This window comes from Ostrea edulis, chromosome 4 (genome assembly GCF_947568905.1).
Source record: "Ostrea edulis chromosome 4, xbOstEdul1.1, whole genome shotgun sequence".
Lineage (NCBI taxonomy): Eukaryota > Metazoa > Mollusca > Bivalvia > Ostreida > Ostreidae > Ostrea > Ostrea edulis.
In genome coordinates this window covers 59778498-59891431 of record NC_079167.1, presented here as the reverse complement: position 1 = coordinate 59891431, position 112934 = coordinate 59778498, and the positions used below count along the sequence as shown (strand labels likewise).

Here is a 112934-nt window from a genome sequence, read left to right as displayed (position 1 = left end):
TCTAAAACAATCATAATAATGAAATTGACAAAGATTAGGCATGTAAAAATGTGTGCAATCAGATTAGCTTCATATATGATGCATAAAAGATAACTTTAATCAACAGACTTTCATTTTCTTTAAATTGTGATAATCCCCCAGCAAAGATAAGAAATTCTTGGAATGTTTGAATGTCTTATTTCTGTGCATAGAGTTTCTTTTTTCTTTCTTTTTGTTTTAAGTCACATTGATTAGTATCTGTATTTTACTAATTCGTGTCTATGTGTAAGCGTCAATAAACGAGAAATGTTCTATGAATTTTGAATTTCTGGAAATCGGTGGTTTTATTCTATGAAAACTTGGAAAACACTGTACAAAGGCTGTGAAAACTCATATAAATCAGTCTATCTAGAATAGTTTACAGTAGAATATAACATACGCTTGTGAAATGATCAATACCTGATAGGCTTGACAATTATTTATAGGAATAATGTGAAAGAGGTGGATAAAAAGACTCGGTGAGTTTTACGGGGGATAAATTGTAAACGTTTAGGTTACAGAAATAAAATTCTAAAGCGTTAGCTCCGAAGATAAATATCACCGCATTCTCTGTCTTGGATGCATTGCTTTTTTTTATTTATTTTTTTTTTATTTTTTTTTTTATTTTATTTAGTGGGGAAAACTGGTTACATATATATAACATGCATGCATACATTACAAATGAGGACTGTTAGATATATTCAAAAGTAATATTTTAAAACAAAACTAACTTACTGTTTGTAACACAAATAGACGAAGGATTCAGATCAAGAAACAGAGGATTAAAGATGAATGTCTCTACAAAGGACACTGGCGTCGATGATCAAAACTTCAACCTGATTCCCTAAATCCGAAAACTTCAGCAAAATTACCCCTACACGCATGTGATCGTTACCGTTGCTTAAGAAATTAATCAGAAGTAATCCTCAAAAGGCCCACTTTAAATAATTTTCAAAGCTCGATAGGAAGGCCTTAAGTCAAGTATCGATCAATTTGTTATCATTCTGTAAATGAAGAAACACTGCATGTGGCTGTGTTCTCAGTGACGAGAAACTAAGGAACATGGCTTTATTTTCTATGTTTCCAAACAAGCCGTATCACCAGAGCAGATAAATTCCTTTACAAGCTTGCAGCGGGTGCTTATCAGAAGCCCAACAAAGTAGCATTTAATAAAAATGTAAACGTGGGTTTTTAAAGTTTCGATAGAATTATTACGCTGCATTTCCTGTTTGAATTACACGGATATTGAGAGAATTGATCTTAAATCTTGGGGCAAATTAAACGTCGGAGGAAAAACTCATAAATTGAATCGAAGTGTTAAGTTGATAGTTAATATAACTACATTATTGCACAATTGTACTCAAATAGCGTGGACTTCATTCTAATTAATATTATGGATTTTTTACATCAAATGGGGGGGGGGGGGGTATTCTATCTTAAGTTGGTACGTAGGGAATAAAATGTCTGTGTATTTTTCTGTCGCTTCTGAAACTAGACTATGGCAATTTTCATAGTCGTTAAAATTCTCCAGAATACAATTGGTTTCGAGTTTGAAAATGTTTCGAATCAATTGAACTTTGTAGACTATGGTTTCTGTCGTTCGAAGAATCCAATGATTGCTTTATGGCTGATTTTCGTTAATACAGAAATCACAGAAGTACACATAATTCATAATAATTATTAAGTCCGTAGTAATGGTTTCCAGATTTTACACTGAAGCTAGATGAAAAGAAGCTTTCATTGCGAATCAGTATTACTATCCATACTCAAAGGGGAGGGGGTCACTTGCTTTTGAGGTCGGGTGTCCGGGGACCTCACGGGGTCCCAAGAAGCTCTTGGTATAATGAAGTAAATTTCTTTATTCTGGCAATTCCATAAACATATGTATGAAAGGTGAGGATACAAAATAGAGAGTTGGGCTAACACGGACCCCTGGATATACCAGAGGTGGGATCAGGTGCCCAGAAGGAGTAAGCATCCCCTGTCAACCGGTTACACCCGCCGTAAGCGTTATATCTTGATCAGGTAAACAGAGTAACCCGTAGTCAAAATCAATGTGCCAAGAACGGCGTACCAATCTGTATGAAACACGTCAAACAGCATTTGACCCAGTGGGTTATATTGACAAACTAGATCATTATTACGACCATAGAATTTGCGAAGTGTTGACTTTAAAAGAGACTGTTAAAATCCTTGTAACATCAACTTGTTTGCCAGTAGCCTGCCTAGATTTAAAAACTGATCATACTTAGAACAAGCTCTTACGTATCGAATCAGTTGAGAGGTATAAACACCACCATATGCAGGCGATAATGGAATATTGCTACATAAATATGGGAAGTTGACGATGGAGAAGCTGAAATAATCCTGTTTGTCATAAAGCTGAGGGTTGTTAGTATACCGTTGATATTTATTTTCAAGAAAATATCTAAGTAAGAAGCAGATGTAGCACTCTGTAATGTCTTTTATTTCGAGTTCAACGGGATATATCGAATCGACATATGATGAAAATTATTATTGTTAATAGATAAAACGTCGTAAATATATCTACATGTCGAGTTGAGGACCACAGCAAGAGATTTTTTCTTTTGATGTCGAATCTTTTGAATAAATTCTGCTTCATAAGAGTATAAAAACAGGTCAGCTAACAAAGGAGCACAATTCGTGCCCATGGGAATTCCAACAGACTGAACGCCTGATCACCAAAGACTACAAAGATATTGTTAATAAGTAACTCCATCAAAATTTTTACTTCAACTTCAGAGTACTTGTGCGTGGAATTAGAGTGGTGTATCATAATCAATATTATTTTTAATCATTTTTCAATTGCCACAATTGTGCTAATATTTTGAAGAACATATTAACTTCAGTGGTGCACATCATTATTGTCTGGCGAGCCATTCAGAAGATAGGCAGGAGACTGATCCTGATTACGTGATTGAATGAAAAGGTCAATATAACGAACCGTTATAACTCTCATAAAACCTATAAAGAATACACAATTAAGAGTAGGGCAAACACGGACCCATGAAAACACCAGAGGTGGGATCAAAAGGTGGGGAAAAAAGGAATTGTATGTTTTAATGTATTATACCTGAGACATTATATGGTGTGTATATTTCATTATTATTTTAATACGCCCTGAAACTGATGTTTATTCTTATCTAGCATATTTATGGTATCTTGTGTTTTCATGTTTTATATGTACAATGAGGATAGGTACAGCTTTTAATGTTTTATTTATTTTCTATGTATTATGTGTATAACATTCCCTTGTAAGGTATATATGCATTGTAAAGCACCTTTGAGCGTACATAGTGTATGAAAAGGGTGCTTGTACTGCCCCAACGTCAGTAAGTTAACCAGATCAAAGTGTTTCAGTTGAATTTATTATGATAACACAATGATGTTGATGGTAAAAAGCTGTAAAAGATACAAAAAGTTCAATTACAATTGATGTCTAAACATGCGTTCCATAAATAGACACACAACATAATTAAAGAATGAATTATGGCACAAACTGTTTTCCATAGTTTTAAATTTTGAACAAGGCCACATTCTATTTTACTAGCAATTCCAAAATTTATACTATTGTCTTTGATTACAGTGCAGAACACAATACCAAACTCATAGAAAATAATTATTGCATCACATAACTACTCATTTTACAAAATGATAGCAAACGTTCAATATGTGAAACACGTGGTACATCGTACATTCAGCACGGTCACTTAATAGTCCACCTAGATAAGCTACTACATACAAAATGTACAATACAAACTTTCCAGTTAATACTATGACTAGATAAAACAGAATATTCAAATACTTACACTGTGATGGGCCACAATTTGCGATATTGAACACGAGGTCAGAAAAACATGTAACCAAAAAATATGGCGGTTCATAACTAAACAATATCCAAAGAGAGATAACTCAATATAAGAGACGTCAAAAGATAACTCTTGCCGGGACGGCACACTCCTCGCCTGATGTTATTTGACATCACTTCTAAATTGCTATTTCAACTACACAGTCACAGTCATAAAATGTGAAGATACATGTAAGAATTGAGTTGGCCTAATCGTCAGACAACAAAAGCACGACTTCGGTCACAGGACGCGTGAACACCGATGATCCACCTTCACGATACACTACTCGGACCTCTACCTTCCTAACCTTGCCATCACTACTAGGGAAGACTTTGGTGATGATACCCATTGGCCAATAGTTGCGTGCAACTGAATTGTCTCTCATCAGAACCACATCTCCCTCTGAAAGGTTACACCGATCGTATTTCCATTTTCGATAACTCTGTAGAGTGTCTAGGTATTGTGATTTCCATCTTCTCCAGAACACTTCAGCGAGGTGTTGGACACGTTTCCATTGTGCACGGTACATGTTCTTCTCATCTACTGTTGGCAAACTGATACTCGTCATGGCTGGTTTTTGAGTAAGCATCATGGATGGACTCAAAGGTAGAGGGTTTTCAGGGTCGGTCGATAACGATACGAGAGGTCGTGAGTTCACTATTGCAGATGCCTCTGCAAGAAATGTTGTAAGAACCTCATGTGTCAAGGAACCAGGGAGTATCTCTGATAGCATTGCATCAAGAATCCTTCTCGTTACCCCAATCAAGCGCTCCCACACACCTCCCATGTGGGAGGAATGTGGTGGGTTGAATAGCCAAGTTGTTCCATTGTTATACAAGAAGTTCTTCACAGGTCCATCTTCCACGTTTATGGTATCGATTTGGAGATCTTCTGTTGCACCCACAAAATTTGTTCCCCTATCCGAACGAACTTGTACAACCTTGCCACGGATGGCAACGAAACGCTTGAATGCATTAATAAATGCAGATGAACTCATGTCTTCTACCACCTCGATATGGATACCTCTAGTTGCCAGACAGGTAAAGAGTATGGCCCAACGTTTTGCACGTGCAGCTCCACCTCTTGTTCTCCGAGTGACCACTTCCCAAGGACCGAAAGTGTCAAGGCCTACATAAGTGAACGGAGGGCTTGGCTCTACACGTTCGGGTGGCAGATCAGCCATCTTCTGGTGCTCCATCTGTCCACGTAGTTTCCTACACTTAACGCACTTATGGATGACAGACGAGATCAAACGTTTGCCTCCAATGATCCAAAACCCGGCGTTTCGTATAGTTCCAGAGGTTATGTGTCTACCCTGATGTTTGGCAAGAGAATGGAAATGTCTGACAAGAAGCAGAGCGATGTGATGTCGGCCTGGAATGATGACTGGGTTTCTGACATCGCGAGGAATCTTGCTCCTGTTCAACCTTCCTCCAACTCTCAGTACGTCTTCGTCGTCAAGGAAAACATCAAGAGACAGTAAGGTACTTGACTTCAGTAAAGGTTCGCCATGAACTAGAGATTCATATTCTTCAAAGTAAAACTCTCGTTGAACTGCCTTGATGATCATCAACTCTGCTTGCTGAAAGGCATCAACAGTTTTGGATTTGGAACACACATGCCACCCCGCACAATCACTGTTGCGATGGAATGACTCTGCAATGTGTTTCAGCAAAGAGAAAGTCTCTGTGAGATTCTTCCAAGTTGAGAATCTAGAGAATCTGTCAGATCCCAATGACGGAGCGGTCACACATGTTTTATTGGAGATGACAACTGATCTCACTTCCTTGTCGTTGTCCGGGTCAATGATTTCAAATGTTTCATTGATGGGTTGGGTTTGTTCTATAAGATAAGCTGGTCCTTTTATCCAAGCGCTATCTTTCAAGTCTTGTGCTGGTAAAGCACGAGTAGCCTGATCTGCAGGATTCCTTTCCGTTGGAACAAATGACCACTGGACCGGTTTAGTCATTTTCTGAATGAATGACACACGATTGGTTACGTAAGTGTAAAATCGTCTTGATGTGTTGTAAATGTATCCAAGGACCACACGACTGTCAGAATACATACTGAATTCATCAATCGGAATCGAAAGGTGATCTGAGATGGAACAAGCTAGTTCCACAGCCAATACCGCTGCACACAATTCCAGTCGCGGAATTGTGTGTCCATGAGGTGGAGCGAGTTTTCCTCTTCCCATGACGAAACCGACGTTGCATTCATCTTTCTGAGAAGTTGTCTTCAGGTAGCCAACTGCGGCAATTGCAAGTTCAGACGCATCACAGAAGATATGAACCGATTTCTCTTTACAGTTTGACAGGGAACCAGGTAGGTATGTACGTGGTATTTTGATATCCTCTAGATGAACTAATGACTCCTTCCAGCGTTTCCAGTCACCCATCTGTTCTGCTGGTAACGTTTCATCCCAGTCGACCGCGCCACATACCAGGTGTCTCAGGAGACTCTTTCCTTCAAGCACAACAGGAGCAAGAAACCCAATGGGGTCGAATATGCTGTTTATCGTAGACAATACTCCTCTTTTCGTGTAAGGTTTGTCTCCCGTAGCGACTTGAAAGAAAAATACATCAGATTCCAAGTTCCAGTTGAGTCCTAGACTACGTTGGTTCGGAAGAGAGTCCTTTCCAAATTCAAGTTCCTTCATACCTTTAGCTAAATCATCTGCTGGAAAGGCGTTCAGCACGTCTTTGTGGTTAGAGGCTATCTTATGTAATCGCAAGTTGCCTTGTGACTGGAGAGCTTGTTGTGTTCGCTTCATCAGGTCAATAGCTTGTGGGACAGTAGGAAGAGATAACAGACCATCATCGACGTAGAAATTGTTCTCTACAAAGTCAGTTACATCCTTCCCAAATTCTGGTTCAGCAACTGTTGCTGTCTTGCGAAGACCATAAGTGGCAATTGACGGTGACGGGCTATTTCCGAACACATGAACAGTCATTCTGAATTCTATCATTGTTCTGTTTGGATCATTCTCTTCATACCAAAAGAACCTTAGGAAGTTTCGATGGTCCTCGCGTACCTTAAAGCAGTAAAACATCTGCTGGATGTCGCCCATGATTGCGACTGATTCCTTGCGAAATCTCAACAAGACTCCTAGCAGACTATTGGTAAGATCTGGCCCAGTTAGAAGAACATCATTTAAAGATAATCCTCCATATTTAGCTGAAGAGTCAAACACGGCTCGTAGTTGATCAGGCTTTTTGGGGTGATATATGCCAAATATGGGAAGAAACCAACATTCTTCTTGTTCTGATATTGGTGGTGCAACCTCTGCATGGCCATTTTTCAAGATTCCGTCCATGAATGCAAGAAAATGTTCTTTCTTAATTGGATTTTTCTGAAGATTGACATCTAATGCATTGGCTCTTCTAAGAGCGAGTGATCTGTTGTTCGGAAGTTTCAATCGTTGTTGGCGAAAGGGTAGAGGGGCAACCCAGTTTCCAGTGTTGTCCTTCTGAAGGCTTTCGTGCATGATTTGAAGGAATTCACGATCATCTACAGACATGCCTGGTTTTTCATCGTCCTTTGTCCTCTGAAAAACATTCTTGCCAAAGTCTTCATTGTTAAGATGTGTTGCTGCGTTTCTGTTGCTGAAACCATAATGTCGGTTAGAATCCTCACAAATCCTGAACTCATTTGTACAGGGAGGAAATAATGATACACGACCGGATCCTAGTAAGTGGGTTTTGTATGTGTTGACCACTGCTGGCGCATGAGTCTTGCCTAAACAAGTTTCACCTATTATGGCCCACCCAAGATGAAGTTTCTGTGCGTAAGGTTGGTTACCATAACCAATGCGTTGATCAGGGACATGGTGAGCCTGGATAATGTCTCTTCCAAGGAGCAAAATAATGTCCGCATCATGATCGAGTGGAGGAATGAATCTTGCTACATCACGAAGATGGCTGTAATGCAACGCAATGTCCTGTGTGGGAATCTCATCGCGTACATTTGGAACCTGACTGCATTCGATCAAAGTCGGTAGATTCATCTTACAGCTACTGTCGTATGACTCAACAACAAAACCTTCTGCTTTCCTTCCCGATGTCTGAATAGTTCCACCACATGATGAGAGCATGTATGAAGTAGAGTCACTCTGTATGTTAAACAGCTCAAAGAACTCGGGACTGACAAGAGAACGGTTCGATTGATCATCAATGACTGCATACATCAGTTTTGCATGCTGGGGTTGTTCTTTTGGGAATACTCGAACAAGTAAGGTTTTAGCACAAGACTTGCCACCAAAGTTCCTTCCACAAATTTCAGTGCAAGCAACTTTCACATCTGAAGTTTCCTTAGAGTCATGCTTCTCCCCGCCATCATGCCTTCGTTCTAATCGGTTCTTTGCGGCATGACAATGGAGTGCTGTGGGATGAGATGCACTGTCACATTCGTCACACTTCACAGGGACTGAACAGTCTCTTTGTTTATGTGATCGTGATTCACAACATCTAAAACAAATGTTTTTGTCCTTTAAGAACTTCCTTCTTTCTTCCAGGGATTTCATCGCGAAGCCCTTGCATTTATTAAGGGAGTGAAATGTATTGTGCAAGGGACATTTTCTTTCCTCTTTGTCTTCCTCCGCCCGAGATATATCCGTTTTCTTGGAAGAAACATGTAAATTCCTTTCACGTACACGTTTGCCATGCTGTTGACTGTCTATTTTAGATTCCATAAAGTAAGTGAATGATGGGTTGTTCTTTGTGCGACTCTGCTCCCGAATAAAGTCTGCGAAGACTGTAAAAGGTGGGAATGATACACAATGATCCTTCATGTATTTCACCGCTACATTTGTCCACTTTTCCTGGAGGCTGAATGGAAGCTTTCTCACTATAGGAATCACACCCGTAGAGCTATCGAAATAAGCCAACAAACAAGAGTATCTGCTATCTTCCTTGGCTGCATTTATCTCGTCGATGATGTCAGACAGATCATATAAACGATGGATGTCCTTAGAAGTGATAGTAGGAAATGTATCTAGCTTTGACTTCAGTGTTGCTTCCATCATCTCAGGGCATCCATATCTTTCTTCTAGTCGGGTCCAGCATCTTGTAAGTGCGCGAGCTGGGTTGTTCGAGTTGGCAGCCTTGATGCTCAACATGTGCTGCTGAGATAAGGGACCCGTCCATTTAACAAGAAGATCAACTTCCTCTGCTGGAGTGACTTTGAGATCAAACATGATAGATTTGAAGCTATTCTTCCATGTAGGATAGAATTCTGGCTTGTCATTAAAGTGGATCAGACGTGAAAAGAGCAATTCCTTTTTTAACAGAAATTGTGTGAAATCTGTTGCAAGACACTGAGAAGCAGTCTGACCCGAAGGTGTTTGTACAAAATCTGGCGGTGGAGTTCGTGAGTATACAGGCACATTTGATTCTTGAGCAAGTTGAGCATTGCTGATGGGCATTGGAGGATGAAGAGGTGTATTTCGAAACGAATGTGGTTCATTTGAAGCTACTGTGGTGTGCATATTCATCGGAAATGGTTGAATGTTTTCATAACAGCCTAATGGGCGGCTTGTGCTCTCAACATATTCTCTAGTACGCTTCATAGAGTTTTCTTGCCCGAGATTATATAAATCATCCTGTGTCGAACTATGTTGTCGATTGTCTAAATCACTTTGTGTTGAACTACGTTGTTCTCCTTCTCCGAGGAAACTTGCTTCTGCATCTAAAACTGCAGCTTCTCGTTTAACGCTTAGCAAATCCATTTCTGCACTTATCTCTGCTGTTTGCTTTAGTGTTATTGCACGTTGAAACTCGAGTTCTGCTTGTTTTTTCTTTAGCTGTGCTTCGTCTTCTGCAAATTGTATAGAGACCTTTAGAGCTTCAGCCTTGGCTCGCTTTACTGTGGCAGAAGAAATTTGGCTAATCCGCGAATTTCTAGAAGTTCTTGAGCGCCTAGAAGACACAGTAGACAAGGTGTCTTGCTTATTCTGAATTAGCATGCATAATCTTTTCATGGCAGAGTCAACTTGCACTCTGTAATTTCGTAAAGTCACATTGAAGTGATTTCTCTTTTCTTCACAAACATCGGAATTGTGACGGTTTAGGAATTCCATATAAGAATGGCACTCGTTCTCCAACTGTTCCACATGTTTTGAAATGTCCTGCTTCAGGGATAGAAGTGCATTTAAATCATTAGGTGTCTTGTCTACACCTTTGAGGTTAATATCAACAACAGTCCATACTTTCTCTATCCGCTGTGTATATTTCTCAACAGCTTGTTCAAACTGTTCGAGACCTTTTTCAGTAAGAACGACTTTGCGTATTGATGTCTCTTCTTCGTCCACAGTGTCGTGAAGGATGTCGGTAGGTTTCTCTTTACTCATTTCGATGTTCAGATCACATTAGACGATGACCGAGGATGTCCGTGTCTGTAGTGACGACTTTCACAAAAGGCTTGATGTAGTCTTTTTACTGTACTGCCCCAACGTCAGTAAGTTAACCAGATCAAAGTGTTTCAGTTGAATTTATTATGATAACACAATGATGTTGATGGTAAAAAGCTGTAAAAGATACAAAAAGTTCAATTACAATTGATGTCTAAACATGCGTTCCATAAATAGACACACAACATAATTAAAGAATGAATTATGGCACAAACTGTTTTCCATAGTTTTAAATTTTGAACAAGGCCACATTCTATTTTACTAGCAATTCCAAAATTTATACTATTGTCTTTGATTACAGTGCAGAACACAATACCAAACTCATAGAAAATAATTATTGCATCACATAACTACTCATTTTACAAAATGATAGCAAACGTTCAATATGTGAAACACGTGGTACATCGTACATTCAGCACGGTCACTTAATAGTCCACCTAGATAAGCTACTACATACAAAATGTACAATACAAACTTTCCAGTTAATACTATGACTAGATAAAACAGAATATTCAAATACTTACACTGTGATGGGCCACAATTTGCGATATTGAACACGAGGTCAGAAAAACATGTAACCAAAAAATATGGCGGTTCATAACTAAACAATATCCAAAGAGAGATAACTCAATATAAGAGACGTCAAAAGATAACTCTTGCCGGGACGGCACAGTGCTATATAAATATGGTATTATTATTTATCATGTGCCTAGGAGAAGTTGACCGGTCACCGCCACTGTGAATCCTCTACTTTGATTAGGTAAACGGAGTAATCCGTAGTCAAAACCAGCATGTAGAAAACGGCCTAGCAATTGGTACAAACATGTCAGACAGTATTCTATGTCAGGGTGTATTTGCTAAAAAGATCAATATAACAGCCATAGAATTTGCGAAACATTGACTTTTTAACGAGACTGTTAAAACCCCAGAAATAACAACTTCTCTGTCAGTACCCTGTCGCGGTTTGAAAATTTATCATACATAGTATATCTTCCCGCGTATTGAATCGGTTGAGAGACATAAACACCATACGCGGGGATAGTGGAATATTGCTACATGAATATGGGAAGTCGATGATGGAGAACTTAAAGTCATCCCGATTTTCATAAATAATTCAATAAACTAGCAAAATATGAAGCACTTTGAAAGACTCTGTCTTAGGACTTAGTTCTCTCCACGCCAGGAGGCGCCTAAGGCCGCAACAAACTCTCTCTAAACCACCCTCTTGTACCGTATCTACCCTGTACTCCTTCCTGTTTCCACTGTCCATTTCCAGGTTGTTTTCGGTCTCCATCGTGCACTAGTACCTTCTAGTGTCCACCTCAACACCTACTTATTATCATTGTCACCTTCCCTCCGAAGCACATGTCATATCCAACTTCATTTCCGCCACTTCAGCTCGTCGCTTATTACATTCGTGTCCGCCCTATCTGTCATTTCCCTGTTTGCCATCCTCTGGATCTATATGTATCCCCCCCCCCCCCCTCTGTCCTTCCTCGTGTCGCTTATATGTAGCAGCACTGACCTCACTGGTGAGGACAGTATAGAGGGAACTTATACTGCCTCGATAGTGAGCTAGCTTTTCTAGTGATGTGGTAAAGTCTCTCTCTCTCTATTGATCACACAAGTTAAACAACGGCGGGCGTGATCAGCACTTGGCTGGGTGACCGTTACACGTTACAATAGCTTGACCTTCGTTCTAGCTCCAATGTTCGCTGCACTTCATACTTTCCCCAGTCTCGCATATGCTGCCTTTGCCTTGTTTGTCTTGCTCGTGATGTCCTGAGTGTGATATTCCTCCTGATGCTACCACTATTGGTCTTAAGGTAAACAAACTCTTCCACATTTTCCTGTACCTTTACCCCCGTTTTCCCGTACCTTTACCCTCGTGTCTCTCCATTCATCCTCATTGTCTGGAACTTCTTGTTATCCAGCCTCAATCCCACTCTCAACGCTTCCTCCTTCACTCTTGTCGTATTTATCTGAATGTGTTCAAAGTTTGATGATAGAAATGCTAGATTGTCCACAAAATCTAAGTCTGTCATAAACTTCCACCCGATTTCCCTGTTATCGGTCACTCTTCTCGTCAAGTAGTACTAGTATATTATCAATAGGAACAGGAAGTCTGGCATGAGGCACCCCTGCTTAACTCCGGTCTTGATCTGGAACGATTCTGATGTATCTTCCTCTTCAATAACCGCCCACTCGGACCCATCGTATAACTGGAAGACTGTTGTGACTTTTGTTTCAAGTTCATTGGGATATATTGAATCGGCATATGAATGCAAGTGAATATTGTTAATAGATAAAACGCTATCGATATGTCAAAATGTGTGGTTGAAAGCCACGGTAAGAACATTTTTCTTCTCATGTAAAAGGTTCTGAAGAAATTCTCCCTCATAAGAATACGAAAACAGATCAGCTAATGAAGGAGAACAATTTGTGCCCATGAGAATTCCAACAGACTGTTGGAAGACCTGTTCTCCAAAGACTACATATATATTGTCAATGAGGAACTCCAGCATTTTTTTTAAATATCAGCCTACTTCAGAGTACTTAGAATCAAAATGGTGCATGTTTGATAAAGTAGTTGTTTGGATGTTTAATTACAAGATATGAATATTGTGGAGTTCCATTTTCATTGAAGAAATGGCTGTCTATGACGTCAAAAGCGATAAACGCTAGAAATGGTTGTGTAAAGCGTTGAAAAGTCGTACGTTTTAAAGTTGGTTTTGGAAGGTTCTTTGGATTTTTTGAAAATCTACATTTGCACCACTTCTCGCATACTCAAGTATGTTATCGCACAATACATCTGAAGTTTCTCCTTCACAGCCGTTATATTGTAGTGAGGAGTAAAGATACGGGCGTGGTGGAACATTTACTGGATCCTGCAATAAACTGCATGTACATGATTGTTGTTTTGATTAAAGATCGAACTTCATGAAACTCGTCCCATCAGTCGGACATGCTACTTGTGTTTTATGAAGTTCGATATTTAATAAAACAACAATCATGTATATATAAATGGTGTAGACATCTGTATGTATATGTTGTACAATCCTATGTATGTTTTTACAACAGTATACAGCTTGCGTAGGTTGTTCGTTTACGACTGCCTCCCGTACAAGACAATGAAATCATCAGACGACACCTCGACACAACAGGATCTCGACAGTCTTCAGGCATGGGAGCACCAATGGCATATGATCTTCAACCTGGACAAATGTGAGGTGATTCACAATACCAGGAATAGAAGGAGGATATAGACACGCCATATTATATCCACGACAAGACGCTGAGCACCACCAAGAGTGCTAAGTACCTCGGAATTACCACCAGTGACAACCTCTCTTGGAACCAGCACATCAACACCACGTACAGAAAAGCCAACAACATCACGGTATTCCTTAAGTTCAATCTGACATCATGTCCTAGGAACCACGAGTTACAACACCGCTTTCGTGCATCCATGGCTAGAGTGCTCGTCAAGATCAACATATAGATACGGGAAAGAGTTCAGCATAGAGCAGCACGTTTTGTCACCGGCAACTTCAACTCCACAGACAGCGCGACTGCCAGGCTTCACAGGCTTGGAATGGGAGAGTTTGCGGCTTCGTAGACAATGTGCCAAGCTCATCATGATATACTGTATCTGTCACTCCCTGCTAGCCGTTAAACAGTCACTCATCTCCAACATCTCGGGGCCGTTATCAATGGACAGCAACAACAATTCAGGGTTCCTTATTGTAGAACATCCGCATACAAGGAATCCTTTTCCCATCCGTCATCCGATTGTAGAACGCCCCTCCAGACATCTTATATAGGCATTGCCTGCTGTCTAATCCATATTATGTTATTTATAATAAGATACTGTTTAAATTAAACCTATAATCATCGCTTACCTATTGAAAGTGGACGCTGGTGAAATTGACTTCCCAAGGAAACAATACCTTGTGATGAATGTGTGTAAAACTGGTGATGAATTTCACCGCATGTGTAATTGTGTAGTTGAGGAAACAATGTTTAAGAGAATTGTGCTCCTTCATAGGAAATATTTCAAAATAGAACGTACTTCCAGACATGACTACCCGAATCTTAAATTGCAATCTGTAGTCATTTCCATACTCACGCATGATTTTAAACAGTTAATGATTTGGTATCATCACATTTATGTAAAATTATACAATCGTGATGAGATAAATACAAAATTCAGTTCAGGTCAATGAAGAGGTATAAATGCTAATAGTAAGCCTTACGTAATCACAGGTATCTGAATTTTTATCAACATCGTCGGAAACCCACGGTTGATTATGCTTCGTTCCTCTCTCGGAGAGAAGAACGAAGCGTAAATAATCAACCGTGGGTTTCCGATGATGTTTTATCAATAGAAAAAAGAAAGAAAGAATATATATATATATATATATATATATATATATATATATATATATATATATATATATATATGCACATAGAGGTTTTTTTCCTTCTTTTTATTTGTTGATTAAAGATCAGATACCTGTGATGTAATTTAGAAGAAGAGCGGACTATAATTGCTATAATAAGTTTCACATCTATCGTCCTACTTATGGAAAAGGTGTGAAACTTGTATACGACGACAGATACCTTAAAACTGTGTATTCTACCTGTATACCAGAGCATAATTAAGTAGATACCAGACCACAGAAAATTGTTAAAACACTAGGTGCTAGGTCTTTAAAAGTGTAGGAACGGCTCATATTATAGCATATTTATTCCTTTATAAAACTATGTTATATGATTTATGAGATATCGTCTATTTTTGATAATTTTTATAAGATATCTCGTATAATTTACCGTTTACAAGATCTCTCATAAATTATATAAGATAATTTTAAACTATATAAGATATCTCATAAACTTTGTAAGATATCTTGTATATTTAACAAGATATCCTGTAAAGTTTATGATATCTTATATCAAAAGCGTTAATAAAATATATATAATTAATGCGATATCTTATAAAGAAAAAAAATATTAGATATCTCATATCTTTTATAAGACATCTTATAAACTTTAGAAGACCTCTTTAAACTTTTTGCAAGATATTTTATATTTATATGAGATATCTTTAAAGAGGAATAAATGTAAAAACGTCGTGCCATAAATCATTAAATGACTTCATATGACTGTTCCTTTATTCCACCCTTTTTTTTAAAAAAAAAAGAAGAAGTTTATTTAATAGATCCGAGTGATCGCCCGAACGTCTGACCGACCAACTAGACCTACGTACGACTTGTCTAATACTGTGTCAGCTGATTGAGGAAAACATTTTTAAAAGTTCTATTAAGAATATATTGTTGGAATGTATTTCTACGTGTAAATTCAATCTGTACATGAAGAATAGGGAAAGAGGCTGACCATCGAAGATAACCACAAGAAAAAAAATTAATCTAATCATCCCATTCGTCACTAAAAACGACGAGATTCAAAGCAATGTAAAGCGTTTGAAGTTTGTTTTGATTTGAAGTTCAGTAACCCTAAGGTCTAAGGACCCAGTTACAGTCACCTGAGGCTGATACATCTAGGCTGGTATCGGCAAGATTCTGGACTGAAGAGACAAAATGGCAGTCTTGTGTGATATGGATGCTTCAAGAGGTAAGATTAAAGATGTTCAGATATCATGAATTGTCATTTGAACTTGAATATCATCCCAACTTGAAATGTTTACAATAAGTTAAAAAACAAAAATAATAATCATTTCTCCATCATAAAATGATAGCATACGTAATGAAGTACTGACACAAGTCTGTTTACAAATACTTGTAATATATATATATAGATCTAGATAGATAGATTTGCATTTATTCCTCTTTGAAGATATGTGTCATTTAAAATATCTTGTAAAAAGTTGTGTGTGTATATATATATATATATATATATATATATATATATATATATATATATATATATAATTTGATTAACGTGATATTACAGATAGGGTTTATTTTTCAGCACCATATAGATTTTTAGTCCTCTTTTTCAACTGTATGTTGACGTTTGGAAGCTATTTCTGTTTTGATATGCCCAGCGTGTTGCAGGATGATTTCACAAACAGCGAAGTGAGTAACACATCATATGGTTTCATATATTTATACAGGTACTGTCAGGTAGCTCGAACTTTGATCACTCGCAGTAATGTCTTGGTCTTGAAATTTTTCTTGTAAAATTAAGCAAATTCTCAAATACCCTATTCCTGAAATTTTTAACTCTGAATCTCTCAAAGGCCATTTGAGGTCTTTCAAAATTTGAGTTTTCTTTAATCATCTGTATATCAAACATAATTTTTTTACTAGCAGGCTTGGTACCTCTGGTCATCACCTCCCCAATATCACCTTTACTCTCACTTTCCTTTTCTCATTGATGACCTTGATGAAGTAGTTTATGAATATTCTTTGTGCTACATGTCCCAATGTATACTTTTACGCACTAATGTTGAGCTCCAGAGGGCAAGCTAAGTTTGTGTTGTTTAGACACAATGTGTTTGTGGGCAGGTTCATATATTCATTATAAAATCCATAGGAAGACAAATGCAGTATGGTAATAACAGATTAAAAGCATATATGGATCACCTAATGTCTTTTCAGACTCTGTATTCAGAAGTTTTGACTCTGTTATTATGTGTATATAAAGTATATGTAAACTATATTCAGAATTGTACCAACTACACCAGTGGAAACACTAGCTTCGACACCTGTGACTGTGAGGGCTGTCTGGGAATGTCAGATGATAATTACAACCTGTTGTATGCAATCTATGCTTGGACGTAAGTATCTTTGTACATTTTTAAATCAATTTGTTTATGTAAAAGGATTGATGTTTTGTCAGATGTAAAGTATACCTTGTTAGATATGAGGTGGTTTTACCTACTGGTGTTCAAAATAATGTTTATATCATTGATATGTATAAAATTTAGTTTTTTAAATCATTGATATTTATAATATGTAGTTCAGACAGGGCCCATTTCAATTTTCAATGAGGAATATATGTTTAGGTTTTTAGCTCACCTAAGCTGAAGGCTCAAGTGAGCTTTTCGGATTACATTTTCAAATTGTCCATCATCCATCTGTGAACTTTTAATAATTTTTACCTCTTTTCCATAACCACTGGGCTAATTTCAGTCAAACTTGCCATAAAACATCCTTGGGTAAAGGGGATTCAAGTTTGTTCAAATGAAGGAACATGTCCGTTTGAAAGGGAAAAAAATCAAGAAAATCATGTAAAAATTCTTTAATAGACCCATTTGTCTAGCATCATTTCAGACTAAGGAAAGCATCATGATAAGGCAGGGTGCTCCATCTTGTTAGGGCTTTAAATGAGAATGAATTTTCATGATGATTGTACCTACAGTTTCACTCTTGTTAAAAGTGCATAGCATGTGTTGACATTGATATTTCATTGCAGAAATGCCCTTGTGGTTATTGGAGCAGGATTTTTGATAGACAAGATGGGAAATAGGCGTAAGTTACAATAATTTTACTCATTACAGTATTGTAAAATTCTTTATACATTTGTATCACACAATATTCGAGAATGAAAAATTGTGATTGCTTTGCTCTGAAGGACTAAATTCTATGTAAGTTAGAGATACATAGATAAAAGCAAGACTTTTGATTTGGCAAGAGAGGCTTTTTTGTGATTTACATGTAACAAGAATATTAATTACTCATGAATGATAGAAAATATACAATAAAGGAAGATTTTCACAATTTGAATCTCATACAAAATTCTGAAAGTGAATAATCAACTCAAAAGCAGATTTAGATATACAACTATGTTTTTAAAGCTGATTTAAACATGAAATTTACATAGTTATGATGCACTTCCAATGTTGTAAGCTGTTATATTGAAATCATACTTTTTTTCAGTTGGAGTCTTTTTGTTTTCTTTCCTCTGTGTTCTTGGGTCATCAACTTTTGCTGTTGGGGCCATGTTGAAGGGGACATCATACATGTTGCCCATCATGTTACTTGGAAGACTGATATTTGGATCAGGCAATGGCTCTCTCACAAGTAAGCATTGTATGATAGAAATTTTAAAATTTGACAGTATACAATCACTGAGTTATCTCCCTGGGTGAAGAATTTCACGAGACGTGAATGTACAGTGTATTCTCATATGCTCATGATTCAGTAAAATTGTTGACATGATCACTTACTTTTCCCCAAGAAAGATAAATTCATTTCACATTTGTAGTTAATTTCCACATAGAGTGACAAATATTCTTGAATTTTTGCAGTTGTACAGAACCTCATAGAGTGACAAATATTCTTGAATTCTTGCAGTTGTACAAAACAGAATAACAGCATACTGGTTCCGAGACAAAGAGCTAGCTTTAGCATTTGGAATAACGCTGGCATTCTCCAGGCTGGGAAGTGTTTTGAATTTTTTCCTAACACAAAACTTCAAAGATGTTTATGGTTTGACATGGACTTTATGGGGAGGTAATATCCTAAGTAATCATGGGTTGAAATAATTCATGCCAACTCTATGTACAATTGTATTTTTGAGATATTTGTGTTCAAACAATTTTATGTTATAGGAGAGGATCAATGGATGAAATTGAGATACACACATTTTAAAGACACTTTTTTATTTCCTCTGCATTGAAATCTATGCAGTTCATGTTTAAGTTTCATTGTAAGGGGATGTTTTGCTTTATTGTAAGACTGTTAATCAATGGCATCACGTTTGTTTCAGGAGCCATGTTGTGTGGACTGGGTTTTGTTTGTGCCATGATTGTAAGCTTTCTGGACAAAGTGGGGGTCAGAGCTTTAGGGGATGAAGACAATCTAAAAGTGCAATCTAAGAAATTGGTAGGTACTTTGTTGTAGCCAAGTTTCCATACTACTTTGGAGAACATAACTAGAAACGCCTTTGTAAGAAATGAACAGGTCTTCCATCCAATGAAATTAAGAGGCAATTAACTGCTGAGTTAGTGTTCTGTGTAGCTTGTCATTTTGATAGACTGCTCATTGGGATGATCATTTTAAACACCACCTTAGATTCCTTATCATCCATAAGAAATTGATTTTCACATTAATTTGTGAGATGCATCTCTTGTGAAATCAAACTTCTCACATTTATACCTGTAAACAAGGTTTGATAATGTTTATTGGATTCAGTGATTACCATGTCTTTCTGTCCTTCTGTGTAACAGTATCTGTACATTCCGCTGTTTGACCTAGGCATAATTTTGTAATGGAGAGACTTTAGAAAGTCATTCTTTGCACATAGGTTGCTTATGGTCACATTGTGTGTCATTCATTTGGCCAAGGTTTACCGGTGGGTTCTTGGTAATAAAAAAAAAGTTGAAATTTTTTGTCTGGGCCATAACGTTTTTACACATACTCGGCAGAAAAGGCCCTTATTACCAGATGGCTTGTCATAATCCAAAGCCAAGGTCATTTGGTCAAGATCGCTGTTAGAAATTGGTTTGAAATTTTGTCCAGACTATGTCTTTGTAATGGAGAAACGTTAGAAGCACTATTTTGCCTTATTAGAAAAGGTTGATTATGGGCAGATGATGTGTTATGACCCTCAGCCAAGTCCATCTGGGCAGAACACTTTGGATGAGTGTGTATTAGTCCATTGGGACAGGTTGTATTGATTTATCACTAATTCTTATAAAGTTAAGTCCACTGGAACATAGCACTTGTGATATTGTGTTCTTTGAACGGACTCTGAATGGCGGTTTTGCCAAGTAAAGTACCCAGTGATACTGTCTGCCCTGAAGGTGACCAATGTCATGTACCAGTATGTCACATTCCCAACTTTTGTATTTCTCACTTCTCAAACATTTAAAAAAAAAAATAAAATAGCAATACACTCTTAAGTTATGCTCATCAAAATCTACAAGGCCAAAAGACCATGGTGCACCTAGTTCTTGATAAAATGACATAATAAGATGTATTCATGTATCAAATTTACCTCCTTATTAAATCTCTTAACAGAAATTGACAGATGTCAAAAACTTCTCCCTGTCCTATTGGTTGCTAGCCCTGTCCATCATGTTCTTCTACAACGGAGTTTTTCCTTTTGTGGCAGATGCCAGGTAAGATATGCAAAAAGTTATAGCATGACCAAATGTTTCAGTCAGGGGAATGATCAACACTTTAGAGAAATCTTAAAAGATATTGGAAATTGCTTACAAATGTTTTGTGTGTGGCTAAGTGGATAAAGGTGGTGATAATTTTGACTACCAGTCCAAGGTCATGCAGGGTATTTGCACAGGATCCAGGACATAATATTGCTGTTTGCCTGTTTTTCTTTTGCAGTAAGTTCATTCACAGGAAGTATAAGATGTCTCCAAAGGATAGTGCCTACATAGCAGGGGCAGTGTATGACGTCTCTATGGTGCTGTCTCCTTTTCTGGGGGGCATCATTGTGAGTATAGTTCTGTTGTTTACTGTGAGCATTAAATGGACACCAACTTTAAACTGATGTAGTCAGAATGGCTGGATATAAAAAATGTGGCCAGTTTCATGATTGATCAGAGATGCCCAGAATGAATTTAATTTTAGTGAAATTTTGTACTTCTGTAACCAATATGAAAGATCTTGTATTCAAGTGCGTTTATAACAAATTTGAAATACATGTATCTTTGTTTCAAATTCTTGGAGTGTGCAGAATTTCGTTGGTATTGTAGGATATAATTGGCAAGCGTGGTATTTTGGCCCTCTTCTGTGCCTTGCTGACCATTCCACTGTTTGGACTATTGGCCTTCACCTCTGTATATCCTCTGGTTTGCACCCTCTGGCTGGGGATCACATATTCTTTTGCCGCAGTGAGTATTTTTCTTCATGAATTTTGTTGACTGAGGTATACTAATCTTCAGTACTTATTAAGCAGAGTATTTTCAGGATATGTGTGTGTCCATTATACAGGGAAAACATTTTCTCTTATCAATTTTCTGTTTGTGTTTTGTATTGATTTCAGGCCATGTATATGTATATGTATATGGACTGTAGATATCTGCCTGGATAGCTCAGAGGTTAGAGCACCAGACTAGTAATGCAGGGGACCTGAGTTTGATTCCTGGTCCAGCCCAAAATGTTTTCCTTTCCTATACTACAGTATTGATTTCAGGCCAGTATGTACGTGTATTTCTGTTTGATATCAGACCAGCATGTACACATATTTCTGTTTGATTTCAGATCAAGAGTATGTACATGTATTTTTAAATTGATTTCAGGCCATGAGTATGTGCGTGTATTTCTGTATTGATTTCAGAGTGAGTATGTACATGTATTTTTGTATTGATTTCAGGTCACAAGTATGTACATGTATTTCTGTATTGATTTCAGGCCAGCATGTGGCCCTCGATTCCGCTGGTCGTGACCCAGGCCACAGTGGGTACTGCCATGGGATTGACTACCTCCATACAGATGATTGGAATCGGAATTTCTAATCTAATTGTTGGAAAGATTTTGGGAAAGACTGAAGGGTATATACAGCATTATCTAACTGGACTAATTTTAAAATTATGTCATTTCAAAACATGCGACTTTTAAAAACAGTGCTTATTTTAGATACCTTGGCACAGAAGTGTTATTTGAACTTTAGACTTGTTATGATAGAAGTACACATATTCTAAATTTATTGCTTATACACGTATAAACTATATACTATAATGTAAGGTAGTTTTGATTTTTAAAAAGCACTAAATTTTGATTGTATGTTCTTTACTATTTAGAGAGGAGACTCTGACGAGATGGAAGTTTGTTATGATATTTTTGCTGGCTAATTCCTTAGCCTGTGTCGCTTCAACTGTTTTCCTTAATATCTCAGATAAACGAAAGGTATGAACTATATATAGAACTGGAAATTGACATACTATTTCTTTAGTTAATTGATTAAGATTGTGATGTGAAATTATCCTCTTTTTACATTTATAAGCTTCCTTTTATGATATTCAAGAACAAAACTTTTTTTTAAAAATCAAACATGGTAAAGTATCCTTAATAAATAAACTCATTCTCTCCAGAGGATATGAACTTTAGGAAATGAGCTTCCTCGTTAATGAAAAATTTCAGAATTGAATAGATGTTTGTCAAACTATACAAAAATACATTTTTTTCAAAGTGTTCCCCATTTTTCCAGGGTGGCATACTGAACATCAGCAGAAGACAACGCCAGCAGCAGGCTCAGGAAGAATCTGTAAAAGTAGCAGAGGAAGAGGAGGAAGAACCATTGTTGGGAAAACAGAGGCACCGAATAAATTAGTGATTCTGAGATCAACTGTACGAGAGTTTTTCCGTTACTGCTAGTCATAAGGAAGAAATGTAAAATAAGATATATAGTTTTCTAGTATGCTGTTTAGAATAGTCAGCAGCGTTGTCAGGGAAAGTACCATGTATGTTATTGGCTGGGTTTTTTTTTAATTCTAGGAGACAAAAACAAAATATGTAACAATGCTGCAATATGTGTGTATGTTCTTAGGGTTGATGAACCTAATTTGAAAAGCTGAGCTCTGTGAAACATGGGTGTGTACTCTTGTCATTTTTGAAAACTTACTGGTAAATTTAAATGAATATTATTAATATTTTGTATAAAAATATAAATAGGAGTATATCATTTATGTAAATATTGTGTGATAAGTAAATAACTGATTCTCAGGTAAATTCCAATCAAATATTGTGTGATAAGTAAATAACTGATTCTCAGGTAAATTCCAATCAAATATTGTGTGATAAGTAAATAACTGATTCTCAGGTAAATTCCAATCAAATATTGTGTGATAAGTAAATAACTGATTCTCAGGTAAATTCCAATCAAATGTTATATAAAATGTAGATTTTGCAACAACCTCCACAAAGCTTTCTGTCTTAGACACGTAGTTTTTTCTTCTTTGATTTCGATAAATAGTGGGTGGTTAATGTTGTACTGAAATATGATTGAAATCCATATTGAGGAGATATCTTTTTAAAGAAAGGATATTGTGTCAAAACATCTTACATGGGACGTTTTCGTTTTATTCTATCTTAATCTGGAACAGATATTTATCATTTTTTGGCGTACTTCCTTTAAAAATCGACCTAGGATATGTTTGATGAATGTACACAAAGAAGTTAGGCTCACCATCCTTAATTGTGTGAATGACTGCAAGACATGACATGCACATTTTGAAAATTTTCTTCATGATGTCATTTGAACCTGGTGTTTTCATCCGTAGACGTCTTTTACGGCTATGTTTGATCTTATGAATCAAGAAACAAACAAATGATGTGATAGTTAAGATGGATTTTTACTGAGTATTTGGTAACCGTGATACTTTTCCCCAATATCATAACTTATTTATTTTATAGTACAACTGTGATTGTGAAATATACAATTTCATACGTTTTTTGTCATTGTAGGTATGAAAAGTGCCAAACTTCATGCTCCGTTTATTGTAAATTGTGTGTTTTATGTGTAGTATAATTCACGAAAATCTTTGAATTACATTTCCTTTTTAAATGTATACAAGTGGTGTGTGTGTTTTATTCAAGTATTCATTATGTGGCATTGATGATTTCAAAAATGGTGCCTACGTTTTCTGTAAATATGGTTAATGGTTGATAATCATTGATATTTCCATATTTCGCTGTCATTGACTTGCTCACTTTTGCAGTTTTACAGTTGGTTAGCAAGTAGTTGTGACATAAGATTATCATAATTACATTCCATTTCTAGGTCACCTTACTCAGCTAGGCGACCTCCTGCTATATGGTTTTATGTGTACTGTGCATCCTTTTTATGTTAAATTTGAACAACTTCAACGTATCAAATACATGTACTACCTAGCCAATTTATACTGTATGTAGTATGTAGCAACAAAGGGATCGGGGGAACAAAAATTGTGAATTTCATGGTTTCAACCTCCTGGGTGCTATGAAGCATGGGCAAAATATGTCATGCAAACTTTGAAAGTCTTTAGTTAAGAACATAAAGCAGCCAGACTGTGTTCATAGTCGGGGAAGCCTCCGAAATTCATGACAATGGGTCAGGTGTTGCGGGTGGGGCTCTATGGAATATATTGTGAAAATGCATTTTCCTCATAAAACATTGTCATATTCACTCCTGGACATCAAGCAACCAAACTGAGTGTACAGTAATAATGAACAATGTTAAATGTTCGAATATCTGTTCCAGGCAATACTTTTGTATTTGCACCATGGTTGCTAATGTTTGTGATGTGACCCAGGAGTGTGTTCATTTGATAGCAACATTAAAAACTATTTATAGGCCAAAATTTTGTCAGAAACGTTTTTTGAGACAGATTTATACAGATCACTCATGATAATGATGTACTAAATGCTCCATCACCATGCTGCATCTCTAATTTTTATTGTGTGATACATGGGCAACCATTATACCTGTACTTAGAGGCTCTGCTGTTGAATTGTTATTGGAATTTTTTTAAAAGAAGGAAACCACAACATTTTAGTTATGAAACTATGAGACATACATTACCAGACATGGATTTGAAGGTTGTAAATACATGTAATTGTCTTCAATAAAACTTTATATTTCCAGTTTGTAATTTTTCAAGACAGTTTTCCATTGATTTTGTCATAAAATATGGGAGGGATTACTGTATTATACATGTACCCTATTTTATTTATATCGACTATCATAATGTTGCAGCATGCCTGAACATCATGCAGTCACTACTACCAATCCAACACTTTTGCTCAGTGACAAAATACACAGTATAGGATTATTGGAGGGAATCGGGACAAGCTTAGTTGGGGAACTAAGAAAGGGGGGGGGGGGTATATGATCTATCCCATCCCCCACAGTAGAGCTCTTCAATTAGAACAAGCTAGACAAGATGTTCCTTATACCTGTGATGGTCAACTATTTATTTGAAGTTACAGAAATATTTTGAAAGCATTGACTTGCTATTACCATTTACATCTGTGGTGTTAGTAATATGGACTGGTGTGCAGACAAAATAAATACGTATTGCGTCATTTAAACAGCACAAAGATTCGTGTTATTTAGCAAGAAATGATAAATTGATACTTGTAGAGTATTTACATTTCTTTGATAGAATACTTTTACTGCTTACTCTGTATGCGTATGTGAAATTGACGGAACAGCTGCTCAACCAACTGATGATATCTATGGTACTGGGTTTGATAACTAAAAAAGAGTCGTGTCTTTGCAATGTTAATTCCCCGCTTTTTCTGGTGGAGGGCGGGAACAAGAATACTATCAATTTTTTGTATGTAATGATTAATGGGGGGAAAAGCAGTGGAATGAGTATCAATGGAAAAAAATTGAAACTAGGAGAAAATATCTCAAAGTTACTAGTTGATTTTCTTGTTACTTCGAGAAAAAGCATCCCATAATTTAAATTACGAGATAATACTAGGCTGACATATCACATTATTCCATCAAATTAAGTTTTGAACTGACAAACGTATCATCTTCTCTTGCATAGCCGTCAAACCGACGATGCTTTCAGTGTCATCTCGCGTGACTGTGGAGTCCCAAATGCGGATGCGCAGTCTTCCAACTGCGGACAAGCTATGTTGCGGGATGTGCTCTGATGTCTTTCTTTTCCTTTCTTGCTAACGTTTTGCTACCAGGCCATCAAGACATTTGGTCTTAAAGATCTTGGCGCCTTTGTTGACCACAGTCCTCCATTCGTCACGGTCTTTGGCCAGGGACTCCCATCGGAAAGTCTTGAAGCAGAACCTGCTGCACTTTACTCTTTGCCTTTTGTCTGCGCAGATCGAAGATGCGTCCATCTGACCTGTAGTTTATGGTGACGCCTGCACTAGACTTGGAAAGAGCTGATTGCAACATGGCTGCAAACAGGATGCTGAAGAGTGATGGAGCCATCATACAATCTTGCTTCATGCCATTGGTGACTGGGAAAGGTTCTGACACACAGCCGTTTTCCAAAACTTTTGCCATCATACATCGTGGAAGGAGCGTACCATGTGAATCAATTTTACAGGACAGCAACTTTTGCTAGGATTGACCAAAGGCCATTTAGACAGTGTAGAATGTCTAGGTCAGATCGATGAACAGGAGATAAAGGTCTTGATGCTGTTTCCTAAACTTTTCCTAAAGCTGACGAACTGCAAATATCGTGTCAATCGTGCCTTGGTTGCTTCTAAATCCACACTGACTTTCTGATACATCATCGTTGATCAGGTGCTGTTCGAATATATCGACAAGAATACGTGCCAAGATCTTACCAGCTATGCTTGGAAGGGAGATCCCCTGATGGTTGTCGCAGGCTGACTTATCACCCTTGTTCTTGTAGAGATGGATTATGTTTGCATCCTTTAGCTCCTGAGGTAGTTTCTCATGCAGCCATAAGTACTGCAGAAGTTTTATGAGCTTGATGATGAGTACCGCCCTTCCTTCTTTGCATATCTCAGGGGGAATCCCGTCCGGTCCTGCTGCTTTTCCTGGCTATAAGTGTTTCACAGCCTTCCGTACCTCTTCCTCCGTTGGCTGGTCATCTAGACAGTTTATCATGGGCCGTTGCGGAATGCTGTTAATCGCCTCTTCGTCAATGCTAGACAGTCTGTTGAGCAGCTTGTAAAAGTGTTCCGTCCATTGTCTTAAACTGTCTTCCTTGTCCGTCAGCAGAACACCCTCCGCCAAGTGAACAGGAGTCATGGCATGGATTTAGGTCCATACACTGTTTTCAAGCCGTTGAAAAAGATCTTGATTGCATGCAGATCTGCATATTCCTGCAACTATGCAGCTTTTGCTTCCCATCAGCTGTCCTTCATTTGATGTAGCTCTCTCTCTCTCTCTCTCTCTCTCTCTCTCTCTGCACACAAGGTGAGGAGTAACGTCCTGATGGAATTTTCATTTCCAGCACCCTGACTCCGGTCCAGGCCTCGTGGTCAGATCCCACACGAGCATTGAAATCAGCTTATCTGACTTGGGAACTGTCTGTATAGCCCCGAGAGTCGATAAAATAACTTCCTTGTCAGTGTCTATGTGTTTTATTGTTGGACCTACATGATACGCTGATGAAGGTGATGTACTGTCGTTTATTGACAGTCTCATTACCATGAGCCTGTAGTTGATACCCTTCGGTAACGACTTTAGTTTCCGCACAATGCTGGTGCGGATGGCGAAGCCAACTCCCACTTCTCTTGGCTCTTCCTCTGACTGTCCACTCCAGAAGAATGAATAACCGACACCAGGTTCCGTCAGCTCACCACACTCGGCGAAACGAGTCTCACCTAGTGCAGTGATGTCCACTCCGTGACTATCAAGTTCTCATGCAACTAACGCCGTCCTGCACTCTGGTCTGTTACTGGACTTGGTGTCCATAAATGTCCTAACGTTCCAGACACCAGTGCAGAGTTTGCTAGATTTACGAGCATGTCGTCTGTGATTCTTTGTAATATCTTGACTGCACAGCTGGTAAACTTACAGGGTTCAGAAGGGCAAGCAATGTTTGAGTAGCCTTTTCTAGACCTTTCCCCATATCGGAAGGAGTAGTGCTGTCCCTGGAAAAGGCTGATCCCACATCAGGGCGGCTGTCGAAAGTTGTCTTTGGGTAGGCAACCAGCGATCATCCTACCCTGACCACCTGTGTGCAGGTCTGTGGATAGCAGCTGCCAGCACCATCCTGTGTCTGCTGCCGTCGTCACTCGCCCATCGCCACAGGGCTTTGGAGGTTGGCGACCTGAGACCTGCGCACTTGCTTAAACTGAGAGCTGCTTTTTGTGCGGAGACGTGCTCACTCACTCGGCCTCATAAGTCCGGGACCAGGATATACAGAGTATGGCGTCTGGGTGGAGAGATGGGCTACAGTGTCTGGCCAGTGATCACCACTGGCTATCACCCTGTGTGTGACACGTCACTTTGCTGAAGCGCCGCTGTAACCATTGAACCGTGCAGGTATCCTCCGCTCACATTGCCTCAACAGTCTTTGAACCTCACAAGGCAGTGGGTCTATTTACCCATAGGTGGGGGTTTGGTGGATGAGTCACCGGCAGATCGACCCTGCGACAGGTAATACTGGATCAATCATATTGACTACAGCCTAGAACTTCAAGGCTTATTTCCGGAAGCCCTTCTACAAGGCTACATTTATCACTATTATGTACTGTGGAGCACCAAGTTTAACCAGTTCTTGCCTCAACGTTAGCGCTCCATAGATGTGCACATCAACTGAATTATTTTGCGCAATAATGGAATTAATGATGTCTTCAAATGATTAATTATGAGTTATTTGAGTTTATGTGAATTTGGCGCTCCATAGTATCTCAAATAATTCAAGATATCGTTTATCATTTGAAGGTACCATCACGTCATTTGATGCACTCAACGAATGCATTAAAGATCTCTTCAAATAATTGATATCTTCAATTCTTAATTATTGCGTGCATTAATTGAATTATCGATGGTATTTTCCAGAGGAATTGATGCGCGCCATAATTGAATTGTTGCTTTAATCATGTAGATTAATAATATCAACAATTGAATAAATGCGCACTACAATTCAATTGAATGCGCGGAATAATTAAATTATTACTCTTTTTAATTGAATGATTGCGTGCATCGATATAATTGATACGCACAATTATTGCTTATGATATCATTAATTCAATAGATGCGCACGATAATTCATTTAAAGATATCAAGTCAACATATTCGGAATTGAAATAATGATCTACATGTATATATTTGGATTTTTGCTCTCGTTAAAAGATTAGATTAGAGGGAGCAATGATTCAATTAAAGTGATAAATAATTCAATTGTGGATATATTGATTGGAAATACGCTCTATCTACAATTCAATTGTTGATATCATTAATTCATTTTAAGAGAGCAACAATATTCATTTACTGTTCTCATCAGTCCAAAAGAACGACTCAATCAATGGGCGCAATAATTCAGAATTGAAGATATCATTAATTATTTGAAGAGATCCTAATTTTGTGGAGCGCCAAATTGACATAAACTTAAATAAGTGAAGATATCTTTAATTAGTTGACATCAATTCAATTATTGCGCGCCATAATTGAATCAATGCATTCATTGAATTGGTGCGCGCTATGATTTAACTGAAGAGAACTATGAGCTTAAAGATATCTTCACTTATTTGAGTTTATATTAATTTGGCGCTCCACAAAATTATTGCTCTTTTCAGTTGAATTGTAGCACTATCATCAATTCCATTGAAGACAGCAACAATTCAATTATAGTGCTCATTGATTCAACAGAATAGTTAATGCTATCAACAATTCAATTAATTCCCGCAACAATTCAGAATTGAAGATATCATTAACTATTTGAAGATATTTTAATTGAATTGTTGCACACATTAAATGAATTAATGATATCTTCCCATTGTTTAGGGTATCTATCTAGCAGATATTTGAATTTATGTCAATTTGGATCTCCATATTAATATTGGTACACTATTAACAGATACCAGGTACCGTCAACACCTTTTTAGACAACAAGAACAATGGACTGAGAGTGCTCGGTGTGCGCGATTGAAGAACGCTGTGTGTGGAAGGCGGTCGCTCCTACATAAGGAGGGTGTCTGTGTTCTTCTCACTTCTTTGTTTATTTCATATAAACATGCAACCCCCCCCCCCTTTTAAAACCAACTTGATTTTCAATTTACTTAAAGAAATTTGTACAATGTTTATATGTAATACATGCATCTGTTCAAGGTTTCTTGGGAAGAAATTGATATATACACTTGCATGGATAGCTTTGATTAGAAAACCAGACAACGAAGAGGAAATATCAACAACTTATTTATTGATTTAAAACAAAATAATAACCATAAACACAGGATATAAAGTGCAGATGCATCACAAGTATTTGATCTGATGATAGATGAAGGTCATTTGCTCAAGCCTTATCGTCTAATTATTCTGAAATGATAAACGAAATTTAATCCAGATATGAATGATAAAGAACGTGTGTTTTCGCGCTCGTTGTTTTATAGAATAACACGGTACCTTAATGAATGAACTCTTTATATAAGTTATGTCCCAGACACAAGAGCTCAGTCGTTGTACCCATAATAGTGATGGTCTCTCCAGCATTCAGAACCACTCCATCATACAGACAGCCATCTTTTATAAAGAAAAAATTATTAAAGCCATCAACGTAATTAACGAAATATCAGAGTTGGTAAATCTAGTTTAGTAATTTTAAAATACCTTGGCCATTGGAACTTCGTTTAGCATCACAATTTCCACTGAAATGATACAATACAAAATAGCATGTTACATCTTCCGAATTCAAAATGTTTTATCGCGCGATATAACTACTTATGTTTACACGAGAAATGTACTAGATGTAGCATTCGATCGGTATCTTGATTTAATAACAAACATGTTGAAAATAAGTAAACGTATTTAAAGTTCGAAGCAATATTTGGACGCATCATCGTCTAGTCATGATAGGGCTGAACAATCCCACAAAGAAATCACTATATAGATGTAGTTTGCATAAAAATCTCTCCGACAGCTTACTACAGTGGTGTAATAGCGCTGAGGTTGTTCTCCCCCAAACAGGTCATTTTTCCTAAACAGGGTCTGATCATGATATCCTCCCCAGTGGAATAGACACGCCCATCAAACCAACACCCACCTGAAGAGAGAATCGAGATTTTAAGACTCTCCTCTGCATGATTGGAGATAAAAGCTTTGAAATAGCAAGTTTGTAGTCACTTTTTATACAGGCTAAAATGCTCTGCTGAAAGACAGCATAGTGTCAATCACACGTTTACAAACATTTCTCTGACTTACTCTGTCCGTCATCTGAGCGTTTTGGCATTGTTCTGGAACAGTCTCCGCTGAAAATAGTGAATTCTTACACATCATAATATTCGTTGAATAAAGCTACCATTGGTGCAATTTGTAAGCGTGCCATGATATAGATTTAAGGCACAACAAGGACGTAGAACTTAAAAAAAAGATGTAGAACTTACAAAGGTAACAAGGATGTGAATGTTACAACAAGGACGTAGAACTTAAAACAAGGATGTAGAGCTTACAAAGGTAACAAGGATGTAGACGTTAACAAGGATGTGAATGTTACAACAAGGATGTAGAAGATAACAAGGATGTACAAGTTACGAGGATATAAATGTAACAACTTACAATAAGGGTGTAATGCTGGTGTACAAGTTGTTACCCAAGCATGTCATTTCTCCCAGACACCCACCGAAGACAACCTCTTCATTTTTCTGATATACACGACCATCGAAGAGGCACCCAGCTATAAACAGTTGTGGAAATACTTGCATGTTGGTTACACTTACAGAATAAATTGTTATTTTTGTTTTTCAGAAAGAGACAACTTACTTTGTCCATCTTCTGATCTTGTGTTTGGACAATTACCACTGAAAAGCAATATACATTGACATGAGAGTCATGTTCTCAGACCACGAAGAAACAATGCATGTGTTACTGGTGATGTCAGGCAAAAGGTCTCCATTATGAAACATGTTTCTTTTCAGAAACTATCATTAAAATTCTTGATATTGTTAAGCATTCTTCTAATGATATAATTATAGCGGCCTACCCCCATTGCTGCAAATCACCGTAGGCATTGTTACCTAGGCAGGTCATGGCGCCCAAACAATGAGAAATTACTATTTGTTCTCCCGACGAGTACATTTTTCCGTCGAATAGACATCCTACAAAAAATTAAAACATTCTGGGGAATTTGAATTGATTATTATATTAGATACTATTAACTTTTTACCTGTGAGAAATAACGTTATTTAGAAATTTTATGGTTGTAGATTTGGTTTTAAAGTTTATTAAATTTACTGCTTTTGAAAAGCGAAATTAGCCCCAGAAAACAAGTATAACTACCGAGGAATGAGATGAGTTTCAATTATCAATGCTAATTATGATAAATGAATGAATATTTGAATAAAAAATCCAATCAAAAGAGTTTTATGGTAACATGTGTTTGCATAAACATGAACTCTGGCGTTCAATACGAAAAATTTAGTTTGGGTTGAATATTTTATTAGACTATAGTTTATGAAAATTTTACGAGTTTCAACTATATCTCTTTTTATGCCAGTTCCCACAACCCTTTTAACAGAATGCTTGCTGCTTGATACTAAGATGACAAAGTTGATGACGAAATCTTAAATGAATCAACTTCTGTATGTTAATTACTTCTACCCATATACCATTAGGTTAGGTTTTTTCTCAAACCTTGAAATGAATATGTACGAATTACATTTTTGTGTAATTCTATTCAAATATGAAACAAACGAAAAAAAGTAGAATATGAATGATAAATACTATAGACGTATTCCTTTTGATACCTTGTTCAGCATTGGAAATGGAGAAAACGGCAGCTACAATATAGAAAAACATCTTGTGAACTAGCAACTGGCCTCTTCAAGAACTGAATGTAAAAGATTCTTACAAAACGTAATGGTTCCTTTATAGTAGTCCTCACGTGGATCAGCATGCTTTAGGGTTTATGTAAGGAAGATAAGGCAACACGTGGAACTTATTATAACCAAGGTCGTCCCAGAATACGGATAACGAAATAGTCCAATTAAAGATACCAAAAATACCTAGTAGAGCCAAGCGCGTGGATTCTGGCATTTACACGAAATTTGGCTAACTTTGGCAACAATAAGAAGTGTAATACTAAATTTTTTTTCAAATAGAAGTTTCGTGCAATCCATTACAAATTTCTTGCATTCATGTACGTTGATGCGAACACGGGGTTTTCGTCGAGGCCATTTTTTGTTAGGTTGGGTCTGGTTGCTTCTTCAGACTAAATTAATGGTTAAGACAATGGACGCAAGACTGAATTCGCATTCAATATCGCAAGATGTTAGGATAGACTAGTCTCGTATAGTAAAACGAGATATTTGGCGCATACACGTATTTCAGCGCAAATGCAAGTGCCAAGACATTGGCGCAAATTAATGTTAGCGCATTGGTAATTTGTTGCAAAATACAATGTGTGATTCGATCCACGCCAATTCCACCCCCCCTCCCCACCCCCCATGTCAATCAAGCGTTCATTCTGACAAACCACGTGACATAGATTGGCATCAGAATGGAGAGGAAGGCTTTCCGAGAGCCTTGAAATGGAATTCCCTTTTCAACACACCACAGCATTCTTTGTTCACCTGAATACTAGTACCCGAGTTAAAACTCGACATCATGACTAGTAACTACCACCTCCGGAACCTGAATCTTATTATATTACAGAAACTACCACCTCAGGAACCTGAATCTTATAAAACAACACCCATCACAGTAATATGAATCTCGACTCGTTACAGTAATTATCAATTCAAGAACCCGAATTATGAGTTATTGAATCCCTAAGAGCTATACCATCATGTATTAAGTAAACTACAGTAACTCTCGGAGCACAGTCTATATAGAATTCAATATTCTTCATCCTCCACCCCATCTCAGAAGAGTAGTCCTGTGGGGATCTGGGTTAGAATAGGTCCTCAGCACCCCTTGCTTCTCTTAAAAGGTGACTAAATGGGACGGTCCTTCGGATGAGACCGCAAAAACCGAGTCCCATGTCACAGCAGGTGTGGCACAATAAAGATCCCTCCCTGCTCATAGGCCATAAGCGCCGAGCATAGGCCTAAATTTTGCAGCCCTTCACCGGCAATGGTGACGTCTCTATATGAGTGAAATACTCTCAAGAGGGACGTTAAACAATCAAACAATCAATCCAAGAATAGTAAGCCAATCAAAACATAAATTAATTCAATTGTGTGCAAGTTCTAGGCTGGGCGAATGGATCACAGTACAATGTTGAGAGAGCTAGTCTCAGACTAAAGATGGTGTTTTGAATTGGGGTACTGAGAGAGCTAGTCTCAGACTAAAGATGGTGTGGTGAATTGAGAATGCTAGTCTCAGACTAAAGACGATGTTATGAATCAGGGTGTTGAGATAGCTAGTCTCGGACTAAAGATGGTGTTATGAATTCGGAGAGTTGAGAGAGCTAGTCTCAGACTTAAGATGGTGTTTTGATTTGGGGTGTTGAGAGAGCTAGTCTCAGACTTAAGATGGTGTATTGAATTGGGGTGTTGAGAGAGCTAGTCTCAGACTAAAGATGGCATTGTGAATCGGGGTGTTGAGAGAGCTAGTCTCAGACAAAAGATGGCATTGTGAACCAGGGTGTTGAGAGAGCTAGTCTCAGACTTAAGATGGTGTGGTGAATTAATCCATGAATATGGCTAACTTGGAAATAAGTTGGACACCTTAGAACTCTGCAAAAATCATCTCAGAATCTTGTAAACATCAAGAATTAAAGAATACAAAAATTAGATCTCTAATGAATTTAATCATAACAATTTAATCAAGTAAATAACGGTATTATCAATGAAACAAAGACGTAAAAAAATTTTTTTTCTGATAGTTGTTGCTGAAAGACCATTCATTTACGACACAGCTTTACAATATATAAAGCTGACAATTTTGTATCCACAACCTAAGAACCAATTGGTAAGTTTAATTCTTTTGTAAACTAATGCCAGTCATAACCATGCAAATAAATGTATTTATCGTCACCAATGTTTTGTCCACAATAAATCCTTGCTGTTTTATTGAATCATATTTCTCAATATAGGAACTGTGATAATACGACTGACCTTTCAACTTCACACAAAAACATATACTCATAACAAATTACAAAAAACAAGTTGTGTCACAAATATAAAGAAAAGGAAGAAATGTCAAGTGTACATGTTCGTATTATGCGGGTTAAATAAACAACGAGAGTATGGCTTAATTTCTGCATGATTATACAAATTGCCTTTATACCCCTATAAGAAAAACAAATTGTTTCTTAGATACATGTAGATGTATCAAAAGCAACTTTCTAAACCAGGAGAGCAAATGATGACATCACAACATGTCTCTTAAATCCACATGTATATTCGTGTATTCTTCTTTTCAGTGCAAGCTTAGAAACAACTATTCCTTCTTCTAATATTTGTTAGGATATGTGTTTTAAATTGACAGCATCCACTGATAAATGCCCTACTGATCAACTACATGATCTCTAATACCATTACTGATCAAGCAGTGACCTAGGATAATCCTTCACCAGTACACGCTGTTTATCAACACTTGGAGTGAAAACGGAAAAGGTGGGTAGTGACTGCCAGCTATCACTTTAAAGTATATTCCTGAACAGCATTTTTCTCGTCCGGAGCACACAAGTTGTTTATCTGCAGTGGAATTCTTCTATCAAAAGAGTTGTGGGTATTTATTCTTTATAGCAAGGATCTGTAAAACAAAGCAAACACAAATGTACTTGTCTTCTTATGGTGTATGCAGTTTGCACAGTTTATGTTAATTTCTATAATTTCACAAAATAAAGTTCGTGAAAAATTGAAGTGAAATACCTCTTTCTCTGCATGCTTTTTCTTGGTGAGGATGATTTGAGCTTTGTGCATGTCTCCTAGCTTGGCTAAATGACGAGCCTCTTCTTCATATGCTGCCATGTCCTTCATTACTACCTCAACATATTCTTAAAAAGAAAGACATGGTTCATTTGTTAAACTACCCAAAAGCATACAGCCAAATCAAACACTACATTACATATGTATGTACATGTAAATTCTAAACAACTGTGTGATAAACTAGTCTTCAAAAGAAATGCAGCTAATGTGTTATACTTATAGTTTTAGGTATCTGATACACAATAGTCGAGTTTTTATCATTTTAGATATATGATATATTGACAAATTGATTTTAAATCTATATACTAATAAATCATATCATCCAGTTACATAAAAATGTGAGAGGGTATTACAATTTTAGAATTCAAGCCATTTTTTTAAAAGAACGATCTTCCTTGCTAAAAAATATGTGACTTCATCAGATTTTTCCTGATGACCTACAGTTTTCTTTATAGATGATCACAAAAAATTGTTTTAACACAACTTTCCACCAAAAGTTTATTCTGCAATTGTATTGTTCTATTTTATGTCAAAACTCATGCATTTCTGATAGGGGTTAATGTTCAATCCTAGGTAATATTTTTAAGAATTTGACACCCTTAAAGTAAAACCAGAGGATTCTTTTTATATTTTAAATACTTACTTAGATGAACTCAATCAGTCAAGCCTCACAATTTCTGAAAATACTCATAAATAAGGTCATCAGTCCCTCTTAACACTTTAAACACTCACTAATCAGATCATCAATCCCTCCTAACACTTTACACACTCACTAATCAGGTCATCAATCCCTCCTCACACTTTATACACTCACTAATCAGGTCATCAATCCCTCCTCACACTTTACACACTCACTAATCAGGTCATCAATCCCTCCTCACACTTTATATACTCACTAATCAGGTCATCAATCCCTCCTCACACTTTATACACTCACTAATCAGGTCACCAGTCCCTCCTCACACTTTATACACTCACTAATCAGGTCATCAATCCCTCCTCACACTTTATAATCAGGTCATCAATCCCTCTTCACACTATCTACAAACATTCACCAACTCACCAACACTTACTTATCAGTTTCTCCTTACATTTTCTACTGTAGCAGAAAGTGAGAAAATACAATTATCACTACTGGTTTGACCCCCCCCCCCCCCCCCCCCCCCCCCCCCTTGAATCTTCAGCACCAAATGTAGCAGGAAGGGAGAAAATGCAACCGACCAGACCTGGATTCAAAGTTGGACCCCTGAATCTCTAGTCAGGTACTCTACTAACTTAACTATCTGGCACCTGAGATTGAGTTCATCTGACTGTCATATTTCCCCCTACTTTAATGTTTTTTTTATACACTTTGAAGACATCAATACAGGATCTTTATCCAGTGGCAGGCTTTTATACTTGTCAATCCCAGGGACTGGTCTACAGCACCAATTACAACAGGAAGGGAGAGAATGCAACAAACTCGGGTTCCTTGAATCTCTTAATCAGGTGCTCCACCAACTGAGCTATCTGGCCACCAGTAATCAAACCTGTCTAACCACCATCCTACAAATGCTTACTAATCAGTCCATCAGCCCCGCCCTTTTTGAGTTCTTCCTGTTGATCCTCCATTTTTTCAGTAATCAGTTTACTTTTCTGCATCAGAGCCCTCGTTTGCTCTGGAGTTAACCTGTCCCTTAGACTGGCAATCTGAAAAACATTTTCTTGTCAAAATATTTCAAACAGTTTAAATAAAGGTAAATTTCTTACATTTCTTGTTCACTAAACAGATTAGAATCTTCAAATTCCAACAGCAGGAAGACATCAACGACATGTCGACAGAAAGCGATTCGTTTACCTGAAGATCTAGTTGTTGTTTCTCATATTTCAACACTTCCAATGACGTAGTTCCTTGGCTGTTAATATAAAACATAGATCTTTTATCACATACCAGTATGCTATTTCTTCCTAAACAATTTTTGTATTTAGACAACTGTTAATAACAATAACAGGCATTTTGTAATTGAAAGCAATCTTGTAATTCAGCGATAAAAATTCCAAAATATTAACGATTCAGAGACAATTAAGAGACCTACAACCAAAGGCTCAGTTGTTTATTGGGCTAGACTAGTAATCTATAAAGGTTAAATACCACCAGGGTCCTTGATATTGATTTCTTGGACAACACAAAGTAGTGTAAAGTAATCAATATTCATAGGAATTTAGTTTCATATGAAAACACCACCATATGTCTTCACAAACAAGACAAACTGAACCACAGCAAAATATAATAACAAAGAAACCAAATTCCCATGAACATTGTTATTTTCATTAAAATTTTACTCCACAAAAAAGTTTCTGTGTTATTTTCATTTCAATATTGCCAATAATTTTTTTAATCCTGTAATAAAATAATTCCTAAGACAAGAATATTGATTGGGTCAGTATTTGACCCCAATTACTACATATCATAAACTGTAACGGATGGGTCAAAGTTCATCACAACTTAACCCCTAGCCAAAGCTTATGCACATTTACAGCCAAGGCCTTGTTTTTCCCGCCCAAAGAGCCAGGAAGAGGAATACATGCCATCACGATTTACATAAAGGGAAGGAATCTTTTTTTGTTGAGAATAGTCAGTTTCTGTCATCATATATCAAATAATGTTGTACTAATTTCTATATTCATCTGATAGTCTGTCATTAGCTTAACTTATGCCCTACTGTCAAATATCAAAGGTAGTGACTATTGAAGGACTTTCAAATTTCACATAGTAAATCAAATTTCTGTAAAAGTGGTTATTTATGCTGGGGGTTAAATACGCGTTTTTTCATGTCCACATTACGAGTGGGAAAAAATTTATGCAGTAACAGAATAGAATATATATCATAATTATCAAATATTTATAACAATACGTGTGGGGGAAATTTACGAGCTGTAATTAGTGTATATTTCCCCCACACATAAATAACCATTTCTACAGTATCCAAAAGCTGTAAACTTCTTTAATAGTGTATATATTTTTCTAAAACCTATCATCAACCAATAAGAATAAGACATTTGAACAAAACATTTTTGTATCTTTAATAAAAATCACAACAAACATGGCAACTTTTTGGAATGTATAAATATTAGGGCTATATATATATATATATATATATATATATATATATATACAAAGCACTAAATAATCACAACTAGGTACTGAAAATTTTCGCCCCAGCCCGGGGTCGAACCAGCGACCTGCGGCACCCACCGCCTAGCAAGACTGTCAAACCAGTGCGTAAGTCCACTCGGCCACAACGACTTCCCTAAAAAAGGAAGTTTTGTTATGCTCCTAAAGCGCTACGTATACACACTGATGCAATCTCACACAGTCGCTGTGCCATTCAGTGTTTAAGATATTTTATAAGGAGAGTGGATCTCTCGATGCAATTGTATAGAATATTTAATATATATATATATATATATATATATATATATATATGTAAACACAAACCATGTAATAACCATGGCTTGCAGTAAAAAAAAATAAAATAATAAAAGAGTTGTCAATATATGTAACATATACCAGTATACACATGTATTGAGGTCATCTAGCACTATTGGCATGCGAGTTGTACAAGTAAAAAAAATAAGGACGGTACCATATTTGAAATAAAGTTCAGTAAAAAATCATGAAAAAATACCATAAATACTGTCACGTACATCGTATAAATAAATAAATTGTAAAAATACTACACATCTGAAAAATCACGTATTATCACAGTTTAATTGCACTGGGACGGACGGAATGTAATTATAGATGTCTTTCACATTGTCATCTTCTTTCAATTTCATATTTTGATAAGTGACTAGTAGAAATCTGTAACCCTTTCCATCTATGGAATGGCCCAAGGCTTATCTTCAGCTGATGGTGCAAATGCTGGATTTTGCTTGGCTGCAAAAGACAAGGCATTGAACCATCAGCTGATTAATAAAAACCTCTGCCAAGTGAAACTAACAATGTATCTTGCTTTTCATTTAAATATGCACTTGTGTGTGTGTGTGACATTTCTTCATATTGAAAAAAAATCCAGCATAAAAAAAAAAAAATAATAATAATAAACTAAAATGAATAAAAAAATTTCCCTAATAACTAAATTGTATGCCATAAAATTTACACAATATATGAAATTATGGGTCCTGTGAGTTGTTAAAGAATCAAGAAGGGAAAAATATACATTGCACTGTGATATCTAAGAAATGATTTGTCAGAATATATACAGCTTTTTTGAATAAATTTCAGTTAATAAATAAAACAGACAATGTAGCTTGTATATTGAAATACCTTTATATATGGTATATTTCATATTGTTGAAGTGAATTACCTTTTGCCAACTGCTTGCTTTGGTGGAGCAGGTGCCTGCAAATACATAAACAAGAATACCAGTAAAACTTATGGATACTCCCCTAAATGCATCAAACCAATGATCTACTTCATATGACAAATGACTCTCACAATAATCAATAACTGTTGAAATATTGTTGAAACGAAGTTTATTTTTCTTATATAAGGTATTTGTTCTAAGTGACCTTGACCATTCAAAAATGACCTTTTGGAGACCTTAGTCTAAAAGATCAGTAACTGTTAAAATATTGTTGAAATGAAGTTTTTTCCATATATCAGGTGTATGATCTGAGTGACATTGACCTTTATAAAATGACCTTGAGTGACCTTTGTTTGAAATTCATTTGCCTATTACTTATTTGTGTGATATACGATTATTACCTGTTGAAAACTATTGAAATAAAGAACTTTTTACTTAATTAGGGTATACATTATGAGTGACCTTGACCTTTCCAAATTGATCTTGAAAAACCTTGGTTCAGAAGTTCTTGTCTCAAGGAACATTTCTGATCAATTATATCAATTTCAATGAAATGTTTAGGAGATGTGAGCTCGATGGATGGATGGACAGACATTACCGAAACAATCTGCTCCCCCAAAATTTTTCGGGGAGCAATAAAAATAGATGTGCTACATATTGAAATGTATTTATAGCACAGAAACATGACCCATGGGATTTCAAACTGAAAGTAAGTATATCACACAGAAACATGACCCATGGGATTTCAAACTGAAAGTAAGTAAATCAATACAAACATAATAATTCAAAATCTTGATTTGTACTTCATAGATACATGTATAAATATATTTTGAATTCCATATTTACCTTTCCTTTTATTGGCTGAAATGAAATTTAAAAATTGGCATATATTCATCTATAGGGTTATAAAGAAATATCACATGTTTTGCATTCTATTATCATTTCCTTCATTTGTGTTAAGGGATTTTCAGCTTCACTGAAATGTAGTTGAGAAAAAACTTTTAAAATCTTTGGGGTTTTTTGTTTGGCATGGTGTATATTAAAGTAAAATCATTTCTGAACCACTACATATACCTTATCAATGGTTTTGAAGAACTGGTCTATAACCAGCCACTTCTCCTTGACTTCCTCCACCTGTTTACTTTTGAACGGGTCTCGAATTCTCATCTTGACCTCCAGTTTTCCCCCCACTGACCTCCTACCATCTGTTATCTGTTACAAAGACAAAAATCTACATGTCTGTGTTCATAACTGTAACATTGGTACAAGAAAACCCACTCCTTTTCTTTGTTATAAAATTTTCATAGAAAATAGGGAAAAGGTTTCTGGGTGGCCAAAGATTATATATATATAGTAATAGTGGCATGTCATTCTGAAACTTGTATCAAAGGTGATTTAATGGGTCAGTAATTTGAGAATATATTGCTATATGGAGATAATACCATTTAATTATGAGCTCAAATGGGAAAAAATCAACTTTGAACAAAATAATTCTTCTGGTAGATATTTCTTTAATGAAACCGTGGAGTTTTCAGAAGTATTAAACTTATCTTATAAGTATTAAACATATGATCTCATTCTACAGCAGAAAGACAACCAATACACAGTGTAAAAGTTACTTACATCATAACTGTCATGGACCGTACACTTGTTATCTAGAGGTTGTAGTTTGATATTAGCTGTACCAATCAATTTATCACTTTTCAAAAATCCCCTGCAGAAATTAAATTGTAAAGTTACAAATTTATTTACAGTGTATATACCATAATGATATTAGCACATCATGTGTAATATGATGAAAGTACTATCCAGATTTTTAACTTCAGTCTTTTCTTTCAAATTTTCATCTTTAGTTTTTCCTCTCAGATTTTCACCTTTAGTTTTTTCCTTTAAAATTTTAATTCTTAGTTTTTTCTTTCAAATTTTTACTCTTATTTTTTCCTTTCAGATTTTTACCTTCAATTTTCTGTTTCAAATTATTACCCTTTGCAATGTTTCACATTTTGCCATCTCCCTTTCAGATTTTTACCTTTTGTAATAAATTTCACATTTTGCTGTCTTCCTTTCCACAACCCTGGCAAATGCCCTTGATTTCCTACTTATTTCTACTTTAAAAGGCTCTTTATATTCTGTAAATAAATATTTATATACATACACATGCATAAGAATTATTTTACAAACATGTTCCCCTTGAAGTATTTTTGACATAAAATATATTTGAGAATGAGGTTTTTACCTGGGTTACAGGATATTTGAGAATGAGGTTTTTACCTGGGTTACAGGATCCTTTGACAGTATCTGACTGTGCTGCCTGTGGATCATCCTAGAAATGAAACAAACTTATTGAAAGTGACAGGACCAATCCAAAATGATACAGTGATCATATGAATTTCAATGTATGACATAATTATCACCAGATCTCATGATTTCCCCATGACCTACTTGAGGATCTATTATATAACTAACCAAAGTATATCCCCACCTAAAGTCAAAGATTTTGTTATCATATTAAGTACTTAAATACCTCATACATATACTTACAGTCGGAAAAGGAAATTCAAACTTTATAAAGGTATCTAGATCTTTTTCTGAATATTCTAAAAAGAAAGAAAGAGAGAAATCAGATTTCAAACCGGTAATCACATACAGATAATGTTATATCCTTGATATACATGCAATAGGAAATTTTTGTATGGCCGTCAAAACAGAAAATAAAGGTTCCCAGACTGACGTGAATTTACAAACACTTACTCTCCGGCAAGTTGTACTGTATCCCTCTGATGATTGTGAATTCTAAATCGTTGTCACCTAAATCTGTATTACATCTGAAAAAATGAACATTAAATTCATACACATGTACATATACAAATGTATAGTATTTTATCATTATTTCTGCAATATTTAATCAATGAATTCATCATATTCATTGATAATTCTCTCATAACTAAATTTTCTTCCACAAATTAAAAGTAAAGTGTACATGTAACTTACTGCACTAAAGAAAAAGTTTTATTTTCATAATGAAACTTCGGCACCGGATCACTGTGCTTAAAGGCATTTTTCAGAGCATCCAAATCCTTTCTACAACCATTCTCCATTTTATCAAACCTGACAAAGACAAAACATAATCTCACCAACCTCGCAAGATGTATCCACATTTCTTTACTTTTTTGTTATCCCTTCATTTTTATAATTAGAGTCTTTGGGAAATACCCCATAAAAATGCAGTTGTGTTAACAGATGCATTTAAAATGTAATTAAGAAAATATCAAGTGTATTCCTTACTTAGCTGCTGAAACCACATCTCCAAGTTTTGTAAAATGCTGGCTGTTAGTAGCACAGATCTGAAAGAAAATAATCATTTACACAGATACAGTACTATACCTCATTTCTCACACATACATGTAAAATGCACTGTAATCAAACATTTCTCCTGATTTTAATTAACTTCATTTTATGAACAAAGGTACTGCAAACAAGAGCATCACTCACTGAATATAACCTTGACCTATAATCTTTGAAATAGAAATCAATGTCTCGTACACCGTACATGTATATGTGCACACCTTGACAAGTTGCTATATCATCTGCAACTGCATTCTGCCCCGATGGTAACAATAGGTGCTTATATTTAGTAGATGAATTGTATGTGTATCTGCTGCAGTGAACTACCTAACTTACTGTAGTACTTCACCTCTAGCTGCAATGATGTAGCCCTCTCCATTTTTTTTTATTCTGATGCCCCCCCCCCCCCCCCCCCCCATCTCCAAATAAAATCGGAGAGGGCTGCATTAATGCAGCTACTTCACATCTAGCTGTAGCTAGTCCCACTTTATAGATATGTTTTGTACATGTAGGTGGACTTCAGTAAATGTAGGCAGACTTTTGTACATCTGATCTTTTGTACATGTAGGTAAACTTTTGTACATGTTGGTAGACTTTTGTACATGTAGCTAAACTTTTGTACATGTAGGTAGACTTTTGTACATGTAGCTAAACTTTTGTACATGTAAGTAGACTTTTGTACATGTAGGTGGACTTTTGTACATGTAGGTAGACTTTTGTACATGTAGCTAAACTTTTGTACATGTAGGTAGATTTCTGTACATGTAGATAGACTTTTGTATATTTAGGTAGAATATAATTATGTTGGTAGACTTGTACGTGTAGGTGGGCTATTGTACATGTAGGTAGAATGTCACATACTGTATCTGAGATTCAGACATACACCCCATAGTTTAGCAGACTACCCCTCTAGATCTCTATAGTTTTAGAATTTATATTGATCCTGTTAATGAATCTTGGTTATGTTTCTGCCTGGTCATATTACCCTAATTTGGTTGATGAGGTCCTGCTCCAGCTTTTGGTACACCTCAGTCCTATCCCCACTCAGTTGCACATCCCCCTTCTGTACCATCACAAACGAAGTATCCTCTCCTTCATCTAAGGAGGGAGGGATCTGAAACAACATTGCTTTTATATCATGGCACCTTTAAAACTTTATCCCCTCTGGTCCTTACATCAATTATTTTGTAGATGTTAAACCATTTTAATTCAATATTTACAATACCTGTGACATGTCAACAGGAAGTCCCGATTCAGCAGCTTGTATCATTGGTTCAAAACCCTGAAGGTGAAAAATGCAGCATCTTGATTTGCCTTGTGAGTATTATACCCAGTACATGCGGTATCACATTGATGTACTGGTAACATAAAACATTATCTTTTTCAAATTTGAAATTCAGAATCTTTAATCATTATACCTTGGCTATCCTCATGTACTTTTTGGCCAGTTCTATTTCATTGCTCTTCTTGGCCTTCAGAGCTGCTTGTTTGTATTCATTCATTCTATCAGACAGAAAATTGGCCTGCTGTTCTGCTCGAGATGTGGGACTCCTTTTCAAAGCTGTATAAAAATGTGCATGCCCCTTTTGAAATTGATTCCTCTGAATCATGATTTTTTTTTTTACTTTACATGTAAATTGGCTGCAGAAATTTTGTTTGCTATTCTGAATTCAACCAAATTAAGAGAATGTCACTATGGTCTTACAATGTCTTGATGTCTGTTTCTCTGGAGTTAGTTTTTGTTGATGTTGTTGCTGGGTTGCAGCATTTGGTTGTGAAGGACTCCTCTGTGGCTGTGTTGCTGCTGCCACTGCTGTTCCTCTTGCTGGAGAGGGTGTTCTCTGATTGTGTGACCTTTGACCTGAATCTGGTTGCAGCTGATTGGTCGATGAGGATGATGGAGGAGCTTGTTGACCAACAGGTATTGGCGCAAATCCTGAAATGAACACAGAAATACAGTTAATTCTCATAATGTACTGCTTAAATCACTTTTGGCGACAGTTGAGAATGATTACAACCCAGACACCATCTGACTCAAAGATATTCAGTACAAGTCACCAGCATATCAGATAGATTCTTTTACATTTCTTTATCATTGTTAGGCCCCAGGGTCATGAAACATCATAAGCTAAAGTCAAAATCTGAACATTGCGATGAAATGGTTGAGAAATGAAATTGTTCTTCAATAGAGCTTTATAAAATTTCTAGTGTCTGCTACATGTTTCAGTTCAAAAGTAATGAACATCTTACAGGTGATTGGAATTTTGATTTAGAGTTTATAACATGATCCCGGGCCTGGTCATACAAGAAGTCCAACAGACTTCATAAGACAAGATCATCTGTGTTTGTTATTCAGACTCACCAGGCGGGCTGGGTAGGTCTTCGTAATCCACTGGTTTCCCAGCCTTGTGGGCTTTTATAGCATCTTGATATTGCTGATAGGAATGAAAATATTGCAATGCACAATTTTATATTGTAAGAAGAGGATTCTTGGCATCATCACAAGTACAGTTGCATTTAGTGAAATCAAATACTAATCAGGGTTTTCATCCAAAATCTTTGAACTGAAAATGATCAATTCGAATACATGTACATATGTACAATCCACAAAAACACTTTAAAACACGAAATGGCATCACTTGTATCATGCAGTAATGTTACTGGTGAAATTAATTTGTTGTAAACTTCTGTAAAATTGAAATCCTATCACCTCGTTATTGCATTGATTACCTTGACTATCCTTCCATATCGCCTAGCTTTGGAGGTCTCCCCCTTGCTCTTCGACTCTTCTTCTGTCTGTTTGTATTTTTCTAGGCGTTGTTGTAATGCATCTAAGACAGTCTTAGGTGCATTAGGGGCCTTAAAGATGGATTTCTCTTCTGTTCAGGAAATCAAATAAAGATTAATATATTTGTGAACTAGCAGTACGAAACTTTGGTGATATCACCGATGTGTAATCATTACTGATTCTTAGACAATATACAACAGTAACTCTCGGTGAATTGCATGGACAAACACAGGCTCTGAGAAATTTTCAATAAATTGCATTAACAAATAGAGGCTTTGAGAAATTTTTATTGAATTGCATGGACAAACAGGCTCTGAAAATTTCTATAAATTGCATGAACAAACACAGGCTCTGAGAAATTTTTCAATGAATTGCATGAACAACCACAGGTTCTGCAGAGCTACCCTTCACAAAGCAGATATTCCTGAATCTAGTGTGTTTGAGGAGGTATACTACACCAGAGAAATTTGATGTAGATGAAAAGTGGAGGACATGTACAACAATATTTTGAAGTTGAAAATTTTCAAATTTACTTTACTTTGTCTGAAAATAGTTTTAGTAGAAGATAATCAGAAAAAAATATTTAAAACCCCTACTGGACTCGAACTTGCTACCTACAGTTCAGCAGTCGGTATGCTAACCTACTGAGCTACTCGGCTAGGTATTAAACTTGAAAAGGAAAAGCCAAATATTGCTGATATTAATCTTTTGCTCCATGTTTTTAAAGGAAGTCAGCCATTATGACGATGTAGAGTACCTTCTTAAAAGATGGTATCAATCCCAGTCATATCATTAACATTATACACCCATACATGCACGTTTGTTACATCCTCTATATAAATACAGTGAGGATGGCTAATAATTACCCTCAGCTGTAGGCTCTGGAGGCAGTTCAGGAGGCTTAGACTTGGCCGATACAAAGGTTCCAGATGAAACTATGATATAAAATGTGGAATCAAAACACAGGAGTTGTAGAGATAATAACATACTATATATCTTATATTGCACTTCTCAACATTATTTGTAGTGCCAAACAATAAAATTGACAGTTGCTTTGAATCTTTGAGTAAAGTGTTACCTGCAATACCCTGTGGTGGTGGTGGCATCTGTGAGAGATCAATTTCCTTGCCTTCTTCTAAGGCCTTTATTACATTGTCAAATTGCTAAAAGAAAACCAAACCAAAAATGAAATTTAATTTTCTTCAGCTTTCCTTACAACATATTGAACATGTACATTGAATGGTGTAGTTTGTAGTAATATAAAAACATTTCAGAATGCTAAAACTTCTGCACTGGGTGCTAGTATGTATATTTTTTCAATTTAAAAGAACTTGAGAGCTTTTGACTTTTACATGCAAGGTGAAGATAACGAACAAGTGATCAATCTCATAACTCCTATAAGCAATACAGAATAGATAGTTGGGCAAACACGGACCCCTGGACACACCAGAGGTGGGATCAGGTGCCTAGGAGGAGTAAGCATCCCCTGTTGACTGGTCACACCCGCCGTGAGCCCTATATCTTGATCAGGTAAACGGAGTTATCCGCAGTCAAAATCAAAATCAAACATGCTGTTCTAAAACATTTGTTATGTATAAGTACATAGTACTGATTTCTTCGGTCACTTTCAGTTGATGAGTATGCTCCCTACGTTGAGAGACAATGTAGCGGTATCGACTAGAGAAGTTAATTTTACCTTGGCTACTTTGACATGTTGAGTGGCTGTAGTTATGTCTCCTGTGTGTTTTGCCTTCAGTGCTGCCTGTTTATATTGGTCTCTTCTGGTCACAAGAAATCTATAGGTTTCCTTATCTGCAGAGAGAAATTAAAAATCCCATCAATATATATTTAAAGATTTATACTGAAATATAAACCATATCAAGTGTTTCAGGAATGGATATTTAATACCCTGCTGGGGCAGATCCAGGAATTTTTTAAAGGGGGGGGGGGGTTGATTGATTGAAAATTATTTAATGTCCCTCTCGAGAATTTTTCACTCATATAGAGACGTCACCATTGCCAGGAAAGGGCTGCAAAATTTTTAGCCTATGCTCAGCGCTTACGGCTTTTGAGCAGTGAGGGATTTTTATCATGCCACACCTGCTGTGACATTAAGCCTCAGTTTTTGCGGTCTCGTTTCAAGGACCGCCCCATTTATTCGCCTCTTACAACAAGCAAGGGGTACTGAGGATCTATTCTAACCCGGATCAGGAGTTCTACCATTACTTTTGGTTTTCAAAGAGGGGGGGTGGGGGTGGGGGGTGGGGGGTGTTCCACCCTCAAAATGCATTATTTCTACCTTTTTTAAAGCAAAATTTTCTAACAAACCCCCCTCTGGATCCGCCATTGCCCTAAACCATAAATACAACTCACTTTCCTGAGACATTTCTGGTTGAGCCGCTGCTGGTGGAGACACTGGTTCTGGTTTTGATGGTGCTGGCCTTGGTAACACTGGAACTGGTTGTGGGGCTGGCTTCCTCTCTGGTGCTGTAAAGAACCTAAACGTGTACTCCAAGAACATACATCAATAATTCACACAAAGGTGAACTGCTCTTCAATATTCGTCAGTTTCCAGAGAATACTGTAAATTACTTATATTCAACTAGATTTTATTCCTGCAATCTTGCTTTTCTGGATGTATCAATGAAGAATAGATTTTGTGCACATTTAATACCTTCAGCACAATACGAGTATAATATTACTTTATCGATAAGTTCATGTGAAGTGGAATGCAATTATCAATAGAATTCTTATAGGAAACAAGCCCTTTATAATGTACGGAAAATCATCAATGCTAGTCAGAACCACATACAAGCTACGGAAGAATGGACCTGCTGCAAAAACTAAAGCCTGGGGGGGTCACTCACCTGGAAAATATAGGTCAGACACAATGTCCAAAGAAACAAGATACCACAGCAAAGTAATTATAGTGTCAAAAGAAAGCTCTTGGCACAAAAAATACATGTGAAATATGAAAACTCTAGCATTAAACGTTCAAAATTTATGGCCAAGGTTAAAGTTTTCAAAAGGAGGTCAAATTCCAAGGCGAAGGTTATGAGGTAAAAAAAAAAAAGTTCTTGTTACAAGGAATACACATGTGAAATATGAAAGTTCTAGCACTAAGCATTTTAAAATTTATGACCAAAGTTAAAATTTTTTGCAGACAGAGAGACGGACAGACCAAAAACTACATGACCCCAAATCTCCAATTATGGGGGCATAAAAATTATTGTGTGCATCTATAGGTGTAAGTTTGAATCAAATTAGAGCTACTGAGGAATGAACCTGCAGCAGAAAGCAAAAATATAACTTGGTCACTCATCCATAAAGAAGCAACATCTAAATAATGAATAATTGTGACCATCCATAGATGCATAAAGTTTGAACTGCAAAGAACTTAGTTATTTGGGGAATGGACTGCATGCTGCTAAAACTAGAATTAATCAATGGGTCACTCATATTTAAAATATAAGTCAAATGCAGCATCAGAATCATAAATGGTTGTATGCATCCATAGATGCATTATTCGTGCCAATTAGAATCATGTCATGTTTCTTGGAAAATGAACAATTTAAAAAAAATTAATCTGCTGCAAAAAAAAAAAAAAAATAATAATAATAATAAACAAGCAAATCTATAGCCTGGTCACTCATGCAGAAAATATAAGAATCCAAATAACAAATGATTGTAGACATCCATCGACACATGTACATATCAAGATTGAATCATGTAAAGGGATTTAAAGATTCTTGGAAATGTACTATTTAAAACCTTTAACCTTCTGCCCATGGACTACAACAACTGGGGTATCACACAAGCTCATTTGTCCCAGAGAGCTGAAAATATAGAACATGAGTGATCTTCTTACACCTGTTTGGTACAAGCTTACCTGAAACATTCACAGGAGATTCTCTTCTACAAACTTACCTGGGACATTAACGGGAGATTCTAAATTACAAACATACCTGGGTCATTAACAGGAGATGCTACTCTGAAAGCTTACCTGGGACATTAACGAGAGATACTAATTTACAAACTTACCTGGGACATTAACGGGAGATTCTAATTTACAAACTTACCTTGGACATTAACGGGAGATGCTCCTCTTGAATTGGATCCCAGCGCTACTGGTGGAGGAATATCATCCTCAGCTACAGGCCTGTTAGCTTTGGCCTTCTTCAGTAAATCTTGAATAGTCTGGTGAACAGAGTACAACAAAGTATTACATTTACATACATGTACTTGAGGACACATTGGCTAGTGCAGTGGTATCAAAGTTTTTCACAGAAAAACATGTGTCCCCCCCACCCCCTCCAATTTATCATGCTAATTAAAATCAAGAAATATTCCTTACAAAGTTGTGCACCTCCTTGCAACATGGTAAGGATATTTGATGCAATTTACCTGAAAATGACCAAGCTCAAGAAGCTACATGTCTAATTTTCTTTCAATCCAAAATATATTCAAACCACTTGCAGTATGTATATTTTCAGTACATGCTGGTTCAATCACTCAGAATAGTAAAAAAAAAAGTTTAATCCAGATAACCTATGTTAAAAGTTTATTTCGCTGAAAAAGAGGAGTTAGAATGACAAACCACAATGATTGGCCCAAAAATTACTACATGTATATGAAGCTATAAAACCCAGTAATGAGTGGCTGGATTGTAGAAAATACATGTACTTACAGTACTATGTTCAAAAAATTTGTGACAGTTCGACAGGACAAAAATAAATGGTCTCCCTTTGGAAATGTGAAAGAGGTGGGGGGGGGGGGGGGGGGGGGATTAATATACACGCACAGTACTTTGTGTATCTTTGATGAGGGACTAATGGCAAAGAAAAAAATATATTGATAACAAATATAAGAATAGATCTTGTATTCATAGATTGAAACTTGGAATCAAAATTTTCAAGGAAGAGGGCATTTTTTTAAACAGTGGTGGTGAAGAAAGGAGGATTTAAAATACATGTACTACTTTTGTCCAACTGACTGTAAAATATACTTGACAATGTGTGAATGACAACATACCTTCGTCCCCCTGTCCAGCCGTCTCTGCTTACTGCTGTCACCGGCTGCCCTGGCATTTTCTGATGCTGTTCGGTACATCTGAAGTCTATCTTCTAACAGTTCCGCCATTCCCATCTCTGGATGTTTGATCTGTGGAACAGAGCTGATTGGTGGGGGTTGACTGGGTGGAGCATCATCAGCGGCTATCTCCTGATTGGTTAAAAACAATTACACATTCTAGATCCTTCCATTCTTTAGACTCTCACAGGAAAAGTACATGTACTACTAATGTATTAGTCACCGGCCTATATCTTTATATATCTACATTCCCAATTTTTTTTGCCTTTGATATCTTAACAAATTGTAATCAATCAATCAAGGTCAAACTATTCTTTTATACCACCAATAACCTAAATATCTACAATTTCTGTACGGTCTCAGCATATTATTTCTACTCTGAATATCATACATATATGGCTGTAAGAACGTTACACTCAAGGTTCCATTCCACTCCTACAAAGGAATGTATAATAAAATGAATTGCAAAAAACCTGTTGTTATCTTTGCAATTGTTGGTCAAAGCTTTCAAATTCTATATCCTTTAAAGAATTTATTTCCAGATGTTTTGAGATCAATACTTTTTATTTCAAAATGATAAGAACAAAAATAAATTCAGAATGACTTTAAAAAAGAAAAAGTATATTTTTCTATGAAATATATAGCGCTTAACGTCAAAGTTGACTCATTTAAGGCACTATGCTGTATACACAGGGTTCTACACTAATGCTAGTCCAGTAGCCCGAGGCTAGTAAATTTTGTCCCGGACTATCTGAACATCATTTATAAGTAGCCTGGTGGACTACTAAAAAATTTGCACCCTGTATTGATAAAATAATCGTCAAAGTTTCTTAAACTTTCTTTCTACTTTCATTTCTGCTGTATATCATTGTAAATACAATGGACTAATCTTTTATTGAGATATCTAATTCGAACATAACCGTGTGACTACTGCGCTGAGATCTATTCATAATACATGATACCATGATTCAAGCAAACAATATACACTAAACTAAAATGCGGGGTTTTAAAAAACAGAGGCGAAAGCAATCAGTAAAACTAAAAGCTAAAGTTGGTCATAAAATTTTCATTTGTCTCTAAATTCACTAGAAATACATGATTTTGCATCTAGATTTTGAAAAAAGTTTGTCAGAGAGGACACACCCCACCCTTATTGCTTCACGGCCCGACTGTCTGCTTTTCAGCAGCTGGACTAGTCACAAATCAGCAGGACTGGTAAATTATAGAATCTACTGGTCCTTTTCACTAGCATAATGTAAAACTTGGTGTCAAACACTGTATATATGTATTTATTTTTAACAGCAAAAAATTATTTCTATAAATATCTGCTTCTGTCGTTGATCATCCTAATTTTGCCAGTTTCATCCATTTCCTCTTTGCTTTTAAGATAAGTGTTTCATTCAGCACTTTATTCAACTGACCACCTGAATCTTGTCTGTCGGTACATTACCTGTAATTCTGCCAAAAGGTCAGGGTCATCTGTGTCAGACACGTCTTCATCACTCCCAATGTCTCGCATGGCTTCTGCTGCCCTGGCATGAATACTCGACATGTTAACACTAGGATCTACAACAGCAAAGTATTTCAGTTTAATCTGTGTACGAGTACAGAATTCGCTCAAAACATCCCTACAAAAATCCTGAGGGAAATATATTGTATTCCATTTCACGAAATGATTAATTTGCATTCTTTTACTACTTCAAGGGATGCTATCAATATCATAACAAAATTGTCAGCAAAGACTAGTTTCAGACTGTGTCCATAACAATATGGTGCATACATGTACAGGTGACTCATACATGTACAGGTGACTCTCGATAACTAAACATTCAAGGGACCTTGATAAATCTTCAAAAGATCAAAGGTTGAATCAAATCAAAGACCCAATTGTTATGGTTAAGATTCTACAGCAAACGGAAGTGAATATTTACAACAGCCTGGGATAAGAATGTTCACTGACATGTCTCCAAATTATTTTCTCAAAATTGAAAATTACTGTGTCATTGCTTAGTCAAAACAAACTTTTCAAAATTACACTGCGTCAATTAATAACTAGTACTGATTGTAACGGGGACCGTTACAGATGTTCCCCAAACATTCCCCCATTTAGCAAGTGGTGTCATTTATTTCAGTACAAGTGGTTTTGACCTTTGCAAACTGTGAAACATGTGAATATATAACTATCTTATAACGTTCAGTCCATTTCATGCTAATACAAATCAGTTGTAAAGATCTGAGAGTTTTGTGCACGTGCACGTACGTGCATGCACGTGCATATACATAATTCGACCATCTCGATACATTAGAAGTCTGACTATATGAGTACAAGAGAAGTTTCACAACTGTTCAATGAAAAACGAGGAATTAACGGCAACTCAAAACTACAAAGACCGAAATCAATACACGTGCATACACGTGCGCGTGAGTACCACACAACAATTTTGTTGATGCTAATCAATAGAGATTTGAACAATATACTTACTATATGAATTTGGTATCGATCGCTTCACTCTTAAGAAAGTTATTGGGATTTCAAAATCGTCCAATCAGAATTAAGTGCACGTGCATGCGCATGCAGGGAAGTGATTTTGAGACTATCAATAAATTGACAGGCCCAAAACATACCTGCAACCTAATTTTCAAACCTATTCATTGCAATCTCAAAATGTTATAGACCAACACTCAAATTTAGACGTCAAAAATTACAATGCACGCGCATTCACGCGCACGCGATTTTGATAATGGAAAATTTGTTGACACCATTTCACAGACATTCATATCATAGATCCTCAGGGTAAATTTGAATTCATTTCAGTTTTTAATTCAATAGTTATGACCATTTTAGTACCCGAAAAATGAAAGAAAAGCTATGCACGTGCATACACGGGCACGTGAGTATGACTCAGCATCAATGTTGATGTCATTCAATAGACATTTGATAGATATACCTACAGTATAAATTTCATATTGTTTCCATCATTTATAAGAAAGTTATTGCGATTTGAAAATCGTCCAATCAGAATTTAGCACACGTGCATGCACGTGCCGGATGGTAATTATGACTGTACACTTTTGTTAAGAATATCAAGATACATATACAATACAAGTTTGAAAAGATTTTGACAAAAAACAAAAAAGTTATGGTCATTGAAAAAATTGAACCTTCAAAAGACAATGCACGTGCGTGCGCATGCGCGTTTGCAATTTTTATTACATTGAGCTGTAGATATTTGGCATGTCTACCTATCCTGTAAACATCATTAAATTTCCTTGATTGGTATGAATGTTATAAACGGTTTTGTATTATCCAATCAAATTGAAGCACACGTGCATGCGCGTGCAGAATTGAAATTTTGACGATGCCAAACAGTTAAGGGTCCCAAGTTATACCTACCATATTAATAGGAAACGATTTCATCGAAAAATAAAAAAGTTAGACTGATTCCAAAGTTTGTAAACAAAAAATCCAATGCACGTGCATGCACATGCATGCATTTTCAGACAAAATGACATTCGTTCCGCACATCTACATATGCTATACTATCATCCTAAAAAGGTTTCATATTGATCCCTTGAGTAGTTTCTGAGAACACTCGTGGACAAAAAAGTCCCAAGAAGAAAGAAAGAATAATAATAATAATAACTAGACACGATCTCGTTGCGAGCAACGAGTAGGTCTTCCGTCCGATTTGTTGATGCACTCGGAGTTAAAAAAAAAGAAGAAAAGACAAATGAGTCCCAATTTAGTTTCCGACTTTAAGACACTTTAGATATAATCAATTTTTCATATCATAAGCTTCTGAAGCAAAGTTGCGGTGAAATTCGTTTGAAATTCGACTCTCCAGGCGAGCCATAAGGCCCGCGGGCCCATTTCTTGATGTCATTTGTTAGCCCTCTATAGACTCAACAACTTTAGTTCTATATGTCTTTACAAAATATTTACCTGTAAAAAGTTATTGAGATCGACCGATATCGACAAAAAATCGACTCTACAGGCGAGCCATTAGGACCATAGGCCTATTTCTTGATATCAATCGATAGATCTCGATAAACTGAACAACTTTTGTTCAATATGTCCTTACAAAATATTTACCAGTTACAAGTTTTTGAAATCGACTGATATCGACAAAAATCGACTCTACAGGCGAGCCATGAGGCCCACAGACCCATTTTTTGATATTGATCGATAGGTTATGACACATTGAACAACTTTTGTTCAATAATGCTTTTCAAAAAATATGTCGTTTTAAAGATATGAGGCGTCAAATATTTACGATTTTGGCCCTTAAAATCTCTAATTACGTAACATATGACCTACTTTTTGATTTGATAAGATCAAGCTCGTTGAGATGAACATTTCCGCTTCTACAACTTATTATAAAATATTAATAGTTTCTGAGATGTTCTCCAAAACATTTGGACCCTTCTGAACCCCTAATTTAAAGGGCCAGCCCCTTTTGCTTGATATCGAAAGAAAGGCCTTGTCATTTTAAACATTTTTTGCTCAACAAGTATTTAGAAATTCTTTACCGTTCTAGAGTTATCTTTACAAGAAATATTTAGGGGCCAAACTGTAGCTCCCTAACGGGGCCACATAGGGAAAAAACGAAATGTACATATTGTTTAGATTATCATTCTGAACAACTTTTGTTCAATAATGCTTTTCAAAATATTTGTCGTTTTCAAGATATGAGGCGTCAATTATTTATGATTTTGGACCTTAAAATCCCTTATTACGTAACATATGACCTAAATTTTGATTTGATAAGAACAAGCTCGTTTAGATGAACATTTCCGCTTCAATGACTTATTACAAAATATTAATAGTTTCTGAGATATTCTCATAAACCTTTGGACCCTTCTGGGCCCCTAATTTAAAGGGTCAGCCCCTTTTGCTTGATATCGTAAGAAAGGTCATGACATTTCAAACATTTTTTGTTCAACAAGTATTTAGAAATTCTTTACCGTTCTCGAGTTATTTCTAGAAGTAATTTTTAGGGGCCAAACTGTAGCTCCCTAACGGGGCCACATAGGGTAAAAACGAAATATGCATATTGTTCAGATCATCATTCTGAACAACTTTTGTTCTTTATTGCTTTTCAAAATATTTGTCGTTTTCGAGATACAAGGGGTAAAAAATTTATGGTTTTGGCCCTTAAAATCCCTTATTATGTAACATATGACCTAAATTTTTATAGGAATAGATTTCGATAGTTGAGATGAACATTTTTTGTTGTTTGACTTATACCAAAATATGAACGATTTTTGAGATATTTGATCTAGACTTTGAGCCCTTCTAGATCCCTAATTTAAGGGGCTAGCCCCTAAATCATGATATTTTCGAAAAGATCTCGTAAATGTGCACAACTTTTGTTCTACATGTCTTAACAAAATATTTGCAAGAAAAAAGATATTGGAGATCAAAGGTCAAAAATGGCCGAAATCGGCGAAAATTTTTGGCATCCATTTTTTCAGGTCCAGGCGAGCGTTTAGGCAAATCGCCTCCGGTAAAATCGAATCCCCCACAAATCTTCTAAAATGTTTACTCTATCTTGTGTAGAAATTTCAAGACTCTAGCTTCAAAACTAACGGAGGAGATGTGTGGACAACAAGGCCCTTCAAAAAGTCACTAAAAGAGAGATAACTCCTGACCGGAAGTGACGTCAAGCACGAAATTTTGCAAGCAAAGTCTCGTCACCAAAAGACATCTTTCCTGAAAATTTCGTGAAAATCGATCGAGAAATGGCTGAGAAAAACGCGTGTACTACCAAGGAAAATAATAATAATAATAATAATAATAATAATAAAAATAACTAGACACGATCTCGTTGCGAGCAACGAGTAGGTCTTCCGTCCGATTTGTTGATTCACTCGGAGTTAAAAAAAAAAAAAAAATGACAAATGAGTCCCAATTTAGTTTCCGACTTTAAGACACTTTAGATATAATCAATTTTTCATATCATAAGCTTCTGAAGCAAAGTTGCGGTGAAATTCGTTTGAAATTCGACTCTCCAGGCGAGCCATAAGGCCCGCGGGCCCATTTCTTGATGTCATTTGTTAGCCCTCTATAGACTCAACAACTTTAGTTCTATATGTCTTTACAAAATATTTACCTGTAAAAAGTTATTGAGATCGACCGATATCGACAAAAAATCGACTCTACAGGCGAGCCATTAGGACCATAGGCCTATTTCTTGATATCAATCGATAGATCTCGATAAACTGAACAACTTTTGTTCAATATGTCCTTACAAAATATTTACCAGTTACAAGTTTTTGAAATCGACTGATATCGACAAAAATCGACTCTACAGGCGAGCCATGAGGCCCACAGACCCATTTTTTGATATTGATCGATAGGTTATGACACATTGAACAACTTTTGTTCAATAATGCTTTTCAAAAAATATGTCGTTTTAAAGATATGAGGCGTCAAATATTTACGATTTTGGCCCTTAAAATCTCTAATTACGTAACATATGACCTACTTTTTGATTTGATAAGATCAAGCTCGTTGAGATGAACATTTCCGCTTCTACAACTTATTATAAAATATTAATAGTTTCTGAGATGTTCTCCAAAACATTTGGACCCTTCTGAACCCCTAATTTAAAGGGCCAGCCCCTTTTGCTTGATATCGAAAGAAAGGCCTTGTCATTTTAAACATTTTTTGCTCAACAAGTATTTAGAAATTCTTTACCGTTCTCGAGTTATCTCTACAAGAAATATTATGGGGCCAAACTGTAGCTCCCTAACGGGGCCACATAGGGAAAAAACGAAATGTACATATTGTTTAGATTATCATTCTGAACAACTTTTGTTCAATAATGCTTTTCAAAATATTTGTCGTTTTCAAGATATGAGGCGTCAATTATTTATGATTTTGGACCTTAAAATCCCTTATTACGTAACATATGACCTACTTTTTGATTTGATAAGAACAAGCTCGTTTAGATGAACATTTCCGCTTCAATGACTTATTACAAAATATTAATAGTTTCTGAGATATTCTCATAAACCTTTGGACCCTTCTGGGCCCCTAATTTAAAGGGTCAGCCCCTTTTGCTTGATATCGTAAGAAAGGTCATGACATTTCAAACATTTTTTGTTCAACAAGTATTTAGAAATTCTTTACCGTTCTCGAGTTATTTCTAGAAGTAATTTTTAGGGGCCAAACTGTAGCTCCCTAACGGGGCCACATAGGGTAAAAACGAAATATGCATATTGTTCAGATCATCATTCTGAACAACTTTTGTTCTTTATTGCTTTCCAAAATATTTGTCGTTTTCGAGATACAAGGGGTAAAAAATTTATGGTTTTGGCCCTTAAAATCCCTTATTACGTAACATATGACCTAAATTTTTATAGGAATAGATTTGGATTGTTGAGATGAACATTTTTTGTTGCTTGACTTATACCAAAATATGAACGATTTTTGAGATATTTGATCTAGACTTTGAGCCCTTCTAGATCCCTAATGTAAGGGGCTAGCCCCTAAATCATGATATTTTCGAAAAGATCTCGTAAATGTGCACAACTTTTGTTCTACATGTCTTAACAAAATATTTGCAAGAAAAAAGATATTGGAGATCAAAGGTCAAAAATGGCCGAAATCGGCGAAAATTTTTGGCATCCATTTTTTCAGGTCCAGGCGAGCGTTTAGGCAAATCGCCTCCGGTAAAATCGAATCCCCCACAAATCTTCTAAAATGTTTACTCTATCTTGTGTAGAAATTTCAAGACTCTAGCTTCAAAACTAACGGAGGAGATGTGTGGACAACAAGGCCCTTCAAAAAGTCACTAAAAGAGAGATAACTCCTGACCGGAAGTGACGTCAAGCACGAAATTTTGCAAGCAAAGTCTCGTCACCAAAAGACATCTTTCCTGAAAATTTCGTGAAAATCGATCGAGAAATGGCTGAGAAAAACGCGTGTACTACCAAGGAAAATAATAATAATAATAATGAAGAAGAAGAACGCGAACAATAATAGTAAGGTCTTCCGCAGGAGACGGAAGACCTTAATAATAATAATGAAGAAGAAGAACGCGAACAATAATAGTGAGGTCTTCCGCAGGAGACGGAAGACCTTAATAATAAGAAACAGAGTAAAACCAATATGTTCCCAAACTTCGTTTGGGGAACATAATTAAACAATTAATTATCTACCTCCAAAATGAAGCAAAAGTGTAAGGTTAAAACTGAAAATTAATCATCTTATCTACCCCATTAAGATGTACAGGTGTTGTCTGTACAGGTGTGGTCATCTATGTGAATATCTTAATTAACATGGCCACACTAACCATGGGCAGTCACTGTTATGCAGGTAAGGTCCAAACCGAAACAATTATATGCTTCATTGATTGCATCCATACCCTACACCACTTCGAGATATCAAGAATGCAAAACAATGAGATATGTTTTACAGAATCAAAATTTCACTTTAAAACATTGAGAACTTTGAGAGATCAAGAGTATATTTGCTTTATAGTTATTTAGAGAAACAATAGGCCCATGGGTGGCACTGCTCACTTGAGTCACCTTGGCCATGCTGTTGTTCCATAAATGTGATTTTTAAAAAGATTACTCCCATGCAAATTTTGACCCCATATTGTGGCATCAACCTAGCTCCAAAGAATCACAACATAACCATGGTACAAGGTAAGAAATCCTGATATGAAGTTTAAAGGGACTGGTTCACGATTTTTGATAAAAATATTTTTCATTTTTGGTGGTAAACATTAAAAGTATAACTCATTTAATATTGACAGCCAAAATTTTGACCTTCTGAATGCAAGAATAAAAGCAATATTTTAGACTAAATCTGTGTTATGTAAACAAAGACTCGAGTCTAATTATGTATACAAACAAACAAGTGAAATATTGATTTTGTAATATAAAGCATCTTAATTATGCATAGTCACAAACTTTAACTTTTAGATGACACATTTACCCCAAAAATGCTTGAAATGTGAAAGATATAATAAACCTAGATCGATATCCATTTCTTTTGAAAATTTCATAAACAATAGCATACCGCAATCCTTCTTTACAAAACATATACATGTAATAAAACTCTCTAAAATGAGCTTCTGTGATAATGTAGAACCTTAATTTTTATGTGAACTCTTTTAAACATATTAGACAGTAGATTTTGATCATTAAAAGTGAAAAAGAAAATTTGGGGGAAAATCGTGAATCAGTTCCTTTAAGACCTTGCAATAAGGAATCTATGCACAAAATATGAAAGTTCTTCATTAAACAGTTCAGAACATACTGCCTGGGTTAACTCTTCTTAAGAGTGGGTCAAAATCCAAGGTCAAAAACATGGTACCAAAAGAAAAGGAATACATGCATAAAATACGAAAGATGAATCACTCAACATTCAAAAGTTATGAGCAAAGTAAAAGTTTCAGTTAATATTTTGAAATTTGGGTCAAACTACAAGGTCACACAGGGCATCAAATGAAATTTCTTTTCATATGGAAACTATATACAAAATATGAAAGCCCTACTTAAATAATTTAGAAATTATTGCCTATGTAGATTTTCTTTAAAGTAAGTCAAACTCAAAGGTCAAAATCTTTGAAACCAAAAGAAAGGTCTTGTCCCAAGGAAATACACATATAAAATATGAGACCACCAGCCTCACCATTCAGAAGTTATGAGCAACGTTCCAAATTTCGGAACAACAGATCTGACAATACAATACCCCCCCCCACCTCAACTTTAGTCATGGGGGCATAAAAAAAACTTGAATCCACACAAATTATGAATGTTTGCATTATGATATAATTTAGTGTGTTGAAAAGAATTTGTTTTAATTAATTTCCCTTATATTCCCATATAAATGTTTGAACTCCTACCCTTGGGGCTTCTGAATTGAACAAATTTGAATTTGCACTACTTGAAAATGCTTCCATATCAATGCGACTAATCATGGAACTGCTGTTCTTGAGAAGAAGATTTTTAAAGATGTTTCACTATTTACTCACATATAAAACTTTGATCTTCATCCCTATTTTGCCCCCACCCTAACCCCAGAGGTCATAACTTGAACACATTTTAATTTGCACTACCTGGGAATGCTTGCATGTTAATATAAGTATTCAAAGCCCTGTTGTTATTGAAAGGATTATTAAAGATTTTTTCCTATACATTGTGGCCCCACCCTACCCCTGGATACCACAATTAGAAAAAAATTCAATCTGCACTACCTGGGGATGCTTGCATATTAATATAAGTAATCGTCATGTAAAACTTTGATTCCCTATTGTAGCTCCATCTTACCCCCAGAGGTGATGATTTGTACATATTTGAATCTGCACTACCTGAGGATGCTTGCATATCAATATGTCATGGAGTATTCATGGTCTTGCTGTTACTGAGAAGATTTTCAAACATTTTTTTCCTATATATAACACTTTGTTTGAACAAACTTGTATTCTCATTACCCAACATGCTTCATGGAAAATTTGGCTGAAATTAGCCCTGTGGTTCTGGAAAAGAAGTAAAAAATGTTAAATGTTAACAAACATACGGACAGACAGACGCCAGACAAAACTTAAGTGATCAGAACAGCTTACTGGAGCTTTCAGCTTGAGTGTGCTAACACGAGTACCACCAATGGTACATAATACGCCAGTGAAAAGCTAATATAGGGTGTTTTTCTTACACCATGCTTCGGGTAGTATCAGCAATCATCGGGTGTGACTTTCTTTGCATCGTAAAAACAGACATATCATGTACTCTCTATGTAATATTTTCACTTGGCATAAGATGTATGTGTACTAAGTTCGATGGTCCTAGCCCAAATGGTTCAGTCAGTATTTTGCTACTACGACCTTGACCTTTGACCTTGAGAAACAATAGCATCCTCTACTTGGCATAAAGTGTATGTGTACCAAATTTGACAGTCCTAGCTCCAACAGTTTGATCTGTATAATGCCTACAAGGTTTTCCTACAAAGAGATACTGCAACTTTGACCTTGAAAAATAATAGGCATCTTCATCTCATCATGGTGATCAAATGTACCAAGTCGCAATATCCTGGAGCTTACGGTTTGGTTTGTATCCTGTGCCCACAAGGCTTTCCTACTAAGTGAGACTGTGACTTTGACCTTTTACCTCTAACCTTGAAAAACAATAGGCATCTTCCTCTCATCATGTTGATCAAATGTACCAAGTCGCAATATCCTGGAGCTTTCAGTTCAGTTTGTATCCTGCCCACAAGGCTTTCCTACTAAGTGAAACTGCAACCTTGACCTTTTACTTCTAACCTTGAAAAACAATAGGCATCTTCCTCTCCTCATGGTGATCAAATGTACCAAGTTGCAATATCCTGGAGCTTAAGGTTCGGTTTGTATCCTGCTCACAAGGTTTTCCTACTAAGTAATACTAAGACCTTGACCTTTGACTTCTGACCTTGAAAAACAATAGGCATCTTCCTCTCATCATGGTGATCAAATGTACAAAGTTGTAAAATCCTGGAGCTTACAGTTCGGTCTGTATTCTGCCCACACGGTCCGGACAGACATATGGACAGAGCCATACCATAATACATCCCATCTTTGACAGGCGTATAAAAAAATGGGATCTTGATTTTACTTTGAGAGATTTTAAGAACTTCAAGAGATTGGAATTTGAGCCATTGAGAGTCACCTGTAGCTGTTTGCATCAAGCATTGAACTCACCAGGTCTTCCTCTGGGGGAGGCTCTCCTCCCCCCACCAGGCTCTCCCTGCAGGGCCAGTAATTCAGCCTCCAACTCAGCATCATCATCCAGGTCTCCATACAACTGCTGCTCTATCTCACCCATATCTGAGTAGCCCATCTGTAAAACACAACAGAACAAGGTCACTTTTATCCCTCATACAATTTTTTTGAATTTACTGCATCTTGAATATTTTTTGTCAGATACATAATGGTTAAAAAGAGGTGACTGTGTAATCACTTTCAAATTTATCAAGGAACCCTGCCTTTTCCTTCTATCTGAACTTTACAATCTCTGCATTAACAGTATCATCGTTAATTACAGTCCTGTCCAAAGATTAAATTTAGACTTTATATGAAAAAAGTTCACATATATCATTATCAAGGACGCTAAACTCATCTATACTGTCAAAGAAGTGAAGGAGATATTAAAAAGTGATCAATCACACTTTTACCATCAGAATGAACATGTATATTGGAATTCGCAACATTTGACAAAGTTCTATTCCCAATGTTCTTAACTTTACATTCTTAACTTGTGATTTTCTAGGTATATATCCATCAACACTATACTTCTCTATTTCACCATCATTGACAGGTACTCATGAAGATTTCCTATATGTGCATTAAAGTCACCTGGGGGCAGCACACACGATATATAATTCATCCTTAGTCTTTGTCAAACACTCCACTATTTCACTAACATCTCTACGCCATTTGAAATACCTCCATCTTGATGAAAATTAGTTATCGGGATTGGAATATAACAAGAAAACCATGGCTACACCCCTATGAAAATTATAAGTGACAGACAACATGCAGTAATATTTACGTTTCGAATGTTTTTGCCTTTGATATCTCCACAAGTTATAAGGATAGCTATTTTCTTATGAACATGTTGCAGTTGTAAACAATGTGCATATAGATAAAGATAAAATTTTAACGACTGGGAATTCTGACAGAAAAGAAAATGTAAATATAAAACGCTGCTACGCAGGTCATGAAGTATGTTGGCATAAAGTGTATCAGTTCATACCCTCGTGTATTTTCAAGAGTATCTGCCATGTCTTCTCAGATGGATTTAAGCTAAGAACTTACTAAAACTATTGTTTTGGACATTTTCGGGCATGATAAAAAATACTTCCATGCGTTTCCTAGGTATCATTACTGAAAATGATCTTTAGTGATATAAAACTGTCTCTGTGTCTTTTAAAATTGTTTCAAATGATAGATTGCTGGATGTATCACTTTGTGACCGAAGCCCGAACACAAGATGGTGAGTACACATCATATACTATTTTCATGAAGTGTTAGTGATGGGGCATAACAGATACCAGAGAGAAAGAGAGACAGAGAGAGAGTAAATATATCTTAAATAGAGCATGTCTGTTCTCTTGTTCCTGTTGGTCGCCCAAGCCAAATTTTTGTGTTTTTGTTTTAATATTCAATGCTCCATACCAAGTCTGGTAACTGACACACCGCATTCAGAAATGGCGACACCCTTCTGTGATTGTTACCAATCATTGATAATTACTGGTCTAATGATTAGAAATGCAATGGCACAGTTACCTAACCATGAAGCTTGGACTTGGGGTGTACCAAGTTATTTGGTACACACAAAAATCTTTTGTTTGAGGTGTGAAACATGTACTAACATGGTGATGTCAATAAAACACTAATTGTGCTATTTTTAGTTAGATTCTTTGTTCCTACTGAAAGAATTTTCTGCTTGAGTTGCTACTGCCCAAACTTCACAAAATGGCCTCTAGGTTTCTTCCCTCTGTTTTTAACCAAGACTATATGCTCTTGAATTGCAATAATAGAATCAAACTGTTCCTCCAACTTTTATTTCAATTTGAAGTAAATCTATAAATCACAAATGTCCCATTATATTCAACCTCCTACTCCACTCCCTCAGTTCATCACATTCAGATCCTCTATTCAGATTCTCTATTTGTCTAACCTTTTCCTTTGGGTAATATTTTTTTTTTAACTCTTCAAGTGTAACTAATTTACCAATATACAATTTTTTTGTTATCATTTTTTTTTATATATATATTTACACTTTCTGTATCACTCTTCAACATAATTAATACATATTTTTGACCACTTTTTAGATTGCATTATTTCAAATGAAAGCTTACACTGTAAAGATTGCTTTGTTGTTCTGTAGTTGTTTGAATGATCAATCTATCCTCCAGGTCCTGAGTTTTGCTTTTCATCACCACACAAAAGTATCAAACAAGATATGATAAAACAATTCTAGTGTTATTTTTGGCTTGCCTCCTTGGGCCAAACAACTTCTCAGTGAAGAGGAAATCAAGTCTGTTTTTTAACTTTGAATTATCAATAGATGTAAACACATAAGAATTCCATGAACCTGGCAAAATTGGTGATCAAAGATGTGTTTCTAAACGAAATTCTACACGTCAACCACTTAGACAGTACTTGTAGTGGACATTACAGGCAAGCTTGTGTTTCCTTTATTTCGTACATAATCAATTAGACCAAAGCTAAAGGTGACATTGTCCCATGGGGGAGGAGGACTGCATATATGCAAGCTCATAAAAAAAAGTATCACCCACAAAGGGCATCCCACTCCCACATGAAAATTTGAAAATGCACCTTTAATACTGCAGTGAAACCATGTATATTACACTGAAGAAGGTCCGTTCAAAATGTCTCTAGATTTTGATTTATTTCTAAATTTAATAAACTGCAATATGTTCAGAAGAATCCATCTTTAACAGGTTGGGAACACTTCCCCAATGGCGAGATATTCTCGGTAAACCACGAGCATCCCTCTCTAGCAAGAGTAAATATATCCCGTACAACCGAGAAAAACACCAGTGGAGTACATCTCTTTGTGTTTCACATGAAAAGAAGAAGTGCTAAAATGTCTAATACTTCTGCAAATATATTAATCAAAACAAAAACACTCACGATGTGTATTGGATTTCAGACTGCTTCTCTCTTACGCAGCAACTTTGATATGCAATTTCTTGGCTATGTGGTCAATTTCGTAGAAACAATTCCAGTGTTCGAAATTAACCATAGTCCAATTAAGTCTATGTCAAATTAGACTGGTCTATGCCATTTGTGATTGTGATAGACCAAATTGTCTATGCCGATTTTCTGGATTGAAAGCAATAAAATTATCCCAAAGGAAAGGACCCTGCATGGTCAGTCGGCGTCTGATAAACATCATGAGGAAAGGAGGATATGTTATGGAAATGGAAAGAAAATATGCTTTCTAAGTACATAAAAGTAAATGAAAATGTTTTAAATTGGCATTATTTTTATTTTTTTTAATTTTGCGGTCTATGCCAATTCGACGAGGTCTATGTCATCTTCTTTTGGCAAAGACCCATGGTCTATAACAAGTTTTGAACCAATTTCTAACACAGTTGAATTCGCGTCATGTTGAGTATGTGTCGCACCTATTTAACGTTGCACGGGATTTGCCATTATTTTCAATAAAGACGCCAAAAACACCTGTTTACACTCTCGCTAAAGAGGGATAATCGCGTTTTAGCGAGAATATCTCGCTATAGGGGAAAAGTTCCAAAATGTTTAATATTGCGTGACCAGAAAATTTGCTGTCACCTTTCAGAAGTAGTCTATTTTCTCTTTCAAAACAGGAATGCAATAACAATGTTAGCCGTAAGCGAGTGTATGTTCCTAGCTACATTTGCTCTAACGGTAGCACCGTCCACGTATTATGAAATTTATAGTTTTTCACACACGCAAATCCTGGACTGGAGTCTGTTGACTGTAGTGTAGGCGTGCCAATTTTCTTTCGAGGAAATCTGGAATGTCGCTGAAAAATTACCTGGTTCATGAGGTCAGCTCCTTTCCTCTTAGGTGGGACATTTTCTTTCTTTCGCCCAAACATTTTGATCGCCTTGTCGATAACTAAATCTCTCTATCAATCATTGGTAGTTTTCAGAAAATTTCAAAATAAACATCTTGTCAAACATTCATAAGACTTCCTGGTCGGTAGCACTTCAACGTTTCAGAAATGTTTGTAGGCTTGTACTAAAGACCAAAAAGTAAAGTATCACTTCAGAACATTCTTCGTGTTATTTTGTGTTATATATATATATATATATATATATATATAGTATATTTTGATTTTTTTTAAATGCCCGATAAAGGTAATGTTTGGATAATGAATCATGTAACTGATTGAACATGCCTGATTTTCATCCCAAATATCCAACGACGTTTCGACCCAGATCGAGACACTTCGGCCTAGACGTTTCGGCCCTAAAGTTGAACTTTTGAGACACTTCAGCCCAACTTTTTGAGACGGTTTTTTCCCCATTGGCCCAACTTTTTGAGAAATAAGATACTAAAGCCCAATGAGCTCATATTCGTAGCTGGAAAAAAAATCACGTTATATAGCGCGAAACTTTCGCGAATAAACGCGTAACTTTCGCGTTATAACATGTAACTTTCGCGTTATATAACGCGAAACTTTTACGTTATAAAGCGTAGATTTTGCTAATAAACACGAAACGTTGGCATAAATTCCATCCTATCGATTAAATGCGCTCAATACTAAAACGAGTAGCATGAAATGATTTATTCAGTATAATGAAGAAAAATAACGACAGACTTGTCCAGCTGTACTTTGTAATTTTGTATCTAGGCCTATGCAGATCTCTTGATATGATTTGATTGCTTTTTAAAAGAAGAACATCTTATTGACCCCTGATTCTGTTGTACTTAAAATTTGGAGCATGGAGAGGTCTTTCTAGACAATAAAACTATGTTCATATCAAACCAAATGGATATCAAATGACAAAGTTATAAAACAGTAAGTTGCAAAGGTTGCTGTAAGAATTTAATTTCGGGGTTTTCCAAACGAATGATAGCCATGAGACATAAACTATGAAACTATGATAAATGTGGATTCATCTATTATCGGAAGAAATTGACTTAGGTTACTAAGTAAGCGTTTTCTATAGAGGTATTCTGAGGGTTTTTTCAGGTTATCAAATGAATCATATTGATTTTGACTACGGATTACTCCGTTCACCTGATCAAGATAGAGGGTTTATGGCGGATGTGATCGGTCGACAGGGGAAGTGTACTCCCTCTATGCACCTGACACCCCCCTCTGGTACATGTATATCCAGGGGTCCATGTTTGCCCAACTCTCTATTTTGTATTCCTTATCTAGGAGTTTTGAGATTGATCACTGTTAATAGACTTTATCTTCACCTTTCAAAAGAAAATGTAGATTAAGGATCGTATACATAGCATTTTAGAGATTTAGTGCTTGATAATCCAATAAATCTTTAGATTCTTTGACATTTTAAGGCTTTATTTCATTGGACGAAATTTTATACCCCCGTATTGAAAGCTGTTGACAACTAAGCGACACTGGTATTAATCAAACCTGAATTCTACTTTGCAATCAATAAAACGTTAATAGCAATCTTCTCCAATGTAACGGTTAGAGAAGGTCTGATTTTAAGATTGCTTTAATAGCATACTTGTTCAACATTCTGAAATATGCGTGTGTAAAATGTAGAAGTGTTAACTTGTGTAAATAGTTCTTTATTCTAAGGTTACTCGTAAATGCATTTAGATCGATGTAGGATAAAAATCTAAATTCAAATAGTGTGGGGGAGGGGGTGGGGGGTAAAAAACCCTGTAAGTTTCTGTCATCCGACATCGATTACACTTTAGTGGAAAAAGAAAAAAGACTGTTAAAAGATATCTTTAATTATTTGAAGATATCATCAATTCAATTGTTGCTCTCTTTAATTGAATTAATGCGCGCATTAAATCAATTATTGCTCTCATCAAACGAATTAATGCGCGCTTCAACTCAATTATTGCTCTCATCAATTGAATTAATGCTCGCATCAATTGAATTAACGAGAGCAATAATTGATTTAATGCGCGCATCAATTCAATTATTGCTCTCTTCAATTCAATTGATGCGCGCATTAATTCAATTAATGAGAGCAATAATAGATTTGATGCGCGCATTAATTCAATTATTGCTCTCTTCAATTCATTTGATGAGAACATCAATTTAGTAGAAATATTGCTCGCAATAATTAATTTAGAGCTCGGTTTAAATAATTTGATGATCTCTTTAATTCAATTGAAGATATCTTTAAATCATTTACAATGCTTTTGTATAAGGAATTAATGCGCGCATCAATTCTTTTAAAGAGAGCAACAATTCAATTAAAAATATCATTAATTCAATTGTGGATATGTTGAATTGAAGATATCTTTAATTATATAGTTGCTCTCTCTAAAAGAATTATTGCTCTCTTCAAATGAATTAAAGATATCATTAATTCAATGGAAGAGAGCAATAATTGAATTAATGCGCGCATCAAATCAATTATTGCTTTCATCATTGATTTAATGCGCGCATTATATCAATTATTGCTCTCTTCAATTGAATTGTAGCGCGCATCAATTCAATTGTTGATATCATTAATTCATTTGAAGAGATCATTAATTCAATTGAAACGGGCATCAATTCACTTGAAGAATTAATGCTATCATCAATTCAATTAATGCGCGCAATAATTCAGAATTGAAGATATCATTAATTATTTGAAGAGATCTTTAATTCAATTGTTGCGCGCATCAAATGAATTGATGATATCTTCAAATAATTGAAGATATCTTCAATTATTTGAGTTTATGTTAATTTGGCGCTCCATACGTGCGGGGGGGGGGGGGGGGGGTGTCTTAAAATTTTGTGAAAACTAAGTGAATTTAGTTTTTTGTCAGATATTGAACTTTTGATCTCGCCCCATAAACGTCAGTCTTCGTTCATTGTATCAATCATGGGTCCCTGTTTTACATAGGTTGATAACCATATTTATATAGAATATTTCGCGATATAACGCAAATAATACGCGTTTCTTCGCGAAAGTTTTGTGCTTTCGAAAACATGCAATCAAAACCGGCACGAAAATTACGTGTATATCATTATAGTAAATAAGAAGACAGAAACTCACTATTCCCTATACTATATTGTAGTAAATAGTATATATTACCATACCATATATTTGTATAGTTTTATTAAACCTAGGGACCGCATTTACTGGGACCGGACATGCCAAGAAATTCCTAGCAAAATCTCCAGTATAGATAAACCATTATAAATCAGTGACCGCAATTAAGAGATAAGCGACGGCTACTATTAATCAGCATGTAATATGGTCCTATTGAAGCCAACGAATTCAGACCGGACGGGATTTCTTGGGGGCTGGGACGACCTGTTACCCATAACCATCTGTTGATACCCTTTACTTTTAAACTCCACATATTTTTAAACTTTTTAAAATGTATGAAAAATTATGTCTTAATTTGATATGTTGAATTTTGTCAGAGACATCCATACATGCATGTCTCAAATTTTGTGATAACAAAAGAAAATCTTAGACACATGTTATTGAATTAAATGTATATCGCCTAGTTGTCTAAATAGTATTGTTAGGATTTCATTAATACACAATTATTTTTCATACTGACAATGTCAAAGGCAATGTGAAGACGTAAAGAACATTTTCATAATTTACTGTTATTAGTAAACTTCAACTTGTCGTGCTAGTATGGATCATCCCAACGTTTGTGTTTGCGGGTGTATACAAACATCAGGATGATCCTGACTACCTGCCGTGCATAAATTAACTTCCGGTGTGTGTAACGGCCATATTGAATAATTTTCTTTGTGGAAGAAGGGAACGTTTTAGCGTTGGGAAAGGTCACCTCTTGGGTTTTTTGAAGATGTGAAAGCTACTACACTTAGTATTGTCTGGGTATGTATATGAATTATACAAATTTGAATTTAGGGAAATTCTCGGTTTACAGAATTACTTTGAAATAGTTTAGAGTCTTTTTTTTTTTTTGCCAGATGGCATGGTTGACCAAAAATTCCGCTATTGAGTCATGTAGTTTATGACAAAGTGTTACTGTTTTAAAAATGATATTTTCAAGATACCCTATCTAGGCCTATTGGCCTAATAAGTGCATATTGGATGTTTTCAGAGTTTACAAAACTTTAAAAAAAATAAATAAATAAATCCGTAGCCGGTGAAAGCGTCAGTCCAAACATCCAGCGGAGTCGAATCTCAGCCGAGATCAAATAGGACAAACTGAAAATTAACCGGACGAGACGAGAAATTTATTGGACATGAATTCATAATACTAAACATAAAAAACTTGTAAGTTTGAATAGAAAAAGGTCACTAGAAATAGTTGAACTTAATATCTACTCAATTATCTTTCAATTTTAATAACTGTACATCTTGTTGAATTCAATTGCCAATGGTTATGCTGTCCTTAGTTAATCTTGGCAAGATTTTTCGAGGCTGGATATTTGGACTGAAGTCTCTCAGTCTTCATGAAAACATTTAACAGGTTGGGAACACTTCCCCTATAGCGAGATATTCTCGCTAAAACGCGATTATACCTCTCTAGCGAGAGTGAATATATCCCGTACAACCGAGAAAAACACCCGTGCAATACATCTCTTCGTGTCTCACGTGAAAAGATGAAAAAGTGCTAAAATGTGTGATGCTTCTACAAATATATTAATCAAAACAAAAACACTCACGATGTGTACTGCTTCTCTCTTACGCAGCAACTTTGATATGAAATTTCTTGACTATGTTATCAATTTCATAGAAACAATTCACTTCATGTTGAGTGTGTGTCACACTTATTCAGCATTGCACGGGATTTACCATTATTTTCAATAAAGACTCCAAAACACCTATTTATGGTAATGTTTATTTCTCGCTAAAGAGGGATAATCGCATTTTAGCGAGAATATCTCGCTATAGGGGAAGTGTTCCCAACCTGTTTAAAACTTGCTGGCCAGTCGGACCAGTGAACTGTCTGAATTTACTGGCCCACAATGAAATTTACTGGCCCCCTAAATTTTCATGTTTATCACATACTGTATGGAATGCATTGTAAAATTGTGCAATTAATTTACTGAAACTGTGGTTATTACTCGTATTCATATCCACCCTAAGACATCCTTTCTGTCGATACCAGAAAAACAACACCGTACACGGTATTTTCTCTCTTCGCCTGCAAACAACAAGACTACAAATCACGTATTTTTCACAAACATGAAAACAGCCTGAATGCGGCTTAGGAAGTAGCCTTCTCTACCAACCTCAAAGTAGTCTGCTCTACTAATGTAAAATGTAAACGACAGGGATGTGATTTTTCCTCTTTTCAGAGGAAATCCTCTGATTTGCTCAATTTTTGAAGAAATGAAACACTCTGGATTTGATCTAAAGTGGCAGAAAATTATATTTTTCCAGGCAGGGTGAGGTGTTTTCCTCCCTTTTTGACCAGGTTTCCTCTGATTTCTGAGGAATTCAGTCACATCCCTAAAACGATTGATTAATTCTATATAAAACTATAGAATTTGCATAAAGTCAGAGATAACTGCAATTGACGAAGTTCATTTTAATTGGACAATGCAATAAAGCAGCAATTACCGGTGTGTGTGGTGCGATACTGAAGCGGCCATTTTTGTTGTTTCAACAAGTTGTTCGTTTAATATTCACGTGATCAATGTACAAGTTATCTTGACAATTACAAGAAGAGTTATCGTTCTTTACGAAATAAAAAAAAAAAACCACGATGTCCAAACACTTACTTTATGTGCTGTTTTTTTTTATTTGATGGTGGTTTTAAGCAAATAAGACATTTAGAATATCTAAATCCAACATTATATTTAATGTGACTTACAAAAAGTCTACAAGCCCATCGGACTTCCTGAATTTTAATTTTCACTGACCCGACTGTAAAATTCTTTGGCCTTGGTCTTCGGACCACTGAGTTTTCGTGAAGACTGGTCTCTTCCAAACCTAGGACCAGTGTCACACAAAGTGAATCGGGTAATCTTGCTGAACTTCAGCTGCTTGTTGCGATTAAAATGGGTTAAACTGAAGTCCTTTCGTTTTGGATAACCTATTCATTTCCTATCACAATGAAACTCGCATTTCTTGTGTACATGTGTAAATCTCACAGTAAATCAAGTTGGTTATTATACCCTCCAAACGAAGTTCAGGGAGGTATATAGGAATCTGTCTGTCTGTGCAGATCGTGTCCGGCCCATAACTTCTTTGTTCTTTGACTTAGGCATACCATATTTGGCACACAGTTGGATCACCATGAGATGATATGTCGAGTACCTTCATGACCTCTATATGACCTTGACCTCAATGTCAAAATTAAAGGCTTTTTACAATGGATTCATGTCCGGGCCTTAACTTCTTTGTTCTTTGACATAGGCATACCATATTTGACACATGAGTGTATCACCATGAGACGATGTGTCGGGTACCTTCATGACCTCTATATGACCTTGAACTTGACCTCAAAGTCAAAATTTATTATAGGGTTTTGACTTAGTCATACTATAAGACATGGGTGTATCACCATGAGAATATGTCATGTACTTTCATGACCTTGACCTTTAATCTCAAGGTCAAAATTATAGGTTTAAGCCATGGATTTGTGTTCGGACTATATCTTCCATATAGGTAAAGAGGTAATTTATACCTATTAACAACACCCTTTGGGATTAGGCCATGCTAATTTGTAATCTAGTTCGTCGGATTCGCCGCTTCTATATGTAACAAATCCAAATTATAATATTATCAAAAAATAATATCCGCCCGCGTGTTCAAAAATATCCGTAAATATTTTTTTTAGTTTTTACAAAAAGCGCACAAATAACCTTGATGTATATGCTGACAAATGACAGAAGCGCATGCTCTCGAGAAATTTCCTAACAGGTTATTCATGATGTTTATCTTTAAAATATCTACGATACTTCATAACACTGGATTGGAAGTTGTTCCTTATGCTGGAAGCGATGAAACTTTTGAAGCGCTATTCGATGCCACTATTTAAAGAACATTGATAGCATATGATTATTTGATTAGCCTATATATTGACTGAAGTCTCTCTTGAGAATATTTCACTCACATGAAGACGTTACCATTGCCGGTGAAGGGCTGCAAAATTTAGGCCTATGCTCAGCGCTTATGGCACTGAGGGATCTTTATCGTGCCAAACCTGCTGTGACAAGGATCTCAGTTTTTTGCAGTCCTATCTGAAGGACCGCCCCATTTATTCGCCTCTTACAACAAGCAAGGGGTACTGATCGATGACTATTTTAAACCGGACCGACAGTTAACGACAAATTCACAAAAGGTTTGGTGATGTCATATCAGAATTCAAGAAAATGCTCAAAGCGATGCAATGGATATTGCATTTGCAATGAATGTCAAAACTGGATGTGTCCCTAGCAATATGCATATCTCTGAATCGAAAGTTTGTAGAACTGAAACTTAAATAAAATGCTTCAAAAAGACCTTATCAGTTAATGTTGCAAAGTACATGTATTAGATATAAAGAAAATAAGTCTTTGAAACCTGAAATACTTCTCATTTATTGTAAACTATATCAACAAAGTTGAAAAATATTAAGTTTATGTGGTAAACAAATGGTATTTGATGATTTTAGATCTTTATTTTTCAGCCGCCCGCTTTTTAAAATCACACTTAATTCAATTAAAAATATTTATATTTTTTGTATTCGCTCGCCTCATAATTTTTATCTCCAAAATTAAAAATAATATTTGTAAAATAATTTCGCCCTCTCGTCTCACTTTTTTTGTTTGAAAATCCGAAGAACTATTTTACAAATTGGTGTGGCCTTAGCAGGGGGTATTCTTAGTGAGCATTGCTCACAGTATCTCTTGTTTTTCAAGTTATCGTAAATGGCCACCATTTGATTTTATAAATTCTCAACACAGAAAAGTTCTTATAGTCTACTTCATGATAGTTGATACTTTCTATTATATGCCTTCAAATAAATTGGTTAAAATTTACACAGTTTTCTTTTTATCATACAAAGATATACAAGATTGTTCTCTCGATTTCATGGGGTGGTTTTTCGCCTAGACAGTAGCAAAATTCAGAATATATCTTATTTTAAGAACCTTTGGCTTGAAATGTGGCATGCAAGTAGTTAAAACATTAATCTATGCAAGGAGACCAGCAAATTACACATACTGCATCTAGTTTCTAATTTTTTACGCATTTGAAGCGAATGGGTAGTTTTTGTTTATCTGAGTCAAAGTTATATCATTTTCTATACTTATAGTATCATAGAGTTTGGGCACAAAACGGGCTTACGGGGAAAGCGAAATGTTGTCGGACCGACAGGACATGTCCGGTAATTTGACTCTCTGTCCGTTAAACTTCATTATATTTATGGTCCGAATGTCTGGTGACTTTCCGGCAACAGTTTCAGGGTGTTTTTTTTCCCCCTTGTATAAACGGTACCATTCCCAATGCCAAAAACCGTTGATTTTTCCCAATTTTGAGACTAAAAATTTCCAATTCACTCTCCGAAAAATAGACCGCTGAAATCGTAATTTTCTTAGTCTGAAACGTTGTATGGGTTAACTAAAATGTTCACTTCCGGTATTAAATCGAAAGTACAGATCATGGCAGTGTGTTTGTAGAGCTATGATGATTCCTTATGTCTAACAACAGCAAATATTACCGTAAAAAAGTTTGTAAAGACTTCTTGTTTTGTTCTCTTTTTTCTTTTCTTTAAGTTGAAATCATTTGCCGATACATTGTAAGAAAATTCCCAAATTGTTCAATTTTGAAGCTATTTTTCCCAATTGAATGGGTACAGGTACCAGTACCAGTGAAAAAAAAAAAAACCTGCTATAAATATGATCAAGAAAATGTCGTATATGACCTTGACTTGTTTATTTTTGGTGTTTGCTTAAGAGATGGGTAATAGAGAACATTTCTGAGCGAGTTGTTCCGCATCAATTGAACAAACTGATTTCGAATTGGTTTAAAATCCCTTGTAATAGAGAAAATAATTAGGTCTGTGATACCTTTCGTACAAAGAGGATGTGATGCCAAGTAATTTTTAAAAAGAAGTTAACAGAAAAAGAAAACAACATATTGTAAGATATCATCATATTAGAATATGAATATGTGCATAGTAGTGATATATAATTAAATCTCAGCAAATTAATATTATGATTATGCAATACATCCCAAGATATGTACATGTGATAAACATGTACTTAGAAAATTGGGGGGGGGGCAGTAAATTTCACTGTGGGTCAGTGAATTAAGTTTTTTCACATTGGGTCCAGGTCTGAAGAATTGGGAGAATTGACTTGTAGTTATTGTTGCTTTGAGCTCAGTAATCAATAAAAGTGAAGAAGAAAAATGTATTGACACATATATTGAACACAGTTACTGTCTTGTTAGATTACTTTTATCAGAGTTGATTTTTTTTATTTAGACAGTTAATATATTATTAGTTATAACAAGTACGGTTGATTTATTATTAGTTATAACAAGTCCGGTGTATTTGCTTACATAATTACTAAGACTGTTTAGAGAATGAAATTTCTGGGGATAAATTTTCTTGATCCATACAATCTGTTTTTACTGCTCGTTGAGGAAATTCAAATGGTGTTATCCTTACACAGGAACTTCTTAAAACCAATTCCTCAACTTTGTGTTGTTTTGAATGATCCCTTTTCAACAATTTCTTGAATATATTTAGAATTATGTGACATAAGTATAATTAAACTTATTATCCACAAACATGTTATGAACTACTTGGTGAATCATCTACCGGTAATCAACAGGATGCTGTACACAGTACACACAAAAAATAGATATAGACTGTGGACACTTGTTTTATAGGAACACTGCTGACTGATAAAGTTAACCATAAATATAAATATTTCTATCGCAAGTAAGTCTTCATAAATGCTTTCACTGATCAAACAATTTTCTGGGGCAGTTCATTAGCACCATTGGGGCTCTACATATAGCAAAGCATTTATTGTAGTGTAGTTTTCGGAAAAATGCCGATGGTGGATCGCCTTTCACAATCGAGGCCCAGATTCTGCAATTCCAGCATTGATTCGAAATACATATTGTAAACAGGAAAACAAAATCATCATTTTCCCCCCATACCCTATAAGCATGAAATTTAAGGACACTTGATTCGGAAAAACTGAATGAAAAAATATTGGTGATCTTTGGATAAGGAACGGGTCCAGTAGCCAGACTGAAAAATAAGACATGGGAAAACCCTGAAGTAATAAACTTCATATTTTGTTATGTTTGGGCAACCCAAGATCATTACCTAAATTGTCTGAATGTTGACAAGTGTCAAACCTTGCAATAGTACAGATATTTGTTGTCAGGAAGTCAAAATGTGGGGCTTTCAACTTAAAAGAAAAATACAAAACAATTCAAACTGAGAAAACACCACCATAAATGAAAAAATTGTTCTCCTTGAATGGTACTTTCGGCTGATGATTGCAAATGTGTCGGACAAGAACATGCGAGGGTTTAAACACCATATTTTTCGTTAGACAATTTAATTTGTCTTGTATTTTTGCTTCTTAAACTTAAGTTATTAAATGAAAATAGACTTGTGTACATTAACTTCACTGGAGTCCATTGCTCACCAATCTTGACAATCTCTGGAATCAACATGATTAATGGCTTAAAAACCCCCAGAAAGTTTATATTTACTAGGTTGATGAATTGTTCAATTACGTATTTTGAAAAGCAATTAAATAGTACTTATCATTAAGTTTGTGCTTTAACATACATTGCACATTTATTTTAAGGTATCGCAAACAAAATCATTTGTTTTTGGCAGACACAAAAATATGTTGATATGAGCTAGATATGACTTTAGTAAAAGCAGTAAAATACATATGTGCTATTTTATATTGTGTTTCCTGGAAAAGTCTTTCATATTAATATATAATTTTTATATTTTTTTCCTTCAGAATTTTACACAAATCCACTTTATTTGGGGTGTTGGCTAGTAGTGATCTACAACTATGGCTTGCATACACTTCAAGTTCAAGAACAGTCTGGATTATGACTCCATTACTTTTGATGGTCTCCACATAGCCCTAAAAGACCTGAAGAGGATGATAATGAGCAGGAAGAAGCTCAGGGATACCGATGATGATCTGCAGATTATAAATGCTATAACAAAAAAAGGTAAAACTGATGTTTATACAGCTGGAGAATGTCTTCAACATGTTGGATTTGAAAGCATGTAGATATTTTTCTTGGCTTTCATGTTATCAGATATTTAGTGAGCAGCTGCTCATTCTGACTAGACCTCTGTGGACAGGCATTAGAGGTGTATGAATATAATGATGTGTTTTATCATTAAAAAGGATTTCCCCCTAGATACAACTATACAATAAAAAGTCCATCAAATCCAAAGTTTGGACTGCCTTGTCCACTGAAAACAGCAGTGTTGGACTGTGAATTCTGATAGATTGTTTAACTTGTAATTATCAGTGACATGTTTGTTCATCATCAATACAAAGTCGGGTTTGGTAATGAGGAATTAAGTTGGGATCATTGTACATTAAATATAATTGACTATGAAGGATTATGTATGCCATAGTCTGCTAGGAAATGCAAAGTGTACATACAATTTTAAACACCAAATAAATAGGGGAAAATGTTGCTGGTCAGTTGATGAGAAATGTTGAAAGTTTGAAAAGATTTGGCTACTATAATTTAGAGTAATAAATATTTTCTTTGAACTATTAAAAACAGGTCAATGGATCAATGTTTTGCTAAAGTGAAAAAGTTTGAACACCCGATTTGTTGTTGTCACCTTTTCAGAGAAATTTATGTGAATTCAGACAGTCAATAAAAAAACATATCTTATATGTTTCCATTGCTATTTGTTCTAAATTTAAACTTATTTCCAAACTTTGATATATTTACAAAATGGAAAGCACCTAATTATGTGTGCATGTGTAACTCGGCTATTATGTTAGGAACAAAAGTTAATTATATTTTCATAATGAATGGCCTGTAGCAATATTTTCGGAAACATCGGTTAGATTTATACCAATATAACAAACACTTGCAATAATACTTATCCCTATTGACCTCATAATAGTGCTAGATATTATTAGTTTTTTTCTCTCAGAAAATTGCTATTATAAGGAGTCTTTTGCCATATTCTCCACATCGACCCTATTTCAGTACTGTCTGCGTTATAGTGGGATATTAATAAGTATTTCAAGCATGTTAAAAGTCTTTATACTTTTATATTATGGAAAAAGTTCTCTTATTTCGCCAATCTGAATTATACTCCCTTGGTAGAGCAAAATATAAACACACAAGTTGTACCTTGTTTTTACTTTGAGAAAAGTGCATGATGATCATGAAAAGATTTGTAGGCATTGTTGGTGCATAGGAACAGTTGTTTGTAATCTGTTGAATGCTCATCATTGATACAAGGTCTTTTTACATGTTGAATCGGCACCAAAATGGAATTTGTATTTAGAAACAGTCATTTAAAATAGTGCTATCTGTACCCATCCATTGACTAGTGTTAACTTTTGAACATTTTGACTTCTCGGACACCGTATAGCTAGTAATCAATTCTCACCATAATTGTTGTGAAACAGCTCATGGTATCTACCCTTAGGGGTAGGGCTAAAACATCAAAAAATAGTTCAGGCTTTTAAAAATCTCTTTACTCCTGAACATGAAATCCTGTTTGAAATTCATGGGTAAGGGATTTTCAGGGCAGGGCTATAAGGATCAAATTGTGAATACTCCTGAATTTCAACCGTAAGAACTGGGTCTGAAGTGATAAAAAGCAACAAGGTCTCTACCAAAATTGTGAAACTTGTGGCCCTTGAACCACAGGTTCTGGTCAAAGGAAAAGAGATACATAGTAAAATGGATTCGATTTGTAAATATCTTCTCTAACTCTCTAGGCCAAGCACACAAACTGAGTACATAGTCATATAATGAGTGTGAGGCCTCTATTAAAATTGTAAAATTCATAATTCCTATTTGCAAGGGTCTGTGGATCCAGTCCCAGGGTTGAGTTCTATGACTCATAAATTGAAAATACATAACATTTTAAAAAATACTTTATCCTCCTGAGTATATTGCTCATACATTGTTTATCACCAGACAATGTGCTGAACCTCTTGTTTGTCTTTTTTGTGGACAACTTCAAGATTGGTTATGGCATAGGAACTAATACAATAAAGACTTCATACAAAAGTTCAAGGTTAAATCTATATATCTACTGATGGTCAACAAGGTTAAATCTAAATATCTACTGATGGTCAACAAGGTTAAAACTAAATATCTACTGATGGTCAACAAGGTTAAATCTATATATCTACTGATGGTCAACAAGGTTAAAACTAAATATCTACTGATGGTCAACAAGGTTAAATCTAAATATCTACTGATGGTCAACAAGGTTAAAACTAAATATCTACTGATGGTCAACAAGGTTAAATCTATATATCTACTGATGGTCAACAAGGTTATCGCAATTCACCTTTGAATTAGAACGCTTTGGCCGATATAGCATTGCGTTGTGTGACGACACAATTGAATCTGTTTGTAATACAATTGCGAAATGCAACAGAAACTCTCATTGGTTCATATGTATAAGTCCGCCCAAATTCCCTTATACGGGAGTAGTCAGCATTTGAAAACATGACGGCTAGATTGAAAAAAAAAAAAAAAAAAACTTCAAAGGAAGAAAGAGAAAAAGTTATATTCTTGTGTTGTTGTCTCATAAATTTAATATAAAAAAAATCCTAACATATTTTCCTACTATACTTGTGTCCAAACATACTTTCAAATATTTATTAAAGCCCCATACGACCCAAAAACTCGGATCACAGTTTTTGATGATTTCGTTCGTAGACGTATGTTAGGTAGCCAGTCAATTCGAATCTCAGTTCATTTCCATATTGGCACAATAGCGTCTAGATGTGTACTAATACCCCACACATATTTTAGCTAAATTGTTTAAATAATATACCACCCCAGTCCTATTAAATGATAATTATTGAAATAGCTAAACTCACGGCAGTGCGGCTTTCATTAGTCATGAGCGGCCGCGCCGGCCGGTCTCCATCTAATGTCCTTATGTAGCATTTTTGTTCATCTAGAGCTTATTTTACCTTTACAAAAACTGGTACAAAAATGTTTTAATTTCTATTAATTATTCGTGTTGATAATAAATGAAGAGCGAATACATAACTTACAACCGATTTTATGAATAGATACACTGTACCAATAGCAAGAGTTCAAATTGACCAGCTACCTAACATGGCTACGTCAACAAACGAAATCATTTGAAGCTGCGAGTTTTCGGGTGGTGTGTGGCTTTAATGAATATTTGAAGGTATGTTTGGACGCAAGTATATAGTAGGAAAATATGTTAAGATTTTTTTATATTGAGTTTGTGAGACAGCAACACAAGAATACACCGATTTCAGGCCTCAACCGTCCGCAGCTTTTTGTGACCCGTAAATCGAAGGTTTTTATAAGAGGTGGATCTTTCCAGAGAGCTATGTACATTTCTCCAGTTACACTGAATCCGCTCGAGAAAGTGGGCGGGCTGTAATTGGCCAATGAAAACTCTTGCTGTATTACATCAAACATGTCATTCAAATTGTTCAATCGTCTCATTCAATTGTGTCGTCACACAACGCAATACTATATCGGGTAAAGCGTTCTAATTCAAAGGTGAATTGCGATAAAACTAAATATCTACTGATGGTCAACAAGGTTAAATCTATATATCTACTGATGGTCAACAAGGTTAAAACTAAAGATCTACTGAAGGTCAAAGTTGGTAATCAAATTCAGGGCCAGCTTTTCTAGGATCCAGGGCCGTAAAACTTTGGTGGGCTCATTTTCATCAAAGTCTCACTTTTTCACTATACGTTCTAAATATGAAATTGAGACTAAGATAAAAAGTAAGTGTGTATAAGTTTTATGGCCTGGTGTTTCACAAGCACATCTTGTTACATCTGCCTGCGCAAACTCATTGTAAATGAAATGTTAGATAATGATAAATGGAAAACTCAGATGTTGCAATTAATTTTACAGCATACAGCAATGAGGAAGAAATGATTCCCAAAAACTCCTCAGTAATTGTTGCAAGGATACCAGTCACTAATGCTGCTCCCAGGAATGGCCCAAAGACCCTGTATGTATAAAAAATTTATTGTTTATTTTGTTCTTGTATTTTCGGTATTTAAAAAAAGTTGTCGTTTTCTGTTATATCAAAATATTATATGTAGGAGATATATTTTAGTTACAAATAAGACTGGAAGTTTTGGTGTAAAATTTTCTATTGTTAGAAATGTTAAAGCATAGGAAGTCTTTATCGCTTAATTGGTACAATGTTAAATATAATTCCATATTTTCTATTATAGCAATCACCCAAATGCCTATAAGGAAGACCCCAAACCAGTATGTATATATATATATTTGGTATAGTATCAATGATGCAATTTTAATCTTTGTTTTAAAATTTGAAATATCTTAATTTTTAACTCATGTTTGTTTCTGATCTTGCTAAAATATCTATATCCTTAAGATGCTCTACATGTGTGTATATATCATAGAATTGTTTGTGTTGTAAAATTTGTGTATACATGACCTTCACTTTGTATTTGTGTGTATAATTATGATGAAAGTTAAATGACACTTGATTCATGGTTGAATTATTTTTCATGAAATTTTGATCTGGAGACAGTATTTGTCTAGTAATTATAATGGACTGGCATTGTCATTTGATTGGTTTTGTGTCTGAATATTGATTTTGTTGTCAAGCAATATCTAGTCATGAGACAGCATTTTGAATCCAAGATATTTAAAAGTTACTAAGTACTACAAAGTAATTTTGATTACTCTAACTTTTTCTCAAGTTTTATGAAAATGAAATGGACAGCTATGCAAAGTACTTGTCCACTAAACAAGTTACTGTTTTGTTACTTTTTATACAACACCTGTTCGGTTATTGTAAGACACTGTTGTTAAATGTTGTCGGCATTGTTTACAGACAGATGAAATATATTGTTATGTTGATTGCCTCTTTAAACTAGCAAGCCGTGTCTCCAAATTTTCCGTAAAATTCGAGAAGAAGGAAGATTTCGGAGATTGGATATGAAATAGACATTGAAATATTACGCGTATGAGCCGTAATTGTGGTAGCAGAACCTTCGCGCTGTGGACTCTGTAGTTATAATGTTTCATATGATCATAAATTCATGTTGTCGTTTAAAATCATGATTATTTCATTATGTACATGTATTTCATGTGTTGATGATATAAAACTCTGGCAGAAATGATACAATGAATTATTCAATTTTTAGGAACAATTTTGAAATTTGAATGTTAAAACTTGTGCAAATGTGTACAAAATTTATGTGTTTAAATTCAAGTCCTTCTTTTATCATTTGTCTGCTCTTATCGTGCGATGTTTTGATTTTAAGATCGATGTAGATAAAGGGGTTATATCTTTTCTGCATTCTTAAAAACACTTTTTTTTGGGGAAAATTCAAATCATTATGCCATATTTCATCCTCATTTTTATACTCCATTCTTTGTATTTCTTTGTACAGTAACACTGGATACTGGGAAGATTTTTATCATACACATATGATTAAATTCTTTTACATTAGAGAAAAAGTGGTTGGAAAGAGTTCATAGTTTGTTAAAATAGCTTAATGTATGTCTAAATATGCATTGTACATGTGGTTTATAGCGTACATTATCAAGCGTTCTTTTTAAGGTGTCCAGATACTGTATTGTTTGTGTTCAAGTCAGTACATGTGAGATTAATGGCAGCAAAATAGGCATGTAATCAACAGAAGTTTATGTATTTGATATTGTTCTGTTTACATTGCCTTACATTTTACAATATATTTATGTTTTTAGATGTGCCAAGCAATAATTTATTTTACTGTATGCATTATATTTATTACTACAAGACTTACATGCATTTATTGACTATTATTTACATTTTCTAATAATTTACACTTGTTACTTAGCTATAAATAAACACACAAAGACTTCCAGTTATTGTCATAATTTGGATGAACTTGTGTGAGTGTGAAAAAGTTGAATGTGTGAACCGAATTACAGTAATGCGATCAAGGATCTTCAGTTTCATACGGTTTCGTAGTTTACCACCTTCTTACAGTTTAATACAAGATATTCTACAAGGAAATGTCCTAGTACTATGCATGTTTTTTATAGATTAGGTGAATTTATCAGTAAGCTCAAAAAGAAAGAAAAAGATGTCCCTCTCAGATTTCTGTAGAAGTTGGTAGATAGATTTGACACATTTTGCTTTTCTCCAAGACAAAAGTTTGAGCACATTCACATGTATTGTTTGTGGTGCATCTCTAATTGGGTCTTTTTGGCTGTAACTTGAACTTATGAATTGTACACCTAATAGACTGAAAGTTAAGGTCAAGGATGTGTGACCTTTTAAAGGTCAGGTCATGTGAAGGTCAAAATTGTCACAGTTGATATCTTGGCCACAGTTGGGAACAAGTCTCTTGCATTAATGAATGAAACCCATACACCCAAATGGAGGAAATCACATCAAAATAAAACAGATTGGGAATTTTTATTCAAGGAATGATATGTAATGATATTTGAAATACATACATGGCCATGTAAATTAGTTTCATCAACTCCTTGGAGAAAATTGTCCACCAAATTTGAAAATTAATGTATACAGTGAAACTTCTCCAAACTGGCCCCTCTATAGTCCCGGCACAAATCTTAATATTTCCTTGCAAATGGATTCTAACAAAATAGGCCACCCCTGAAAATCGAATACATGCAACATTTTGCATCATACAGAACTTAATTAAGGATGTAAGTGTTGTGAATAAAGAAACACATGAGTGTACATTTTATATTTATGATAATAATCAAAAGGTACATTGGTTTTTTTATTTCCTTAGACTGAAAATTTGCTTTAAAAATATTGAAATTACCATTAAACAAATTTGTTAAATATGTATTAATTAGGGCTATACACACCGTGGATAGCTCAGCGGTTAGAGAACCTAACTAGTAATGCAGGGATTCCCGGTTCAGCCAAAGATTTTCTCTCTCCTTTAAATACTACATTTGGTGCCGTTGACCACCCCTGGATTTGCAGGTTGTCCTGCCAGGGGCGAAAAGAACCTGGGTTGTGTGTCTTCGAGGGCGAAGACAAATTAAGGAGGGAGGAATGTAGTAATTAGGGCCATACAGACCGTGGATATCGGTCTGGATAGCTCAGCTGTTTGAGAACTGGACTAGTAATGCAGGGGTCCCGGGTTTGATTCCTGGTCTAGCCAAAGATTTTCTCTCCTTTAAATACTACAAATACATAAGCGATAGACTTAAACAGTTTTGTAATGGGAATGTTGATGAAGAATCCACTGTGATTTCTTTGTTTTCTGTTATCTTTTAATACGGGATGTTGGAACTACAAAATTTTGGAACTCCTCAGAAAAAGAAGTTAAGAAAATTATGCGTCACTTGGGCAACTCTTGTATACAAATTAGTGATGGCCAAAGACGACTACCTTCTGATAGAAAAATATCTGCCTGGTTTGAAGATTATTTTTCAGAATGTTATAAGTGAATGCCCTAGTACATGTAGCAACATGTAACACACACACTTCTGCCCCCCCCCCCCCCCCCCCCCTTCCTTTTTTTTTGTTGTTGATGCGTCGTACGTATTGTGTTATTATCACATACAATGTTATTATTAAATGCAAAGATCGATTTATCAGCTGGTCCCTTGTGATAGTGATCATGAATGGTAGTGGAAAAGCAAGGCTGAACCAATGAATTGAACTCGTACATGTACTGAAGTATAACCCCCCCTTATGATTTTGGAGTTTGGGCAAAACTGCTTTTCTTGCTAGACCTAACTAAGATTTTTCATACAAAATATAACGACACCTATTTTCTTGGTTTTGCTCCCCACCCTTCAACTTTCAAAAATGATGCGAAGTGCCTGAACTCGCTATATCTGATAGTAAGAGTAACGTGTGCTTGTTGAATGAAAAGTTGCCCAAGTTAACGCAGAAAACGTGATCTCGTTTGACATACTAAATATTAAAACCGTGATGCAATCGGAGACGAAATAATGGTTCTGATATTCTGTATTGAAATTTGATAATTTCAACAGGATGTAAATGTATTAACTAGGATGAAATCCTGATATTTATGAGATACAAACTAATTAATTTGATCTCTGCCTATAATTATTCCAGATGGCAATATTATAAAATGCAGTGTTATTTATATGAAGATTTCCATCCAGTTTGTTTTGTCTGTTTATTTATTGTGAAAATGTTTATTTAGTTTAAGTGCTAAAATGAAGAAGTAAACTTACTAATCATTTATTTTGATTTATTTTCAAGAGTGAAAGGCTAGTCCTTATGCATTATATTAAATGGTTCATATTATGAAGAAGAAATATCTAATGATATTAAATTGAGATAAAATATCACTAAACCCTTGATAAACCAGCGAGCTCTCTAATCCAGCCATTTCATTCCGGCCGGTTTAGTGAAGTTTCACTGTATGTATCGGTACTATTGATTCTGATAGGAATGGTCCTGTACTTGTAGTTCATACACAGATATGCAAAAGGATGCTAAATAAAGACTGCCTTAAAAAGAGAATGAATTCAAAGGAAAGGACTATATATGATAGGAGTTCTATTTGCCCACTAAAATTTACAATCATGCTTTTGTTTTAAAATGAAAAGTGTAATTTGTACAGGAATTCAGATTTTACTCTGTTGTCTTTCTCATTTTCATCAAAATGACATAGAACTGGAATTTATGATTTTATAGGCATAAAGTTTTGCCATCGTCTTTGTATTTGGATGTAAATAGCTATTTTTATGTAGGTTTTCTTCTTTCATATTTATACCATGGATATATCTCTTAAAGGGGCATTAGCTGTGTGATTTTGTGACCTAAAATTGAATTAATTGAAAATTGTTCAATATTATTTATCTCAGTAATAACAGCAGATTCATTAGGTTTCTCTTGGTTTTTGTACAAAATAAATGTTTTTATTAGTCATTACTATATATTCCTATGCCATTGAGAGATTTTTGAGGAAAGAAGGTTGCCATCACTTCCACAGATAATACCCCTTTAAGTACACATATATGATGGAAATGTTTTCCATAGCTACACTCTAAATGGTAAACCACAAAAATTATCCTTTTAGCCATACATAAGTAATTGAATATTCTTATTTCTTATTAAAGAAATGAAGACAATTTTTGTGAATCTGCATCTCTTTCATGAAATAAACAGAAATTTAATCTATACAAAGAAGTGCAGAAAGGCTGTTATCATATATAGTCCTTTTAACGCTTGCATGATATTGTAATGACGCTGAAACTAAATGAACAAGCAGTACTAGGATAATAGATAGGATAGGATCAATGGGGTGGCGTTCTCAGTTTCTCCTCAACATGTAGGCGGATTTAATGAGGAGTGGACAAACCATTGAGAAGAGACATTCTGTGCCGTGTATTGCGAAGTTAATGTACAAGTGAGTGAAAAGTACTGTGTGAATGCGGAGAGAGTCTACATTGTGAATGTACTTAATGTATTGTCTTTTTTCAGAAAAATTGTTGATATTGTAGTTAGTGACTAGAAGTACATTTGACTCCAGATGTTTGAAGAAGGAACTGTTCTTTTGCAATTCACTGCAAATTATTGCTCTGCTGTTTGACAGTTTCAATTTCCACGGGAGATGAATCAGTCGCTCAAAATACATTTCACCACACCATTACTAGACGACTGGATGACCTTTAGAAAAGCCGTTGTGTGACATAATTGACCTAAAAATAAGACAGATGGACTGAAATGGCTGAGAACCTCTGTTGAGTTTACTCATTAGTTCTAGTGGGAGTAAATGATTGTCAAAATTACTTTGTAACTTGTCTATCAGCTATGCTTTGTACCAAAAGAATCTTTGAACTAGACAACATCTGGAATACAGAGTACTTTCTCTGATAGAATCCAAACTTCTGTGCTGTAATTTGTAAGCAGTTTACACAACATTCTGAATAGACAAGTTTCACCACAATAGAAAATAATGACAAATTTAAAAAAAAATCAGCAATTTCTTCAGTTCTTGCAAACAAGTTGGATTTTGGGGATAAATTTTAATATGGGTTTTTAAGTGAAACATTTAAATAGTGGTAGTCAGTTGAGGTTCTTAGTCCATGGACACAGAGGTCAAAATTATATCCCTCTCCAATATTGGAGAGGGATATAATGATGTTTGTGTTGTTAACTGTGAAGTCTCTATTGAACAATAGGTCAGAAAACCAATTGTGGAGGTCCCTGTATCTAAGGCCCCAGATTTATTGGAGGTATGTATGATTCACTTGAATGCTTTGTTGAAAAATTCAAATAATTCCCATTTGGAACCATGTTGTCCCTCTCAGCTCTATGTAACAAGACATTATGTGAGAGGAAATAGCATTATGTTGACATTTTAGTATCCTCTTAAGGCAAATTTTTATTGATGAAGTTAAAAACGAGATATATTATGTTCTGGATAATCTTCTTTTTAGACTGGAAATCTTGTTGATGCCAATGCTTCAGAGGAAGACAAGATCAAGGCCATGATGAGACAGTCAACAATGGACTTTGACCCTGCCAAGTGAGGCCTGTTTAATATCTTGGGGTTTGGAGGGGGGAGGCGGGTATACCAGTTTATTTGTTTCCAACCATGCTGAACATATTAAACAGTTATCATACAAATTTTCTGTACTCGGTTACTTTTACCTTGTTCCTATAGCTCTGGAAATTTTTTTTAATGTGATTTTGTTCTGCTAGAAATAAAAGTCATTACTTTCATGTTTTTCCATATAGGGAATATAGTCCCCTATATATAATTAAAGTTCCGCTGATCCCATTTTAGAATTAGATGTTCCAATAGTAAGTAAGAATGAGTAATGTGGCTTCATGAACCAAGTTCCATAATTGAACAAAATCTTATGGTGCATATCATTCAGTCTTTAAATTGTGACGAGAATTTATCCTTAAAGGGGGGTCTTTTCCTTCACATTGTAGATTTATGCACATATGTACTTTAGATATTGCCAAGTAGGTAAACTGAATTTCGCTAAAGAGTTTAATTACTATGACATGCATTGTTTTACTGCAGCTATGTAAGTAAGAAGGCCCCTGTTGGAACTCCTTCAGCCACCTACATTTGCAAGAAGTGTGGGAAGTCAGGCCACTTCATTCAAAATTGTCCAGTGGAACCAGGGGTAAGTTTGAAATTGAAATGGAATTTTGATAAAAGATGATACTTGAGATATGGAGCATGTATTTTTATTTTTTTTTTAATTTATTTTTTTTTAAATAGATATTTGAAAGATTTCTATTTGATACATAATCTGATTTTTTCTGAATAGGAGACAATTGACAAGGAGAAGCTGGCCAAGAGACCTACAGGAATTCCCCACTCCTTTCTGACTGTTGTAAATGACCCTAATGCCAAGGGAGCTTTGTTAATAGGCCCTGGTCAATACGGAGTGCCGACCATTGACATGTACGTAAATTGGGTACATTAAGAATATACCAAAAACTAGATTTACTTTAATATGTTCAGAAGATCCAAGACCCCAATTAAAACCATGTCAGATTTTATTTTTTTTTAATGATTTTTGTCCCTACATTTGAAAAATTAAATAATTGCTCTCCCACACTACAGCTACTCTTTGATGCAAACACATTTAAAGTTAAGTTTTACTTTGTACTATAGGAATGCCTACAAGGAAAAGAAGAAGGAGCGTCCACCATTCCTACCGGAGGAGAAGCTGCCTGAGCCAAAGAAGGAAGAAGTCCCTACGGAACTCCTCTGTCCTCTATGTAAGGACCTATTGACTGATGCTGTAGTCATTCAGTGCTGTGGAACGAGTTTCTGTGATGAATGTAAGTGAACAGCTGTTTAAACTGTCATGACAAGTCCTACTGGCACTTGTATTTAGGAGCAGATAATTCAATCATATGATGTTAGTGTTGTTGGTTTTTGAAGAAATTATATTCACATTGATTATTAGAGTTCTTTTAGTAAATACCAAGAATGAATGCTTGGTAGTTTAAAAAGCGGTAAAATTAATTCTATTTGATTTGTAGGTATCAGAGATTATTTGTTGGACTCCGAAGATCATATATGTCCCCAGTGCCATGAGAGTGACCAGTCACCAGACAGACTGATAGCCATTAAAAGTCTGAGGTCTGCAGTGACTAACTACCGAAATGAAAGCGGTTACACAAAAGTTACAAAAGCAATGTTGAAAGCTCAGCGAGAAAGGAGGGAGGCAGAAAAAGCAGTTTCCTCTGCTGCTGCTGCTCGGAAAATGGAAGCAAAACAAGAAACCGTTAAACTTACAAGCTCATCAGATGCCCCAATTACTCCACAAGCAATTCCAACATATGGCATGAAAGCTGGACAGCATTATAAAGTTGGTAGATTTCAAGGAGGCCGATCACCTGGATCACCTGCAAACATACCAACTAAGTCAAATGATTCCCAGAATAACTCGGAGCAGCAGCTGACTGGGAGCAAGCCCTCCCTCAGAGTGACAGCCACTCCTAGGTAAGCACTGAAGACCAATATTACTTGCAGATTGTGCATAGTGTATGAGTTTAGTGGTTTTTGTTAGCAGAAAGTAAAACAGACACATTTAATGATTCTGGAATTATGTTTTCAATTTTTACAGTTCTGTCCCAGGTGGTTTGAGTCCACCTACTCCCTGCAAGGATGAGAAAGATATACTTTTATCGGTAAGTTTATTGCAATAAGATGAAAGAAAATCATTAAAGGGACAGATTTGTGATTTCCTCTTAATTTTTTTTTTTTTAATATGATTTTAAGAATCAAAATATACTGTCTAATATGTTTTAAAGGTTTCACCAAAAAAAAAAAAAAAATAAGGTTTTATAGAAGCTCAATAAAAAGAATTTATTATTTGTTGTGTAGACAACGATTGAGGTATGTTACTGTTTATGAAATTTTGAAAGTGTAATGTTAGTATTTTTTAGGTTAAATTTGTAATTTGAAAGTTGAATTTGTGTCAGTAGAAAGCTTTGAATTACAAAATTAACATTTTACTAGTTTGTTTTTAAACATAAACAAGGCATGAATCTTGCTTACATAACACAAGTTAAAGAAAAAATAATGCTCTTATCCTTGTATTAAGAATGTCCAAATTTTGGTTGTCAACTTTAAATGAAACAGTAAAGTATCTGTATCTCGAAGTCTGAGGATGCAATTGTTATTCTAATTGCAATTTCAATTCACTGTGAACCATGTTTTCTCTATTTTTCTTTGTAAAGATTTAGCATATGTATCGATTCAGTATATTTTCGTTTTGAAGTGCACTTTGAAATTTTTTGCGTTTATCTATTACACTTGTTAGTAATATAAAAACACCATCCGTATTATTGGGTGTTAATTTATGATTGGCTATAAATTTACTCATTTAAGTTCGACAACTGCTCTAAATATCCAAGCACCCATTACCGTGACATGGAAACCTTGCATAAGGTGGGGGTTAAATAGCAGTCACCAGTTATAATGGATGTGAATAACCGTGGGTGAGAATGTGTGATGTAACGAGACCAAGTCTCTTTAGCAGACTGAAAAAGTGACTGCACTTCGAGATTAACAAGGTGTAATTAGGGCTTTGGACCTTGAAGACACTTTGACATAAGTGGGATATTTGAGATTATTGTGTTTGAGATATTAGGAGTTTTAAATCATTATGTAGGAAAACTGGCTGGAACTGGCAATCAAGTTTGATATAAGCAGGATATTCAAGATAATCCATATTCTAGATACAGATGTTTTACTGTATATTTTAAATGTTGACATCAAAAATGTAATTTTAAAAAAATGTGAACCAGTCCCTTTATCGATAATAGTAATGTTTTGTATTTGGATGCAAGTAATGCAAAGGTTTTATTTATAGAAACTGCAAACACAGCCCACAAATCTGACATCACAGCCTCCCGTGTCCTCTACCCCTACACTGGTACCCTCCACCTCAGGTCCTAGTCAACCAGTCCAATCAGGTAAGATAATGTTGGGAACTGCAGATTCTGCCAACAATCCACTGTATCTACACAAATTATAATGTAAAACTTCTTTTGCTTATGTTAATTTGGCCATTTTATTTTCATTACAGCTGCAGTGACTGCCCAGATCCCATCTACATCTCAACCAATGGCATCAAGGTATGTACGGTACTCAAAGGAAAGGTAATAGCCTTCTGCTATTTGTATTGTATCATGATTCTCGTGACTTGACCTGGCTGAAGACCTGGCTTCAGCCATGTCAAAAATCCACTGTTTCAACAGAAAATATCATGGTATCTTTTGCTCTGTTTATTTCAGACCACCTGTGATTCCAGCAAGTTTCCCAACTGCCCCCATACAAACTGTTGGTGCACCCTACAGACAACCATGTAAGCCTATACTAATTGTTATGTAGTTCATACATGTAGATTATATTGTGTGGGCTTTTCCTACATTTTGTTTTTGTTTTTTTGTTTTTTTTCATCAAGCAGCATAAGAAATTTAATGCTTTTAAAAATGCATGCAAGACACAGGATGTACAAGGTATCTTATATATGTGGTAATTATGGTGGATTTATTTCAGAAAAGTAGTTAAGAACTTTTAGTTTTTGGTAGCTGTTTATTTTATTCATGTGAATAGGAATTTTGGTGCCTCAAATCTTTTGGCAAATTTTGTCATTAGAAAGCCAATATTAATATTGTCAAGGTGTCAGAATTGCCCAATAATTGGTTTATGGCCATATAAAGTCATTGGTATCGAGGATTTAGGATATAAACATTTAGATGTATTTTGCAGTGCTATTCAGAATAGCTAAAATAGAATGAACTGAAAAGAATTGAACAACAGGCATTGCCTACAGATATCCTCTTCATTGTAAAACCTTCGATATTTATAAATATGTGAGCTGATATATTTTGATCCTTGCAGTGCCTATACTGAATCCAGCTATTCCACCACCTGGTTTTGTGGGACCTCCACCACCAGGACCATTTGGTCCAGGGCCAAGATTTGCCCCAGCACCTCCTGTGATTCCTGCTTTCCAACCAGCTGCCCCTCCCTCCATGCCTCTCAGTAAGGAGGAATTCTACAGGCGACAGAAGAAAATGCAGGAGCAGGTCAAGAAGTAAGTAAATTTCAAAGACGCTGATTAGTGAAAATGGCAGGGGGGAAAGGACATAGTCCTACATATGTCCGAAACATAAAGTATTGTATTGGTTTTTACCAGTGAATTTGATGAATGCATTGATAAGAAGTAGAATATGGAAAATTGACATTCATTTTTATTTGTTTCAAAGAAAAAAGGCTGATCCCCTGGATGTCTTTGCGAAGCAGTTCATGGACTACAAGAAAAAACCAAAATCTGCATCTAGATCCAGGTATTTTTCTACAGAAAATCAAATGCTTGCAAACACCAGAAGTTACTTTTATATTTGTAGAGACTAATTTTTGATAGGATTCAAATGAGGACTAATGTTTGGAAAATTCTGTTTCAGATCCAAATCTCGGTCAAGATCACCAAGGCGATCAATTTCTCCTCGCAGGTCCAGAACCAGATCAAAGTCTCGTAGTTTGACCCCCAGAAAAAGGTCTTATACACCCAGATCAAGGACAAGATCTCGTTCCAGATCTCTAAATCGATCAAGATCACCTTTTGGCAAACGTCCTTTTCGATCTAGATCAAGGACAAGATCACCTAGATCAAGGACTCCAAGATATAGGTCAAGATCTAGATCATTTTCTCCTAGATACCGTTCAAGATCCCCAAGACCAAGATCATTTTCTAGAAGTCCTCCAAGATTCCGCTCCAGGTCAAGGACTCCACCACCAAGATGGAGATCTCGTTCACGCAGCCCAGGCAGATACGACAGGTGGACTCCACCACCCTATGGTCGCCGGAGGTCAAGGTCACCACCTCCAATGTACAGAGGCAGGTCAAGGTCACCACCTCCATATGACTATTACAGACCAGAATGGGAAGGTCCACCACCCATGTATGGTGATTATAGAGGACCAAAAAGCCGGCCAGTTGGAAGAGGACCCCCACCACCCCCGTATCCCTACCCACATGATCCATACAACAGGTAAAGCTGGTGTATATCGAAGGATTCTTTATTCAGTTGTCTATTTCCTTTAGTGTGTAGAATTTTTTAGCTCAACTAACCAAAAGCCATTGTAAACTATTGCCAGTACTTGGTGTCTGTAATTAATTATATCCCCCACAAACATAGGTTGGGGGGTATGGTATACTGTTTTCACCTTGTCAGTCTGTATACATAATTTTCTAGAGTATATCTTTAACACCAATGAATAGATTTGATTAAAACTGTATATTTTATATAAATAATGAAGTTTTGCACCTGCTATTTTGATTGAAATTTTTTAACATTTAAGGAAGTTGCAAAAAAAATTTCCATATCGAGGGGGGTGTTGTGTTGTCATTTTTCAGAGTATATCTTAAAAACCATTTATTCCTCAATGAGTACAAATTCAAGTTATTTCCCACTATCCAGTGTGCACTGTAAGGGTACTAGTCCCTTCAGGACAGTTCTAGTTACTTTTAATCTCCCTCTCTTGAGTGGCTGTATACCCAGTCACCATACTTAAAAATGGATTTCTAGGGGTCTCACAAAAGTGGTGTTACTTTTTGGAGGAAGTTAAATTTCAATTATGATTTGATTGGCAGAGACAAAATCAACTTTTTAAGAAGGCTGCATGCTCAGTCACTGTATAGAGTACAAATATTTTTCCAGTGGTACTGCAAAAGTGTTATGACATTTTGGAGCAATACAAAATTCATATTTTAGTGTGGCTATTTGGGTTTTTAGATGGCAGAGTCTATGATTATCTGAAGTTATTTAAGCTATATGAGCAATTCAGGTTCTTGAGCAACTGTTGTTGATTTTGTGAATGCATCAACTATAAGTTTGTGGATCATCAGTGTTTTAGTGAAGGTATATGTATTTCTGATTAAGAAATTCTGATTGTTATAAGTTTGTTGATGCATTTAATTGTAAAATTAAGGAATTGGAGACGCAAAAAACTTCATGTTTAACATATATGATTCATAATGAAATGCAGTACATATCCATTATCCAATTTTTGTAAATTTGTGACTCTTTCAATTATCATTTTAGATTTGATCAGCATGCCTATGATGAGTTCTACCATGAGTTTTATGCCAGATATGGATTGCCTCCTCCTCCTCCTCCACCCAATTCTGCCATTTATGATGGTCCACCGTATCCACCTCGAAGATCTCGGTCCCCTAGAGACAGAAGACCATACAAAGACAGGCCACCACCTCGCCCCAGGCAAGAAGACAAACCCAGCAAACCAGATAAAAAGGCTCGTAATAAAACATCAGACAAGAAATCGAACAAACCTAGCAGCAAAAAAGAGGAAGTAGGGAGCAAGAAAAAGAAGAATGAGAAATCTGCAAATAAAGAAAAGGATGTGGAAAGTAAGAAAGAGGAGAAAAAAGAAAATGATGAGGAGAAGAAGGAAGAAAGCAAGGACAGTCACTCAAAGAAACGGAAGAAGGGATCTTCCAAGACCACAAAAAGGGAGCCAGCGGAGATGGATGTAAAAGCAAAAGAAGGAAAAAAAGATGAAAAGGAAGATGAGAGAAAAATAGCTAGATCAGAGGATGATGAAGTTAAAAAGAATTTGAGCAAGAAAGAAAATGTGGTGGAAAAGGTAAAAGAGAAGGAGGTACAGGAAAAGAAGGAGGTACAGGAAAAGAATGTTAAAGCAGTAAAAAAAGAGAAAGATGTAGTGGATCAAAAAGAAGGTGAAGAGAAATTCAAGTCAGAGAAAAAGAGTAGTAGTTCACTGAAGGACAGCAGCAAGGAGTTGGAGGGTATGAAATCTCCCAAAGAAGAGATTAAATCTCCAAAAGAGGAGGAGTCCGGAGACAGAGAAAAGAAGGTCAAGCGGAAGCATAAGAAAGTAACAAAAGAAGTTGGAAAAGACAAAAAGCAGGTGGAGGAAATGGAAGCAGAAGAGAGTCCTGCCAAACGCCAGAAGACGGAGGAGGATGAAGAACAGATAATGCTCTCACCACCTACTCTGTCCAAGTGGGAGAAAGATGACTATCATGATGACATATCCCTTCACAGGAGCCGTAAACTGTCCCCAGACGCAAGACCATCCAAACATGAGCGCAAAATGTTGCCAAGGTTGCTATTATATAGATATCTGCTTCTTACTGGTTTTGCAGTATTGCATTACCAATTGAATAAAGTTACATTTCTCAGTATCAATAAAGAGAATGAATCCATAACCTTTAGTACTTCCAGATTAGTAATCAATACATACGATAATTCATGAACACACTATTTATCATAAAACACAGTGAATTTCAACACAATGTTACTGACTCAATGGGAAGTGCATTGGGAGACAACAAACAAGGGCATATGGGATATGTTGAGGCAATTATTCAAGCCAAAAAAGGGTTTTACAAGTTGGTACTTCATGAAAGTACTCTGCCTCCTCTGGTTACCATAACATGTGGAAAGTGAGCTGTATCTAATCGTTAATTAATTTGGGGGGGGGACTTGATGAATAGTTGAATGTGAAATTGAAAAAAATTGTGCTTAAAACAAAGATTGAAACAACATATGATGCTGGATTTGTTACTGTGCAGTCAATGAGCCTTGGTAATAGTATTGTACCTGCGTCTTGATGTTTGAGAAATGAAGAGGTGGTATATCATATGCAGTATCATCTCGAGAATGCACATCACATGGAGAAAGTTCAATAAACACCTGGTTTATCAATTTATCTAATTTATGAATAGACGACAAATACCAGTACTTTAAGAGGGGTGGGGGTAATTCTTGTCGGACCTACCCAAAAATTTACATGAACAGGAGAAAGTGAACTGTAAAGAAGTATACTGTAAGAAAAAGACAACTTCTCAATTCCCATAATCGTGCAATTTTGATCTTCAAGTCAAGCCAGGAAAAAATTAACTTGTATTGTTCCCTGGTAGCATCTCTTGCAACCAATGCTTTAGGAATGTTTGCCATGACGTGTAGGGGATGTAAAAGTTGAATTATTTTCATTGAACTTCAAAATTCGGTGTATAAAGTGTATGTTAATTTGTGCATTGGAAATGTAGGCATTTTTGATTGGGGATAAAATATTCGTCAAAATTAAAAGTACCAAAATTTTTAATGTATATATAATATATATATATATACACACACACACAGTAACTTTAATCCTATTTTCTGGTAGCTTTATTGCTTTGAAAAATGTGGTGCGTGTATTGGCAATCCAATAACCCATAAATTATGCTGCTCATATCTGAAACTTTCATTGATTCAATCTTTGAGCACAGTAGGATTTTTTAAAACAACACGCAGAACAAACTTTAAATTTTTAAACTTTTTGACAGTATTGTAGTTTGAAAATTGCTTTGAGAAGTCCCTTTACACTGTCGTGAAGCTTAAAATAGCACCTTTCCCATGTTATTTGAACTGGGCTTGATTTCAAGCTTGGAGGCCACTGACATCTGAAAACACTTATTTTTTGGAACTGAATTGAATTCTTTTTAGATTTAGAAACAAAAGATGAGACACATGGAAAGTGTCTTGTAGATTTAAGGTTTAAGTTCCCAGAGAAACATTTGGAAAACTAGGCTGTAATTCAATCCTTTTTTGTGCTGTTGTGTATACATGGACATGGTTGTGAGTTTGGCTCATTATCTCAATCTTGTGAGTTTGGTCCATATCTCAATCTTGTGTCATGAGTTTGGCCCATATTCCAATAAACTTGTGAGTTTAGTCCATAACTTGATAATCTTGTGTTGCGAGTTTGGCCCATAGCTCATTGATGTTGTGAGTTTGGTCCATATCTCAATCTTGTTTCATGAGTTTGGACCATATTTCAGTAATCTTGTTTTGTGAGTTTGTCCTATATCTCAATCTTGTCTCGTGAGTTTGGCCCATATCCCAATAATCTTGTGAGTTTGGTTCAAAACTTGATAATCATGTGAGTTTGGTCCATAACTTGATAATCTTGTGTTGTGAGTTTGACCCATAGCTCAATGAACTTGTGTAGTGAGTTTGGCCCATAGCTCAATAATCTTGTGTGGTACATATCTCAATAATCTTCTGTTGTGAGTTTGGCCTATATCTTGGTAAACTAGTGTTGTGAGCTTGGCCCATATCTCAGTTATCTTGTGTTGTGAGTTTGACTTGTATCTCAATTATCAAGTGCTATGAGTTGGGCCCATATCGCAATAATCTTGTGTTGTGAGTTTGGCTCAGAACTCAATTTTTATGCCCCCTTCAAAGAAGAGGGGCATACTGGTTTGCACCTGTCTGTTTTGTTAGACCACAAGTTGTCCACTCAATATCTTAAAGGGACTGGTTCACGATTTTTGATAAAAATATTTTTCATTTTTGATGTTAAACATTAGAAATATAGCTCATTTAATGTTGACAGCCAAAATTTTGACCTTCTGAATGCAAGAATAAATGTAATATTTTAGCCTTAAATATGTGTTATGTTAACAAAGACTCCAGTCTTTTTATGTAAACAAACAAGTGAACTATTGATTTTGTAATATAATGCATCTTAATTTTGCATAGTCACAAATTTTAACTTTTAGATGACACATTTCACCCCAAAAATGCTTGAAATGTGAGAGATATGATAATACTTAGATCGATATTCTTTTCTTTTGAAAAATTCGTAAGCAATAGCATACCGCAATCTTTGTTTACAAAACAAATAATAAACTCTCTAAAATGAGCTTCTGTGATGATGTATCACCTTAATTTTCATGTGAAATCTTTCAAACACATTAGACAGTAGATTTTGATCATTAAAAGTGAAAAACAAAATTTTGGGTAAAATCGTGAATCAGTCCCTTTAAGAACCATTCACTTGATGATAATGATATTTCATATGTGGGTTGGTTATGAGTAGAAGAGGATCCCAATTGTTTTTCAGGTCCAAGGGTCAATCTACTCTGGACATAGGAATATACTGTCCATTCAATTTCTTGAGAACCCTTTTCTTGACAGACATCAAACTTGGTACACTGGTACATCCTAAGGAGTAGATGGCCCCTATTGATTTTTAGGTCACATGGTCAAGGGTCAAACTGGACATTGGAATATACTGTCTGCTCAATATCTTGAGAACCCTTTGCTTGACAGACATCAAACTTAGTACACTGGTACATCTTCAGGAGAAGATGACCCCTTATTGATTTTAAGGTCACATGGTCAAGGGTCAAACTGGACATAGGAATATACTGTCAGCTCAATATCTTGAGAACTCTTTGCTTGACAGACATCAAACTTGATACACTGGTACACCTTCAGGAGAAGATGGCCCCTATTGATTTTGAGGTCACATGGTCAAGGGTCAACTGAACATAGGAATATATTGTCTGCTCAATATCTTGATAACCCTTTGCTTGGCAGACATCAACCTTAGTACATTGGTATATCTTCAGGAGAAGATGACCCCTATTGAATTTGAGGTCACATGGTCAGTGTTTGAACTGGACATCGTAATATATTGTCTCCTATATTTTAAGAATAATATGCTTGATTGACACCAAACTTAGTACAGTGGTACAGCATAAGGAGTAGATGACCCCTATTGATTTTTAGGTCATGTGGTCAATCCATTCTTGACATAGGAAGATATTGGCTGCTCAATATTTTGAATTAATGATACTACTATCAATTAAGTGATATGTGTGTATAACCCTTTGCAATTTTGCACCGGAAGGGGGTGCATATGTGTTTTACAACCATATGTTTTGTTTGTTATGAGTTTGGCCCATATCTCGATCTTGTGTTGTGAATTTGACCCAAGCTAGTGTCATGAGTGTGGCCCATATCTCAATAATCTTTTGTCGGGGCTGAAGGAAGATTCTTGAATTTTGGGTCAGTAGTTCAAAGTTCATTGTCATAGTGAAGCTATACCTGAAAATGTCCTGTTAAGGAAATATTAAACCTTGCTCTTAACTTTTGAACGGTGCGTTCCTTGTGACTAGACCTTTCTAATTCTGCCCATATGTTACATGTAAGGTGTGAATATTTTCTTGCACTGATATTGAATAAGAGCTGAATGCAGAATTAGCAAGATCATAAAGGCCGGTCCCTACCAACATTGTAAATTTCGGGATCCTTAGAGTGATTTTAAGACGGGTTCAAAATAGTTGTATTTACTCGTATAATGTTTTAAGATATTTCGAATTATAAAATGCTTTCTTTGGTATGGTAAACAGGGTATGAAGATGGCATACGTTGCAGAAAAAATATATGGGTTATGCTTTGCAACCTTCATATCCCTTTTATAAACCAAAGAAAGACATAGTATTCTTTTGTATTTTTTTTTTTTTTATGTAAATGCTTTCAAATACATGAAGTTAGGATATTATTGACCTCTAAGTTATTTAAATGTAACAGCTGAAAATCACCTGACCTTGACTTGTCTACATATTTGGTTATGATTTCCATTTTTGAACGATGGTATACCTGGGAAATGGTCCAAGAAGGACAAACTCAAATCTCATAAATTATAAAACCGTTGTATGATATAGGTAAACGTATTTGCCAACAATACTGCACAATAGGTCGCAGAGGTGGGATGTTTATATTCACGCACAGACAGATGGCACTAAAATGGACTAGCTAGATTGAAACAAATGTATGGCTTCATAGTTGCAAATAACGAACAATGAATTTCGATAGGAAATTAAGCAGAATACACAGTGAATGTAAATGAGACAAATCTTTCATTATTATGGGCACTTGTAGGAGCAATTGTGTTAATGGCATATGTGTATTTGAATTTGACTTGGAGGTGCAGAATAGGAAAGTATAGATTTTGTAGCCATTGGGACAAGTGGTATCTTTAACTAATACTCAGGTGACCAGTAAGGCCTATAAGCCATTTGATTTAGTGGCAATCATGCATTGCTTCTCTTGTCAGGGACCTGATTTACAAATACATATATATACATTGCTGATTATATATTGGTATTGTGTACAAAATGTTCCTAACTTACCTAATTCACTGATGTTGGAAGATATGCCAATATAGTTATGTCTAATTTGGTAATAGTTAAAGGACAATCCCATCATAACAGTTAATTTAAGGATAGCCCCTCAGTTATGCGATTTTGGTTAAAAATGAAACTGGATTTTTGTGCTAGGTTATTATTTTCCAAAAAGATAATGCTGACCTTATGAGTCTTCCAACAATCCCAAAATTAATGTCTTTGAAACATCTTTTACATGATTCTGGACAATTATGGCATTGACTGTGAGAAGAGATAAATACATTTGCCCCACAATGTAAATGGCATGGGCATATAGTGTTGTTCCATCCAGTTTTGCTTGGCACTTGGGGGTTGTAGTTATAATTAAGGGCTCTTTATCCAGTTTTTCATTACACTTCTCTGAATAAACTGCAGGAAATACTTTCATCAAACTTGTTACATGTTGGTGAGAAAAGACAAATATGCTGAGAGCTTTTGACCTCCAATGTATACAGCCTTAACCTCATTTCTTGGTTCTGTGCTTGGTCCATACAACTTGCTAGAACATGACAACTATGCCCCCCTTTGAAAAAGAGGGAGCATTTTGTTTTGCACCTATCGGTCGGTCTGTAGACCAAGTCTTGTCCACTCATTATCTTAAAAACCCTTTGCTTGACAGACATCGAACTTGGTATTCTGGTACATTTTATGGAGTAGATAACCTCTATTGATTTTATGAGGGAGGGTCAATCCACTCTGGACATAGGAAGATATTGTCTGTTCGTTATCTTGGGAACCCTTTCCTTGATAGACATCAAACTTGCACTGGTACATCGTAAAAGTAGATGACCCCATATTGATTTGGGGTTCAAGGGTCAAACTGGACATAGCAATTTATTGTCTCCTCTATATTTTTAGAATCAGACCCCTTTGCTTGACAGACATCAAACTTGGTACATGTTAAGGAGTAGATGACCAGTATTGATTTTGAGGTCAAGGTCAATCAGCTCTTTTCATAGGAAGATATTGTCTGCTCAGTATCTTCAGAACTTGGTATATCTTAAGGAGTAGATGAACCCTATTGATTTTGAGTCATGGTCAAGGGTCAAACTGGACATAGTAATATATTGTCTCCTCATTTTTAGAATCATTTGCTTGATTGACACCAAACTTGGTACATCCTAAGGAGTAGATGACCTCTATTGATTTTGAGATCAAAGGTCAATATACTCTGAACATGGGAAGATATTTTCTGCTCAATATCTCGAATTGTTTTGACACTACTATCAATTAAAAGATACTTACTTGTGTATAACCCATTTCAATTTTGGGGGTAGGGGGAATACGTTTCTCTGAAACATTTCTTTTTTTTACCTCGACAGTCCATATGACCATCACCTTACATTTCTGGATTCTACACTTAGCTCATTTCTAAGTAAATTCATACACAGATATCAATGTACTACCTAGTTGGAACTTAAAATTATGTCCCATTTTATAAATTGACCTTTCCATGTGATGTTGACCTCACATTTCCTGGGATTTGTGTTTGGTTCATTTCTGGAAAACCACAGCAAGGCAATCATGTATTGCTATATGGGAAGGTTTCTACAGTTTGAAAAAGAAATGAATTTAAATCATTTTAAGAAATTAAACTTTTATATTTCTAGATCCTTGGACCTACCTTGCAGATTTAAATTTTAATTTTTATCAGGTTATTTTTTTTTAGTAGTATGATAAAAATTTGTCTTCCTTTTTTTTTTAATCTACATTATATGTTTGTTATTATCAAATCTTTCTAAGGAATAAAATGGCAGAAAGAATATTTAATTGACAAAATGTCTTTCCCTTAACAAGTCAGTCCCATTGATTCTCTGCTTTGATGTATATGTGATGGCAACTTTTTTGCTCCATAACTTGAGTGATTATAATTTTAATTCCCTTTTCTTTTAATTGAAATATTTGCTTCATGATATTTATATACAAATCTTTTTGTGTACTTCTTTTTTCTTTCGGTCATGTGTACATATGTGCATTTATTATATTTACTTTGATATCTTTTTGTATTGCTTCATCTTGTGTCAACTTTCAAATTTTAAAAAGAAATGAAAAGAACCCATTTTAAAAAAATGTTGAACAGAAGTTGTTAAATTGTAGCCTATGTGCTTTTCTGTTTGATTCTGTAGGAGAAATGCAGCAGTTTGATGTATAATGTATAAACCAGTACTGACCTTCTATTTGTTTTGCAGGTCTGTTATTGAAAAAGCAGAGAAAGCCTTGGCCCAGAAACAACCTCAGCCTCTCTCAGTAGTCACATCCATTAAACCCTCATCCAGCCTGGCTAATAGGCTGGAGAAATCTCCTCCCCCCAAACTCAGGTCGCCAGAGGCAAAATCTCGCAGAGTTTTCATGGAGAACCAGTCTAACAAGAAAGTGGAAGAGGACAGCAGAAAAGTTTTAAGTCGTGACAGGTCCATGCAAATCACTGTATCATCAGACGTTAAAACAAACACAAAGTCCAAAGACTCCAAGAAGGAGGTTAAAGACTTGAGGGAATCTCTGATGGAGAAGCGAAGAGCTTCTGTTAGAAGTTCCTCTACAGAGGAATGGGAACAAAGTAAAGGCAAAGGATTCAGTCATGATGATAGATTGGCAGTGAATTATTCCCGTGAGAAGGATTGGGATTATGTAGACGACAACAAAAATAATGATGGATGGTTAACCAACAAGTTAAAAGGTTCTTCCAAGTCTTCAAATTCTAAGACGCATGATAGGGACAATAATGAAGAAAGGAAGTCTCTTTCCAAGGAAAAAATTGTGGAAAAAGGTCGGAGGAAGTCTAGAGAGGGTAAGGAATCTCCAAAAAGGTCCAAGAAAGGGGAGGAAAAGAGTGCAAAGAAATATTCAAAATCACAGGAGAAAAAGGAGGAAAAAAAGAAAATTGGGGGTAAAAATCCCAAGAAGGAAAGTTATGAGAAAATCACAGAAAAGGATGAAGTGAGTAATATAGAGAGGGATAGGACAGAAGCATCGGATGGTGTTAGAGACAAATTAAAACTGATACAAAGAGTGGACAGAAAGGAATCGGTGATGGATGAATCTACATTTGTGCCTGATTACAATGAAGCCATGGGAAGTGAATCAGAGGAGGAGGTGTCCAAACAGGAAATGAAGAGACAATATTCCACAGCAGAGAGTGAGAAAGTAGAGAGTGAGAGTGAGGAAGAAACCTCGGGGGAAGAGAGGGAGAAGAAGCTGAAAAAGAAAAAGAACAAACATAAAAAACATAAAAAGAACAAAAAGAAACACAAGAAAAAGCATAAGAAGCAGAACAATGAGGACGAATCTTCATAACCAAAGAACAGTGTGTGTCGTTTCAGGATGTTTGTTTTGATGGAAATTAATAAACTTTTGTGTGTGAACAATCATGTCATCAGTGAGGGCATTAAGTGGTAATTTGCATGTACTCTAGGTCTTTCCAGTCACATTGTGTGTTATAAAACAGTAACCTCACTGTGAGTAATATCAGCAACATTGTAAGGGCAGGTGAAGGTTGTTTTTGTGTTCACTGCTTATTCTTAATGAAGTGGTACTTATATTATACATTACATCTTGATGGGGGTTTTTTTTTATGAAGAAGAGGATTGTGTTGTTATAATTTAAGTGATGCATAAGATACACCTCTTTGAAAGGAGCGCGATGTTGATATGTTATCTAATCATGGAGTTTTCAATGGCAGAGAAAAGTGAACATGCCATTAGTGTTATTACTATTTATTACAAATGTGTTCAAAAATACATCACATTTTTTAAAAAGGCAGTGCTTCTCTCCATTTTCAAATTATGACGGTTTATTTTCAATTTGTGATTATGTTTTTTAAAAGCAATTACAAATTCTTAATTATTTCTGGGAAAAGTCTAGATGACTGAAAAAAAAATTATCCTTTTATTTCATGTGTAATTCACTGTACAATCTGATAGTGATTATAAAATCACTTTTAATTGTTTATACTACATGTAATATGTACTCACCATGAAGTGAATAAATGCAATGAGTAAATATTTTTGTTTTTGTCTGTTAGGTTTTACCTCAGAAAGGCATGAGGAAAGATATAATGGTATTCCGGATCTTCTGTCAGAATTTGTTCTTGATTTTCTTGTAAAAAAACTTTTTCCATAATTTTGATCACATGATTCTTATGTCCATTGTATATGGCTAAATTACTAGTATCTTTCATGTAATTTTAATTTCACTATAAGAACTACAGGAAAAGGCAAAACAGAATTGGACTGTATACAGGGATTAAAGCATAGATTCATGTTTTATGCTACTACATGAATATGTAATTGTATTCAAATCTGGACGTTCCGAATTTTCAAGACCCTTGGGATGTGTCCATACTCCAGTTTATCAGAAAGTTAAGAACTGGGACAAAAATTATTCAGGTCACTCGGGTCACCTATTTTTAACTTCTTGAGAACTACAAGCCAGTTGTTTCCATTTTTGGCATGTAGCATCTCTTGCATAAGAGGAATGTAAGTTGTGAAATTCTTTACCTTACCACCACTGGGGCCGCATAGGCAGGGCCAATTATGCTTTTAAAAAGGCCGTATTTTGAAAAATCTTCTCGAAAAATTAAATACATGGTTTTGATGTCCATGAAGCCCTCTATTAAAATTCAAGGGTCTAGGACGTGGCCAATATGGCCATATAGTGAAAAATGGAATAAGTCTTGGAAATCTTCTACTCCCATATACATTTGATGAAAACGAAATGCACGATTATGATGTCCATGAAGCCCCTCTGTCTAAATTGTGAAATTCCTTGGTCAGGGGTTCAGACCCTTAGGCAGGGCCAATATGGCCACATAAGGAAGATGTGTTTCCAAAAAAAATTATGGAATGTTGAAATGATTTATACGCTTCAAACTTCCATTTTCCCTCTGTAATTGAATAGGAATTGTATGCATTTTAAAATATAAAATGTCTTAAACATTCACACGAAAGGCAAATATGAGACTGCATAGGCTATGATACTCGTGCGACCATTAAGGACCGTGGGCCTCTTATTTAGGACATCACTATATATGATCACATGTGCGAAGGTTGAACAATGTGAGAGGAATTGAACAGGTGCCTGCAGCTTCTCTGTTGAAACAGTCTTCATGAGTTCTGTTCTTGAGAAATTGTAAATGATGGACGGTTGAGCACGAGTTTGATTACAGTTTATTTATGGAAAGATGCATTAACTTGATAATCGAATTAACTTTATTCTGCAGCTGATTTCATTTATATCCTGTTTACGACTGATGTGGGCATAGCAACCAAGCTTCTTAGGACTAGTGTCTAGTAGATGATAGGATGGGAAATAGAATATTTAACAATGTTTCTTAGTAATACTAACTTAAGTGTTTGTTATTGGAGGGTTACAACACAGACTAAAGGCTAAGAGCGTGCTCTTTCCATCTTTCTCATTTTTCCTGATTATACAATTTATACATCCTCGTGTGGTGTACATTCAAGTTTGTTTAAACTGTGACCGCCAAGATCACTGTTGGATTTTAAAATTTCACGTGACATCATTTTAGGGGGGGGGGGGGGGGGATATCTTTTAAAGACTTTTTATCTCAAGAACCACAAAGGCTTCAGTCTGTCAAATGAACATGCTCGCGGTTAGCATCTTAAAGTCGTGTAAATAAACCATGACCATTTGGGCCAGGACAACCACTGTTGGGTTAAGATTTACGTATGGTGACAAGGGGGGGGGGGGGGTACTTTCCTTTAAGTTTACTGTTCTGTGTTTGAATTCATGGCGAGGGCATTGAACGTTACCCGCTAAGGCATGCATTGTTTTCGGCAACCTGCGACGCGTGTATTTCTTTATCACGTTTCATTAGTCAACGTTGTGACGAGACACTTGCCCACGTTTTACTTGCACACTAACTGTAGTATCACCACGAATTCGCTCTCTCGGGAAAACAAAGACATTAACCCTTTCAAGAAAATGAATGACTGATCCGGAAAATTGCTTTGTTTTCCTCTTTTAATAAAATTTTCACTTGATCCAACGGCCTCCGTTCAATTTACTCGACTTTATGTTGCACGGGTTGAAAAATTGTACCCTTTAAATTGAAAAACAATTTATTTGTATAAATTATCTTTTAAATATACAACCTTCGATAGTTTCTGCGAAGCGTTTTTCTTCATTTAAAGAACTCGAATTGACTAGGCGTATCCTAATTCTGTGTATCAATATTTTTGTCTTATTTGTCTTGGGTCATCTGCTCTATTCTGTGGTTTCATGTAAGCATTATGTTTAATCAGATTGTAAATTCTTTTCACATCTAAATGAAGCATAGCTGCAATTGTTTACTCGCTAATGGATATTAAAGGCGATTTTATTGAGACAGTGTTTCGATAATCGGCGGAATTTAGTTCGGAGTGAAGGAAGAGAGACGTAGAAAGTGGCTACGTTTGGATCAAAACATTTATATGTACTTTATACTTGACATCTTGCAGAGGAATATGATTAAAGCTCCCCAAACACTGTCATTCGGAATCAGGTACGGAAAAAAAATGCACGCACCATGTTAATTACACGGAAGAAGAGCACTTTCTTTCATTATAATGCTTAAAAACGATTCAAGAAAAGTATATCATTATCGGTGAAACAATTTTTACGACAGATAACCAGGATGTGCCAAGGATATAAGCGACAGTGATTACAGCTCGCAATGGATCGTCATTCGCAATTCGATGTGTTGCCTAGTTACCCAAGATATTCCAAGCGCGATATTGTGAGAAACCATAGTAAGACAGATGATCCTAATGACTCCACGTATGCCAACATCAGAAAACGACTCAATTCCGCAGTGCTTTCTGTGCCTTACGAACGAAAATTGGATCAGTTTAATGGTCTTGGAAAAAAGTCGCGCATTGGTGAAGACATTTCATCATCAAAGCGTCACATCAAAAGTGGTGAAAGTGATGGGAAAAAACCACGCTCTCGTGTGAATTCGGAGACAAACTCGCATCCACCTGAAAGTCACTCTCCAATTAAGGTGGTCCGAACGCATGACTTGGGTGGTTTGCAAATGTCGGATAAATACGTGTCTACATCATCCACAAGCTCGAACAAACTTCCTCGTGTGAAAAGAGACCGTGCACCCTCCGAAACAAGCACCACCTCCACCGTAAGCCGTCCATTCTCGTTTTCGAAATATGACTTGGATGAATCATTTTGGATGCAAAATGTTCGTGAGATAGAGGAAATCAAGGAAAGGTATGCTGAAGATAGTGAATTTGTCGCATCTCTCCACGGATTTCTGGAAGAGACATCGAGGAAAGCGAAGAAGAAAGTGGCCGCCATGAACTCCCCTCAGCAGCAACATCATAAACACCCAAAAAGCACATCATCTTCTAGAGACAGCTCTATCAATTCAAAAGAGACTGCAGAACGTTATAATGGTCACATCGACCATGTTACCTTCCAAGACTCAGAGTCACACCAGCATCATCGAAATAATGTCATGCATCCACATCGGAACCACGGGCGTGTTATTTTACCGTCCATACACCGAGCAGACGACGACACGGTCAGTATAGTGAGCACGCTAACACAGGGATCTGTAAGTAGCAACGGCTCCACCATCAAAAACTCTGTCAATGCCAAACATCACAAAAAATCAAAGTTTCGTAAGGTCGAATTTAATCTGTATCCAAAGAATCAACGGCCATTGTTTCTCCCGGCACTGAAACACGCTGTGGTACCCAGTGAGGATCATTCTAAAACCCCAAGATCTATACTGAAAAAACATGATAGTCTGGAAAGCATTGACGTACTTTCTCAGCATCAGAACGAAGAGCATGGGGGCTTGAAAGAAGTAAAGCACAACGAACGCACAAGTGGAGCTTGGGAGAGCCATATTCCTCGGCTACTGTCGCCAATTCCGGCGTCGGCGACAAGAAGAAACCCAGTGGTGTTCAAAAACGCATCGAACTTTCATTTTAAATGTAGTCAAGAATTCAAAGCAGTCATGGGCGATTTCGAAGACGAATAACTACCGGTATCATTCACAATTTTACAAATATTCTACATCGTTTACATAGTATCTAATATAGTTTCATGTTGGTGTAAACAGGGAAAAATGTCATTAAATATGAATTACCACTCTATGAATTATGTCGTACTTGGCCGTTTCAACAATGTACTCTTAAAAAGCAACACTGTAAATCTTGTTAGCAACTCTTCCACTAACATCATAACAGAAAATCGATGTGATTGCAATTTACGATCATAGACCATTTTCTCAAACGCTAGAATTTTTGGCAAATTACAGTAGTTCACACCAGCAGAAACTCTCCTTAGAATCGTTGTCTTGTAATGCGAAATTGTCTGTAAAAATGTGTGTCCAGTCATGACCAATCGATGTAGAAGTTTTAGATTGTGGTAAATAAAGTATACATTTTGATGAGATACTCTCCATCATTTTGCTTGAGATCTATCAGTAATGCAGTCTTGCCTATTTTCATTGATTTTGCTGTTGCTATAGCATAGACACGTTTGCAAGAGTCAGGAAATTGTTCATTTTACTAATCAGAAAATGACAAATTTATTGGTAATTTTTTAACGTGGTTTAAAAAATATGACCGACAACTGAAATTCGAAGACTTGCTGAATTTATTAATTTAGTATACCATTAATCTTGAAACTTTGAAATTATTGTCAGCTGCCGTTTCTTGCACGCGATTGTCAATAGCATTCCAAGATGTCAACGATCAAATTTTTGCCATGGCTGAAACTTTACAAACTCGCAGTTCTAATGTACTGTAGACTTAGTAACGCGAGTCTACACTCAACCTCCAGTTCAAGGTATTTAATGCGTAACCTTGTTTCAAAACGCCTTCGAATGAAGAATTTTGTTACCAAATCAGCCTACCCCTAATTAAAACCATCTCAGTTACATTTATGGACAAAATCAAAGAACGCTTATTCCATCTATTTGTCAAAAAGCATTACACAATTTGGATCACCATGTGCAAAAGTTCAATGCGTCCCCATTCAATAGTGGGATAAAATTTCATTTTCTATTCACGATTATAAAGACTCTATCTATTTGTACATGAACGTTTCGGTCTGTAGCGATTGGTTTTTAGGGCTGGTCTGTTGTTTGTTAAGGTTGAGAACAATGGTTTAGAGACCTTTAATCTAATAAGCTTTTTGTAGTTCTTTATCAAATCAGTACTATGGTATAAATAAAATTCTTTATCTTGTGCATTCAGTAAACTTAATTAAAGACGCATTTGTTGTAAGACAAACTCTTTCAGGCCAGAGCAAAAGAATTTTAGGATAATACCGAGTTAAAAACGTGGTATTGTCATGTGTAGCATTTTTGTTGTTGTTTTTTTTTTTTTTTTTTGATAATGAATTTCGTATTGGTTATGCAAGCTGCACTTGTTTAGACATCTGAATGTCAAAGTTTTTAATATCTATATTGTATACAAGTATTTGCAATTGGGAATTAATAAGCGATTGCATTCATATTTTACAGTTAGATATGCACAATGCGACTTTATTGATCCACAGATTGAAACACGAAAGTGACTGCTAAGATTGCAACCAAATGAGACGATAGTATTGTTGTATAATTAAGAGGATGAAACAAATTCTACAACCTATACAAGTTCCCCTCTTCACATGGTCTACACACGCTTGTCATGTAAAGGATGAGACAAATTCTACAACCTATACAAGTTATCTGTACACGGCATACACACGCTTGTCATGTAAAGGATATCAAAGGAAGTATACATAGCATGTATCATAGACGTAAGATTAATTACCCATAATTAATTCAACTTATATGCACAAGCCATGAATGAATTTGTAGACTTCAGTAAAGATTTAAAAAGTTCGGTCCGTATGTCAATGATTCACCAGCTGCTCCAACACGGAGACTACTCAGGATGGGTATCAGAAATATCTAGGCCATAAAATCTCAAAAGTTTGTGAAAAAATATTAATAAATACATACAAATATTGGTTACAAATGAAAAAAAAAAATATGATGAAATATCTCTTCTTATGGTGTATTATGTTTCGTCTGCAGTGTAGAAATCATTTATGAAGCTGTTGTGTCTTAATTTTTGTATGATTAATGTATTTATACAGCGTTTACCAAAAGAGAAATACATAGGCAGTTTAGAAACACGTTTGGTTAGATATATTTCAAATTACGAAATTCACCGCGAGAGACTGGTTCTCTTGATTCTAAGCTTTTATGCCCCCGAGGTCGAAGATTGGGGGATATATCGTTTTTGTCCCGTCTGTCCAAAACTTTACCCCTGCTCATAACTTTTGAATTGTGTTAGATAGGGGTTTCATATTTCATATGTGCATTCCTTGTGATAAGACCTTTCGTTTGGTACCAACATTTCATTTCATGAGAACAAACTTGAATCCCCTCTACATAAGGATATGATTTGAGCCAAGTTTGTTTGAAATCGACCCAGTGGTTCATAAATTTTTAAAGAATTCCACATCTTTTTTTTCCTACAAATTCTTAATTATCTTCACTTCAAAAAGGGTATGGCACGTCATTTGAACAAACTTGAATCCTCTTTACCCAAGCAAGGCATATTTGGCCAATGAAATTAGCACTGTGGTTTTTGAGAAGAAGTCGAAAATGTTAACATACAGACAGCAGACAAAAAGTTCACTTGAGCTTTCAGCTCACGTAAGCTAAAAACTGTCCCAAACCAAGTGCACCACGAGGACAAAAATCCTGTCCTTACAGCTTCATCCCAGTACCATGACCAACAGAATGTGAAATGTTTAGATACAAGATGTTAAATTAAATGTTTAGATACAAGATGTTAAATTAAATGTTTAGATACAAGATGTTAAATTAAATGTTTAGATACAAGATGTTAAATTAAATGTTTAGATACAAGATGTTAAATTAAATGTTTAGATACAAGATGTTAAATTAAATGTTTAGATACAAGATGTTAAATTAAATGTTTAGATACAAGATGTTAAATTAAATGTTCAGATACAAGATGTTAAATTAAATGTTTAGATACAAGATGTTAAATTAAATGTTTAGATACAAGATGTTAAATTAAATGTTTAGATACAAGATGTTAAATTAAATGTTTAGATACAAGATGTTAAATTAAATGTTTAGATACAAGATGTTAAATTAAATGTTTAGATACAAGATGTTAAATTAAATGTTTAGATACAAGATGTTAAATTAAATGTTTAGATACAAGATGTTAAATTAAATGTTTAGATACAAGATGTTAAATTAAATGTTTAGATACAAGATGTTAAATTAAATGTTTAGATACAAGATGTTAAATTAAATGTTTAGATACAAGATGTTAAATTAAATGTTTAGATACAAGATGTTAAATTAAATGTTTAGATACAAGATGTTAAATTAAATGTTTAGATACAAGATGTTAAATTAAATGTTTAGATACAAGATGTTAAATTAAATGTTTAGATACAAGATGTTAAATTAAATGTTCAGATACAAGATGTTAAATTAAATGTTTAGATACAAGATGTTAAATTAAATGTTTAGATACAAGATGTTAAATTAAATGTTTAGATACAAGATGTTAAATTAAATGTTTAGATACAAGATGTTAAATTAAATGTTTAGATACAAGATGTTAAATTAAATGTTTAGATACAAGATGTTAAATTAAATGTTCAGATACAAGATGTTAAATTAGTGAGAACAAGTGTGTGGACATGCTATTCTCACAAAATCTTTTGTCACAAATGGAATGAATACTAGATAACCTATTAGGTGTTCTTTTTGCTTTGTATTAACATAGGTATGTATTTAA

General features: G+C 35.7%; 6 protein-coding genes across 10 annotated transcripts; 3 read left to right on the top strand and 3 right to left on the bottom strand.

Annotated features, from left to right (window-relative positions):
• Positions 1-4095: 4095 nt before the first annotated feature.
• Positions 4096-10233, bottom strand: LOC125663131 (uncharacterized). Its single transcript, XM_056161412.1, has one exon. The coding sequence runs from the start codon at positions 10231-10233 to the stop codon at positions 4096-4098; it is 6138 nt and encodes a 2045-aa protein (XP_056017387.1).
• Positions 10234-15533: 5300 nt separating this feature from the next.
• Positions 15534-24848, top strand: LOC125671096 (major facilitator superfamily domain-containing protein 1-like). Of its 2 annotated transcripts, XR_008802513.1 has the most exons (14): positions 15534-15927; positions 16285-16391; positions 16983-17095; positions 17734-17789; positions 18198-18341; positions 18615-18773; positions 19030-19145; positions 20283-20383; positions 20607-20715; positions 20978-21115; positions 21636-21775; positions 22025-22130; positions 22432-23043; positions 23092-24848. XR_008802513.1 is itself a non-coding variant. In XM_048906552.2 (13 exons), the coding sequence occupies exons 1-13, from the start codon at positions 15894-15896 to the stop codon at positions 22552-22554; spliced, it is 1446 nt and encodes a 481-aa protein (XP_048762509.1). In that variant the 5' UTR covers positions 15561-15893; the 3' UTR covers positions 22555-24848. The 2 variants fall into 2 exon arrangements, 1 of the variants encoding a protein (XP_048762509.1); XM_048906552.2 differs by having other exon boundaries at positions 15561-15927; positions 22432-24848.
• Positions 24849-30057: 5209 nt separating this feature from the next.
• Positions 30058-32764, bottom strand: LOC125671134 (uncharacterized). Of its 2 annotated transcripts, none has more exons than XM_048906617.2 (9): positions 32616-32764; positions 31853-31967; positions 31633-31670; positions 31429-31546; positions 31075-31121; positions 30799-30916; positions 30484-30521; positions 30280-30396; positions 30058-30192 (listed from the first exon to the last, which is right to left on the bottom strand). In XM_048906617.2, the coding sequence occupies exons 1-8, from the start codon at positions 32665-32667 to the stop codon at positions 30281-30283; spliced, it is 642 nt and encodes a 213-aa protein (XP_048762574.1). In that variant the 5' UTR covers positions 32668-32764; the 3' UTR covers positions 30058-30192; position 30280. The 2 variants fall into 2 exon arrangements, with proteins under 2 accessions (XP_048762574.1, XP_048762575.1); XM_048906618.2 differs by having other exon boundaries at positions 32720-32753.
• Positions 32765-34601: 1837 nt separating this feature from the next.
• Positions 34602-67039, bottom strand: LOC125670282 (coiled-coil and C2 domain-containing protein 1-like). 3 transcript variants are annotated; one of them, XM_048905371.2, is made up of 29 exons: positions 66855-67039; positions 63005-63143; positions 52765-52880; positions 51258-51446; positions 50306-50423; positions 48600-48713; positions 47923-48038; positions 47305-47389; positions 47093-47161; positions 46169-46317; positions 45801-45873; positions 45144-45374; positions 44857-44999; positions 44664-44720; positions 44424-44552; positions 43379-43437; positions 43085-43201; positions 42845-42918; positions 42635-42690; positions 42365-42416; positions 42123-42222; positions 41717-41807; positions 41168-41305; positions 40940-40954; positions 40094-40128; positions 37582-37639; positions 37304-37433; positions 35688-35812; positions 34602-35568 (listed from the first exon to the last, which is right to left on the bottom strand). In XM_048905371.2, exons 1-29 carry the CDS (start codon positions 66915-66917, stop codon positions 35530-35532), a joined length of 2880 nt encoding a protein of 959 aa, XP_048761328.1. In that variant the 5' UTR covers positions 66918-67039; the 3' UTR covers positions 34602-35529. The 3 variants fall into 3 exon arrangements, with proteins under 3 accessions (XP_048761328.1, XP_048761327.1, XP_048761329.1); XM_048905370.2 differs by having other exon boundaries at positions 65167-67032; XM_048905372.2 differs by lacking the exons at positions 34602-35568; positions 35688-35812; positions 37304-37433; positions 37582-37639 and adding an exon at positions 38793-39663 and having other exon boundaries at positions 65167-67032.
• Positions 67040-70688: 3649 nt separating this feature from the next.
• LOC125668466 (E3 ubiquitin-protein ligase RBBP6-like) lies at positions 70689-105131 on the top strand. The gene is made up of 19 exons (XM_048902673.2): positions 70689-70827; positions 77895-78114; positions 82018-82117; positions 82347-82383; positions 88279-88332; positions 88537-88625; positions 89133-89238; positions 89386-89522; positions 89736-89905; positions 90110-90572; positions 90697-90760; positions 91948-92050; positions 92164-92212; positions 92372-92442; positions 92982-93177; positions 93350-93430; positions 93548-94135; positions 95189-96232; positions 103320-105131. Exons 2-19 carry the CDS (start codon positions 77949-77951, stop codon positions 104422-104424), a joined length of 4623 nt encoding a protein of 1540 aa, XP_048758630.2. The 5' UTR covers positions 70689-70827; positions 77895-77948; the 3' UTR covers positions 104425-105131.
• Positions 105132-107381: 2250 nt separating this feature from the next.
• On the top strand, positions 107382-109552 carry LOC125670100 (uncharacterized). The gene is made up of 2 exons (XM_048905060.2): positions 107382-107632; positions 107756-109552. Exon 2 carries the CDS (start codon positions 107804-107806, stop codon positions 109127-109129), a length of 1326 nt encoding a protein of 441 aa, XP_048761017.1. The 5' UTR covers positions 107382-107632; positions 107756-107803; the 3' UTR covers positions 109130-109552.
• The last annotated feature ends 3382 nt before the right edge of the window (positions 109553-112934 follow it).

Coding starts and splice junctions, on each gene's coding strand:
- LOC125663131 (XM_056161412.1), bottom strand. CDS start 10,233: ATGAGTAAAGAGAAACCTACCGACATCCTTCACGACACTGTGGACGAA.
- LOC125671096 (XM_048906552.2), top strand. CDS start 15,894: ATGGCAGTCTTGTGTGATATGGATGCTTCAAGAG. Junction 20,384..20,606: donor CCTTTTGTGGCAGATGCCAG/GTAAGATATGCA, acceptor TTTCTTTTGCAG/TAAGTTCATTCACAGGAAGT. Junction 22,131..22,431: donor ATATCTCAGATAAACGAAAG/GTATGAACTATA, acceptor CCATTTTTCCAG/GGTGGCATACTGAACATCAG.
- LOC125671134 (XM_048906617.2), bottom strand. CDS start 32,667: ATGTTTTTCTATATTGTAGCTGCCGTTTTCTCCATTTCCAATGCTGAA. Junction 31,968..32,615: donor CATTTCCAATGCTGAACAAG/GTATCAAAAGGA, acceptor AATTTTTTGTAG/GATGTCTATTCGACGGAAAA. Junction 31,547..31,632: donor AAGATCAGAAGATGGACAAA/GTAAGTTGTCTC, acceptor AACTGTTTATAG/CTGGGTGCCTCTTCGATGGT.
- LOC125670282 (XM_048905370.2), bottom strand. CDS start 65,244: ATGAAAAGCAAAACTCAGGACCTGGAGGATAGATTGATCATTCAAACA. Junction 47,390..47,922: donor AACATGTCAAAGTAGCCAAG/GTAAAATTAACT, acceptor GTTTTCTTTTAG/CAATTTGACAATGTAATAAA. Junction 44,553..44,663: donor TTCCTGTTGACATGTCACAG/GTATTGTAAATA, acceptor ATGTTGTTTCAG/ATCCCTCCCTCCTTAGATGA.
- LOC125668466 (XM_048902673.2), top strand. CDS start 77,949: ATGGCTTGCATACACTTCAAGTTCAAGAACAGTCTGGATTATGACTCC. Junction 92,213..92,371: donor TCTCAACCAATGGCATCAAG/GTATGTACGGTA, acceptor TGTTTATTTCAG/ACCACCTGTGATTCCAGCAA. Junction 93,431..93,547: donor AAATCTGCATCTAGATCCAG/GTATTTTTCTAC, acceptor ATTCTGTTTCAG/ATCCAAATCTCGGTCAAGAT.
- LOC125670100 (XM_048905060.2), top strand. CDS start 107,804: ATGGATCGTCATTCGCAATTCGATGTGTTGCCTAGTTACCCAAGATAT.